This window comes from Crotalus tigris, unplaced genomic scaffold (assembly GCF_016545835.1).
Source record: "Crotalus tigris isolate CLP2741 ecotype Arizona unplaced genomic scaffold, ASM1654583v1 scf7180000018759.1681925, whole genome shotgun sequence".
NCBI classification, from domain to species: domain Eukaryota; kingdom Metazoa; phylum Chordata; class Lepidosauria; order Squamata; family Viperidae; genus Crotalus; species Crotalus tigris.
The window spans coordinates 1,383,082-1,527,260 of NW_024097185.1; the positions used below are offsets into that span (position 1 = coordinate 1,383,082).

The 144,179-nt window shown below is 38.3% G+C and overlaps 3 protein-coding genes across 20 annotated transcripts; 2 read left to right on the forward strand and 1 right to left on the reverse strand.

Moving 5' to 3' along the window:
* Positions 1-975: 975 nt before the first annotated feature.
* NMS (neuromedin S) lies at positions 976-63,935 on the reverse strand. 12 transcript variants are annotated; one of them, XM_039355797.1, is made up of 11 exons: positions 8,286-8,959; positions 7,460-7,515; positions 7,133-7,183; positions 6,086-6,145; positions 5,969-5,995; positions 5,831-5,884; positions 4,826-4,900; positions 4,085-4,120; positions 2,739-2,780; positions 2,206-2,255; positions 976-1,243 (listed from the first exon to the last, which is right to left on the reverse strand). In XM_039355797.1, the coding sequence occupies exons 1-10, from the start codon at positions 8,359-8,361 to the stop codon at positions 2,217-2,219; spliced, it is 516 nt and encodes a 171-aa protein (XP_039211731.1). In that variant the 5' UTR covers positions 8,362-8,959; the 3' UTR covers positions 976-1,243; positions 2,206-2,216. The 12 variants fall into 12 exon arrangements, 6 of the variants coding, with proteins under 6 accessions (XP_039211731.1, XP_039211730.1, XP_039211733.1 ...); XM_039355796.1 differs by having other exon boundaries at positions 976-1,246; XM_039355795.1 differs by having other exon boundaries at positions 1,009-1,082.
* On the forward strand, positions 16,971-31,338 carry CHST10 (carbohydrate sulfotransferase 10). Of its 6 annotated transcripts, none has more exons than XM_039355789.1 (7): positions 16,971-17,944; positions 20,721-20,964; positions 22,038-22,176; positions 23,116-23,213; positions 24,799-25,033; positions 26,894-26,999; positions 29,389-31,338. In XM_039355789.1, exons 3-7 carry the CDS (start codon positions 22,077-22,079, stop codon positions 29,924-29,926), a joined length of 1,077 nt encoding a protein of 358 aa, XP_039211723.1. In that variant the 5' UTR covers positions 16,971-17,944; positions 20,721-20,964; positions 22,038-22,076; the 3' UTR covers positions 29,927-31,338. The 6 variants fall into 6 exon arrangements, with proteins under 6 accessions (XP_039211723.1, XP_039211722.1, XP_039211724.1 ...); XM_039355788.1 differs by having other exon boundaries at positions 22,041-22,176; XM_039355790.1 differs by having other exon boundaries at positions 20,692-22,176.
* Positions 63,936-64,361: 426 nt separating the features above from the next.
* LONRF2 (LON peptidase N-terminal domain and ring finger 2) lies at positions 64,362-111,962 on the forward strand. Of its 2 annotated transcripts, XM_039355785.1 has the most exons (12): positions 64,362-65,162; positions 89,230-89,348; positions 89,851-89,973; positions 91,680-91,841; positions 93,302-93,521; positions 94,261-94,360; positions 95,135-95,249; positions 100,672-100,793; positions 101,828-101,986; positions 102,515-102,677; positions 103,902-104,051; positions 108,336-111,962. In XM_039355785.1, the coding sequence occupies exons 1-12, from the start codon at positions 64,385-64,387 to the stop codon at positions 108,492-108,494; spliced, it is 2,370 nt and encodes a 789-aa protein (XP_039211719.1). In that variant the 5' UTR covers positions 64,362-64,384; the 3' UTR covers positions 108,495-111,962. The 2 variants fall into 2 exon arrangements, with proteins under 2 accessions (XP_039211719.1, XP_039211720.1); XM_039355786.1 differs by lacking the exon at positions 91,680-91,841.
* The last annotated feature ends 32,217 nt before the right edge of the window (positions 111,963-144,179 follow it).

Sequence of the window (144,179 nt, forward strand, 5' to 3'; positions counted from 1 at the left end):
TGGAGATGAAACGTTTGCAGACAAATCACCAAGCTCGGAGACCAAACCAACAGCCCAACTACCAACCTGAGCCACTAATATACAAACATATCTCAATCAGTGGAACAGCTTGCCTTTGAAAGTTGTGGGTGCTCCATCACTTCAAGTTTTCAATAAGAGACTGAACAGTCATTTGTTCAGAATGGTATAGGATTTCCTGCTTGAGCAGAGAATTGGACTTGAAGCTCTCCAAGGTCCATTCCAATCTCATTATTCTACTTTATGTTCTATACGTTATAACGTGTATTCTCAGCTCTGCATTATTTCAAGCTAGGCAGGAAGATACTAATTTTATGTATAATCTTGGCAGAGTATTTCACATTTGTCTTACAAGTAAAAAGCATTCATTTATAGCAGACGTACAACATCATGTGGTCAGCCTAAGAACTGTATTTTTGTAATTTTTCAGGCTTTTATCTTTCCCTGATTTATCTACCCATATGTCCCTAATGCTTGATTTTTGTTATGTCTTTTAGAGTAGTTGTTTCCTCGGGAATGGAGAAAGGGCTTGCACCTTGTATACATCTCCAGGCTGCATTAAAAAGAGACTATGTAATTATTTTATGTTCAATAGCATTTTTGTGCAACTTAAATAAATGTTTTCAAAGAAGAATGCAAATTTCCTTTTAAGTTATCTCATTACTTTAATGTGATAGCTTTTGCCATTGAATTAGAACTTAAAATGGAAAAAGCATGATATAATATATTGGATTGTAACACAGTGAATATTCACTTTTATCTTCTAAATTTCATATTATTCAGGTTAGCCAACTTTAAATTTGATTTTTAGTTCTGAGTAATTTGTTGAATAGGTCATGTGCAAATCTTTATAGTAACTAATTTGGAAATGAAGAGAAACTGAAAAGATTGTCTATGAGCACCCACAAAAATTTTTCAAACAAAATATATAGCTGCAAATTTATTGTACGTGATTTCACATGATACAGAACAATCTTTCTTAAAATTCATAGACATACATCTTTTTTCATAGTATAAACTGATGGAGCAAATCAGCCAAACATGGATATATCTTCTGTAGAAATCTGAAAGGAATTACATTTTAAAATATGTTCAGTCTTTAGAGCAGGGGTGTCAAACTGCCGGCCCGCAGGCTGGATGCGTCATCTGGAAGCCACAAAGCCGCAAAGGCAAAACCATCCTGATACGTTGCGCGACATCACATGACGTCGCGAGTTTGACATGTCTGCTTTAGAGGAATATAAATACTTAAAATAATCCAAACACACTTCCATATCAAAAAGTACCACTATTTACACTAGAAATCTCTGATGAGATATCAGTTTGTTTACCAAGATTGTGATATGCATATGAAGGAGAGTTCAGCTTAGAAGTCATAAAGCAGAGCTGAAATCAAACCATATTATTTCTTAATTTTATTTGGAATTGATACCAGTGGTTCAGTCCCTTAATTTTATGACAGTTCTAGCAGACACATGACTACAAAAAATAAGGATTAATATCCTTAAAGGTCAGATTAAGAACCCCTAAATTATATCCACCTTGGGCCAGATTCAGCCTATACTGCTTTTGGAAATGGTCCATATTTTCAATAATTAGTTTTAGGAGGAAAAATAATTAACATCAATAAAGTAAATAGGCTTTCTTCAAATGAAGCTCAACTCCTGATGACTTGATAACAATTCCATGCAGCATTCTTAGTTTCGATATGGCACAGAAGGTTTTAGAAATCCTGCTTTCTACAGACTAAAGCTACTCAGTAGTAAGTATGCATAGCAAAACATCAACTCACATAAATGATTATGGTATAGAGTTTTATGTTGAGAGAAGAAAATTAAATAAATAAATAAAAGGTGTGAAGTGTAACAAAGCCAGCATATTGCTAAAGCAAAGAGAAGCATAGCATAGCAGTGCCAACAGCTCCTCCTGATGAATAAGACAGACATAAGCAACATGAATAATACATTATAGGTAGGAATGGCCTTAATATATATGATCATATAGATCATACAAATGATGCTATTAAAAATGATTCATGCAGGACGATTACAATGGCCAATGAAAATGCTACAAGGACTAAATAAACACATTGTTCCAAGCTGCATCTTATGAGAACATTTCCAAGGAAACAAAGCATGTTACTATATGAATAAAGAAATATTATACTTATAAATAAATAAAAATCACCTTCTAGTGGCCTATTGTTCATCAGTATCAACAGTTCTGCCATTTCTAGGCTGAAAATGAATAATAAGATGGTGCTTGATAGTATTCCTTATGAGATACCAGTGGGAAAAAAAATCTTTGTACTAAGTTTGCAATAAAATTAGGCACTAGGTAATAAGAAAGATAGGCCTATGCTTCAATTAATCCCTCCTTCACCATCCTATTGTATACTCCCTTATCATTTATTCCACTGAAATAATGAGAATGCAATATTAGGATTGAACTAATACAAGGTAATACTTATTTTGGCTTCTTCCTAAACATAATTATATTTTGCTATTAGAAATATTTTAATTGGTTTTTTTGCCTAGGCTATTTTATTCCTCATTAAGCTTTTAATTAGTACAATATTCTAGCTATTTAATTTTGGGGAACAGAAATTCATTTATGTAGGATTTATTATAGACTTGTTATAACCTATAAATATGGTCTCTAAGTCAAATATGTAACTCAAAGTCAAGTTTCTTCATAAAAGGAAACAGAAAAATTAATACCCTGAAAAGAAATAAGGATCGTCCTAAATCATCCAAACCATCCTGTAAAATAAAATAAATAAGATAGATTTAATAAAATACTTCAAAACTCAGTATAAGTGAACAATTCTCAAATGTTATACTGTGTGTGCAGAAGCATGAAGTTGTAAGTCACTTTAAGGGGATTCCAGATTTCAGGAAGAAGGCAATTCTATAGGGAATCAGAGCCCAAAGAATATATGTCCCAGCAACAGATGTTAGCACCACAATCATCTGCAAGTCTACTTAAAACAATACCCAAGAGAGTACACTCTCTCTCTCTCTCTCTCTCTCTCTCTCTCCCTCCCCCTCCCTCCCTCCCTCCCCCTCCCTCTCCCTCTCCTTTCCCCCTTCCCTCCAAATGAGGACAGTGGTCACAGTTATGCGTGCTCCTAGAACAGTGCATATTACACTACATTGGTTGCCAGTTTGTTTCTGGGTCTTATTCAAGATGCTTGTTTTAAACTTTAAAACCCTTCATGGCATGGACTGAGGCTATCTGTCTCACCAGTTACTTCAGCTTGTCCTATTAGAACTGTCAGAGAAAGCATGCTGCAGTTACCGTCAGCTAGGGATTTACATTTTGTGGGTCCTGGGAGATGTGTCTTCTCTGCCATGGTGCTCACCTTAATGGAATATTCTTAGATTAGCTCTCTTTTGATATTCCAGAAGGCCCTCAAGACCTGTTTATGTTAGGAATGGGAAATTTGCTTAGATGGTTCCATTGCTGAGGAGGTCATTTTTACCTTCTCTTGGCTTGGGGTTTATATATTTGTTTTTATACTATTTATTTCTTAATGTAGATTTTTAATTTTTTATATCTCTTATTTTTATATTTGTGGTTTTTATCTGATTGTTGTATGCCATCCAGAGTCATTTTGGTGAAGTTGGTAGCTATACTGATTTGATTAATAAATATGTACACCCACACATGTATATACCTAGGATGAGAACAAAAACTAAGTTAATATTTAATATAATTGCTCCCTATTTAGCTACTGTAATATTTTTCCCTCTGACATATTAAAAATTACAAATACTGCAGAGGAGCTGAAGGTCGTAACAAACATTTTGGAACTGCAAGTCTTCATCCTATAGCCCAAGGCCATAGTATATGCACACACAAGAATAGGCTGCAAGTTATGACAGATGGCATAAGATTCAGAGATCTCATATGCAATAGAAAACATGCTTCCTGGCATCTATATCTTTAATTTGCTGACTGAGATAGTTGATAGTGTGATCTATCAATCCAAATCCCCATCAAAAAGTTGAGAATTGGCAATAATATTCATATATAACAGTAATATCTGCATTTTAAACATTACCTTTTTCATGAATTCTGCTGCAGCAATCTGCAATTCCTGCAGGAGAGAACAATGTGAATTTTATCATCTGACTAAACGCCTTCAATTTTATATCCTGTTAGTAGTTGTTAGTAGATGGTTCCATTGTACAAACATGCTTTGGTCTCTTAAACCAAAATGGCATAGATATACTCCTGAACATAACAAAAATCTCAAACAGCAGTCATATCTTATATTCTTTTATTTGTGCTAGGATTTTTGCCCTATCTCTCTCTATTATTTACTGAATTTTAACCCAGTCACAAGTTATAACTGATCATTTTTATTTACTGAACTGGTTGCCAGCTGATAATTATTCCAACTCACTTTAGACAAGTATTCCATCATATCATGAAAACACAGGTCATCATGCTCCTGTGCCAACAAACAAAATCGATCATGGGCAATATCTATATTTAAAGCCTCAAGCATGAAGATACTGTCAAGATGCAATGCCTAAGTTTAGAATTGACCACTATTCATAATAGGCATATCTACATTTATTGTTGTGACTGAGTTTAAATAAACAACAAAGTGCAATATGAAAAAGAATGGGTGAAATAGAAAGGATGGAATGTAGAAAGAAAAAAAATCAAAGAAGGAAAGGGAATTGCATTTTTCTTTAGTAATTGCTCACAACTTGATCACTTGGCACAATGGCTAAAAAAAAAAGGAAATGTAAATTAAAAGATACAAAGTAATATGGAATATGTGAATGCATACTGGATTAAGGAATCTTTTCTTTCTTCTGTCCGAGAGCTTTGGAGCAAGGCTCATTAAAGGATGCAGAGGGAATGACTATAACAAAAAGATATTATGAATGCTATTTTAGATATTAGAATATTAGAACAAGTAATATCTAAAATCTAGATACCAGCTAACTGGTTTGATGCATGAATATTTCTAATGTAACCATCCATAAACTGGAGCCTTTCAGAAGTCTGAAACAGACATATTGACTGGGGACAAGAGTTGCATGCAGATAAATCTGAGCCCACCTGAGGATGAAGCTGCATATTACAGTACTTTGAGTCTAGATGTCTTGTTTGTGCTGTGTTTCTATCTATCTCGCTTACATTTGGTCTCTGCCTTTAGCTGAACCACTTGAAAACTTATATAAGGCCAGTGTTTATTGCTTCTTTTATCACCAGCACAGTAATCACCATACTAGCCAAATTATTCTTTTTATTATTGGCAAATATTAATGATATAGGTAGTGACTGATAATATTTGAATGCATGTGGATACAGTTATGAATCATTAGAAAGGAGAATCTAAAGAAAGTTTTGAACAAGGTGCAAGGGGTACCTTGCATTTGGCTCCATTTGGCTCATGAAACTAATGCTTTGATTTTTTTTTTTTAGATCCTGAAATTAGAATATAAATTTCAGAAGACAGCAGGCATCTGCAGCATACCAAGAGTTCATCAAAATAACGAAAAATGCTCTCTGCCATCACATGAAAAGCCTTTTCCTTTGCTTACTAGCAGGTAAAACCAAAACCTGGATTAAAAGGGAAAGAGTTTACATTGCAATGTCACAACACCCATTTTGTAATTTGCCCCCACTTTGAAAACATCCATGGAAGATTCTTTTTATTTTACTTTATTGACATGCTGCTTAAAGGAGTTATAAATACAGTGAAGAGATATATGTTATTGTACATATCTTTGCATACTCTTTTGTATGTTAAAAATGTATAACAAATGAATATGTTAAAAGTACTAACCCCCGTTTTAAGTGGATATGTTGGGTCTTGAGCTCTGGAGTAGTGAAATAAAAACTGCATAAAAAGAGCTATTTTAGTATCTTATATTGTTTCAATTAAAATATGCATATCAATTCTATTTAAAAAATAAATACTCACTCTTTTATACAATTCCTGATTATTTTCCTAGGAAGGATAATGATGATCATATTAGATTAATAATAACTATTACCAACAAAATACTATGGTATCGTTTGCAAGGAGAAATCACCTTACCTCATCTATCTGCAGGCTGTCAAACATGGAGTTACAAAAATCCAAAAGTGCACTGGAAATCTGCAGGGAAAATGTATTTCAGAAATAATTCTGCTGTTGATGATATGACTTGACCTCAATCTTCCCTGAAATATTATCATCCATCCATGAGAACTAGAAATTTTGAGAATTATGGTTCAAACTGATCAAAGGGAGAGTACTTCAGGATGACTATAATATATTATTATAGATATAAGCTTTTTTAAAAAAAATACAAAGAACTTTTAAACTAATTTTAGTGACATGAGTGTTAAATTAATATATTAATAAGACAGTCAAATCCAAAATATTTATATTATTTTTGATAATTCTCACAGTTGCTTATTAATAAATATTTTGCAATTTCATACACTTTATGGCATAATTTATGAACATAACATTATAAAAAAGTATTGTGAAAAAACAGTTTAAAATGTGAAACACATTAATTATTCATCCTTTACCTGTTGCATGATCACTATAAAAATAGACTGGAATGTTAAAACACATAGTAATGGAATGTAAAGGTTTACAATAGATCACTTTTCAGATGTATGATCTATAAAGTAGCCACTAGTTGTCAGACAGTCAAAGAAAAGTTTAAAGTAAATAAATAACTTTTAATACTTTTAAATTTAAAATTACTTTTTGTATTCACAATCAGACACTATGACTAAATGTTAGATTATTCCTTATGTTGTATTATTTTCACACTACTTCTTTTATGTAGAATTGTGGTTCCAACAATGTTAGTTGATTAGAAATACCCATATTCAAATGGTAGATAGATAGGAAAGTGTAGTTAGTTAATATGGACTAATTTTATACGTATGGATAGGTTGTGAAATAAAGGTTGTGAAAATTGCTTAAGAAAAAACAAGTGTTTAAGTTTCAGCATTAGAGAATGACAAATAATTTACATGAATTATTTGCTTGAAAGAGCTTTATAGAAAAAAATTAATAGTATGTGGGTGAATATGTACACATTTTTAATGCATCTATAATTCTAAATTAATTATACATTTTTACCTGAGGTTGTTCAAAGAGTTCTGTCCACTGACTGAAACATAGTGCCAGTCTCTAGAGCAAACGTACAAAAAAAAAGAAACTTCTAATCTAGATAAAAACTTGTGCAAAAGATTATATTTACAAGTGCTAACATTAGTTCATATGTAGTCCACATTTGTATACTTTGCTCCTATAACAATTCATTTATTTATATGCATTTGCATACAGCAAACACTACTGTACATGGCCTTTCCTCTCTAACTGCAATAGAATACATATTTTTCATGGATATCCTATTATTTATATTTTTCTGGCAGAGACATGGAAAATATGTTAAATGTTATATACCTCATTTTTAGGAACATTTGAGTCATCCTGATAGCGGGCAAAAGTCTGAGGAAATCCTGTTAAAATGAAATAATAAGTAAGAATTTGACTGATTTAATCTGAATTAACATAAAGAAAATGCATATACTCCTGAAGAAACTTGTATATTACAGATCAAACAAAATCCTTTGATCAGAGAATTATATCACTTTCTTTCCTAGAACTTTAAATTTGAATTTAGCATTTAAAAAGTTCATTCTGTAATTAACTCCCACCCTCAGTTATAAAAGAACAAAAACCTTTAAATTGGGATGACAAAAAGAAACCAATGTAATTGAGAAGGAAGAAGAGAAAGAGAATACATCCTCACATATGAATGCATACTGATTTTAAAGACTTGTGACCTGGTTTTAATTAATTAACGTTCATGAATTGTTTCAACCAAAACTTGTATTTAAAAATTCTCCATAGAAAAGGACATGGCTACCATGTTCTATTTAGGACCTTGGATAGCTCAGAGATATACAAAGTTATAGGAAGTCTGCAGCCAAAGTTTAGAAGCGATCTCTCTCTAAATACTAACTATGAGTCAAGGAAAAGCAGTGTTCATTTATTTAGTACAAAAGTTGTATCTCTTATGATAAAGTTCTTAAAACAAGAATTCCATTTTAGGTCTTTGACTTATAAAGCTGTGATTAAAATCTTTAAAAAAACCTTATAGAAATAAAAAGTACACATTACACAGACAGGATATCTACAGTGGTTTTAATTTGTACAGTAAATCACTCAAAGAGTTGGGACAATACACAAACATCTTAAATCAATACAGAGCAAGAATGATTCTTACCTGAAGTGAATTGTCCTGTGCAAAAGCAGATCACAAAGAGCAAAGGGAAAAGAGAAAATGACTGTTTCATTTTCATCCACCAAATCAAAAACCCAAACTTTTCTGTATTGCCAATTCAAGTTCACGAAGCAGCCAGGTTGCTACTAACTTTTCTATGCCTAGTCTAAACTCGAGAGACATCTTTATTTGCAACACTGAAAAAAGAACCAATCAGAGCCTCACAGTATCCTCGTTTTCTCATTAAGCTTCATGCTGTGTCTTTATTTAAGAAGTAAGGTTTCCTCCCATCAACTCTCAGCAAGTCTACCAATTAGTTAGATCTCTATACACAGAATGAAAGGTCCTTAAAAAGACAGAGAGGAGAGGGGGACTAGGATGTAGCTAGGTAGGAAGGGGAAGTGCTTCTATAATTTTCTGGTGAAATAGTGTGGTTCAAATAAGGAGTCCCAGCAGGAGAATTGAATACAGACTTAATCATACTTCCAACAGACACTGAAATCAGTTTCTATATTAGTAATAATAAAGTTCCAATTATTTCAGTGACTCTTTACTGAATATAAATAAGTTTGAATCTAACCCAGGATTGGTTGGATAATCTAATCACAGAGACACACACTCATACCTAGACATGATTTAATCCCAGTGCAAGGTCTTCAAAGGAATAAATAAAAGGGGAGGACAATATAAATCAATTATATTGTTCTTTTAGCTATATCTTTAGAAACAATCTGAGTATTAAAACTAGTCTCAGACAATAAACAAACAATAAATGTAGAATAAACATTGTTAACAATACATTTTAATAGACAATTCATTCTGAATTTCATATCAATAGAGAAATATAGTGTTTTTAAAACCTTACTGTTATTTTTATTGTTATTTTTAAAACCTGACTGTTATTAATTCCACTTTAAGGTTACCTGAGGGTTTCACTGTATAGTATATATATATAAAAAAAAACAAAAAGGAAGCAAGTTATTATTTGTAATTCAACAGGTATACCCCACTGGTATGGAATTAGACATGTGGAGTTCTAGTAGTGAAATAGGCAACATATAAATTTAATAAATAAATTAAAAATTACATTAAACTTGATATCTTTATTCCTTTAATAGTTTCTTCTTTAGCCGAAAGAAGAAAACCCATGATCTGTTGGATCATCCTTTCAGAGATATTTCCTTACTTAAACAGAAAAACCAGAATGACCATGAGTAGGCAAAAAAGCAGTGGAAGGTAGAGTCATCTTCTGACTTCTGCCAGCTTCCCCACTGATTTTTGTGGGAAGCTTTCAGGAAATATAAGAAATGACAATTATGTAACTGTGGTTAACTGTGGCAATGCTGCAACAGCCACCACTTTGTGAACACAACTGGTGTAAAGATCCTTGAAATTTCAATTACACAGGAGTAAAGAATCCCATATTTTGTACCCATGTTAGCAGATTTGAAGTACTTTGATTCAAATATTTTTGAGCTATGATGCTAATTGAAGGTTACTAACAGACAAACAGTCAATAGAGTTTTAATAGCATATAGATAAGAATCATGCTTCATGCTATTTATAAAATATGGTAGACTCCAAGAAATGCCTACCTCTTTCTTAATTTGTCCATGCAATAAGGTCATCATTCAAACTTCTGTTCTAGATTCTCCTGCCACTTCAATGATGACAATAGATCTGAAAGTGGCAAGGTAGGTATGAAATGTAAAGTCTTCTTTTCTTAGACTAGTTTTAGTTACTCTTATTAAATTACTAACAGTTTAGTGATATAAATTGAATTGTAAATTACATCTTTCTTGTTGTTGGCTTACTAGCTAAGCACAACAACTAGCTAGTAACTAGCTAGTTGAAAAGAAATATTTTCTTTTTTTAATATGTTTTATTGATTTTTTAACATAGTCACCTTAACATTTGGTAAACAGTGTGTTGTCTGGGTTTACATTTAAAAAACATTCACTAACAGTTGGCTTCTATAATTTATAATCCACATAGTAGCTTTACTTGATTTCCTCTTTTTCCATAAAGTTCTATTTTACCAACCTTAAGTTAATACAATTCTTGTTGTTTTGGTAAATAACAATTGAATATAATTTTTTTTTCTAATATTTCTAGAGATAATAATCACATCAATATAATATTTCTTTTCTATCTAGTCATTCTGGTTGCCTCATCATAGATCCTGTTTACAGTTCTTGTTTACATTTGTTTTTCCCACAATGCAGCTCGGCCCTGGAACAAGTGGGGCAGGTTTCCCCCCCACCCAACATACGGATTGCCCTGCCATCACAGCTGTTTCCCCCCACCCCTGCACAGATCACCTTGCCATCGCCGGTGTTTCCCCCACCCCCCTGCACGGATCGCCCTGCAATCGCTGGCATTTCCCCCCACCTGTCACACGGATCACCCTGCCGCTGCCGCCGTTTTCCCCCACCCCCGCATGGATCGCCCTGCTGTTGCCGTTTCCCCACTGCCCGCATGGATTGCACTGCCATCGTTTCCCCCCACCCCCCGCACGGATCGTCCTGCTGTCACCGCCATTCCCCCCCCACTCACTGCACAGATTGCCCTGCTGCTGCCGCCGTTTTCCCCCCACCCCCTGCACGGATTGCCCTGCCCAAACTTTCCACACTGCCTTCCCTCCTCCACCCCCCCCTAAAATCATAAGGGCTTTCAGTCATCTTGCACCTTTTACTCACTGCCTAAACTCCACGATTCTCACACAGTTTTGCTGTGGGAGGCAGGAGTCGCTTCATGCAGAAAGGAAGGAGCTCCTCTCCCAAGCTGGAGGGCAAACTTTGGCTGCCCCTGACTCAGAGGTTCCCCTTCCAACATCCACTTAATTCGGCCCCGAGAGAAGCCGGGCCTCCCCTTCCCCAGCTGCCCATGCCACAGCGCCCCTTAGCTAAGGGGAGATGGGAAGGTGGAGGGGAGCAGCCATTCTTGCAAAGGCACCACAAACCCCCGCAAAGAGAACTCAACGTGCTGAGTTTTGTCCTGTTGCCGCACTAAAACCTGGGGAGTGCTGAAACACTTGCAAGTCCAGGGCATTGGAGTTTCCCGGTGTAGCCATGCCAAGCCATGCTGCCAGGCTTCCCAGTGGCCAGCAGAAGGGAGATCATGGCAGGAGTGATCTTTTTCCCCATTCCCTCCCTGGCCCTTGAGCTCGTCTCGACACCTCTTTCTCTGCACCACTTCTGGCTTCTCAACTCTCCCTGCCCAATTCTTGCAGCTGCTCCCTGACTCCTGGTGCAGAGAAAGAGAGTGAAAGCACTGGTGCACGTGGAGAGGGGGAGGGGAGGAGCTTGGCCCCGTGTCCCTCTGGGGTGATGGTGCGCATGCCCATAGGAACGGCTCTGCATGTCACCTGTGGCACACGTGCCTTAGGTTCGCCACCACAGGCCATACCCAATGGTTGCATGGCAGCCTTAATGGGTACAGAGAGGAGCAATCAGCCATCAATAGTCTCCACTAACAGAGGGGGTTCCACCGGGCATTGGGGAACAGCCAATTTGGCCACAAACACAGTGTCCATAAAGTTCATGGTGGTCCCAGAATCGATCAAGGCGTGTACCGGAATCCCTTGGGGCCTACCAGAGAGGATCAAGTGTGCCATCAATATCAAATGCCGTGGGGGTCCAAGTGCCACATCTGATGGACGTCGCTTGGTGTTAGGGGAAGCCCGAACCAAAACACCTTTTAGGTCGTACTCAGGGCGTTTCCTTACAGATGAGGTTGCTTTTGCGGGGCAGGCCCAGTAGCTGATGCCCCTTGTCGCTTCTTGGGATAGGATGCAGCCAAATGCCCAGGTTCCCCACAGTAGAAACACAATCCCCCTGAACATCGTCTATTCATTTCTGCCACCGATAGGTGAGGCCTGACAGCAGCTAACTCCATAGGTGCTTCCCGCAAAACCAGAATCTCACACCTAACTGGGGTTGCCCAGGTCTCTGGGGGAGCACAACGACTCCTATGGCTATTACAGCTGAGCATCGATCTGCAAACAGAGATGGATCAACCCATTGAGGTCTAGGGGTACATCAACATGGGCCAGCTTGTCCAACAGCTCCTCCAACAAGCCATCCTGGAAAGCGTCCATGAGTGCAGCTTCATTCCAGGCCGAATCCTGGCTAAGCAGCCTAAACTCACTGATATATCCCTGTAAAGGGCGTCAGCACTGCTTCAAAGCTTTCAGGTGTCTGGTAGCGGTCTGCGTCTTAATGGGGTCCTCCTAAATGAGACGCATGTAGTCACAAACCCCCTCAAAGTTATCCAACAACAGACTAGGCTGAACCAACAGGGGTGTGGCCCAATGGGTCGCAGGGCCAAATAGGAGGCTCATCATAAACCCCACTTTATCTCAATCAGTGGGGAAGTCTGCCACTCTCAGACTTATAAAGAACTGGCATTGTCCCAAAAAAGCTGGAAATATATCCAGAGTGCCATCAAATTCATCAGACACTGCTACTGGACACTTCTGCTGGGATTGTGGAGCAGCAGGAGCTTGAAGCTGAGCAACATGAGCTATCAGCAAAACCAGCTGTTGGGAGAGCTGGGTATTCTCTGCACATAACTGCTCCATGGTAAAGGGGGTAAAGGGACAAAGGCAAACTGTTCTATCCCAGCCTCCGTGAATATTGCTCAACCGCTTACTCGTGAGGAAAACCCCTTTGCATGAAATAAGGCAGGACTTGATAAGCATGCACCCTGTTCCAATTATTTTGCTCTGTGAAACTGTCAGACCTTGATATCACAACTTTCCTTGTTCCATCTGAAAATCTATATTCCTTGGAACCTGGTTCATATCCAACAAACCTACGTTTCTTGGCCTTTTTCTATCCTTTCCTTCTGGTGCCTTTGGGAATATGCATCCAGGCATAACTTCCAAATGTCCTTAGGTGAGCTAATGAAGGTTTCCTTCCATACAACATGTAATATGGAGTTTCATTAATAGCAACACTCCATACCCTGTTCACTAAATAGTTGGCTGTTTTTATAGCTTCTCCCCAGTTATGTGTTACTCATTCCTGCATCTGCCAGTCATAAGTCCTTTATGGTCTGCAATATACCATTTCTCCTTTCAGCCATTCCATTTTCTGCTGATATGGGTTTATACGTCTATGCTTTATGCCTACATTTTTCAGCCATCTTTGGAAATTATCAGACAGGAACTCTGTTCCCCTGTCTGTTTGCAGCTAGCATACTTTGTGGCCATACCTTCTCTCTACAAAGTTCACCCATTGCCTAAACTGTTGTAGAACTTCAGTTTTGTTCTTTAATAAATAGCAGAACCCATACCTGGCGTAGTCATCTATTAAGACAAGTATGTACCTAACTCCTCCAAGAGAGGGCAACATAGGACCAATTAAATCAGCGTGCACTAACTGCAAAACCCTGTTAGTTTGCCTTGTGCTTTTCTTATTTACAGGATACACACTAGACTCCAACTCCCTGCAAATAGCACAATTAGGCTTAAGATACAGAAGAATTTTGACTTGAACATTGGGCACTATCTAACAAAATGAAATTCAATGGTGAAAAAAGTAAGGTTCTACATTTAGGCATGAAAAACCAAATGTACAGGTATAGTTTAGGAGGTACCTGCTCAATAGTAGTAACTGTGAGAGGGATCTCAGTGTCCTAGTGGTTAATCACTTAAATATGAGCCAGCAGTGTGCTGCAGCTGCCAAAAAAGCCAACACAGTGCTAGGCTGCATTAATAGAGGGATAGAATCAAAATCATGTGAAGTGTTAATACCACTTTACAATGCCTTGGTAAGGCCACACTTGGAATATTGCATCCAGTTTTGGTCACCATGATGTAAAAAAGATATTGAAACACTAGAAATAGTACAGAGAAGAGCAACAAAGATGATTAGGGGACTGGAGACTGAAACGTACAAGAAACACTTGCTGGAATTTGGTATGTCTAGTTTAATGAAGAGAAGGACAAGGGAGGACATGATAGCAGTGTTCCAATATCTCAGGGGTTGCCACAAAAAAGAGGGAGTCAAGCTATTCTCCAAAGCACCTGAAGGCAAGACAAGCAGCAATGGATGGAAACTAATCAAGGAGAGAAGCAACCTAGAACTAAGGAGAAACTTCCTGATAGTTAGAACAATTAATCAGTGGAACAACCTGCCTTCAGAAGCTGTGAATGCTCCAACACTGAAAGTCTTTAAGAAGAAATTGGACAGCGGCTCCAGGTTTGTGATTGCGGCACTGGCGGACGTGCGGGGCGATCGCTCTCTCCACCGTCTGGTTTTCTCCCACCAGAGGACCCTGAAAAGGGTTGGAAGTTGCCCAGGAGGGGAGATGAGCATGAAGAGGACCTCTGTGTGATCGCGAAAGGGCGGCAACCCTCCTGTTTGATCCCGGGCAGCTCTTCAAACTGACAGGGAAAAGATCAGCCATTAACATGGCCCATCACTAAGCTGCTACCAGCAGAGGCCAAAATTACCAACAAGCACTTCAAAAGCACCGCAGAGGAATTGGGTGAGATCCTACCTTCTTTGTACCCTAAGTATTTTCCTGTAAAAAGCCTCTTGAAATTTCTTCCCCCTGTGAGGAGAGAGGGAAGGGAACATTTTCCTCCCACCCTCTAAAATGGCGGCGTCTGACTACCTAGAGGAAATAAAGCCTTGAAAAGAACAACTAAATAATTGAATTTGCTTCTTTTTGATATTTTGGGACCCCAAAAGTTCCTACTTTCATGGGAACCTGCTACTCTATTTATTTGTAAAAAAGATGAAAAAGAACTTAAATTGGACAAAAACCTAGCCTGGGATTTGAAAAAGATTTTAAATGCTATTGAGGACATCTTGTGGCAAAATCTGGTACAACAAGTGAATATTCTTGACAAAGAGACCTGCTCATAGCCCAGATCTGTCCTTGGTATTATCTAAAAGAGATTAAAAGCTGAGAGAACAGCTGAGTGATGAAATTGCTCTTTAAGAACTGTGGAGGTGAATACTTACTGACTTTTGCTTAATAAATAGCCTTCACTAAAGGACCATCTATAACTATGCCAGGAATGAAGGAGGACCAGCAACAAATTTCAGCTAATTATAAATTTATACTTGAAAAAATTCTTGAAGCTACTGAGATAATTAAATCTAGACTGAAAGACAAAAGGCGCCAGCTTAAATCTACAAAGTGAAACCCTGATTGCAACTAAAGAATTTACAATCTAAAAAACAACAGAAGCGGAAGAAACTAACACCAGGACAGAGGACTTTAAAGGTCAACAAGTACAATGTATTGAAATTTTAGTCAATCAAACCCTGATTGCAACTAAAGAACCTACAATTAAAAAAATATCAGAAGCGGAAGAAAGTAATACCAAGATGGAGGGCGTCAAAGATCAACAAGTACAGCCTATTGATAACTTAGACAATCAAACAACAACTACAAAATTGGACATGACTTTTTACTTAAACCAGACGAAACCTGAGGAAGAAGAAAACCAGATTGAATGGAAGACAAATATACTAGAGCAAATACCGGGAGCTGTGCCATCAGGGCGACAACTTAATGATTATAAATGGGCCAGTTTTTCTAGAAAACTAACAATTAGATGGTCTCCTTTAGTTTAAGTAACATGTACAAGAATGGAGATCTATCTGATGATCTAAAAAGCATTGGTATGGAAGCCTGGTTGGCATAAAAAGAAAGCTAGAGTTAGATTTAAAAAATGGGGTCTTTTGATTTATTAGAGTGGATCCTAAATTTTCAATTAATGGGCTAAAAGGGAGATTTCAAGATGAAGGGAACTTTGATTATTAAATTTAAATACTGTTGGAAAATAATAAAAAACAAGGGATTGATTGGCTTATTAGTGAAGACTTAAGATTTATAAGGGAAATGAAAATTAATTATTAGGTAATAGCTTTGAATTATTGTTTAGTCCAGATAACATAGATCATGGATTTGAGATAATAAAGGATACTCCATATTGTGGTGATGTACTAGGATGAGAAATAGAAAATGTTTATGAAATAAAATAAAAATATATTTACGTAAGTAATATCTGTATTTTAGATAGTATAACTTCTATGTAGTGAAATAAAGGAAATTTGGGCTACCTGAAAATTAAATATTAGGGATATTAAAGGTTAAATTGGAATATAGCAATTAAATATTAAAATTAGGTAAAACTTAAAAACAGGATATGGATATGTATAAGTAAAAACATATTGATAAGTGTTTTAATTGAGTTTGATATAATTAGAAATTTACTAGCTTAAATATGATATAGCAAATGTTAAGGTAAATAGAGAAGGAATTTTAGATGATGTAATCTGAGATATGTATTAAAGATGTTATTGAATTATTGACTAACCCAATCACCATGTTGCTTTCCAAATACTCAATTGTAAAACTGGAAAACTAATAAAATGTGTTATGAGGAAAAGAAGAGATCGGACAGCCATTTGTCTGAAATGGTATGTTTAAATGTGTTATGTACGTGTACACTTTGAGAGCAAGCAACTAAATTCAACATACTGAAATAGTATGTTTAAATGTGTTATGTATGTGTACACTTTGAGAGCAAGCAACTAAATTTCATTTTTAAGATGTGCCATTGTGCCCACAGTAAAAAATAACAATAAAGATTATCTATCTAAATCTTGTGTGTGTGTACCGGTAGCATCTGTTACTGTACGCCTCAGCTAACCGGGATGGGAGCAGATCATAGCTTTCCATCTCAGCTTTCAAAGCAGGTTAGGTCCAAAATGAAACAGGTATCAAACTGTAGGCCCGATGCAAAAGCCGGAAGATTGTGGTTAATTAAACGCAACATGATTCCAGGCTTCTTGAGGCGCATATAACGCCATTTCTGAGGAGTCAGCCTTTGCTTCACTATCAAACGAAATCGATTTAAGCGATATTTGTCTCCAGCCTGCTTCCGTCCAGATGGCGGAACAGCTTTTGAAGATCTTCTCCTTCTGGCCTTCCACTAAACAGGGTGCCGGCTTTTCCTCATTGCTTCGCCTCCCCCCCCCCGCCTTTCGAGGCTGAGTCAGCGCAGTACCCCAAGACGTTTTCCTCCTCCCGCCGGGAGCCCCATCTGGTTGGCGGCCGCTTTCTCCCTCTCCCCCTTTCTTCCCCGCCTCCTCAGAGGCCAGCCAGCCTGCCTGCCCCGGGAGGCAGCGCAGAGAAAGATGCAGCGGAGCTACTTTGGAGGCAGCGAGGAAATGGAGGCAATGGTTGGTGGTGTTTCGGCGCGGCCAGACAACCGGCGCTAAAGGGAACACTCAGGCTTGTTGCTGGTGGAAGCCGCGGAGGCGAGCCGAGCCGAGCCAAGGGCGATGCAGCTGCAATTACAGCTGCAGCCGATGTTGGCTGTCCCTGTAATCGGCTGAAGCGAGGCTCTTTCGGTGGCTCAGCCGGTAACAGGGCTATCAGGGCGGCCCTGGAAAAAGGCGACAAGCACAATGCGCTAGGCAGACGCGGTGCTGCGTTGCTGAGCAACTGCGGCCCGGGGAAGAGGCTGTTCAGCTCACGATCCCCGGCGGCGACAGGATCCCATCTGCGATGTAACTCAAGGGAGGCGCGTTGCACGAAGGCCTCCCTCCAGAAGCGCTGGCCTTCGGCCGTGGGCAAATAAATGGTTCCTCTTGGGCCTCAAAGGGATTGGCTCGTTTGACACATCCTCGGGAGTAAGTATTGGCTTCTCAAGCTCCGTATGCTGGGGGGGGGGGGAGCGGGCATAATTGTTAAGTCCCTAGGAGCGGGCATCGGTATCTTCGCGTCACACGCTTACCTACTGTGGATTCAACCATTGCTTTCTCAACCTAGTTTCCCGAGTTCCAGTTATACAGCGAACCACCAACTGTCCATGTGGTCTGGCTTTAAGCAACGTATTAGATGAAAGTCTTTGTGGTTCAAAGAGAACGCAACTTACTTAAAGCGTGTTAAAGAAACCTGCTATAAGTCCATTTTGACTGTAACAAATTTTTTTATATAAACGTCATGGCCTAAATATGCAGTCAAAATGTAAACTGATTTATAATTTTAGAACACTTCATTGACTGTTGGCAAACCATGTTTTTACCTGATTGAATTGACCCATTTTCTGGATTTGCACATTACATTGAAACATAAACTAACCACATAGGTAGAGTTTGATAGTTAACAATTTGTCCTTTTCTACAAATCCTTGACATATGTCCTAAAGCCCAAAATTGGCTGACTTTGTCAGGAAAGGAATCTTCAGTTTCCTACACTCAGTGTGCTATAATTGTGAAAAAGGGCATATTCAATATTGGGAAATTACAGATTAAACAATTTGTTAATTAAATACAATTGCTGTAAAGTGCTCAAATTGTTCAGCTTGATGCCAGCTAGTTAGGTCCAGGGAAGATGAAGTCTCATCTCACAAAGTTATCTGAGATGAGTTTGATACTTTGAATCTTAAGGAAGTGTAGAGGGTTCTCTGTAAGTAATACTGGTAAATCTTGCTTAGAGACCACAATTGCAACCCACAACTTATAATTTTACTTCCACATTCTCCACTAATTTTGCTTGTCACAAGCCACTTGGGAAGCACATAAATGATAATCATGTGACTGTGGGACAGTGACAATTATAAATGTGAGAATTGGTCACAGCTGTGGATTTTTTTACACCATTGTAATTTTGAATGGTCTCTAAAGTAAGCAAGGACTGCCTGTTTACCTGTATCAGCTCAGTATATAAGTTCTCCTAGTTAATAAAAACCTCCAGGTAATGACTGAAAGCTGAATCAGAATGGTAGTGACACTCCTTTAGAGGAGTGTTAATGTTTTATTTTGAAAGAGGGATATTATGCCTCCTCAGGAAGCCATCACTCAACTCTGATATACTGGATAATTATTATTTAATTTCCAACTTCCTTTTTGGGGGCAAGGTTATACCACACATTTTTGCCCTGAACTTCAGAGATCCAAGAGAAGCAGATTGTTTGGACCCATTTCACTTTTAGTTCAGCATAGAAAAAGCATTGCTCTCAATATCAGTGATTTTTGGTGGGACAGGAAAGTTGATCCTTCTGATCCTACTTTATCTCAGCAGCTTTCAGTATCTTCTTATTAGCATTCTGACATTCTCCAAGCATCAAGAATGGGGAGTGCTATATTATATAGGGATAGAAGCAGTTGTGGGTGCAGAGATCGAGCCATGGACCTTTCCATTGGGGATTACTGCAGGACTTGATAAGCTCCTTGTTCCTATTCAATTTGAAACTATTCTGAACAGGGTTGTGCTCCCCAGATGTTCACAATTTGAAGATCTCAAAGAATAGGTGGCAGCTGTGGAAAAGAGGGCCTTTATACACACAGTAGTAATTCCATCTTAAGCAGCAATAAACTGGGAAAGCAGACATTACTCTGTGTCACTTGTGCATTAATCACCTCTCAGTTGGACTGGTTCAATGCACTGTACATGGATCTGCCTCAAAGAGCATTAAAAGCTACAATTGGTCCAGCAGCTCAGGTGCTGATGGTGTACCTCACCACCCACATAACAATTCTGAGGAATGCACAAATTAACTGTGAACTGCTGGGTACAATTCAGAGTGCTGACTGCCACATTAAAAGCCATTCCTGATTTAAGCTGCTTTTTCCCTGTAATGTCTGCCCACCCCATAAGATCCAGTAGAACAAACTAGCTACACATCCCCATGATTAGAGATTATCACCATCAGGTACCATAGAAATGTTCCTTTTCAGACACTGTTCCCCCCTCTGTAATACTACATCCCCTCCCCAATATGGAATGAGACACATTACTAGTTTTTAGGAAGCTTGCTTTTTGATCAAAAGATTGGAATTCTGTTAAAAGTTTTACTTGCAACTCATAGGAATATTTCTAGTTGTTATTTTTTATCTGATTACATACTAGGGCAGTGGTTCTCAACCTGTGGGTCGGGACCCCATTTGGGGTCGAACAACCATTTCACGGGGGTTGCCAAACAACACAGTCCGCCATTTTTTCCCCCTTTTCCTTAGCTATGCTACTCCCTTTTATTCTATTGGCTTTTGAAAGCCAATAGAATAGACTCTCTTGAATAGAGTCTAATTCTATTGGCTTTCAAAAGCCAATAGGAATTGTCCAGGCTTCCTCTGCCCTGCTGAGCCCTCCAAAAGTCCCATTCTGCAAACGGTGCTGCACCAGTTGAGTAGTCATGTGCATCCGGCTCCCTCCTTCCCCATCTTTTAACTATAATTCTATTTTTGATTGTAATTTCCATTTTTATTGTTTTAGAAATATCTGTCTTTTTTATTTTAATGCTTTTAACACTCTAAGCCACCCAGAGTTGCTTTGAAACATGAGTAACATATAAAACAAACAAACAAACAAATAAATTGAACTGCCTATCTCAGGAATCACTATCTGCTTTGTGTTGGCTTTATTCCAATCCCCTCAGCCCCCACCTTCCTCCTTGCTTTATTTCAGACCTCCTGCATTTCCTGAGGCAGCTACCCTGGCACAGCTGAGCAGTTCTGGCCAAATCTGAACATCCCCTACCTGGTGCTTGACCCTGGCCAGCCTGGAGGCATCCTGAACTGATTCCTGGGCAGGGATCTTTTCCCACATGTTGGAACCTTTGTGAAGAATAATAAACCAATTCAAGCCATCTTCCATATCCTGTTAGATATGAAAGGCCTAAAGGATTGATACTTGAGGACAAAAGTAGCGGGTACTACTCAGTCACTGCAAAGAAATGTTCACAATTTCCCCAAAGAATTTCTGTAGCTTCTATCAAATACATTAAGTGTTTAGGCAGTTTTAAAAGTTTTATGTGAAAAAAGTAACATAATCATCCACCTATAGTAGAATGTATTCTGTTATTAACAAATAGATCACATATAATAATATATGAGGATCCTCAGCTGCATTGTGACAGTTATGCTGTTGTATATACATTTCACTGAATCCTATTCAGCTTATTCTGAGTAATATATGATTGCATGGTAATTGGGCTTCTTAATTCTGTGCTGTTGTCTTTTACAAATTTGTTGTGAGTGAGCATTGTGCAAACAGCAGTGTTGATAGGGCTTATTAAAAACTGATTTATTCTTAAGAATATTGATTCACAGAAACACAGCACATCTGTATGTATTTTCAAAATTATCTGATATGGGAAAAAAGTTTTGAAATTAATTGCAGAATTACCTTTCAACTGTAGGAAAATTAGAAAAATAAATTTAGGGAATTTTTTTTGTCATACCTGATCATATGCTTGCTTATTTGAATAGTTGAGCTCAGTAGCATTTGCAGCCTAATTCTATAACCTTTGAGACTCTTGCTAAAGCTTCTTCCAGCAGTTATAAATAAATTCTCATTTTTTAAATTAACCTATTCATATATGTTCAGGATGGCAAATCATATTGCTAAATTTGAATGGTTATGCAGTAAACTTAATAACAAAGAAGGGGAACCTCATTTTTTTCTCTATTCATGCAAAATTACACTGAAATCTCTTAAGCTGCTATATATTGCATTCAAAACTTTGCTTTGTTATATAGGAACATTTCTTTAATTCTCCATATAGATGAAAACATACTGAAATTTAGGGCAACTAAATGGATTTCTCTTTTCTGCAAAAATAATAATACAAGAAGAAGACAAACACCATAGGTAGTTTAAAGGCTGTGTATTAGACACCTTACAGTGTATTCTGTATTTCAGAGATCTTTTGTTATTTGTAGAGACTGTTCATAAAATAAATAAAAGGGTACACATTAATTTATTTTTGTGGCTTTTAAAAAGCAGAAACTAACAGAAGTTACATGGCTCATATCTGACATCATGCACCACCGGTGGCTGCTGTTAGCTGTATGCTTTTGGGTAATATTCATGTTCATGGTTGCTAGCAAGTTCATCACACTGACCTTCAAAGATCCTGATGGTAAGTTGATTCAGCTTTATTCTTATTAATACAAGTAATCATTGTGTCCAAAATGGTATGAGAGAAATTAAACAGATCTTCTAGTTCTGGTTTTTCCCATCCATTCTTTTTTTTCATTATGTTGACTTTAAACCTAAAAGATGATGCAACTTGCCTGTGAGTTGCAACAGTGAAATAGTTATGCAGATGATTCCCACTTTTTCTTGGGTTAAACTGCCTTTGTTTTTGGCAAATGTCTAAATTTGAATATTATAATTATTCCTTATTTCTTTCAACATTGAACACCATCTAGGAAAATGAAACAAAGATTTCATAGAATTTTAATTTTGTACGGAAAGGTTCAGATACTGAATTATTTAGCATATCAGAGCATTTTGTGTACTGTTACTTTTCAGATTAACTTGTAATACTTGCGCATAGATGTTAAAATCATTTATATTCTTTCCTGTAGGGAAGATTTTTGCTTAGTTCTATTAGATACTTCTAACCCTGTTCCCTTTCACAGACTAGAATGGTTTTAATGCATTAGAAACACTGTACCAAGTTAGCATCTTCCAATCAACTTTGCAACACTTACATGATTTTGTGATGTTTCCCTTTTTTGTGGTCCTCCCAATCCTTGTAGTAAAAATAACATGTTTTCAGACTTGGTTTAAGAAAAAACACAAACATAACTGTCTGAGAAGATGGGAAATTATTATCTGAATGCATGTAGGTGACATGTTTGGAGAATCTGGTTTCAGAGGTCATTACACTAAGGTTTTCCAAATCATGAAATGTTTTTTTAAATAATTTGTATTCTGTTTAAAATCTTGAATTACAGCTGATTTGAAGTGTAATTTAATTATAATTTTATGGTTGTGATCAATCAAATTGTTTATGCAGTATGAAGGGGAAAAAAGTTTGTTTTTCTTCAGTTGCTCTGTTTTCTTCATCTAGTTCATGGTGCCAAGCAAGAGCCAGTAATACCAACAACTATACCTGAAGTAGGAAAAGATCACGTAACAAAAGATAAGAGGCTGCCTGGACAATTTCAGGTATATAAAAGGAACAGGTTGAAAGGCTAAATAAATGGTTTCAGGGTTCTCTATGTCATATTTCATTGTGTTAGATTGTAACTGGTTCCTAGAACCAGTCAGCCAAATACTATAGAGATTTATGAGCAAAGCATCACTGTAGCCATCTGTAGTGCCTCTGTTCAAAAGCAATTTTCTCTTGCTTTATTGTCCAGGAATTGACCTGTTTTACTTTTTAAAAGCTGTTTTGGTATTGTTTTAGGAGTTAAAATTTTACCACATTACTGGATTATGTTGATATTTTAAAACAACAGTATTTTGTATTTTTGTATATAATCGGGAATACATTCCTAAGCAGGCTTATCTGTTGAACATAATATAGTAACAAATTGAAGTACCACTTTCTGTAACAGTTTTTAGAACAGATTTAAAAGTTCTAAAAGTTTCCAAATTGTACTTCAGTTTTTCATTTAAATTTAAAATTAAAAAATTTAAACACTACACTATGGAACTTTTTTGCTTTATTTTTATCAGTAAAGTGAAAACCATCTTCCTTTTTCTTTCTATGGTGGGAAAAAATATTCCTTCATTTAGAATATTGTTTGTATATTGTTTATTTGTAAATTCACTCAATTTCTAAAATTTTATTTTGTTGCTGATGAAATCAAACTACTTTGCATCAGCTTGACAGAAGCTGCTATTTCAAAACAGAGACTCTAGAAAGAGTACAGAGAAGAGCAATAAAGATGATTTAGGGGACTGGAGGCTAAAACATATAAGGAACCGTTGCTGGAATTGGGTAGTGTTCCAATATCTCAGGGGCTGCCACAAAGAAGAGGGAGTCAAGCTATTCTCCAAAACGCCTGAAGGCAGGACAAGAAGCAATGGATGGAAACTGATCAAGGAGAGAAGCAACCTAGAACTAAGGAGAAACTTCCTGACAGTTAGATCAATTAACTAATGGAACAACCTGCCTCCAGAAGCAGTAAATGCTCCAACACTGGAAGTTTTTAAGAAGAGACCGGACAGCCATTTGTCCGAAATTGTGTAGGGTTCCTGCCTGAGCAGGGAGTTGGACTCGATGACCTCCAAGGTCCCTTCCACCTTTATTATTATTATTATTATTATTACACAGTAATACTGCAATACTGACCTTTAAAAACCTTGTACAGGCAGTCCTCAACTTACGACCACAATTGACCCCAAAATTTCTAAGCAAGACAATTGCTAAGTGAGTTTTGTCCTATTTTGCAAACGTTCATGCTACAGTTAAGTGAATTGCTGCAGTGGTTAAGTTAGTGTCAGTTGTTAAATGAATCTGATTTCCCTATTGACACTGCAACTGTCATAAATACATGCCAGTTGCCAAGCATATGAATTTTAATCACATGACCATGGGGATGCTACAAAGGTCATGTGAAAAACGGTCCTAAGTCACTTTTTTCAGTGCTGTTATAACTTTGAATGGTCACTAAACGAATGGATGTAAGTTGAGGGCTACCGGTATATGTTTAAAATGTTAGATTTTCTTGTATGAGTTGAACATTGAAATGCAAAATAATTTTTGTTCTTCTCTTCTACCATCCCAACCCCTTTTTATATCAAGACAATAGGAAAAAGTCTATCTGAAGACCTCGTACATGAAGGCCTGGTCCATATGGAGAGGCTTGAACTACTCAGGAATGTCTGCCAAGATGCATCTCTGAAAAACCTCACCCATACTACTGTTTCCAAGTTTGTTTTGGACCGAATTTTTGTATGTGACAAGCACAAGATCCTCTTCTGTCAAACTCCAAAAGTTGGCAATACTCAATGGAAAAAAGTCTTGATTGTTTTAAATGGTATTTAGTTAACTTTTAAAGTCTCAAATGCGTGTTTGTTTAGACAAAGAAAGATTTCAAAATATAAAAATAATATAATTCAATGGAATACATTTTTATTTTTGGCATTTTATATTTTGTTTGAAAGCTGCTTCAAATACCCTAGGCTAGTTCTAGCTGTTCTACTTAGGTGTGCCATTGCCCACCCCAAAGAACTTTACATATATAATAGGCTTCCTGTCTTGGTTATTTTGTGAAATTATTATGTGCTGGGATTAATAAAGGTGAACTTATGCTAACCTTTAAAAGTTAGACAACTAAGGTATCACAGGTACCTTAAACTAACTTAAAGCTTTAATTTAAAGCTCTCAAGATCCCCAGGATTCTTCGTGGCATAAATTTAATCAAAATTAGCCTGGAGATAAGGGAGGAGAAGAGGATGATTGCAAAAATGTTTGCAACATGTTTTGTTTTCTACTAGAAAATGATGGCTTCCACACATGGAATTAATACAAATCAATAGTTTAAATGTGTATATCCATTTTTTTTAGAATTGAGCAATTGTTTATTACTTGAACTTAACACCATCTTCAGGGAATATATGCAGGTTCTTTGATAGAATGTTTGTTCACTTTTATTTTAAATCACGTGAGTAGTATCACATCTACCTCAGATAGACAGATAGAGATATAGATGGGTGTCTAACAGCTATCCTACTTAGAAGGAACAGATAATGCTTTAGGTTGTCATATTATCATTGAATTCATTTTGAATTATTGGTAACATTTAGTTCAGGGCAAATTATAATCAAAAATAAAATAGTTTGTAAATATAACGAACACCAAGAAACCACTATAAAACAAAGTAATAATTTATTTTAGTAGCACCTTTAATAGAAAACTAAGTAGGCGGTGAAACAGGTCCAACTCAATTCCATGTAGATATTATGTGAAAGACAATATTGCTTTAAAAATTGATTTTGGGAGCTATAATTAAATATTGTAATTAAGGTCTTCTCTTGATGGAATTCTTTCTGGCAGTGGATCTAAATAGGTAATTCCTGGTCCCTCCGAGTCTTTCTTAAAAACTGAAAACTCTTTGGAGTAGATAGGAGGATGACAAGATCTGTTAGAAGTAAAGGAAAAAAAAAGTCCTAGTGTGCAAACAGATTTCTACAATATTGGATTTCGACTTAAGGACAGGCCACGCTTACTGAACTACCTGAATTCTTGTACTCTGGCTAATATACTTTTCAGGAATAAGGCTGTAATGGAGAGTTACACATAACTCTGTTGGTAATATGAAATCAAGGAATTGGCTAATCACATGTCAGTATTAGGAATCTGGCTTTCTGCCCATATCTAAAAAAATTAATACAACTAACCCACTGTATTTTTGGATCCAGCTGTTGCAGATCAAGATTCAGCAATTGGTCAGACTTTGGGATAAAATAACTTCCAAAAAGAACGTTGTAATCTGGCATGGTGACAGCTGAAAGAGATTACATCAATACACAAAGTCTTTGAACAGAAACCCTAGATTATTACTATATGGAAACTTGTAGTCATGATGAAAACAATTCATTGAACTTTCCATTTTTTAAAGAGCGATCTGGAGTTCAGGCCTGGATTGTAGGAAGATAAGAAACTTAATAGCACTATTAGGACATGGAGACTGGACTGAAAAGTAGAAAGTAGGTACCATAAGTAGGTACCAACAAACTTAATTGATGGACATTTCCATGAAGTCACCAAGACCTGATCCGTTTTTACCTTTTTACCTATTAACAAATAAATAATCATGATAGCCACTAGTGTATATCATAATGGGAATGGACTGAAAGGTGCCATTATAAGAGAAAGTTCTAACTTATTTCCTCAGGAGCTTTTCCTTCCATCAGTGAGATCCCTGAAAACATTGTGCATGACCATGAGAAGAACGGTCTTCCACGCTTATCTTCCTTCAGTGATTCTGAAATTAAAAAAAGGTAAGTAGTATTTTAATTTGTCTTTGAAAACTCTTTCCATTATGAAAATCTCATTTTTGATCATTTGTGCAGTTTATGATTATTTATTTAAATGTATTATAGCTGCCCACTCCCATAGACTCTTAAATAGAGTTAATAATCAGAAAAGGCTGTACAGGTAGTCCTCAATTTACGACCACAATTGAGCCCAAAATTTATGTTGCTAAGTGAGAAATTTGTTAAGTGAGTTTTGTCCCATGTTACAACTTTTCTTGCCACAGTTAAGTGAATCACTGCAATTGTTAAATTAGTGAATCTGTCTTCCTCATTTTCTTTGCTTGTCAGAAGGTTGCAGAAGGGGATCATATTATCCCAGGACACTGCAACTGTCATAAATATGAACCAGTTGTCAAGCATCTGAATGTAAATCACGTGACCATGGGAATGCTGCAAGGATGAAACATGATGATATGTCACTTTTTCAATGTTGTCGTAACTTTGAACAGTCCCTAAATGAACTGTTGTAAGTTAAGGGCTACCTGTATTATAGCTTTGGATGGTGATCTGTGCTGTCCCTGTACAGGCTCACAATTACATAAAAACCATTAAAATTGTAGTAAGACCAGTATGCTACAAAATCCCATTTTTATTATTTTGCATTTCACATCTTGGCTTTAGAAGAGAGTATAGCTATAAAGTACTGCTTTGGGATTTCTAAGAAATCATGTGGAAGACAGGACAGAGCTGCCTCTCCTTACACACAAAAACACAGAGACCTTTACAAGCAATAGTTCTGTGAAAACAAGCATCCGGGTGATGGTTACAGTTATTACTTTGTTTTTAAAAAATCATCATTCTTAATAATAAATGATATTTATAACTGGCCTTGATAGCATTTGCTATCTTAATAATATATCTTATATCTTAAAAATAAGATATAACTGTGAAACATAACTTGAATACAGGAAATCTTTGTTCAGTAACTACAATTGGGACCAGCAATTCAGTTGTTAAGCAAAGCAGTTGTTAAGTGAAACCACAACTTTCTTATGATCTTACTTCATCTTTCCCTTGCTTTACAGATCAGCAAAGATCATAAATGTGAGGATTGATCATAAAGTTACTTCTTCATCACTGTTATAATTGTAAAGTCACTAAAGGAGGCAGTCACTAAGCAAGGACTACCTACCTGTATAGTCTTAGAACTAGAAGAAAAAATATGTTGATACTGTCATCTATTTAATTTGAATAGTCTTTTAAGTATACTATTTGTACAATTCGATTTCATTTCATCTCTCTATATTTTTTTTGCTATTTTTTAAAAATAACTGGCTATTTTAGCAGCTGCATTCCTTATTGAGTGAACAGATTTCTGTTCAGTGATAGAAGTTGACTGCACTTCTTTGAACAGAACATACAACAATGAGTAAATCCTGCTGACAGATTCCTATCAGGTTCTTTGGCCATTGCCTACCAGTGGCCAAACAATGCCTTGATTCTTTCCAAACATTATTCTCAAGGAGCTCTCTTTAATAAGATTTATTGAGAAGAAAAGGATAGTGTTGTAAGAATTTCAACAACTAAATTATTCTACATTTAGAACCAATAGATACCTGCATGATATATACAAACACCTTAATTTCCTTTCTAAGAGCCTTCCTGTAATCCTGCAAAGTGGTAAATCTTTTACTTAAAATGGAGAAGCTAGCAGTTTTTATCAGTCTGGGAACCAATTACAATAGTAATTGTACTATTTCAGTAACCATTCAAAGTGATGGTAATGATGAACAAGGGGATTTACAACTGTTCCTAACAGTTGCGACCATTGACCATCGCAGTGTCCTACAATCATGTGATTATGACTGATTTAGCAATCAGCTTGCAATTCCAATGATCACAGCATTTGTGACCTTCATTGCTAACTTCCATCAAGGAAAGTCAATAGAGAAACTGGCAGGAGGTTGCAAATGGCTGTGGGATGCTGCAACCAAATGAAAGTCACTTCATGACAGCAACTGAAATTGCTGCAACTGTGCTTAAGTCAACATGGTCATGAATTGCCAGTCCCAATTACATCATTAAGGTAGGACCATCTGTTCTATAATACCATCTGTTCTATAATACTATCCTGTCATTAGATGGACATAACTGGAAGCAATCAAAGATCTTAATTTTTGCAGATTTCTCAGCTGAATAGTGTGCAAACATGCTTAACAGCAAAATTTTAAATTTTCCCTAACAGTAAATTTAACCTGTTCGTAAAGTCACCATGTGATGCCTCAGTTGCACATCATTTGCTACTGTAGTCATTAAGAGAGGAACATGGGCAAATCAGCACTGTTCTAAACTGAATTATCAGTAAATTTTAAAATACTATCTACAATTATTTTTGCTTATGTTTTCCATTTAGATTGAAATTGTATTTCAAGTTCTTCATCGTAAGAGATCCTTTTGAGAGGCTTATTTCTGCATTTAAGGATAAATTTGTCCACAATCCTAGATTTGAACCTTGGTATAGACATGAAATTGCTCCTGGAATTATTCGAAAATATAGAAAGAATCGCACTGAGACTAAAGGACTACAGTTTGAGGACTTCGTGCGCTACCTAGGTGATCCAAATCATCGATGGTTAGATATACAATTTGGAGATCATATAATTCATTGGGTAACCTATGTTGAACTATGTGCCCCCTGTGAAATAACATATAGTGTAATTGGACATCATGAAACTTTGGAAGAAGATGCAGCGTACATCTTAAAGGAAGCAGGAATTGACCATCTGGTATCTTATCCTACAATTCCTCCAGGCATAACGATATATAACAAAACAAAAGTGGAACATTATTTTTCAGGCATAAGCAAGAGAGACATAAGGCGCCTTTATGCCCGCTTTGAAGGAGATTTTAATCTTTTTGGCTATCAAGAACCAGATTTTCTACTAAATTAGTATCTAGAAATTCTGGGCAAATGAATCTAAATCTTAATTGTAAACATATACTGTGTAACTGAGGCTCTTACTGCAAATATATACTGTGTAACTGAGGCTCTTATTGCAATATTTCTAGATTTTTCCAAATGTTCCTTGCATTTATTGAATATTTGCAATAGGAGCCACAAAGAACTGCCAATTAGTCATTAAAAATATTACTACATGACACTGCTACAGCAGTGCAAAAATTACAAAGATAGTAAATGTCAGATATTCCTTTTTTCCTAGTAATCTGTAAAAAAGCTTGATATGAATACAAAACAAAACATTTAGAAAGGCCAGGAAATACCACTTATATCAATGGCCTTACAAATCTATGGAGGCCAAACAGATTGGTAAGTACTGTATAATTTAAGGAAAATACTTCAGATCCTACCATGGAATCAATCTGAAAGTCCTTTTGCTGTAGTCTTGTGATGGTTGCTTACTGTTATTCATTCAGGAAATAACAGTTGCACAAATTTTAATTTGTAAATTCTGAGTTATCATGAGGTGAAAAATCTTTTGCAAGATAAGCTATAGATCCCATTGAAAAATTTTTTAGACAACATTAAAAATGATTCTTCATTTGCTGAGTAATCTTAAATAAATCCCAATACAGTATTGACTGCATAGGATCATTAAGTCCATGCATTTGCTAATCCTACTCCCCAGTGGTGCTACTATAAAGTTGCCATAATGAATGAGATCAACATTCTATTGAAACCTAGCATCTTATTTTTGGGATTTCTTACTTTTAAGAAATAACCACATCTCAAATCCTGATCTTATAAAACATCACAAAATTGAAAAGCAGGTGCCTATTGGTATAAATATGTTGAATCATACTCATCATGAGGCATAATTCTGTCTCTATGCTCAATAATTTATGTGGAGTTTTCACAATCAGCCACTGGGTTTGGTTATTTCAGGTTCATAAAATAAATAAATTATCCTTCCTCCCCAAATACTCAATTTTTCCAAATGAGTTTCTTTTTATACTTTTACAGCAGAATTTGTCATATAAAATCATCAATGAATAAACAGCCAGCTTAATCCAGAATATTGATGTCTGTATGCATAAGAATGGAAATATTAATATAAAATGTAAATGCCCAAGATTATAAAAGTATAATATGTGGGTGTTCTTTCTGTTGGATGAAGATAACTTTATGTTCACCAGCAATAAAATCTTATAGTTTGTTCCCTTGGGTTTTCAGGAGGAACAAACCAGTTAAATTTTAGTTAGCAGTATATCAAAAAAGGAAATCTGGAGTAATACTTTACATGCTCTAGTAATATCTTAATGACCATGGTGTAAATGAAGAGAAAATCTATTAAACTGATTATAATTCTCAAGGACTTTTGTATTTGTAAACTTGAAAAAAAAACCAGTGCCAAAACTGTTCCTTTCCGCGAAATAAAGACTGCTAGTAAGAACTAATCTTGGAAAGATTCCTAAAAATTGAGCCATTCTACACAATATAGAAACAGAATTTTATAGTGGAATTCAAAATGTAGGGCTATAGCCAACAGGGCATGAGCAGAGATGGGTTTGTACAACCACTTTATTCTTTCTACTCCCCTGCATGTAAATAAGGTGGGCAGGTCAAACTCGTGATATCACGTGACATTGCGCAATGTATTGGGCCTGTTTTGCCATTGCCGGCAATGGGGTGGGTCCGGCTTCCATGTGATGCATCTGGCCCGTGGGCCGGTAGTTTGACACCCCTGAAATAAGGTATACAGTAAATACTCTTCCAAATCCTACACAGCAAATTTGGTGAGGTGGAATACCTGGGCCTGTAGACAATATTACATTTGTTAACAAATTGTTCTGTTTTATCATTTTTCCATCTCTCTCAACTATAGCAAATCTGAAAAAAACTGAGCATCATAACATTTTCGGGGTGTGTGTGTGTGTGTGTGTGTGTGTGTGCGCGTGCCTTCAAGTCAATCTGGATTCCTGGTGATTGGACGGGGAAGTCTTTGGCAACATTTTTCAGGAGTGATTTGCATCCACTTCCGGTGGTTCCAGCGACGACGAATGGCGGCGTTTTACAAAGCCGCCCGTTCCTGGTGCGTGTAAAAGCCGCGGGACTTTGACAATCAGCTGTCCCGCGGCTTGAATCTCCTCCCTGGGAAAAAGGGAGGGGGAGAGCTCTCAGGTAGAGGTAAGAGCTCCCCTGGATCCCTGTTATTTTGGGGATCGGAGGGTAGAGCTCCCTCGGAGCCTGAGCAACTCCGTGTTCCAGGGAGACTTCATTCCGAAGCTTTTGGGATGAAGCAAGTTGCCGCTTCCACATCTGCTTTTTTTTTCCAGCTGCTTGTGAGTATTTGAAAGCAGACGGAGCAGACCAGGAGAGACTGTGCTCAAGTTTGATGGTGCCTTTAACTTCAGCAAGTTTCCTCTTCCTCTTCTTTTGTTCACTTTCCCTTTAGAAGAAAGGGAAAGTGAAAAGTAAAATGGCGATCGTCTTTCTTGCCTGATTTGCATTACAAAGTAAAACCTGGATACAGATTAACTCTTTAAATACAGAAGTAAGAATTTGGCTTTTATTCTTTCCTCCTTTTTCTTCTCTATTTTTTTTTCTAAGAATACTTAAAAGAATTGTGCCCTTTTTTTTTCTTTTTCTCTTTTTTTTCCAATAAGAATCTTTCTTCTTGGAACTTAAGAAAATGGCTTCAAAATGTCTGCCTCCCGCCCCTAAGGTTCCTATTTCTTCTCCAATGCCTCAGCCTGCATCTCAGAAACCAAAATCACCTCCACCTTCTCCTCCTCCTCCTGCAATTTCTCTTAATGATTTACAAGATGCTTTAAAACAGCATGCCTTGGATATTAAGGAGGAGGTAAAAGATCTTATAATTGCAGAGAGGGCTAATACAGAAGAATTATTGGAGAAAAAGAACAAACAAGTAAGAGACCATATCCTTCTGGCCTTTCAGGGCTTAGCCCTGCACATAGAGAGGATTGATGACCAGATGGAAAAGATTACTGAAAATGCATCAAGGATGGAATTTAGAATGCAGGAGGTAGAGAACAAGATAGAAATTACACAGGATGAACAAATCATTTCACAATAGAGGGAGATGGAACATGCATTGCGTATCAGGGCCTGAGGGAGAACCCTCAGGAAGACTTAAAGATGCTTATTGTGAAAGATATTGCTCCTAATATTGGCTGGCGGCCTGAAATAATTGAGAATGAGATAGAAAAAATTTTTAGAGTTAATTCACGGGTTGCTAGACAGAGAAATCTACCAAGAGATGTGGTTATTTATTTTTCTAGAAGATCTATCCGTAATGAAATTATACAGGCTTTTTACAAACAAAAGTTTCAAATTGCTGATCAAGATGTGATAATTTTAAAAGAGATACCTCCAAAAATTTTAAGAGCCAGAAAAGATTTTACTTTCTTGTCTGATGAGCTGAAACATCGTCAAATTCAGTTCAGATGGGAGATTCCAAGAGGAATAATAGTAAATTATGAAGGGATACATCACAGATTAACTACTGTTTCCAAAGCAAGAGATTTTTATCAGTCTATCTTAAAAGCAAGATATGGCAGAGCCTCATCAATGATGGTTATGGAACAAGCTGCACAGAATTCTGACATAAAAGAGCAAAGGATGACACGAGCTGCCCATAAACGTAAAGAAAAAGAGCAGTTGCAGAAGAGTGGTGAAAGTTTGGTTGTTACAGAGCCTGTGGGAGGGGCAAGACCAAAAAGATCTTCGACAGCAGATCTGCAGGCCATGCTCCAGAGGCTCCAGGCCGGTGGAGATGGTCAGGTTCCTGACCTGGAATGTTAATGGCTTAAACGTGCCACAGAAACGAAGAAAGATTTTCCATTATTTGAAACAACATAATAATGATTTGATATGTTTGCAGGAGACTCATATAACTTTAAAGGATTCTAAATTCTTGATGAATGCCCGTCTGGGCACGCATTTTACTGCTCCAGCCCCTGGGAAAAAAGGGGGAGTGGTAATTTATGTGAAGAAAACTTTTTCAGCTAAATTAATTGAGGCTGATTCTGAAGGAAGATATCTTTTTGTGGAATTATTATTACAAGGCCGAAAGGTTCTTATTGTTGGACTATATGCTCCCAATCAACAACAGAAACAATTTTACAAGCTGCTGCATGGCAAGATATCTCAGTTGGATTATAAATCAGTAATTTTGATGGGTGACTGGAATAGGGTTTTAGACCCAACTATAGACAAAAGAAGTTCCTCTAAAACTTTTATTCAAACTAAACTACCTATGACTTTCTTTGATTTGAAGGAAGAACTGGAGCTTATTGATATTTGGCGAGAAAGGAACACAAGTGATAGAGACTTTACTTTTTATTCTGATAGACACCAGTCATTTTCAAGGATTGATTTTTTTTTTATTACTAGTGACTTCCTCCCTAGAGTGAGGAAGGTGAAAATTTTTCCTAGAACATTGTCAGATCATAGTCCTGTGTGGATGGAGTTATATTCGGAAGACGGGAAGAGAAGATCCTGGAGACTGAATGAGAACTTATTTAATCAGGAGGAGTTCGTACAAAACATTTAAAGGACTTTTTTACTATAAATATGAATAAGGGAACATCGATGTCTATGGTGTGGGACGCTAGTAAAGCATATATGAGGGGAATTCTGATTCAATTGAATAAAGTTTTTAGGGAAAAAAGGTCACAAAGACATAGAGAAATAGAAGAAGAGATCAAATCAAAAGAACAAGAATTGGTTCTTAACCCTACTGATAATAATTTAAAGGTATCTATAAAGATGCTTAAGGAACAATTTAACATGTTGATGGCAGATCAGGTGGCTACCAATCTGTCATATATGAGATATAATACTTTTTGCAATGCGAATAAGCCTGGGAGGTGGTTGGCTTATCAGTTACGAAAGAAACAGAAAGGTAGAATTATAGAGAAAGTAAAATATAAAGGTACTGAGGTTTTTCAGCAAGATACGATTAGAAAAAGCTTTTTGGACTTTTACACAAAATTATATTCAAGTGATAATATAAGGGGTTTGGATATAGATAAATATTTACAATCAGTACATTTTCCTAGACTTTCAGAGGAACAACAAAATGGGATGAATAGTTTAATTACTGTGGAGGAAATTGGTTTAGCTATTAAGCAGTTAAAGGTTGGAAAGTCTCCTGGAACAGATGGACTGACTTCTAGGTATTATAAGACCTTATCTGAAGAAATGATAGAGCCATTAAAGGAACTCTTTAATAGTATTTTGTTGGGTATGCAAGTTCCTCCTTCTTGGAAAAGAGCCTTTATATCACTGATTCCGAAGGAAGATCAGGATCTTACACAGCCTAAGAATTATAGGCCAATTTCATTCTTTACAAAAATTTTGGCAAATAGATTAATGCAGGTTATGAAAGACTTGATTCATAGTGATCAAGCAGGATTTATAACAGGGAGATATATGAAACATAATGTTAGACAAATTATTAACTTAATTGAGTACTTGGATAAGAATAATCAGATTCCTGTGGCTTTTATTTTTTGGGATGCTGAAAAAGCTTTTGATCAATTGGACTGGCAATTTTTATTTTCTTTGGTAGAGAAAATGAATTTTGGGGATAATTTTTTACATGCACTTAAAGCTATATATCAGCAGCAATCTGCACAAATTGTTGTAAATGGGGGATTGACTGAGAATTTTAATATTCAAAAAGGGACAAGACAAGGATGTCCATTATCCCCATTGTTATTTGTTTTAACATTGGAAATTTTATTGATTCAGATTCGGGAATCGAAGTTAATTAAGGGTGTAAAGATAAGGAAGAATGAGTATAAATTGCGGGCATTTGCGGATGATTTGGTTTTAATTTTGGGACAACCGAACCAGGCGATTGATGGTTTATTAGAACTTATAACACAGTATGGGAATGTTTCTGGTTTTAAAGTTAATAATTATAAGACTAAGATATTATCTAAGAATATGTCAGTTAAAGAAAGGGAAAGTTTGATTAAAGCCACAGGTTTTCAGATGGTAAAAAAGGTTAAATACTTGGGAGTATATCTAACTGCTTCAAATGGAAAATTGTATAAGAACAATTACGAACCACTATGGGCAAAAGTCCAAAAGGATTTAAGAGATTGGAAAAAATTGCAATTGTCATTGTTGGGGAGAATTTCAGCTGTAAAAATGAATGTTCTACCAAAGTTTCTTTTTTTGTTTCAGATGATACCTAGTCTTAAAAAAGAGGCAAATTTGGAGGAATGGCAAAAGGGTATCAATAATTTTATATGGGCCGGGAAGAAACCAAGGGTTAAATTTAAGATATTACAGGATGCTCGAGAAAGAGGGGGACTTAAGGCACCTAATTTGAAATTATATTATGATGCAGCCGCCCTAACTTGGTTAAGTGATTGGCTTAATTTAACAAATATGGATATTCTTTTTTTGGAAGGTTGGGATTTAATATATGGTTGGCATGCATATTTAATTTTTAATAAGAAAGTTGATCGGACTTTTAAATCACATATTTTGAGGAATGCCTTACTTCGTGTTTGGAAGAAGTATTATTATAGATTAAATTATAAAATACCTATCTGGGGGATTCCCAGACATGCAATTGAGGGAACTTCTAAGGGGACAAATTTTGATAAAATCTCGTACAAAGAATTGTTAATTTGTTCTGGTTCGAATTGGCATTTGAAATCCCTAGATGTATTAAGGCAGCAAAATATTCTACAGTCATGGTTTCAATATTTACAAATAATGGATAGATGGACTGTAGACAAGAAAGAGGGAATAACACTAGAAGATAGACAATTGGTTATTCAGATTAAAAACCAAGGTCCGGCTCATATAAAAAGAATATACAATGTTTTATTAGAGTTAGATTCGGAAACAGAATTGGTTAAAGACTGTATGATTAAATGGGCTCAGAATATACAGGAGCCGATCTCATTGGATTTATGGGAGACAATTTGGATAAGAAATGTTAAATTTACACAAGCTCAAAATTTGAGAGAAAATTTTTATAAAATGTTTTATAGATGGCACTTAGATCCTAAAAAATTATCTTGTATGTATTCCAACATACAGCCCAAATGTTGGAGATGTGGCAATAATGATGCGACATACTTTCATATTTGGTGGAACTGTAAAAAAGTAAAGGCTTTTTGGATTATGATTTGGTGGAACATTCAAAAGATTTTTAGAAAAAAGATAAAGTTTACTCCTCAACTATTTTTACTTGGTATTTTTGTTGACTTAAATGAAAAAGAAACTACTTTGATGTTGAATTTATTAACTGCAGCAAGGTTACTAGTAGGTTTATATTGGAAGAAAGATTCCTTGCCTACTTTAGAAGAATGGATATTTAAAGTATCTAGTTTTGCAGAAATGGCAAAAATTTCTGCTTATTTAAAGGATCATACACAAGAAAGATATATTACTGTATGGGGAAGGTGGATAGATTATATTCAGAAAAAGTATGGAATTAAAAAGTTTTATTTATTTTATGAATGAATATCAAATATTATAGAGAATTGTTTTATAGGTTATGGAGTTAAAGGTTAATTATGATATTTTTTTCTCTCTTTTTTTTCTTTTTTCTTAATTATTATAATTTTCTTTTTTTTTAACCCTGTATTCTGCTCTGGGAAGTGAAGGGAGGGGGGTTGGGGGTGGGAGGGAGGGTAAGGGGGGGGGTTTCTTTATTTTAAAATTTTATTGTATTTTTATAAATGATTGTATGTTTTAAAAAATAAAAAAATTTCAATAAAAAGGAGTGATTTGCCCTTGCCTTCTTCGTAGGGCTGAGAGTTGCTTTCATGCCGAAGACAGGATTAGAACTCACTGTTTCCTAGTTTCTAGCCTGGTGCCTTTAATTACAATAAATTAGCTGTGATTAGAGAAAGCATATAAAATAACCCCCACACAGATTACTGCCATTTTTATTTTGTAATGTGTAGAATGGCTTAAATATATATATATTCTGAATTATGGAATATTTTTCATGTAGACTTTTTCCTGACAGATACCTGTTCTGTGTAGGAAAATTACATATTAAATTGTTGTGTGCATGAGTAGAAAGCTTGTGTGCACATACTGCCACATGTGTACACTTACAGCTTTCCTTTACAAAAGTAATATCTCTATAAAAATTATTCTATATGAAGCTGTCCTTAAGAAAAAAAGAAAAAAGTAAGAAAGAAAGAACAACAAAACTTAAATCTTCTTGTCCTTCTAAAGAAAGAATATTAATAAGATCTCTGGCATGGTAAGATTAAAGTTATTTGTATATGAAGTGGTAGGAGAAAATATATTTATTTCAGGACTAATGAGCTGATCAAGTTACTTCTTTGCTGAATTAAAATGTAACAATATGAGAAATGTGTAGTAAATTAAGGACTTAAAAACTAGTTCTAATACAAAAGTGAATCTTCCCTTCCTTCTAATTGTCTAGAATATATTAAGCCATGTCTCTATTCTCAAAATAAATATGAAATAAAATACAGGTGATTGTATTTATGCTGCAAATCTAGTTTTTGTGATGGTTGTTTTACCTCATAAAACATCTGGGCAACTTTCAAAATAGCATATTTCTCTGTCTCAAGAATAAGAAAGATGCATATATAGAGTCAGTGTATGAATGACATCACACTCAGCAAATGAAAGCAATTCTTGATTTTGTTTTCCCCACTTTTTCCTAAAAAATCAGCATATAAATAATATATATGAGCAGAGCCCTCATTTAATGACATTTAATTAATTTTATATATTCCTAAATGTTCAGGGGTTAAGACTATCAGAATAGCCTTAACCACTTAACCAGTTTCAGATTTATGTTCTAATTCTTTATTATTTTTATTATTATTTACCTATCAATGGCTTACACAGAAACTAAATTTAAAATGAACATTAAGCAAAATTTTTAAAAAGAAAAAAAGTATGATTCCAAACAGGCTAAAATGTTCTCTGGAGCAGCTCCATCATCTTAAAGAAGGGACTCTGGGATAGCGCCTATCTGATATCTAGAGGGAAACTTTCTAGAAAATTACTGCGACTACTGAAAAAAAGCACCTCCTTGTTTCAACTCCCTTTAGTTCCCAACGTGGAATATTAGTTTTTTCCTAGATGATTTAATAGGTTAGACCAGGGGTAGGCAACCTTGGCTCTTTTATGACTCGTGGACTTCAACTCCCAGAATTCCTGAGCCAGCCATGAAGTCCACGAGTCGTAAAAGAGCCAAGGTTGCCTGCCCATCAGTTAGACCAATTAGGGTTGGAACAGGAATCATATCCTAAAGAATTTTATAGTCAAAACCAGCCCTTTAGAATCCACCTAAAAGCTGATTCATACCCAATGAAGTACAATTTCTTTGCAATCTACATACAGGTAGTCCCTGCGGTATGAGCCTAATAGAGCCTAATAGAGCCTGCCCAAGTCAGATTCAATACTACAACATTTTAAAATCAAACTCATTAATTGAATCAAATGAGTCGTTAAATGAACGAAGATTTGGTTTACTATTTCCTCTGATGGCTGCCTAAAATGAGAGACTTTTCCCTCCGCTGCTGCAGGCTGTTTACAGCTGCAAATCAGCTGTTTCCGGCTTCAGTAATCACAGTACTTGTAAACTGCCTCCCAAGGAGCTAGTAGGATTTTTTTTAAAAAGCCATTTGTTGCTAGGCAGCTCAAGCTTCTTCAGAGGGCGATGGAGAAGGGGTGTTGTCTTACCTGAACGCCTTTTCTCAGCATGATGATGGATAATCCACAGATGGGTTTCCTATTGTCCTTTTTACCCAATAGACTAAGTCTGAGAGTTTGCCACGCCTCCCGCTGGTCTATGCTGACCCAGTTCTGGCGAAAGGCGAAGCAGCAGATGAAGTCCGATGTGTTGGTCCCCTACCCTTTACACAGGACCTGATGGCCACTAAAGGGGCAGGAGTGGATTATCCATCATGCTGAGAAAAGGCGTTCAGGTAAGACAACGCCCCTTCTCCAGCATGAGGATGGATAATCCACAGATGGGACATACCAAAGCCTGCTCTGCCCCTGTGGGGGGGGGAACAGTAAGGGCATGTGTCCCTCCAGAGGACACCACTCGTAACACCCTCCGGCCAAAGGAGGCGTCTGTGGAGGCAAATTTATCAATTTCGTAATGCCTTATAAACGGGGAGGGCGACAACGAAGTCGCCGCTCAATAAATCTCGTCAATGGGCGCTTGAGTCGCTGAAGCTGCTGAAGTTGCTGCACTGCGTGTGGAATGAGCAGTGGTATAGTTAGGGATGGATAAGGACTGGGATTGATAAGCCTTGGCGATACAGGCCTTGATCCACCTGCCAATGATGGACGACGAGACCTTCTGCCCCATACAAGAGGGCTGGAAACAAATGAAAAGTGTTTCTGATTTGCGGAAGACAGAAGTCCGCTTGATGCCCTGCACACATCCAAGGTGTGCCACTGGTGCTCCAAGTATGGAGACGGTCGAGGGCAAAAGCTCGGTAGTATAAGTTCTTGTGATCTATGGAATAAGGTGTTTATCTTAGGAATGAACGATGGGTCCAATGTAAGAATCACACAATCCTTACGAAAGACGCATAGATCCTCCCTGATACAGAGTGCTGCCAGTTCGGAAATGCGCTTGGCTGATGTCACTGCCACAAGAAAAGCAAACTTCATGGACAAGAGTCTCAAATCACAAGTCTTAAGGGGCTCGAATGGTGTCGTGGTAAGAGCTTGCAATACAAAAGAAAGATCCCACGAGGACCGTAGCTAGGGCTGCTACTTGCCTTTTGATGGTATTAGGTGATAGGCCCTTGTCAAGTCCATCCAGCAAATATTCTAAAATTCTAGGGATAGTGATGATGAAATATCAATTTGGTACCTGGTACACCAGGTGGAAAAGTTCTTCCAAGTGAAGTCATAAATTCTGTTGGTAGACAGGCGTCTCAAAGCTGGATCATGTTTATCACCCTTGTTGAGTAGGACTCCTGAGTCAGACGTTGCCGCTTAAATGCCAGGTTAGCTGGAGCCATTGTGGGTCCGGATGTTGAAGCGCACACTGACTGAGCGCAATGCAATCCAAAGGGATCCTCCACGGAGTCGAGATGGAAAGACTCATGAGGTCAGCAAACCACGGACGCCTCGGCCAGTGCGGAGCAATTAGTATGATTTCCACTTTCTCCTGTAACAATTTGCGTATGACCGCTTGCATTAGAGGGATCGGAGGAAATGCGTAAAGTAGATCCCTTGGCCATGGGCTGCGTAAGGCGTCCACTCTCTCTGCCCCGGAGATGGAAAACGGGAGAAGAACCTTGGGAGTTGTGAATTCATCAGAGATACGAACAGATCCAGTGCCGGGTGGCCGAACCTTTTCGCTACCTCTGTGAATAGTTCTGGATGCAGACGCCACTCGGAGTGGTTCACCGTTGCTCTGCTCAAGGCGTCTGCCTGCTTGTTTGTCTCTCCCGAGATGTGTTCCACCCTGAGGAAGGAGAGGTTGGTCTCTGCCCAGGAGCAAAGCAGTCGGGCCTCGGTCATGAGTGACTCGGACTGTGTGCCACCCTGCCCGTTCATGTGGGCTTTGGCTGCTATGTTGTCCATGAGGACTAGAACATGCTGTCCCCTCATCCTGTGGCTGAAATGCTAGACATATGGCTCTGAGCTCCAACCAGTTTATGTTGTGCTTCAGATCCTGCCAGGACCACCGTCCCTGAGCTCACTGGGATTGGAGATGAGCCCTCCCATCCGAAGAGGCTGGCATCGGTGGTGAGAGTGAAATGAGTCGGTTCCTTGAAATTGGAACCTCTGGCTACTGTTTGGGAGGTCCACCAGCAGAGCGATTTCAATATTTGAGGTGGGATCTTTACTTTTCTGTTGGAAGAGCTGAATTTTCGCCTTTGAAAGGGGAGAAGGAACCACTGCAGGGCCCTGGAGTGGAATCTGGCCCATGGCACTATGGAGATGTACGAGATCATCTTCCCTAAGAGCTGGGAGAAGGTGACTAGAGGAACAACATGGCTGTGTTGGACCTGACGTATCAGGGTCCGGATACTGCTCTGGTGGTCCGGGGACAAGTAGACCATGCACTGTTCCATATCTATGACCACCCCCAAATGAAGGAGACGAGTGGATGGAACTAACTGGCTCTTTAGGAAGTTTACGGAGAAACCATGGTTCTGAAGAACCTCGATGGTGAGTGCTACATCCGACCTTGCCGTCTGAACTGACCTAGACTGTATAAGAATGTCGTCCAGGTAGCATTGGATCTGTATTGGAACCAGTCTCAGGTGGGCAATCAGAACCGATAGGATCTTCGTGAACACCCTCGGAGTGGGTGACAGGCCAAATGGAAGAGCTCTGTATTGATAATGACAGGACTTGTATTAGAATCTTAGACATCTGCGATGTTGGAGAAGTATTGGGACACGTAGGTATGCTTCCGTGAGTTCGATAGATGTCAGGAAGTCACCCTTTCTGATGCTGGACAGAATAGATTGTAGAGTCTGCATCTTGAATTTCTTGTAAACTAGACTAGGTATTTAGTCTTTTTACATCAAGAATGGCTCTCCATCCTCCCGAGGCCTTGGGCACTACAAAAAGGATGTTCGGCCGGGACTGGTTCCACGGCCTTTATTTCCAAGAGGTGATTTATAGCCTCGTTCATGAGGTTTCTCTTGGTTGGGTTCAGAAGGGTTGGGCATGGCCTGAACCGATTTGGCAGTCTGGATAGGAATTCCAGCAATAGGCTGTTCTCTATGGTGGATAGAACCCAAACGTCTGTGGTGGTGGCTTCCCAGTTGTGAATAAAGAGGGAAAGCCTGCCACCAATGGGGGGGCCCTCCACGGACTCACTTATTCAATGAGTAACATTAAGGCCCCCGGCACCTCAAAAGGGCTGTTTGGACTGAAATTGTTGTCTAGGTTTGGGTCCAGATCATTTTTTTGGTGATTGGCCCTGGGAGGGAAGGATCGGGGTTGTGACCACTCCGTCCCCGAAGTGCTGCAGAATGACTGTTTATGATAATATGGGCTAGTTTTCTTGTCTGCCCGCCTGGTCTGGTAGACTAACACCTTCTTCTTGTCCCGGTTCTCCACCAAGTAGGGATCGAGAGCTTCCCCAAACAAATGACTCCCAGTGTAAGGTGCTGTAGCCAGACACCACTTGGACTTTAAATCCGCTTGCCATGTTTCAGCCAGAGCAGCCGGCGAGTTGATACATTAGCAGCAATTGCCCTGGCCGAAAACCTGGCTGCATGAAGTGTGGCGTCAGCCATGTATTCTGCCGTCGCGAGCAACTTACCCAAAGTTTGGTGAGCCCGTACCTGTTCCTGGGGAATCATGGCCTGAAGCTCTTGAAGCCAAATGATGGAGGTCCTGGAAAAGAAAGATGCTGAAGTGGAAGCCGTCATTGCCCAGCCGGATACCTGATGAGACCTGCACAAAGAAAATTCTGATTTTCTTTCCTCCGGTCTCAAGGCTTCTGCCATATCACCTGGTATGGTGGAGGGGGAAAAGATAGGAGTTAAGGATCTATCTACCGCCGGGACCTCTAGCAGATCTGTCAGCGACGGAGTAACATTGAAAAGTTTTTTATCAGTGACCCCGGAGCAGGGGGAGCACTGAGGCTAGCCCATTGTTTCTTTATGGTATTAAGGAAGAAGGGAGGGCACGGAATGTGTTTTTGGGTCACGGTCGGTTCGGAGAATAGAGGGTCTGGAGCTTGACTGGTGGAAGCGGTGGGTTGGGACTCTTGGTCGGGTGCAATCTTGGCAACTGTGGTGGCCTTAGATAGAAGGGATCTGAATAACGTGGGATCAAACAATCCCACGAAGGGAGAGGGTTCCTGATGCGTTTCCTCATCCTCTGACAAAGGTGGGCCCTGTGTTTCCTCAACATCCGAATATGGCTCTCTGTCTTTAGATGAATGATCAGAGGCAATGGAGTAGGCATATTCCGGGGGCTCAGAGTGTACGTGAGTGGTGGATGAAGGTTGGGTCTCTACAATGAAGCAATGCTCTGTGCTAACATCTCAGTGAGCATTGATTGGAGCTGTTCTGGCCATACTTCTTGAGGAACCTCGGGACGGAGACCAGCAGCAGTGGATGTGAACGTAGCGGAAGGCCCTGGTTGAGTACTGGGTGAAGGGGCTACCCAATTGCTGTTTGGATCTGGAACCATAGGAATGATGGACCTCTGCCCGGTCTCTGTGTCCAGGGACAGTGGTCTCCGGTCTTGAACTGACGTTGCCAGTTGAGGACCGAAAAGGGAGCCCTCTGATGTAGCCATGGAAGGAAGGGGAATCTCCCCTGGTGTAGTCTCCCTTTGGGCCTTTGAAAATTGTCTCTCTAGGGCCAGCTGTCTCCTTGTGGCCTCCTTTTTGGCCGCTTTGGATGGGGCCTTGCTAGATAATGCTTTGGCCTTGGCTTTCAGCTTCCCTGCTGCCTCCATTTTGGAGGATTTGTGCTCTTTTTTACTTGGAGGGCTGGTAGTAGAAAAGGCAATCTAGGGTTGTTTGTCTTCTGCCATTTCGTTGGAGATCCTTCAGTACAAGCCTGAGAATGGACCTTTATGGGAATAGGAGCTGAGGCCTGGACTGTTAACTGCTGAAAACTGGTAAAACCAGTGTAAGCTCCTGATAATTCTACTGTGAATCACAGTGTACTTTGAGAGGCAAAATGTTTGTTGGAATAGGAATATATTGGGCTGGATCACCCTGATGCAATTAAAGGCCTGAGAAGGAAGACAAGGATTGCAATTGAAGGAAAGGTTTGGACTTCCAAATTGCCGAAAAATTGCCAGAGGCAATGTTAATCCAACGTGACAGGGTATTTATTTTATTGGGCCTGAATGCTCTGGAAGGTAAAAGTGAGGCTGAGGAAAAATGGCGCCAAAAACAATATTCAAAATGGCGGCCGTCAACGCCTGAGGCGATATCAAGGCTTCCTTAAGGCACTCTAAATAGCCAACAATTTCAGATCAAATTGTAAAATTGTATTAAAACTAACTGAATGGACACTATATAGCACGGGTGTCATTCAAACTCATGGATCACATGACGTGTCGCAACATATCTTGACTTTTTTCCCATTGCCGGCAATGGGGTGGGCGCGATTTGGAGTGACGCATCCAGCCAGCAGTTTGACACCCCTGCTATATAGGATTATGCTATATATGTTGTCCTTGGCTTATTACTTAGCAATAGTTTCAAACTGTGACAGCCCCCCCCCAAAGCTACTTAATGACCTTAGCTTGTGTGATGAGTTGCATTACCAAACAGAAAGCATCAGATAAATATCTGCATGAAGCTGATCTGATCTTGTGGAGTTAATGAGTAACTACTAGGAACTGAAATTATAAAATTAATTGTAAGTAAAAAGGCTAACATTTAAGTCAGAAAGAACAATGTGTCATCTCAGTTGCTGTTGTATACAAATTAGGAATCTTCTAGTCCAGTGAATAGTGATAATGGAAGGATTAGGGGTGGTTTTGGAGAAACATTATCTATTCTGAATGAACATGAGTTAGAGGAAAAAATTATTCTGTTAAATAACATGAATGGTTGGATGAGAATGGAAGAATTTTTAAAAAGTCTTAGTCATTTAGAGACTCAAGAATGAACAATAATAACTATGTGTACAATATCAATTTATTGAAGGTCTGTTTCAAATATGAACTTTAAGCGTGTCCATTTGTTCAATGAAATTATCATAAATCTAAAAGCTTGTTGATCTTTTATGAGGAAATAAAGTACTGATCAATACAAGGATGATTAAATTCTGAATGTGAGAAAGACATTAAGTAGTGTCAAAAGAAATGGAAAAAAAGGAAAAGTGAAAAAAATAGAAAGACTGCAAGAAGTGAAAGTATGTCTTGTGTGAAAAGGAGCGTTGTCTTGCTTGAACGCCTTTTCTCAGCATGAAGATGTAGCATCCACCGATTGGATAATCAAAGCCTTCCTGCTCAGCTTTAGACTAAGATTAAACTTTAGCCACGCCTCCCTTGGGCGTTCCTTTCCCAGTTTTGTTGAGGCAAAGCTTCTTAGATCTGACACAATAGCTCCTCCTGCAAAAAAATCTGCCTAGACTAACTGTCAGGGTGGGTGTGGATGCTACATCTCCATGCTGAGAAAAGGCGTTCAGGCAAGACAATGCCCCTTCTCCAGCATGATAGATGTAGCATCCACCGATTGGGACATACCAAAGCCATCCATGTCTCTGTCGGGAGGGAAGTCTAGGCCTGAGATCCATGAGTAGGAACAACCTGCTGCAAAACTCTTCTACCGGAAAAAGTGTCTGACGCAGCAAACTTGTCGATTTTATAATACCTTATAAATGAAGAGGGGGAAGACCAGGTGGCTGCCCTACAAATCTCTTCTATCGAAGCCTGGGTAGACCAGGCCGCAGATGTGGCCGTGCTACGCGTCGAATGAGCAGTGATGTTGGCAGGAACGGGAAGAGACTGAGCTTTATATGCATAAAATGCATGCCCTAATCCATCGTCCATTGGTTAAAGATGATACCTTCAGGCCCATGGAAGAAGATTGGAATGACACGAAAAGCGCCTCTGTCCTGTGTGATGCTGCCGTTCGCTTCACGGAGTGATGCAAGGCTCTGCGCACATCTAACGTGTGCCACAATTTTTCCAGGCGATAAGACGGTTGAGGACAAAAATCTGGAAGAACCAGATCTTGAGGCCTATGGAACCCGGTATTGACTTTCGGAATGAAAGAAGGATCCAATTTGAGGATCACTCTGTCATCCAGAAAGATACACAGGTCACTCCTGACCGATAGTGCGGCTAGTTCTGAAATCCGTCTGGCTGAAGTTATGGCTACCAGAAAGGCCATCTTCAAGGATAGAAATTGTAGAGAGCAAGATCTAATCGGCTCGAACGGTGATCCGGTAAGGACCTGTAACACCTTTGGCAAGTCGCATGTGAGGTATCTGTGTACCACAGGAGGACCAGTGTTAACGGCTCCCTTTAGGAAGGCCGTAACTGCAGGATGATGAGATAACTGCGTCTGATTTTCGCAAGTGAGAACAGTTGATAATTCTGCAATCTGCCTGCGAATGGTATTGTGTGACAACCCCTTGTTCAGACCTTCTAGAAGGTAGTCTAATAATACTGGAATGGTGATGGTCAGTGGGTTCACCCCCTTTGTGGTACACCACATACAGAAATTTTTCTACATGGCATCATAAATTCTGTTGGTTGAAGGCTGTCTGGAGCCTGAATCATCTCAATCACTCCAGATGAAAAAGACAGCTTAGCTAGGCTCTCCCGCTCAAGTGCCAAGCGGCTAGCTGAAGCCACTGTGGCTCCGGGTGATGGAGATGACCCTGACTGAGAGCAATTTGATCTGGTGGGATCTTCCACGGCAGGGAGATTGCTAGGTCCACGAGGCCAGCAAGCCAAGGTCGCCTTGGCCAGTGAGGGACCAGTAAGATTAATTCTGCCTGTTCTGAGAGAAGCTTCCTGATGATGGCTGGAATCAGTGGAAGTGGAGGGAATGCATACAGAAGTCCCCTGGGCCATCTGCTGCGTAGAGCATCCGTTCCCTCCGCCCCTCATGAGGGAAACCTCATGAAGTATCTGGGTAGTTGAGCGTTTGTCAGTGTGGCAAATAGGTCTACCAAAGGCTGACCGAATCTCTCTGATATCTCCCTGAAGAGGGCTGGATCCAATCGCCACTCTGAGTGGTCCACCATCGCCCTGCTCAGAGAATCTGCTTGGCAATTCACCTCCCCTGAAATGTGTTCTGCACAGATGGATTTCAAATTGGCCTCCACCCACAATCCCAATGCCAGGGCTTCCTGCATGAGGGACCAAGATCTGGTCCCTCCCTGCCTGTTGACATGAGCCTTGGCTGCAATGTTGTCCGTCATTATGAGGATGTGAGTCCCTGCTACTATGTTGGAAAATTGGCGAAGAGCCAGGTGTATTGCTCTGAGTTCTAGCCAATTTATGTTGTGTGTGAGGTCGGACCTGGACCATTGGCCCTGTGCCATGTGTGTCTGTGTGCGCCCCAACCGAACAGACTGGCGTCCGTGGTCAGGATGAGCCTGTGCAGCTCCTTGAATAGTGATCCCCTGTGTATGGCTGACGAGGCCCACCAGTTTAGTGACATCAGGGTTTGATGTGGAACTCTCACCTTCCGTGTAGAAGCGCTCATGTTCCGCTTCTGGAAAGGGAGTAAGAACCACTGGAGATGTCTGGAGTGAAGCCTTGTCCACAGCACTATTCCCAGACATGAGATCATCTTCCCTAACAGTTAAGACAACTGGACAAGCGGAACTGTCTTCTCTTTCTGTATCCTATGAACTAGGGATCTGATACTGTCCTTGCACTCCTGAGAGAGATAAACCATACATAACTTTGAATCTATCACCGCCCCTAGATGTAATATCCGAGTGGTAGGAATGGTGTGGCTCTTCTTGAAGTTCACGGAAAAACTGTGTCTCTGTAGTGTACCTATTGTGCTCTGCAGATCTATCTGTGCCGAGCGGAATGAGCTGGACTGGATGATAATATTGTCCAGGTAGCATTGCACTCTTACCGGGATCAGTCTGAGGTGAGCTGCTAATACTGCCAATAGCTTTGTGAACACTCGAGGAGCCGATGACAGGCTGAAAGGAAGAGCCCTGTACTGAAAGTATCTGCGCGCATGGCAGAACCGGAGGAATCTACGGTAATGGAGACGGATGGGGACTTGAAGGTAGACTTCTGTTAGGTCTATGGAGGAGAGGTAATCTCCTCTTCTGACGCTGGCCAAGATGGATCTGAGGGACTGCATTTTGAATTTCCTGTACACCAGGAAGCGGTTGAGCCCCTTCAGATCCAATATCGCCCTCCATCCGCCCGAGGCCTTGGGGACCACGAAGAGGATAGAGTAGAACCCTTTTCTCCTTTGTTCCGAAGGGACTGGTTCTATGGCTCCTATTTCTATTAGGTGTGATATTGCTGTGGCTACTAACTCGGCCTTGTGTGCGTGTCTTGAGACCGGACACTGAAGGAAGCGATCTGGGGGGATGGATTTGAACTCTAGGGCCAGACTGAATCTTATGGTCTCCATTACCCAGGAATCGTTTGTGGTAGCCTCCCAGGTGTCACTGAACAGAGCTAAGTGACCGCCTATAGAAGGATCTGAATTGGCGTCACTTACGCCTGTAAGGACGTCCCCCCGCTCCCCTGAAGGAACGCTTGTATTGTGATTGGCCCCTGGATCCTGAATTCTGGCGGTCCTGATTGTGATCCTGTCTGGGAGAAAAGGATCGGGAACCTCTGGGCCAATGCCAGGACTGCCCTGATCGAAAGGGCTGTCTCCATTCCCAAGAACCTCCAGCCCGAAAGGACTGCCTGTGGAATTCTTGTTGTGGTTTCTTGTCTAACTTCTTAGAAGGGTGAGCCAAGGTCTTTCGCTTGTCTTTCTCTTCTATTAAGTACGGTTCCAGTACCGAACCAAATAAGTGTGTACCACTGTAAGCATCAGTAGCTAAACGCCACCGTGACTTCAGGTCGGTCTTCCGCAGCTTTAGCCACAATAATCTATGTGATGCCACTGTGGCTGCTATGGATCTAGCTGAATACTTTGTTGAGTGTAAGGATGCATCTGCCATGTATTCTGTGGCCGCAACCAGCTTACCTAATGTTTGCTGTGCGCGCACCTGATCCGGAGGGATCAGGGCCTGTAACTCACGTAGCCACATAATGGAGGTCCTTGCGAAGAAGGACGAAGACGTTGCCGCTCTGATTGCCCAGGCTGAAGCTTGATGAGCCCTACAAAGGGAAAACTCGAACCTCTTATCCTCCGTCTTGAGGAACTCTGCCATATCTCCGGGGATCGTGGATGTGGAAAACAGTGAGGACAAGGGAGTGTCTACTGTTGGTACCTCTAGGAGGGAAGAAAACAGTGATGAGACATTAAACAATTTCTTTTCCATGCTATTGGAGTAGGTAAAGTGGCTAGTGAAGACCACTGTTTCTCCACTGTATCACGGAAAACAGCCGGGCAAGGAATCTGTTTTTCCTCCACTACCTTCATTATAAACAGCGGATTTGACTCCTGTGCTGTGGAGGAAGATGGTTTAGGCTCCTGCTCTGTAACCAGGTTTGCCGTGGTGCAAGCCTTTAGTAAAAGGGATCTGGACAGAGAAGGGTCAAAAAGCCCTGACGTAGGGGACGTATCAGGGGCAGCTTCTTCATCCTCAGACATAGGTATGTCAGTCGTCTCCAGGTCCTCAGATTCCGCCTCTCCAAGCTGAGATGAAGTCTCAGATACACCAGAGCCTGTTGACTGGGCTTGACCAGCGCGGCCTACAGGTAAGTATGAGGGAGGCGGTACCTGTGGAATCCCCTGTGCCATGGAAGATGACATAAACTGGTCAAAGGCCCAGTGCATAAAGGTCTGGAACTGTTGCACCCATAATGCACGCTCTACTGGACCAGCACCAGCCCCTGTTGCTTGAGAAATCTGTGGAGTGGAGGAAGCAGACTGAACAGCAGGATCAGGATGTGGAGACGCAGAAGAAGAAGGAATAACAGAAGGAATAACAGAGGGAATAACAGAAGGAGGAGGAGGAGGGGGAATGGTCTGTTCAGTTCTCCCTTGAGGAGACCAAGCTCTGGGAGCCTGATAAGATGGCACAGGTGTGGACTCAAATGGGGAGTTGCCCAGCGAAACGGGGAACCACTTCAGCTTTGCTGGACCTGAGTTGTTGTGCTTTGGAGAATTGTTTCTCCAGTGCCAGATGTCTCCTCGAAGCCTCTCGCTCAGCAGACTTGGAGGGTTCTTTGGTAGACAAATGCTTGGTCTTGGCCTTCTTCTTTCCCCCCGTGCTCAATTCAGAGGATCTGCGTTTAGCTGGTGTGGAGGGAGCATCAGAACCCTGCAATGTCTGAGGAGCAGCACCGTCTGCCATTGCGCACTAGACCTTCCAGATAGGAGAAACCTAGGAGTGGGGGTAAAGACACGCAGATCAAGTTGTCCAGGAGGGAAGCTTCCCGCGCCCTGAACAACCTACAATGGCAAACAGCCGGGTAGCTCACTAGAGGTACCCGCCTAGGCCCTGCGACACAGCGTCACACACTAAATGAACAGGCCTGAAAATCCTCCCTCAGAAAGAAATCAGAAATGAATTTAATGAGCTGATTGATCAGCCTTCAGATAAAGGATGTACTCTTGTTCTGATTAAATCCTGTGAAAATGTGATAAAGGATACTAGATGCACCCCCTTTGAGAGCCTTACTCAGAAGGCTATTGCAAATTCCCTTTTAAAAGGTCCTGAGTGTGCTCCAAAATGGCGACCATGCCCAGATCAGAATCCAAGATGGCAGCCACCAGTCCTCTTGCCGCCCAAATGGCGACTTCTCAGAACAATCCTGGATCGCAATCCCAGAAAAAAAACCCTCCTTACTCCCCACAGGGAGCCCAAGGGATTTTCAAGCAGTTTTACACTCGCCCCCTTGATTTATAAGGCACCCAAGGAACTTGCGTTTCTGCAGTGCAGGCAACCGGTGATCTGATCCTCTGATCCTCGTGGCCACGAGGCTCAACAGAGACGGCTCTATTGTACAGCTCCGGTGTTCTTGAGCTCTCTCAAAAATTTTCAGAAAAGGCCTCCCGGCGCTCGGGAAATTCCCCGTCAAAGCGCCTAATAGCTGAGCGGGCTTTACTCGCGCTCCGCGGCTTGGCTGCCGGTGAACACAAGGAGAGCAACCCCCTGTAGGAGGAGGCAAGTTCCTGAGGCGATTTCTGTTCTTAGCAAGAAAAAAACTCCTTATACCTAATACATTTACAATCTACTAACTTCTAATCTAAATCTAAGAATTTCCTAACCTAACTCTAAAGAATCAATCTAAGTAAACCGAGGAGCAATCAAAGTTGTGTCTTGCTGAGCCCGAGACTAAGAGAAAACTGGGAAAGGAACGCCCAAGGGAGATGTGGCTAAAGTTTAATCTTAGTCTAAAACTGAGCAGGAAGGCTTTGATTACTCAATCGGTGGATGCTACATCTATCATGCTGGAGAAAGTACAAGATACTTTCAAGAGAATGAATGAGAAAATAATGTTAAAGATGATGTGGAAACTGCTGGAAAGAGTACTACAGAATGCAACAGAAGTTTCTGGAATTATGCCAAAGGCAGGTATGAAAAAAATGGTATAATGTTGAAGTGAAAGAAGCTGTGGGTAAGGCTGCCTGTAAGATTGCTGCAGAAATGGAAAACAAGAGAAACTATTGCTAGAAAGTTCACTAAACATGAGAAAACAGGTGGAGAAATCTGAAGATGTGCAAGTGCTGCTAAAAAGGCAGTAGATCAGTGGTTCTCAACCTGTGGGTCGGGACCCCATTTGGGGTCGAACAACCATTTCACGGGGGTCGCCAAACAAGGCTGTCCGCCATTTTTCCCCCTTTTCTTTGGCCACGCCCCTGGCACCAGGTGATGTATAAGTGGTTGGGGGTCACCACAACATGGGGAACTGTATTATGGGGTCGCAGCATTAGAAAGGTTGAGAACCACTGCAGTAGATTATAGTACTGTATATTATCCCCCCAAAAGAGAGATGAGAACTTTAAAAAACAGTTATCTCCAATTTTGCCCAAGTATTGACTTCCTAGCTATCACATAGCAGCAACATTTAAGATCCATATTTCCTAAAGAAGGCATAAGCCGAACTTAAAATAATTAGGATTATTCACTAGTCTTATCTGTTCTTTCTTCAAAAGAAAACAGTATCTGTTTATCCTGAATACACGAAATTTAGCAGAAATCTATTCCAGATTCTAGTCTCAAGACTCTTTTCCAATAGTTTTTCTCCCCTTAACCATCATCTTTTTGTATTAATAATGTTACTTCATATTGTTGTATGTATGAAGTAATTTTTTTCCAGTCTCTTGATAGAAATACAACTCAGTAGAATACCAACTGACAATACCAGGCCCAATCTTAATAGCAACATTTTTGTCTAGAACAGTGGTTCTCAACCTGTGGGTCGGGACCCCATTTGGGGTCAAACGACCATTTCACGGGGGTCGCCAAACAACGCAGTCCACCATTTTTTCCCCCTTTTCCTTAGCTGTACTACTCCCTTTTATTCTATTGGCTTTTGAAAGCCAATAGAATAGACTCTCTTGAATAGAGTCTAATTCTATTGGCTTTCAAAAGCCAATAGGAATTGTCCAGGCTGTCTCTGCCCTGCTGAGCCCGCCAAAAGTCCCATTCTGCAAACGGTGCTGCACCAGTTGAGTAGTCCTCGACTTACGACCGGTTGAGTAGTCCTCGACTTACGACCGGTTGGGGGTCGCAGTATTAAAAAGGTTGAGAACCACTGGTCTAGAATGCTCTGAAATGCCAATTGCAAGTTTATGACATGTGGATTATAACAGTACCAATCTCAAGAGTCCAAAGTAAAAATAATAACAATGTGTAATAGCAGAGTGACCAATTTAGATATTCAGTAACATGCAAAATCCCCAAAGCAAAAAAACAGGATATGTAAAACCAGCAAGAACTGAATATTACTAAACTAGCTACTCTGAGATCCTTTTCTATAACACATACATGATCTTCCTTAAAAGTTCCACTGAAGGTAAAGGGATTCTTCTGAACAGCTGATGAACTGAGGTGAAATTCAGGAAGGGGGATCCATAGCTTGCTGGCTCAAAGAAACTATACCTTTTAAACCATTTTAATCTTTCTTTAAATACATCTCTGTAATAAATTGAATAGCAAAATTAATCCCTGCTATAGTGAGGTTAGGACTAATATATTTTTTAGAAAGCTACAAAAATACAGTGTTTATTTATTTATCAGATTTAGATACAAAGGAAGTCTGAGTAGTACACAAGTAAAAAAAGTCTAGTGTTTTATCATGCAAAATATTTTTGTTCAAATTATTAATTGACTATAATAAAAGCATTTTGAAACAATTCTGTATATTGAAATCACTAGATTATATGGATGTTAACCAAATCTAAGTCTAATAGGTAATACAAGAAACAATATTGACATTTCTGGAGAATTGTAAAATGATGAGTATATTTTTGCTTTACTACCCAAAAATACTTTAGTTAGCCTCCTTTGTCTGTTTATTTCCCATAGAGTGGAATATAAGGAAGTTAGGGGCTGAAACAGTGTTCCTTCAAATTGGATGGGATAGGAAAAATCAATCTGTTTTTGCCTGTAGCACAGGGACACCTAGAATGCATCATTGCCCGATGCTAGTCCTCAAGTTATGAGTGTAATGGAGCCTGCCCATTCTACTCATAACTTGAAAACTTGTAGAGTGAATTTCATACCTCGAACGAGATCATTCCCTTGCTTGTTAAAACGCACGCAGCTCGTTAACCACACATAAGGTATCTCAGGATGGGGAAAGCCATGGAGGGCCTAGTGATGAAACAGGCCCCCAAGGCTCTCCCGACCCACCTCATGCTTCCCCCTCCCTTCCAGCCGCGCCAGACTCACCTGGAAAAGATCCGTATCCTCTCTACTGCAATTCCTGTTGCCATCCAGATCTGAGGCCAGGAGATGCTTCTGCAGCCCCCCCCCCCCGCAGTCCGATCTGGGGTCTGGACACCTTTTCCACGCCGCTGCCACCTGGATCTGAGGCCGGGGAACACTTCCATGCCCCCCCCACAGCCCAATCCGGGCTCCGGAGGCCTTTTCCAGGCTGCTGCCACCCGGATATGAAGCTGGGGGATGCTTCCGCAGCCCCCGTGGCCCAATCCAGGCATCAGAGGCTTTTTCCAGGCTGCTGTCACCCAGATCAGGCCACGGGGGGGGGGGGGGAGAAGCGTTCCCTGGCCTCAGATCCAGGCAGCAGCTACCTGGGAAAGCCTGGATCCGGAGCTTGGATCGGGCCGTGGGAGGGCGCGGAAGCGTTCCCCGGCCTCAGATCTGGGTGGCAGCGGCCTGGAAAAGGCCTCCGACACCCCAATCCATCCTCTGGAGGCATGTGGAAGCGTCCCCCGGCTTTGGTTCCATTCTCTGTTGCAGAAAACAGAGGCCTAAAGTATCATGAGCACACACAAGGAGACCTCACCCCACTGATATCACGTGATCTTGCTTTACTTTAGGTCTCCATCTCTGCAAACATACCGAAGGCTTGGAGCAGCCAAGAAAGCGAAGGATCTCGATCTTCGCAGGGCCCTGAAGGCCTGGTGCCTAGGGAGACCTGGGGTAGGGATGGGGAAGGAGGGAATAATCAGGGTGAATATTGTAGAACCAGTGCGGCAAATGACTGCCGTGGTGCTGCAATATTTGTAATTTTGGCACTTGCTCGTAAGCACTAGGGGGCACTCATCACATAACTTTGAACGAGTGTTATGTGAACGCTTGTAACTCGGGGATTACCTTTATATGTTGACAAATTACCAAAATTAACTGCTGCATCTGATGGATTCCTTCAACACGTAAAATTTCTGCTTATTTTCCACCCTATGAGTCAAATCCAAATTAGCCTTTCAGACTGAACAGCAGTGTGTGAGCAAGAGATCACATTTTAGCTTTAAGGAAGTGAAAAAAAATTCTAAATGACAGCATCATATTAAAAAAAAGTTTCTTCAGTATATATGAGTCATACTTTTAGAAGGTAAACACAAATGGAAGCTATGATAGTTCTCACAGGTTGAAGTGATCTAAGCAAAATGAAGTGATTACTCCAAAGAGAACTGAATATTTAAAAGTCAGTCCTTTTATAGATAAGCAAGCTTGTTTAGTTAAATTATGACAGATATTGGTGGAATTGGAATACAAGTAATATCATACCAATTCCAGAGTTCTGGGCCCACTGCCTTTGATGGCATTCTTATATCATTTAATTATGCCAATCCTGCTGCCATGGGTGATCAAAAGTGGAACCAGCAAGTTACATATAGTATACCCTAGGAGCCAAGTATTTCTGAGGTCCTTGCAAAGTTGAATCTAACTTAACAAAGATAAATTCCATCAGGGAATACCATGCTGAACTGAGCATTTGGTAAGAACTGTTGGACCTCATTATAGGCAATCCTCAATTTATGATCACCATCAGGACCAGCATTTTTGTTGCTGATCAAGGCAGTTGTTAAGTGAACTTAACACTCCCCTTTAAGTGTTAACACTTACACTTGATTTCATGATTTCACATTTAAGTGAATCCAATTTCCCAAGACTGCTTGCCGATGAGTCTTTCTTACTGTGCAAAGCTGCCTCTTTTATTACCTCTTTCTACTGGTGTGACATACAGACCAGACAGATAAGCATATAGCATTTTAGGCTTTAGGTAATATCTTTATCTTACATCATGGATGTCAAACTCAATTTCATTGAGGGCCGCATCAGCATCGTGGTTGCCACTGGGGGGCCGGGTGGGTGTGGCTAGCATGGGCATGGCCTACTGGGTGGGTGTGGCCAGCTCCATGTCACTCATGTCAGGGACATCTGTGCGGGCCTGGGCAGGAATGAGGAGCATCCGAGGGTGGGGAAGGGTGGGTGGGACAGGAGGCGAGCGCCAGGGCATGGTCCACTGGAGGAGCCTTACTGAGACTCAGGCTGTGCACAGAGCCCCTGTACAGTGGCATGGACTGCCCAGAGCCCTGGGCAGCAGGTGTTCAGAGGTCAAGTGCCCAGCCCGGCCCTTGAACTCCCACGGCATCAGGACCCCACAGCCCTGCCTAGCCTAGCCACAATTCCCCGAGGGGGCGCCCAGCTGCACTTACCTCCTCCTCAATGCTGCTGCTGCTATGCTTACTCTCCTTGGCAAGGTTGCTCATAATGAGTGCAGGAGGACAAAATGTATGGGTCAGAGGGAGGCCCCTCCCTCTCCATGAGAGGAAACCTGGCTTTGTAACCAAAACATCATCAGCAATAGGATGGGAGACCACCAGGGAATGGCAAAAGGGCAACAGGGCTGCTGGTGGCCATGTGCTAAAGCAGGACTTCCCTCAGACCCTTCCTCCCTCCCTCCCTTTCTTTCCTTCCTTCCTTCCTCCCTCCCTCCCTGTCAGAATCCAATTATATTTCATTTCTAGCTATCTACTCTGAAAAAAAAAACCCATTTCTTACTCTGTCTGGATTCTGTCATACTATGAAAGAGGAGGAGGAAGCAAGAGGGTTTTATGACTCTCACTTCCTTCATTTAATCTACAAAGTGACTGGATGTTGATTCTCATCAAAAGGACTGACCATAACAATATGGCCATCGCCTTTCATCTACTCTCTCTGAAGTCTCCCTTTTGCCGGCAGTGAGGAAAAACCACCTTGGCTTCTTTCGCCTCCTCCTCTTCCACTCCTGACCGGGCCTGACGGGGTTAAGCTGGGAGGGGAGGGGCGGGTTAAAGCAAATGAGCTACAGCCACCAGCCCCTGAGCGCTTGCTCGCTCGCTGTTTCCTGCACGTGCTCCAAGGCACCCAGCTGGGTTGCGGTGGGCCAGGGCTGGGGCAGCAGGGGCCAGTCCCTTGCCATTTCTGGGACAGCCCCCTGGGGGCCAAATCTGGGCCCACCCCGGGCCGCATCCGGCCCACGGGCCTTGTGTTTGACATGTCTGTCTTACATAATACAGTGTGGAATCTGGTACTATCTATTTCATAACTTTGGTTTTCCAACTGCAGAATGGAATTATTGATTTCATAATGGCAATAGTATGACATCTTGAGTTGTTATTCTGTCTTCTGCCCTATTTCCCCAACCTGCTTGCCTACCTTGTTATACCTACCCAGTCTTGCCCTATGGGAAGGTACCCCATTTTTTTAATGCAGTGGAATATAACAAGTAGACTAGCCTTAAGGTATGCAACATGCAATACTATAACTATTGTTAGCTTCAGAATTGTTGTAGCATAGCCTGGTCCAGACATCCTTAAGTATATTGTAATTTACAAGGAATCTCTTCTTTGTTCTCAAAAAAGAATGCAGCACATTGACAATACTGTTGTTTTCACCACAGTGATAACCAGAGGACAATTAGGACAGATTCCATTATAAATGGACAGCTCTCCAATTACTTGAAGCAATTTCTAATATGCACTTATGAACAACAAAAGCAAGCCAATTCTCTACTTGTATTGAAATATTTTCTGTTTTCACAAAGACAGCTACATCGGAATCCTGCTCTTTTTACAAATCTACCCAAGTGAAATGAAATATTTGCTTTCTCAATGGCGCCTCAGATCTTATTAAGGATTACATCTCTAATAAAAATCATTGATACCGAATTTATGTATACTCTGAGAGCAAACAGGTTTGGCTATAATTTACAAGCATTTACTTCATAGGTCTCCATAACTAGATACATTTCTTAGCCATTTCTGCCCAGTACGCATTCTAATCATGATAAACTAAAAGTGGTCTCTGCTGTCATCTCTCTGTCATCACCTGGTAAATCAGAGGTGGGCAGCTCCTGGTTGCATACCACTTCTGGTTATCCAAAAAGTACATCAAATAGCTATAATGGCATGATTACTCATTAACTATGTATGGAAAACTAAATGTAATAAGTATGTTAAGTCTTGAACACACTTATTAATGTTAAAAATAACTCCAAATTTAATAGTGGGCTGAACATTGAATATTGAACATCTCTTTTCTGACCCTTGATCCTTGTGGTTTTTGACCATCAACTCTCCATTTCAAATACCAGTATCTCTTGTTGATTTAAAAGAAAACCTTGCCTTCTCTTGAGGTAAGTGAAACTTACACTCCTGTGATATTTGTATTCAAATTATACTGAATATTAAGAGTCAATACTTCATGGTTCATATTCTGAACCAAAAAATGGTAAATAAAAAAAATCATTGTTGCAACCCAAAATTTTAATCAAAAAAGAGTAAAAGTACTTGATTCCATTTATTAAAAAACCAAGAACATTTTGCATTCACAGTGAGTTGTTGTAGGAGTGTCCTGGGACTGCATTATTTGCTGACTAATTATGATTGTTTGTCTCCTTTGCAGAGGAGACAAACAAGTCACTTAAGAGACAAACAATTTAGTCATATGTGCAGCTTCCTCCAACTAAATGCCCACACAGGTATTCTGCTTCGGGAAGACCAGGTGTTGCCCAAGCATTTAGAAAGACAGATCAACAATGCATGTTGCCATTATTTTGCATTCATGATGCAAAAAACATGACGGATGATTGAAATTGAGTTCCAAGCAAAGAAGCAAAACTGTCTGCCCAATTCCAAACTCCAATTAATCCACTATCTTTCTAGTGACTTGATTTCAAAATTCCATGTTTTCACTGTTAAATGGTTCTTTTTTTGGCTTAGGGCTAAATGAATCAAAAGTTGGAATTAAGATTGCTGGGAGAAATATCAACAATCTAAGATATGCAGATGATACCACTCTAATGGCAGAAAGTGAAGAGGAATTAAAGAGTCTCTTGATGCAGGTGAAGAAGGAGAGTGCAAAAGTTGGCTTGAAACTCAACAATAAGATAACCAAGATCATGGCATCCGGCCCTCTCAATTCCTGGCAAATAGATAAGGAAGAAATGGAGGTAGTGACAGATTTTATCTTCCTGGGCTCCAAGATCACCACAGATGGGGACTGCAACCAAGAAATTAAAAGACGCTTGCTCTTGGGAAAGAAAGCTATGGCAAATCTAGACAGCATACTAAAAAGCAGAGACATCAGCCTGCCAACAAAAGTATAGTCAAGGCCATGGTTTTCCCAGTTGCAATGTACAGCTGTGAAAGTTGGACCATAAGAAAGGCTGAGCGCAAAAGAATTGAGGCCTTTGAACTATGGTGCTGGAGAAGACTCCTGAGAGTCCCCTGGACTGCAAGATCATCAAACCGGTCAATCCTAGAGGAGATCAACCGATTGCTCTTTAGAAGGCCAGATCCTGAAGTTGAAACTCAAGTACTTTGGCCACTTAATGAGAAGGAAGGACTCACTGGAGAAGACCCTAATGCTGGGAAAGATTGAGGGCAATAGAAGAAGAGGACGACGGAGAATGAGGTGGCTGGATGGAGTCACTAAAGCAGTAGGCGTGAGCTTAAACGGACTCCAGAAGATGGTAGAGGACAGGAAGGCCTGGAGGAACGTTGTCCATGGGGTTGCAATGGTGTCAGACACGACTTTGCAACTAACAACAACAAATCAGACTTGGTAAATGTGTCATAAGGGGGCCTGAATGGGCTACTCCAAAATACTGATGTAGTGGAAAACTCTAATCATAAAATACCCATGTAGCAAAAGTTAGTGAGGATACATCTTGTCCTTCTTAGTCTCCTGAGAAATACCCTCTATCGAATTATCTTACTTTGTGGTTGTTTTCTACAGCCTTCCACTGAAAGAAGTACAGATTTCATTTTTTAAAAAATACCAGTGGGGGTTGTATAGGATTCAGAAGAAGACTTAAGCTATTTGATATGTTTTGAAAAAATAAAAAGTTGTTGAAGAAAGTAATGCCCAGACCATCTCTCTTTGCACACCTAGGACTTCCTCAGTTGTCTTTTCAATAAAAAGAATGTGCAACCACTTCAATAGCAGATGGTGGAAGGCAGAATCAGTAAGAAAACATTAAAAAAATTGCAGCATATCATGTCCAGTGCAGTGGAAACCATTCTTACAATAAAGTAAAATATAGGTAGTCCTCAACTTAAGACAATTCAGCCCAAAATTTCTGTTGTTAATTGAGACATTTTTAAGTTTGGCCACATTTTACAACCTTTCTTGCCACAGTTGTTGAGTGAATCACTGCAATTGATAAATTAGTGACCCAGTTGTTAAGTGAATTTGGCTTCCCCATTGACTTTGCTTGTCAGAAAGTAACAAAAGGTGATCACATGACCTTGGGAAATGGTCATAAATATGAGCCAATTGCCAAGCATCTAAATTTTGATCACAAGATCATGGGGATGCTGCAAAAATCGTAACTGTGAAAAAACGGTCACAAGTCACATTTTTCAGAGGTGTTGTAACTTTCAATGGTCACTAAATGAACTGTTGTAAGTGGAGGACTACCTGTAAAGTACCATTATCTTGTCCTTCATTTCTGCAGTCTTGGACCAATCTTGATAATTTCACTTTACCTCTCTCTTCACAGGCCTCTATACCAGTGTTCTCAAATCGTCCATCATATGGTCAATCATATGATCGTCAAATCAAGTCCATCATATGGCATTCTGCAGCCTCCTCACTTTCACTGTCAAACAGCTGGTTAGATAGGGGCCCACTTACCTAAGTATCTTAAGTATGGTTTACTGAACTGTAGAAGGGATTACCCATAAAGCAACTTAAACATTAAAATGAAATTTCATTGGACCGGAATGGTCAAGTGCATAGTTTAAAAGTCCCTGGTTCAAAGCTTATCTTAGTTGAGAATGTATTACCTAGCTTTTGATAAGCCAAATACTCCAAGCTAGTATCCACCATAACACAAAATTAATACCATTCTAGATTTTGATGCTGCAGTATAGCTACTGCAATAACATATATGAAGAGTTTTCCTTATTCCATTTTATGTTCTTTTTGTTCCAACTCAGTTTAAATCCATGCTTCCACCTTTTAGTCTAAAAACTACAGTATTATTTGGATTCACCACTAGATGTCCCCAACAAACAATTCTTATTAAAACAAAATTGTGAATATCTTCTGATCAGTTTGGCAGTTGTCTATTAAACTAATTATTATATAAAATTAAAGCCATACAGGATAATTTGGTAGTAGTGATAATATACGAAAAATCCTGGTCCCAGGTATCTTCATGGTCCAATATTGTGAATAAATATATATGGTTGTATATACAAGCCAAATGTAATTTAACAGCAATAATATAATAAATGGCTGGAAATGACTGTGTATTTAAATCAATCAACTGTTAATATGAAACAGAGGAATATATTTTTTGTCTAGCTTTGAAAGTCTGGAGAATTTTTTTTATCATGTCACGAGGACTGTACTACTAAATATATCTAAAGCTCAATTTTATTAGTTTCACAATGAAATTCTTTATGTGACTTGGTGAAAATGTTTGGGTGGATAAATGATAATACAGTACATTTTTTATTAAAAGAAAATCTGATGATTACTTTTCAATGCAAATGCACATTGATAAGAAACAAGATGGCTGAAATTGTGATTGCATCTATGCAGGAAATTTTGCCAATATTACAGAAGCAATTTGCCTTTTACCAGGATGTTGTTGGTGTTTTTCAATTTTCCAGTCTAAACATTTAACCTTTTCTGGGGGTTCCATTACAACAGGGTTTCCCAAACCTTGGCAACTTTAAAACTTGGGGACTTTAACTTCCAGAATTCTCCAGCCAGCCATGCTGGCTTTAGAATTTTGTAAGTTGAACTTCAGATGTCTTAAAAAGTTTCCAAGGTTAGGAAAACCAGCATTATAACATTTAAAAAACTGTGCAAATGGGGGGGGGGCAAAAAAGTCTTCCAGTTTCCCAGGCATTCCAACCTAGTTAAAATGTGTTTCCTCAATGGAATCACAATTTCTGACAATTATAACAGATTCATGCAAACTATAAGCAGAGACTTAACAATACTCAAATTCTGCCTGTATTATGGAAGGACTGGAATTGATTAGCTATGAGTATAATCATAAAAACATTTTCCTGAAGCCGATGAAGTTTTCTGTTCAGAACAGAGGTAAGCATGCTAGGTCAGTGGTGGCGAACCTGTGGGCACGTGCACCGTCGCCCCAGTCTTAGGCCTTCAGCTGGGTTTTATAAAACCTTTTCACTTTAGGCCTCCACCACCATGTACAAAAAAAAAAAAGGTTCAATCAATCAATTTCAACTTCTCACGGAAAAAAAATCTTGCAGTTGGAATTGATTGATTGAACTTTTTAGTCCAACCCAGTCTGCCGTTACCACTGCAGCCACGCCCACCCAATGGGCCACACCCACCCAATGGGCCACGCCCAGCCAGCACCCTACGATGCATAAGTAGGTATTGAGTTGGAGTTTGGGCACTTGGTCTCTAAAAGGTTCGCCACCTCTGTGCTAGGTCCTCTGGTTATTTTACACTACCACTTTCATTATCCTAGAGATAATGAACCATGCTTGTCAAATGCATCAAGTTAACTGTTAGACTATCCTAGCTCAGTCAATTCAAATAGTAATAAAATATGTTTTAAAAGTTGGAGATTTACATTGATAACAACTCTGGATTTTGATCAATGCAAACATGTCTAATTTTAGAAGCTACTATTCAACACTCAGGTTTATAACAAATATAAAAAATATAATCCTTTTAATACCAAGGGGGGAGAATAAGTTCTTGCATAAAAGAAAGATAGAATACCTATGTAGTTTTTCTCTGTAAATATAATGCAAGCCATTCTTATGAAAAGGCAAAAAAAAATATTAGGCATAGGTTAATAAATTTGAATAAGCTGTTTTGTTTATCTTGATAGTGCAAATTTTTGAACTCTGTATTTTGCATGCTATGATTTATGATTCAGCAAACCACGCCACGATGATGTACTTAACACATTGTGTAAATTCTTATAAATCGTCATTTTTGTTCATTTCCTGCTAGAAAGTAATGTAGACCAGATTAGGGGTAAACCAGCGTGTTGAATTATTCGTAGAGATCTCATCTCTCATTAGGTTCAATTTTTATGAAAACTGAATGGGCCCCGCTCCGATCCGATCAACGGAGAGCAAGCAGTCCGCTGTGCCTGAAAACGTTGCTGAATTCGCTTGTCGGACGTTGCAAGAGAAGGCGAAACAAGTTTGCCTAATACCCGTTTTCTCCAAATTAAAAAAAAAAAAAAAAGCAAGCTGCGCAAAACGTGTCTATCAAAATACGCCACATTTACACCCAATGGTTGAAAAGGAAGTTCTAAGCACTGGGTAACTAAGACCGCCCCGTGGAGCTCTTTTCTAAATAGATGTCACCTACCCAACTCGGCGAAAGATCACACTGAGCCGCCCTACCGTTGAAGGAAGAGGAAGCCCGGCCCGAAAGCTTTGGTTATCTTGCGCTTCCCTTCCAGGAAGCCTCTAAACGGCGGGCCGACCTCTCTCCGGCCACGCACGTGCGCTGCGGCTGGCGGAGGGCATGTGCGCCGGGCTCACCAGGCTGGGGACTGGGCGGGCTCAGTAGGGCGGTGCTGCCCTCCGCCGGGGAGGATGAGTTATACAACGGCTCGGAGTTGCATAAGCGCCCGAGCCCAGAAATAGTCGCGGTGGCCTGCTCGGGTGGCTCCAGGCAGGGAGCGCGCGCCGTCCGATTCTCCTCCCCCTGACCCCACTGCCGTCTCCACCACCGGGGACAGCCCGAAGCAGGGCTGGGGGCGCTCCTGAGTGATCCGGCCCTCTAGCGCGAGGGTCCGAGGCCGGGCTGGGCCGTGGGCGGAGGCGATGGAAGGCTACGCTGGGACGATTCCCCGCGCCGCCTGCTTTCGCGGAGCCTGAGTTCGACCATGGAGCCATAGCAGCCGCAACCCCCCACTGCTGCGGCCGCCGCCACAGCCGCCACACCCACTTGGCTTCTTGGCGGCGATAATGGAGCTGGGGCCGGCCACCGGGCAGCCGGCGCAACAGTATGCCCACCATCCCCAGGCCCTCTCGGGCGGCGGTCCCTGCCCGGAGATGCTGCAAGTGGCCGAGGAGGCTTTCCGAGGCGGACAGTTCGCGCTGGCGGCCGAAATCCTGAGCTCGCAGCTGGCCGAGCTGCCGCAGCCCGAGCGGGGCCTCTGCCTCCGTCAAGGGGACGCGCTGGCCCGCGCGGGGCGCATGGCCGAAGCGTTGGACTCGTACAGCGTCGCCGCTAGATTGGCCCGCTTGCGGCCCGAGGAGTTACGCGAGCTGACCGAGAGTTTTGCTCTTCTCGTCCGCGACAAGGAACTGCGGCTGCCTCCCTGGCAGGGCCCTGGGAGCGGCAGCGGGGGCACCCCGGAGGCGGCTGACCCGCTGGGGGACCCCGCTTGCTGCCGCCCTCCGGAGGCGCTATGCTGCCCTTCGTGCCTGCGTCTCCTCCACGAGCCGGTGACTCTGCACTGCGGGCACACCCACTGCAAGCGGTGCGCCCGGAGCGACGGCGGGCAGTGTGTCCGCTGCCCGCTCCGGCGTCCCATCCCCGCCTGTGCCTCTTCCGCGGCCTCCAGCACGGCCGGGCAATCCCCCGCCGACCTCCGCGTCAACGTGGTGCTGGGCAGCTTGCTAGAAAAATGGTTCCCGGCCGAGAACAGAGCGCGCCGGCTGTGCGCCGAAGGGGATGCCTTGCTGGAGAAGCAAGATCTGGCGGCCGCTTTGGAGAAGTACAACCAGGCCCTTGAACTCGGTGAGTGCCCGTTCGCCTCTCCCCCATTCATATCATACTCGTCTTGCTGATTTCCCTCGGTCGCCGGTATCAAGCCAATTTTAGAAAAGATTAGCGCGACATTTAAACCTCAGTCCTGTAACAGTAATAAGCCGACTTTTTTGGTTCACAAAGAACGGAAGGGGTGGTGGTGAAAAAATAGGCCGACTTGTATTATTGTTTGCTCTTAGTTAGGAAACAGGTTAGTGGGGGAGGAAACCTGTGGGCTGTAATCAGTCTCCCAGAGTGAGTTAATATAACTTCTTAGGCGATAACCATATCTTGGCACATGCCACACTTGAAGAGTGTTAACAAAGTTGTTCTATTTTTTTATTTGAGAATCCGTAGTTTGATGTTGTGTTTCAGACATAATATGGTTCTTAGAAGTATTCTATACTTTTGACTATTCTGTGCACCTCTCTCTCTGTTAACTGCTGCAACCTAATAGAAAACCCAAACTTAGTTTAGATCACTTTTCCTGCAATACAGGCTTGTGTGATGAATTTTTAGAAAAGGAAAAGCATCAGATAAATATGTTTGGAATGCAGTCCTGTTTAGAAGTGTGACACAGATCTGAAAATGTAACATGAGAAGTTGATTCATTACATCACATTTCAGAATTCAATGATATTGGTAGTATTGTTAAAAATTTGAATAGGAGAAGGGGTGATTGTGATTTTTTTAATTATATTTGCTGAATATCTGAAGAGCCAGCATAAACTGATTTGCATTCTTCCACATACATCATAGAAACAGCCAAAGAGTTTCCTACTTATGCAAACAACTCTCTTTAGTCTGACAATTGCAATTGTAGAATGACTCCTTGTTAATAGTGTAAGAAATGTACTACTCCAAAACTGACATGAACTTGTGTGATATTTACATTGAAATATTTTTGTAAGTTGTTACATTTCTTGGTGTAAGTGGCAGCTAGATATTCTGGGTCTGATACGTGAATTAGATGTGAGTTAGTAAGAAAGAATTCTAGTTGCGATTTGTCTATAATATAAAACGTTAAAACAATGAAACAGCACTGTGGGAAAGTTAGTATATTGGAAATGGGAATGACGTAGTACACCTGAAACAGCACTTCTTGTGCACTCTCTTTTCATATTTTTTTTTTACCTAACATCTTTCTCCTGCCAACTAATAATAGCCAATCTGATTTTCATTATCTGTGTTTCCATTAGTCATAGAAGTAGCTGGAAATGAGTGCCACAAGTATGGGTATCAGGGAGGGGGAGGAATTATGAAACATGCACAATGATATCATCACATAAGTGCCACAACTTACACACACGCATCAAATATTGAGTGCAAGGATGTAAGCATGGCATATGTATTATGATATCATTGTAATGTACTGTGTTATCATTTTACCACCACTTCAATTTGCTGCAGATGCTGCTGAGCCCCCTTTCTTTGGGGCAGAATTCCTAGAACAGCATTCTGTCACAGATATCCTCCAAATACATTGCACACATCACTAGACAAATGATCATGCTAATGAAGATCATGGGAATTACAGTCAAAAATACCTGGGGACCAGCAGGTGTGGAATACCTGCTTTAAAGTGTGTGTGTCCCTGAGTTAAGATGTAACTTCATTGCCTTTCCTCTTAATTCAGACTAAAACATCTAAGAATTTCCTCAACTTTCTTACAATTCGGTTGCAACAGAATTTGTCAACATTTTTATTATATGGAACAGGCTAGTATATTTAAATACAAATTCAGTTCAGATAACTTAAGACTTGAAACAATGAGTATAGAATTGCAGCTGACAAAAATCAAATAATTTTCACCATTTTCACCATTGCAACACAATAGGAAAAAAAAGTGTGATATAGTCTATACTGCAAAATACAGACATTTTGAATATTTTGGTCTTGAATGCTGCTTATGAGATTTGATGTAAGCTTCTTATTCAATCATCTAGTCCACAGGTCGGCAACCTGCGGCTCCGGAGCCGCATGCGGCTCTTTGAGCCTTCCCCTGTGGCTCCCAGCCTCCTCTGCCTTTGCAGAGAGAGAGAGAGAGAGACAGAGAGAGGCAATTGCACTTCCTTGCTTCTCTCTCTCTCTCTCTCTCAATCTGTGTATGTGTGCTTGTGTTTTTTTTGTATGTGTGTATGTGTAAAAGAGAGTGCACTCACAGTGTTCTCCGAGGAGCTGAATAGCTTACTGGGCGGAGCTCCTCCCTTTCCTGCGTCTCTGCAGGAAGCAGGAAGCAAGAAGGGTAGGAGAGAGCTAGCTAGCCCAGCTAGGCTGACTCAGGAATTCTGGGAGTTGAAGTCCATGAGTCATAAAAGAGACGAGGTTGCTTGCCCCTGAGCTTGTTGGACAACAGCTTGAAGCTTGCCAGGTGAGCAGCAGATGGGGGGGGGAGAAAGAGAGAGAGAGAGAGAAAGAGAGAGAGGGAGGGAGGGAGGGAGAGAGAGAGAGAGAGGAAAGAGAGAGAGAAAGAAAGAGAGTGGGGGAAGAGAAGTGGCAGACCAAGGGCAGATAGAGGGGGAGGGAGAGAGAGACACAGAGAGAGAGAGAGATCCTTTTGACATCTAAAATGAAGATAACACTGCATATATCCTTTTTTTAACCTGTGTGTGTATGTAATTTTATTCTCTTAAAGCATTCTCTTGGTGATCATTGTTTTAATAGTATGGATATTCCCAAGAGTCATATTTTTACTTTATTTTTAATGTATGTGTGTGTGTGTATGTATGTATGTATGTATGTGTGTGTGTGTATATATATATATATATATATATATATATATATATATATATATATATATATATATAGAGAGAGAGAGAGAGAGAGAGAGAGAGAGAGAGAAATGTCCATACACACACATACACACACACCCCTATAATAAAGGTAAAAAAGGATATAGGCAGTGTTATCTTCATTTTAGATATCAAAAGGGTTTTGCGGCTCCTGGTGTTTTGTTTTTGGTGGGAAACGGGTCCAAGTGGCTCTTTGAGTGTTTTGGGTTGCCTACCCCTGATCTAGTCACTAAATTTTACAGGTCAATCTAACCTTTGAAATGCAAGCAGAGAAAAACACTATTAGTTTTCTGACATGTTGTTTTAACTGAGCTCTTCCTGGCTAACTTAATAGACTAGGGAAGAGTCTTATATAGAAGGAGGCATGCTTGTTTTTTCTGTCTGCTGTTTTTGTTCTTCCCAGTAGACAGAAATGTTAATGTATTAGCTACTTTAATTGAACTGTTATTTTCCATTAGTTTCCAAATAGTTGTATCATTGTAGAACACATGTGCATTTTGGAAAACTAAATGTTTCATGACTTATGTTGTTCACCCCAAGAAAAGTTTAGATCTCTGTAAGTTTAGATCTCTGTAATATGAACATCAAAATTATCTTTGTAAATTTAATAGGCAAATAGTTTAATTGTTTTATAGGAATTTTCCCTCTGGCATTGCTAATAAAAAGCTTTTTCACAGTCATATTGGAAAAGCATTTAGAACAGGCAAGGTCAAACTTGTGACATCACGCGACGTATCGGGACTTCTTCCCCATTGCCGGCAATGACATGAGTGCGGTTTTAGCGTGACACATCTGGCCTGCAGGCCAGCAGTTTGACATGCCTCATTTAGAACAATGTTAGATTTTTTCAGTTTTGTAATTTGATAAGAAATATATGGATAAAGTTTTGGGGAAAAACATGATTAAAATGCTACAACCTGTGAAATTATCTTATCTCCTCCCTTTTTCCAAATACACAGTGAGGGTGCCCCTTTTTGATGAATGATTCTTATATTCATCTTCAAAATCATAAACACAGGTTAGGATGATTTTATGACGAACATAGGTCATTCTTAAATTTAAATGCTATTTTGGCAAAACTCTGATATGCATGCAATTACCAATGAACACTTTTAAAAGTGAAGTGTTAGGCGAACATAAATATAATTGTGAAAAAAACATTCATTTGATTTCAGTGGTTTTTTATCTTACCTGCAAAAAGTATGGATTTTGAACCATTTTTAGTGATTAGATGCTTGTGATATAAGAAAGACGAAGTTTCCAAAAAGTTGTTGTCAAAATGTTAGAGCCAAGTTGCAGCTGTGCTCAGCCAGATGTGAAGACAGACCTAATTCATTGATTTGTTTTTCTCATCCTAGTATTCCTAACATCTATTTCCAGATATGGCTATGCAGGATTAGAGAATGTATACCAAACATGGCCATCCCAGAAACTTCATAAGTTCTTCTAGAAGACACACATGCTTCCTGTACCAGGAGAGTGCTGTAAAGTTTTGCCACTGATTGTCCAGGATAGTTCTCTCAAGCTAAGGAGAGCTTTGATTGTATTGGGGTAGCTGTCATCTTGACTTTTTTTTACCATATTTTGCAAACACTCCAGTCTACAACTCCACAGTACTGTAGAATTGGGTGATAGGTATTTATCTTTGTCATTGCCTTTATATTTCAGATCATCGTCTTTCTTGTAATCATGTCATGTTGCCTCCAGATCCCCTCCAGTTGGGACTTTACCAGGCCTTGCTGACACAGTTGCTGGTGCCAAAGATATACATTGCTGTTGTTACTTAGGATGTAGCCATAGCATCTTTTCTTAAAAATAAAATGGTTGGGATTATAATGTGTTGGTGGGATTTCCCCCCCCCCTTCTTAATATGTCTTTATGTTTAGATTGAAGACTGCTCAGATCCTTCAGTGGAATTTTCTCTTTATTTATATATGTGGGACAGAGAAAGGTATCGGGGATCAGGTTGGATGCCCATACTTCATTTTGAATTAAAGAAAAGCACAGATGCAGCTCCCTGTTTCATGGTGAAGTAGTGATTTGTAGATTCTCCCTCCCTCAATTTTAGGCTATCAGGTATCTGATATAAACTCCAGAGCTTCTTTGGCACAATGGTTGCTTATTAGATGAACAAAAGTATATTATCTCAGAATTACAAATGGAGCTGATTGTCAATGGCAGGGATTTCCTTTAAAATACTAAATAAGCTACAAATAAATGTTTACACAGAAGAGGAGATCTTGCAGAGCTGTTTCTAATTTGATTATTTGAAAGAATATAGTCTTAGATGTCTAAGCGATTTAAACTTAAGTTTAAGGAGCAAACCTAAGTGTCTGACACAAAAATTTATCCATTCAGTGATAATGTATTTGACTTACTGTATTTATAATGTTTGGTGTTAAACATGCCACAGATCTGGATTTTTAAATAAATACACAAGAATGTGTCAGAGAAAGTCAATAAATCTTGCCACACAACATTACCTAACTTTTGTTTAAATTTGATTAGAGCTACCTTATGTACATAAGATAGAGGATATGTGGAAATGCACATTATTTACGACAGGTTTTACCTACATTCTAGAGGACTATGTACTTTTTACATTGGAAAGCAGAAGGTCTAATAAATGGGATCCAATGGAAAACAAAGCTTGAATTAATCACTCTGTTTCAAGTTATCAACAGTGAAATGCTTTACTGCCTTGCAGTTTATGACTCATCCTGCAGCATTTCTAGAAAAGCCTTTTCCGGTTTATGATGAAAACAGCCATATGTAAAATGTGTTGGTACTGCCGCTTTGAGACAAAATAGACAGATTCATTGCAGGACCATTACCTTTGACCTCTGCTGGTAAAACATCCATAGTGATTTACTTATTAATGATTTTATCCAAAGTTGCTAACCTTTGCAGGCTTATGTAACAAATATACAGAGTAAACAAGGGCCAGCTAAGTCAGATAACAATTACCCTTGAAATTTCTTTTATTAAGAAAATAAAAACCTTTTGTCCAGACTCTGTGTAAGGAGGATGGTTTCGTATGCATTATGCAGAAGCAAAGCTAGGATTAGTTCTGAGTATAGGGTTTAACAAAACTTTATAGTTAAACAATGTTCTAAGGTAAGTAATGATTCCTGAATGTTGGCATAGCTGTATTATTATAACTGTATATATATTTATTTACCAAAGAAGGATGTGGAGGTCAGATGACTACAAATAAAACTGGATGCCTTTGAAGATCAGCCTTTGCTGTTAACTGGAGAAGAGCATTCATTCATTCATTCATTCATTTATTCAATTTGTATAGCTGTCCATCTCAAACCAGTAACTCTGGGCAGCATATAATCATAAAGACAATTTAGACAATACAAAAGAGAAATTAAATTCAATTAGCAGCCAAGAAATATTTTAATCCATCAGTGTCAATATAAATCAGGAAATGGGGCCCTTCACACACTTGGGATCTCAGGCTGGGTACATAGCCAAGTCTTCAAGTCTTTCCAAAAGGCCATCAGAGTTGGGGCCATCCTAATATCTGGAGAGAAACAGAGATTAAAGGGCAATGGCTATGAAAGAAGGCATGTCTCCTGATTCCTGTCAGCCAATATTCCCTGGCTGATGGACCTGAAGAATGCCCATCTTGCCAGACCAGATTGGGCTGGTAAAAAAACTGGGAGAAGAATAACCTAGCTCAAGACATGAACGGCTTTAAACAGTGACAACCAGCACATTGAATTGTGCCCAGAAGCACATTTGCAGCCAATGCAGCCCCTGAAGCAGTGCTATAGCCAACACCATTTCCGACCTATACAGCTGCATTTTGTACCAGCAAAAGCTTCCAAATGCTCAAGGGCAGCCCATGTAGAGCATATTACAATAATTCGAATGGGAGGTAACAAATACAGTGAGCAGAGCCTGCTGGTCCTAGAATGGGCATAATTGGTGCACAGCTTGAAGGTGTGCAAAGACTCTCTTTGTCTGCCATGGTTACCACTTGCTCTTCTAGCAGGAAGCGCAAGTCCAAGAGGGCCCTCAGATTGTGCACCAAGCAGGATTAGAGGTGAAAAAACTTTGATACCAAAAGACCCAACATTCAAAGCCACTTTTCTGGCTGACTTCCTGTACAGCCTTGAGAAAGATTGCCTCCAGCCTTGAGGAAGATTGTTTTTGGTAGCTTTCTAGCTGAGTTTTGCATCAGCTGGGCACATCTGTTAGCAGCAGCAGGGAAAAGTAAGTGGACTTGGGCAAGGTGGGGCAAAAAGAAGTCCACGCCTCTTGGTAGTATGGGGGGGGGAGGGAGAAGATCTGCATGCCACTGGGCCTAGCCTGCTGAGGCTTTCCATCTGTGGTGGGAAGGAGAAGGGCCTTGGGAATGGGGGTGGAAAGCCCACATGCTATTGGAGGTAGCCAACCAACACTTTCTGGTCCACAGCAAGTTTCCATATGCCAGTAAAACTTGCCAGCAAAGGCCTCTTTGCCTGGGGGGGGGGTTGCAACACTCCTTGGTTATAAGGGTGGGCACATTGCTACCCAAACGTTGATCACATGACCATGGGATGCTCAATGATTGGAACTTTAGGCAGGGGTTATAAGTCCCTACAGTACCATTGTAATTTCAAACAATTGCTGAATGAATGGTCATAAGTTATCGGTACAATAAGAGAATCCCAGTTCCACCAGGACATTCTTGTTATTGTAACTGGCATGTCTTTCAGAAATTGTGTGAATGGATGGGATTGTCTGATAGTACTAAAGAAGTTGCTGAGTACTTTTTCAATATATTTTTCTATCTACATTGCTATAAATAGGACCCCTGCTAGTTATTGAATTCCTAGACAGCTTTGTATAATTTGGACCTTGATTGTTTCTCCCATCAGGCGTTCCTGTTGCAAACAACTGTCTTCTCACAGGTTTTCTCCTTTTCACCCAGTTTGCTTTAAGACACTCAATATCTGAACTATTTAGGAATTGATTTACTACAGCTTTCCTTATGTTGCTGGCATTGGTATTTGAACTAAAAATAATAGTAGAGTATCAAAATAACAAAACATTCATTCATTTTGTCTTGAATTCTTTCAGGGAAAGTATTTGAATGAGTTATTCTTTACTGTCTATCTGTGTTGATAATTAAAAATAAGATTAGACAATTTTCAGTATTAATTACAATTAATTTCCCCCTCTCCTCCCATTTTGAAAACTGAACTAAATCTTGTTTGGCTTTGTCTGCTATTGTGTAAGACAGTGGTTCTCAACCTTTTTAATGCCGCGACCCCCAACCGATCGTAAGTCGAGGACTACTCAACTGGTCGTAAGTCAAGGACTACTCAACTGGTGCAGCACCGTTTGCAGAATGGGACTTTTGGTGGGCTCAGCAGGGCAGAGACAGCCTGGACAATTCCTATTGGCTTTTGAAAGCCAATAGAATTAGACTCTATTCAAGAAAGCCAATAGAATAAAAGGGAGTAGCACAACTAAGGAAAAGGGGGAAAAAATGGTGGACTGCGTTGTTTGGCGACCCCCGTGAAATGGTCGTTCGACCCCAAATGGGGTCCCGACCCACAGGTTGAGAACCACTGGTGTAAGAGATATTCCATTTTGGGTGCCATTTTATTGATCCCTATATGAGAAATCCACACTCAATAAATCAGCATATGAGAACGGCTATATTTAAACATTTAAAAATAGGTTCATACATGGGCCATGCAGTCAAATAATTTAAAACTTGTAGTTAGCAAAACTAGCTTCTCCCTCTTTTTTGTTGTTTCTGAATAAGAATTCATGTTTTTGAGATTGTTTGCAAGAGAAGTTTTGTTGCAAAATTGTGATTAAGCATGTAGAATTGAAAGTGCTTGATTCAGATTTTATTTATCTAATGTAATTATTTTGAGGGAAACCACGTTTTTCATCCTCTTCTGTATTAGTAACACATCTTTCAGGGCTAATATGTCAGGATTATGAAATTAATATTTGAGGAATATTTGAAATATAATACAGTATATAAATTTTCGCTATGAACTGCATTGCTAATGAGTTTTGATTTCACTATCACAAACTAGTAAGAGATTTTTTTAAAAAAGAGAGATAATAAGCATCCTTCCAGGGTCAATCCAAGTGGTACATAACATTATTTTAAAACTGTGGTAAAAATGGTAAATGATAAAAATAGATCATAGATTTTCACAGTGTCTATTTATTGACAACTTTCTGATAATGCTCTTCGAGACCGTTAATATGAGCAGGGGTCTCCATATGTAGTAATTGTCTCATAGGCCATTACATGGAAATAATTTTGCGAGTGATATAGTAGTAAAAACAACAATAAAGATCAATTAACAATGTATAGTATAGCAGACAATACCTTACATAAAAGGGCTCTCTAATTCAGTCTTGACAGGACAATGGGTATATGGCTGTGTTCTCTTAGCATATTAATAGCATAAAGAAGTCTCTGTTCTGAATCTATCCATTATCTTTGCCTCTACATATCTACTTTTTATTTTTTGGTAGAGAAATGGCTTGCCCCTGTGTTCTTCCAGGAAATCTTTGACTATTCCAGAGCCTATCATTTCCTGATATAATTCAGATCTTTATCCCATGTTGTTTCAATGGTATCTGCACCATTTCCTTCTTAAGCCACTGTGTTTCCTTCTGCTCTCCTGAATCCAGAAAGGCTTTACCATTTAAAGGCCAGATTTTTCCATGGCTCTAAGGAGACAGTTTCCTTTGGTGTTGCCTTTTTTATTTTTCCCAAAGCTGCTGAAATCAGCTGAGTCAGACTGTCTAGACTTACTGAACATAAAAGCTGGGGCACTTTTGAGAAGGTTACATTACTTATGCTTTTTCTTCTCTCTAAATCACAGAGATTTAGTAGTGGGATATCTCTGCCTATTCCTATTACTTAATTAAATTAGCTTAAGTATAAATCACCTTGCTTTACCCTTTTCTCTTAAGACAAGTCTTTGAAGAATTTTTTAGTAAGTAAATAATTTTTAGTAATTTTTTAGATTTTTTTGTGGTAACTACTTTGTTGTCTATATGATGGCTTATAAAAGAGCATTAATGCTGAAATTTATAACCAGCCATTTCCCAGTCAGTATAATGAAATAATTATGGAAGTTGTACTCCTGTTATAGTTGAAGCACACCAAAGTGGGGAAAAGAGAAGATACACATTTGCCTGAGAATATTTCTCATTGAATTTATTAGAATTATTTCTGAGCAGGATATGTGTAGGATTGCTCAGTAAATAAAATATAAGCTTTCATTGTGACTTTTGATACTCTCAGTAACCTATATAGACTTTTTGAGTGTTTCCTGCTGTTTGCCTGTTGCTGTACACCATGTCCAGTTAAGATACTATTTATTGCTATTATTATTAACACAGGTTCAGAACAAGTTTAATATGAGGCCATTTAGAATAGAATATTTCAATCCATTAAGCAATTATCTTTTGATTGAGATATATCAAATATGAAATAATTATCTGTGTCCATTACATTTATTGATAGGATTATGGCAAGGTTTTTTTCCTTCATCTCTATTATCTTCCGTGACCTTGGAGTGATGGTAAACAAATTATTAATTTGATGTTTTAATAGGTCTTGTATTATAATTAATTGTTGGACATTGACCTTAATTGTAGAAAGATGGGATGTTCATGGGATATAATGTTTGATCATATTTGATTAATATAGAGCTCATCATTAATAGTTCTCCAGGCATTTATTCAACATCAGAAAAGATTCCAGACATTTAGAGATGTTATGAAATATAGACTTTTTTTCTTTAGTTGTAGAAAAAAAGTCAGATAACCTAGACCAGGGATGTCAAACTGCTGGCCTGCGGGCCAGTTGCATCATGCAAAGGCTGCGCCCACCCCAGTTCCGGTGAAAAAGGTCATGATACGTCGCAACACGTGACGTGGTAAGTTTGACACCTATGACCTAGACTTTTGTTGGACAAATATTAATCACTCTGTAGATACTTTTTCCCCAGATCAACCAGCGGTAATCCATTGATTATGACAGGAATTAACTGACCAGCTTGTCTCCCAAGCCTGACATTACTGTAGATACTGGTACTTGTTTGTAAATATCATAATGTTCTGTTGTTTGCCTTGGAACCTGAAACTGCTTGCTCTTTACCTATTGCTTCTTGAGATAATTCTTTGCTATGGTTTAGAAGGGCATTATCATAGAGACAAGCGTTTCCCAAATTACTTTTAAGAAGAAAAATTAAGTAAAATAACTCCATCATAATGCCTTGTAAAGTGTTGTTGGTTTTTTCCCTGCCATCAGTTCTAAGTTTAAAGATTATCCATTAGCAATCTGTGGAAAAGGAACTTCTAGGTGAGGGATAATCTAATGATTCCAAAATGAATTCCTAAAACTTCCTATTTTCAAAGAACTTTCAGAGTCAGTATACAGTAAGAGCAGATTTTGTACAGTTGCTGATAGACTTAACATCAGTCAGTAAGTTGGATTGACAAAGAGGCAGTTTGAAGAAATACAGTTTTGCTCGGTTACACACATTCTGAGAAACTATTCTGAACAACACTGGAAATTGCCTTCTCAAGTATGTGAATAATTTCCATGAAATCTATTGAAGGCTGAAATAGAGTTTGAATTCAAATTCCAAACAACGTATTTTCTTCAACATAGCTGAATTTGCCAATTTCACAAAGAGAATTTGGGATAATTTGAGAAAAAGAATCTCCAAAAGCAAAACTGTTCCCCTAAAGTCTGCAAGAAAGCAGACAGAAAAACTACTCTCTCTCAAGAATACACACAGTGCAAACTATGCTTCTCCCAAACAAAGATTATACAGTGCAGGTATTTGATTGAATAATAACAGATCCCACCTCCCTCCCACTCTGCCCCGCCTTCCCCATGTGTCCTTGATTTTAATGCCCGATTTTAACTTTTTATCTTTTAATTATATATGTAACTGTGCCATATGTAACTATGGTAAGATGGTCGGCCAATAAATTTTATAAGTAAGTAAGTAAGTAAAGTAAAGTAAGTAAGTAAACACTAAAGATTGTACAACATAATAAAAACACATTTTTAAAAGAAAATAAATTATTCTCCCCCTTTTCAAAGCAAATAATGCAATCACAAATGTTTTCTATAAACTGTAAATACACAAGCACAACCATTCCCTTAAAAAAAAAAAGAGAAGACAGCATTTGTGGCTCCAAAGCAGAGTGACACAATAAGCTCAGGAAACAACAGTAACAACAAAACAACAACTAGCAAACCTTTTCCTCTTGCTCCTTCTCAAATCATGCCAGCAACAAAGTTCCTCTTTTTTCTAGAAAGTTTTCCAGAAATAAATTGTGGCTGAACTTTTTACAAAGATCACCAGGTCAGGGGAGATGCTCAGGTGTTGAGTTGTCAGATCCCATAGGGGTGAGTCCAAGTCTTTTTTTCCCCTCTGTGTGATCATTACCCACACTGTATCCATGAGAATGAGTAGTTTGAATCCCATAATTCTGATCAAGTCAGCTCCATCTTCTTTTTTTCTTCTTTTTAATCTAAAGACTAGATTAAAATACAGCATGGAAGTTTATACTTATATAATTTTGTTTTTCTTCCTTTGTTTGCTTTTATAGGCTTTATATAAACAGTGTTCAGTGAGGCATTGACAAGGTGCTCCACATAGGAGTTTTGCATCCTTTGACCTAGTAAAATATCTTTCCTTATTCCAGTTCACATGCTTTGGTCTAGTAAATATGTCTTATCTTATTTTAGGTTTAGATGTAATAAGCTTTTTCAGCCTTCCTGTTCCTGGTACCTTCTAGATATGCAAATTCAGTGTACAGCTCTTAGCCAACGTGCCTAAAGTCCTAATGCATCTGGATGGTACTAATTTGAGGAAGACTGTTATTTGTCCACCTAGTACAAATAATTCACTTTAAATAAATCTTACCCATTTAATACAAAGTAGGTTTTATTAACTACAGCAGCCAGTTTAAAATGTATTGGTTCTTCTTTTCAAGCATAGTTTAAAAATTAAACTAGCTGATCGTGACCAGGGGCATAAGAAATATATTTGAAATGAAACGGTGCATCATTTAGAAAGGAAGCAATTGTCCTTTTCCTTTCCAAAAGCATCACATTTGTTTCTCTAAAATTGGTTTTCATAGTTAGAAGACATGCAGAAGAAAGTATCATGTAGTGGGAGTCTAGTTACCTAGAGACTGTCAGTAGCTCACATTTTTATGAAGCTATTTAATTTTTTGTTATGATGACTCCTTTTCAAATCATTTTAATGTATCTGTGGTAACTAATTAGGATCTTACATTGTGAGTTCTTGCTAACGGGGAAATGCTGAAATTTGGGGGAGAGGGACATCTATTTTTCTATTCCTCTTCCCTACTTTTCTCTCCCCAAATTCTATATGTCCAGGCATGCAGTATTCTGACAAAAGAGCTCTAGGAAAGAGGGAACCTCTGACTCTCTTTATCTATCTTTTTAGTACACTATAATTAGAATATTTACCATTGGCATTACTGGAAAGAAGGAACCAGTGGGAAACCAGGCAGCAATATTAAAGGATTCTACCTCCATTACTATAACTCTCTCAAATTGTAATTTCTTATTCCATAGACTAGCCAGTCTCCAAAAAAGGAGGAACAAAAAGTCTACTTATATGTACTTCAGGGAAAGATAGGTGGTTCCAATCACAGTATATTCTGTGGTACCTCTAAATAGAACCTCATAAGATTGCCTTCTTAAATTGTGAAACACTGTCCAGCATTTGTATTCTCAGTAACCAGGTACAAAAAGTAATTATTTTACAAGATCAAGGCTGGGAGGACATCCAAGTGAAGAGGAGAACTAAATGCAACCATCTAAATCTCAAATTAGGTCAACCGAATATGCTATTGAGGATTGTTATGTTAATTGTAACATAGCAAAATTATCAATTGGGCTTCAGTTGCGACAGATGACAGTCTGGTCATCCACCCCCTAAAAAAGTGAACATCTTTAGAGCCAAAGTAATTTAGATTTAAAATCTGAAATCTTAAAATCAATTTAATAATCCTACTAGATGTACCTTATTTGTGTCAATTTCTGTCATTTGCAAGATACTGTTTTGTGAATGACCCAATGGCAACTTTTGTGTAAATTTTCATTTTTGTGGGAAAAAAGTCTAAATTTTCATCATCACTATATGAATTACATAACATCATTGCATGAATTACATAAACATCATTACAGTACATGAATTACATAAATAGCATTACATGAATTACATAAATCAGTAGGGATAGTATACAGTAATTTATTTAATAGACATTCAGGAAGAATGGACACCCCTTTCACAAAAAATAAGCTTCACTTTGTATTACTAACACTATTTCATTTTCTTAGAACAATTCAATCTGTTCTTCGTATAGAGTAAAAAAATTCATGCATAGGAATTGTGCTTTCACAGTTCTTTTACCGCAGTGTTTCTTCTTTCTTGATGGTTTCTTTAGTGAACCAAACTTATCTCTTACTCTGACTTGAAAGTGTTTTGAGAGATGTAGAATCTTGAGACAATTAGCTAACAGTATCATCATCATCATTGGCATCCTTTAGTCTCGAGAGATTGATATCGTGCTCTGGAAAGAGGTCCTAAAACAGCATCTGGTGTGGCTAAAAAGGCCAATTCGAGAGTGGTAGTCGCTTCCACACTGAGGGCAGATACAATCTGTCCCCTGTCCAGCCCCCAGATTTCACTGGTTCCGGGACTGCCTCTTTGCCTCGCCCTGCCGCACAAGTGTCTCTTTGAATTGGAGAAGGCCATGCTGCGTCTTTAGCCTCCAGGCTGAATAAAATCAGAGGTCAAGGATTCCCAGCTGTTAAATATCCATCCCCACGGCCTTCAGATCCCTCTTGCAGATATCCTTATATCTCAGCTCAGGTCTCCCTCTGGGGTGCTTTCCCTGCACTAGTTCTCCATACAGGAGATCTTTCAGAATCCGACCATCAGCCATTCTCAGGACATGCCCAAGCCAGAGTAGACGTTGCTGTTTCAATAATGTATACATGCTAGAAATTCCAGCACATTCCAGGACTGCACTATTTGGGACTTTGTCATGCCAGGTGATGCCAAGAATACGTCGGACACGGCGCATATGAAAGGTGTTCAGCTTTCTCTCCTGCCATACGTAAAGGGTCCAAGACTCACCTGCAATACAAGAGTGTAGTCAAGATGCAGGCTCTATAGACCTGGATCTTTGTATGTTCTGTCAACTTCTTATTAAGCCATAAGAAGCTAACAGTATGCAGCTCATATTTTCAATATTCAGCAAGAATGTTTGGTTGATGGCTTTTGCTTCTAGGCCAGTTAGGCTTTTTTAAAAAAAATTTTTTTTGAGGCATTGTCATCATTAATGGAAATCCAGGATATAAATATTTCTAACCATATTACTTGAGCTGAGATTGCTTTATTGACATACTTTTGATATTAATGCTCACTACCCATATTTTATTGATTTCCATAGCATTAACAATATGTATTATTGAACAAACTTTTTAAGCATATGCTTTAAGTCAACTTTCCCCAATTTGATACTTTTCAACTATCATCATCTTCAATCTAGCCAACCAGAGGACAACAGGTTGAGGAAGTCTAATTTAAATTGACTTCAACTATTAAAGACTGAAAGTAAAGATAATATGATCTTTATGTCATCCTCAGCTCCTGGTCAGTTCATGCACACAGCCTAGTAGTTTTCTTGGTGATGTTGTTTGCTGTTGCTTTCATCACAGTAATTTTGATATTGTTATTATTCTTTTTATGTTCAGATATAACTCTGGGTTTCCTGGTGGTCTCCTATCCAAGATTAATTTAATATGATTTGTCCAGATGGTTTAATAGGAAATAGTCACATCTGGGAAAGGTCTGTATTGGGGTATTTGGTGGGACAATTGCAGATAGTGCAATTTAGTGACCATTTGAAGGTACAATGACAAAATGACCTGCAACTCTTACTTACAACATTCACAGCATCCCCGTGATCATGTGATCAAAGTTTGGGTTCCTGGCAACCAATACATATTTACAATGGTTGCAGCCTCCTGGAGTCATGTGATCTCCATTTGCAACCTTCCTAGTTGACTTCCAATAAGCAAAGTCAGTGGGGAAAGCCATATTAACTTAACAACCACGTGATTCACTTAACTGCAATGATTCACTTAACAACCATGACAAATAGATTGTAAAATTGGGTGTGACTCATTTAATCACTTTGCTTAGCAACCAAAACTATAATCTCAATTGTGGTTGGACCTCAGGGACTGCCTGTATGTGATCGTTTGTTTTTGCTCTACCCTGCTGATTGTGTTGCATAATTTAGATTGTAACTATTCTGCCAGAGCACTATCTTATCATATTTGTTTAAATATCAAGCATTTAAGTTAATGTTGAAAATGATGAAATTATTCCTATCTTTTTTATATTAGACATTTATTTTTGATCCAAGTAAAGAATTAACAATGCACATAGGAATGAGCTAGAATGAATGAACTTTGAAAGAAGCATAGGATAACTGTTGGTTACTAGGTAGCTTTCTCAAGTTACAAAAGTGTGCTTGTGTGTGCAGTATGATTAATAAATTCCCAGTGTAGTTTAACCTCAAGAACATATTCAGGTGAAGGATTTCCAGATTGATTGATTGATTGATTGATTGATTGTGTGTGTGTGTGTGTTATATTGTAGTGGTTAGAGCACTGCCTTTGACATGGAAAACCAGAGTTGAAATCCTGGCTGGTAACTAACAATAATACTTCACTTGCCCACGTCAAATATAAGACTGACATGAACTAGGAGAGTCATGCCAGTTTGGATGCCACCCAGATTAATAGGTTCATTTTAGATTTTGGGGAACCAGGTCAGTCTGACAATAGATGGGCTACTGGAACAAACCATACATGAATGAGACAAGAGAACCTAGAATTGATGGAATGCTACTACAACAGGAGACCTAATGAGTAAGGATATATGAATAAATGTGGGTACCTGATATATAAATAGGCATGAGTTTGCTTGATGCACAACCAGGCAGAAATGGTATGAACTGTCATTCATACAGTGCATAGACCCATTTATTTGCATTTTGATAAAAAAATATCAACAATTAATATTGGAAAATCCAGAATCTCCTTGATACACAAGAACCTGACTCAGTGTCTTATGAAATAAGTTATACTCTGGACTTAACTTTCTGTAATGCATGAAATAGAAATGATTTATAATTGGGGAAGACTTTTATCACTTCTATCATGGATATATTACTAAAAGCTTAAGTTGTTCTGATTCCTCTAGATTTCTAAGTGGCTTGTGATATTATTGATCATAATACAGTATGTAGGCCATCATTTCCATTGTTGTTTTGCAGGCTAGGTAAGATTCCAGAGGGTCCTTCATAAATGAGGGTATTACTGAGTTGGAAGATGGTAAACATAACTGAAATGGAGAGGCTGAAAGCAAGGAAGTTTGCTGATACTAAACTCTTTTCTAGATGTAGATTATGCTGTTCTTGTATTTCAAGCAGAACATACTAATATTTCTGGATAGGGCACTATTTAAGCATTCCCAGTAATCATTCATGGCATATCAATTTGTCTTTCCAACTACATTGATCAACATTTTTTAAACATTTTGGATCAGTTGTGTATTAAATGTTCTCCAGTATGACAAATGGAGAATCTACAGATGGGTTGATCTTGCCTTTCTGCCCTAGAGACTAAGTCAATCAACCTTTGCCATGCCTCTCTTCCTCAGGCTAGGAATCCCCAGTTACGACTTAGTCTTAGCCCAAGAGAGATGTGGTGACGGTTGGCTCTTGGTCTTTAGTGGAAAGGCTAAATGGTGATCCAAGAGAGATGTGGTGACAATTGGCTCTTGGTCTTTAGTGGAAAGGCTAAATGGTGAAAGGCTAAATGGTGAGGTTGTACCTTTCCCTTCCCTTCCATTTCCCTTTTCTGCACTGATCTCAGCCCTGCGTTTAAACCGCTCACTTTCAGAGCTGTTTGGCAGGCTTTGGCTGAAACCTCAAGCTCTCCCAGCTCTCAGGCAGGCCAGAAGGCTAGCGGTTGCCATTTTGAGCATCATGCGTGCCGTTCCTCCTGGGTTGGGGGGGACCCTTGACCCTCCCAGCGGGCCTATTTTGACTCAAACAGAGTCATTTTGGCAAAATTTCAGTTAGCGATTTTGTTAGCCCAGCCATAGAAGCAGCTGCCACTTCTGCTAATTTGGCCCAAACAACGGAGCAGGAGGTCGTTCTAGCTGCTGCCATTTTGAACGCCGTAAATCACACAGAAGGCCAGGATTAAGAAGTAGCATTTCACAAGTGCCGCTTCTCCAGTTTAAGGCCCCTTAGCAGCTTGTGGCATACTAAGGCTATTGCAGTCAGGCAACAAAAACAGCCTCCAGCCTCCCAGCCATTAAGGACGGCTTCAGTCGGTCCCAGCAACTCCCAGCTTCAACTGCCGCCATTTCAGCGCTTCTACACACCACCTATTTGGCTGCTAATAGAGGTGCTAGCCGTACCATTAAGTTGGTCTTACCACCACCAACCGGATCACAAGTGTGCTGGCCATACCATTAAGTTGGTCTTGCCGCCACCAACTGGATCACAAGTGTGCTGGCCTTACCATTAAGTTGGTCTTGCCGCCACTAAGAGGATTACAAATGTGCTAACCGTACCATTAAGTTGGTCTTGCTGCCACTAAGGAGATTACAAGTGTGCTGGCTACACCATTAAGTTGGTCTTGCCGCCACTAACAGCTTTATAAGTGCGCTGGCTATTCCATTAAGTTGGTCAGGATTGTGAGTGTGCCGGCTATTGCCGCCACCACCACTAGCCACAACTTGGCTCTGGGATCTGTGCTGCTGGGATCAACTCTCTGTTACATTGCTGTGTTATCTCTTATTTGCAGTGGCAGACAGCACTGCAGCTCAGATGTCTCAAGGTGCCTCCAGCAATTCTTGCAGGCACAAGAAATTCAGATCAGCCAGACGAGAGGCTGCTGGGAAACTCAGAGCCAGAGCTATCTCTGGCAAAAGGTCGTCTAAAGCTGCTGAGAAAGAAGCAAACAGAAGGCACCAGGCATTGGAAAAACAGTTCTCCAAAGCTGCAGAGCAACAGAATGAGGCAAGAATTGGTCAGGTTATTCCTGTTCCCATGGAGGCATCGGTTTTTGGCCCTCAATACCTCCTTCAACCTCTGCTGCTCCAAGTGCCTGGTCTCCAGAAGGGGAAACAGGTCAGTTCATTTTTCCATGGCAGAGCAAGTGGAGATGGTTCTCCTTTCCAGTGAGGGGCTTGGCCTTCAGATCCCTGCTCCTCCGAATACAGCTAGGCCTCTTCCCAGAGGCCACATTCACCTCTACAGCGGCAGGGCTTTGCCCCTCAGAGACTCAGGAGACAGTGTTATCAGAGCAATTGCAGGTTCTGATTTCTCAGGCTATTGCTCAAGGCATAGCTCGACTTTACACCAGAGATCTCGACCTGAGTCAATAGCATCAGGGATCCTATCTTATCTCTCCCTGGCAGAAGCAGCCGCATACTAGGGGTCGGTTTCCCGCTCCCATTCCTCCAGGAGCAGAAAGTCATTCACAGGGGACGACGAACAGACGGAGCAGGGGTTGTCAGAAGATGAGGACTTATCCCCTGATCCTCCGCCTTTCGTAGGCCTGTTTAATCCGGCCCTCTTACTCCACAAGGCCAGGAGCACTGCTCAAATTGGTTCTGAAGGGGTCCCTCAGGCTGAGCCTTCACCAGCCAGGGTCCTACCAGTACAGTCTTTTCAGAACCAACCTTTACCCAGCAAGACATTCCCTGTCCTCCCCTTTTTCTCAATGCAGTCCAAAGTCAATGGGGTATGCCTGGTACCTTTCCATCCCCTGCTGGGGACTGATAAAAAGTTGTTTAATGTGGCCCCAGCACTATCAGAGGTGCTAGAAGTCCCCACTGTAGATGAGCCCTTAGCATCATTGTTTTCTTCCTTCACGATGTCTGGAGATATGGCAGAGGCCTTGAATTCAGAGGATAAGAAAGCGGAACTCAGTTTCCACAAGACCCATCAAGCCTCAGCATGGGCGGTAAAGGCAGCTACATCCACTTCCTTTTTTGCCAGAATCTCACTCCTCTGGCCTTTCCAGTTGCAGGCTAGGGTCCCGCCAGAAGAGGTATGGATGCACCACGACTTAAACAAATTAGTGACTGCATCAGAATACATGGCGGACTTATCATTACAAGCGGCCAGATTTTCCTCTCGGGCATTAGCATCTAACGTCACCTCTCGCAGACTTTTGTGGCTCAGATGATGGCGAGCGGATGCTAGGTCTAAATGGCAGTTGGCCACAGCCCCTTACAGGGGAGGCCAGTTATTTGGTGAGGCAATAAATCCTTATCTGATTGAAAATAAGGATAAATGCAAGGTCATGTCCTATCTTATGAGAAGGGCAGATAGGAGAGTTATGCCCTACGCCTGCAACAGTCCTTTTGCTCAACCGAAACAGGGTCGGAATTCACTTATTTCTCCTATCCTTATCCTCCCAGACCAGACCATCAATTCCACAGATCTGGTAACAAGGACAAACCCAGACAGCAATTTCAGGCCAAGAGGCCCTTTCAGGGCCTGGGAGGCCATCCTTTTAGAAGGTCCAAGTGACAGCAAGGGTACCTCTCCCTTGAAATTTTGAAAGCCTTACAAACACTCTCAGGCCATTCAAAAGGCCAGAGTAAAGGAGTGATATTTCAAAGATGCTGCTTCTCCAATCCCAAGCTTCTTGACAGCTCACCACATACCAAGACTATTACAGTTAGAGGCAACAACAACAGCCTCCTTTCAGGACGCAATTTCCAAAGACTTCAGGGCGTGGCTGAGTGCCCGCTTTAAATGCTGCCATTTTCAGCGCCTTTTCCTATCACCGATTTTGCTGCTTATAAGTGTGCTGGCTACCCCATTAAATTGGCCTTGCTGCCACTAACAGGATTATCAGTATGCTGGCTACCACATTAAGTTGGTCTTGCCATCACTAACAGGATCAGAAGTATGCTGGCTACCTCATTAAGTTGGTCCTGCCATCACTAACAGGATCAGAAGTGTGCTGGCTACACGATTAAGCTGGTCTTGCTGCCACTATCAGGAGCATAAGTGTGCTGACTACCCCATTAAGTTGGTTTTGCCGCCACTACCAGGATTGTGAGTGTGCTGGCTATCCCATTAAGTTAGTCCCACCGCCACCACTTCTAGCCACAAATTGACTCCTTGCTACTGGGATCACCTCTACGTTGCAAACACATGGAGATTTACCTGTCTCAGGAACGTTGAGACAGTATCTGATCCCTAGTTACCTAGATTCAAAGGGAGTGAGTAGTCACCCTAGCAACTCTTTTTCAACTGCTAGGAAAGATGGTTTCCTGCATAGCAGTAGTTCCTTGGGCTCGACTCCACTCCAGAACCCTACAATGGTTCTTGCTCCCAGAGATGGCCAAGGGGACCTTATACAAGGAGCCCAACCGATTCATCCTAACATCGGATGCCAGCCTGTTCGGCTGGGGAGCATACCTATAATCCCAGTTGGCCCAGGGTCATTGGTCCCGGTCAGAACTGAAGCACAACATAAACTGGTTGGAGCTCAAGAGCTCTACATCTGGTTTTATGCCACTTTAGCAGCACAGTGGCAAGGCAACACGTTCTAGTCCTCACAGACAGTGTGGCGGCAAAAGCCCATATCAACAGGCAAGGGGGTACCCACTCCAGGTCCCTCATGGCCGGGGATCAATTGTTGGGAACCTGGGTGGGGACCAACCTCTTGCCCCTCAAGCTGAATACATTTCAGGAGAGACGAATCGGCAAGCAGAGTTCTTGAGCAGGGCAACAGTAGACCACTCTGAGTGGTGCCTGCACCTGGATCTCTTCAGGGAGATATCGGAGAGCTTCGATCATCCAGTGCTGGACTTGTTTGCTATCCCAGTGAATGCCCAGCTCCCAAGATTCTTTTCCCGTTTCCAGGGGTGGAAAGGGTAGATGCCCTACACAGCCCATGGCCCAGAAAGCCCCTGTATGCATTCCCTCCTCTCCCTCTGATCCAGACAGTTATCCGGAAGATACTGCAGGAATGGGCAGAGATGATACTCATTGCTCCCCACTGGCCAAGATGGCCATGGTATGCCAACCTCGTAGGTCTCTCAATCTCTCCTCCGTAGAGGATACCCAAAGATCAAATCTCGCTCAGCCAGGGGGTTCTACAACATCCAGAGCCTCAGCGGCTCCAGCTAACCGCCTGGCATTTGAAAGGAGACTCCTATCAAAGGAGACCTACTCATCAGACGTGATTACCATGATTCAGGCTTCAAGTAGGCCTGCAACTACTAGAATCTATGATTCTTCATGAAAGAATTTCTATAAATGCTGTGGGAGACAGCAATTAGATCCAGCTACAATTCTTGTTCCAGGAATTTTGGGATGATTTACTGAAGGGACTTAAGAAGGGTTTGGCACCCAACACAATCCGCAGACAAGTTGCTGCTCTGTCCACGGTGCTCACATATGGCAACTCAGAGCCCTTGGCTCAATCAACAGCAAACTGCCCATGGTTCACAGATATCCCTCTTGGGACCTGTCCAAGGCTCTCACTTCACCTCCATTCGAGTCCATCAGAACCTCCACTCTACAGTTATTATAGAGGTTGTATTCCTAGTAGCTGTCACATCGGCTAGGTGCATCTCGGAATTGGCAGCTCTCTCAATTAGAGATGACTTATGTATTTTTCATAATGACAGGGTAGTCCTACGCTTAGGGCTCAGGAGCTTGTGCTGCCAGATTTTTGTCCTGAGCCGTCCTATGATTTGGGATGTAAATGGTGCACCTTGGACATTCGCAGAGCCTGGCGTCGCTATATTAAGCGAATTGCCTCTTTTCGCAAGTCTGCCCTATTCGTTTCATTCCACCCTTCTTCAAGGGGTCAGAAGGTGACTGCCTCTACTATCGGCAGATGGATTAGGGCTTGCATAGCAGGAGCGTACCAGACACACTCCTTGCCATTTCCAAGATGGCTCACTGCACACTCCACTCGCAGTCTGGCAACTTCAGCGGCGTGGGCGACACAGGCGTTCATCAAAGAGATATGCAGAGCAGCGATGTAGTTGTCCCCTTCCCAGTTTGTGAGGCATTATAACTTACATAAGTTCGCTTCGGCAGATGCTTCATTTGGCAGGAGATTCCTCCAAAGCATAGTAACAGATAGTGGGACACAGGCCCAGACTTGTTCCTGCCCATAGGGACAGTGAGGCTTTGGTATGTCCCATTTGTGGATTCTCCATTCATCATGCTGGAGAAGGGGCGTTGTCTTACCTGAACACCTTTTCTCAGCATGACAATGAAGAATCCACTCCCCCCCCCCCAAGGTCCATCTGGTCCTGTGTCAGGGGAATTTGAGCCACCACCTTGAAATGTCATCAACTGCTGCACCTTCGTCGTGACTAGGTATTCCTAGCCTGAGGAAGAGAGGCATGGCAAAGGTTGATTGACTTAGTCTCTAGGGCAGAAAGGCAAGATCAACCCATCTATGGATTCTCCATCGTCTTGCTGAGAAAAGGCATTCAGATAAGACAACGCCCCTTCACATTAAAGCCTGAAAAAAGCTAAGGCTACTTCCTGCAAGCTTTGAAATGCTCTTATGAATAATTTTGGAAATTGCTTTATGCCTGAATGTGCTGGGAAGTTTATAGTAATGAAGAATGAACTAGTTATTTTTTAAAAATGTAATATATTACAAGACAAGAAACTGCTTTAGATTTGAAAGCAAAGAAAGCTCTTTGGAGCTACAGGAATTTAAATGTGGCATTTGTGTACAATTTATAAAATAGCCACATCTTTCCCCAGATTATGTGGCTATTCCCTACAGCCGCCATGGCACCCTGGCAAAAAAGTTATTTGGTTTAAGAAATTGCAGGTCAGTATGTATTCATGTTCTGTGCTCCAAAATGCCTTTTTGGCCTTAAACCAAAAGCACCACATAACCAGATTGTATTGCATTGATTACATTTATATTTATTAATATTATCATACACACGCTACGGATTTTAATTTTGCAGACTGTTTTTCTCAATTGAGTACAATTTTAGCAATATAATGTACACATTTGTTCATATAACTTATTTGAAGGCATTTTTGTTACAAAAGAATGAGTGACTAATATTTAGTTAATTACTGTTTCAGAAAGTCATCATTTGTCATTTACACATTTTCTTCTTCTATTCCAGCTTCTTGTAGATGTTGGTTAATAGCACAGCGGGCAGAACTTTGTACAGCTATGAAGAATTATCAAAAAGCCCTTCATGATGCAGAAATACTGTGTCAAAATAAACCCCATTGGCCTAAGGTACAGTATCTGTTTGCAAGTTGGCAGTTAAGAAAAAAAACAAAATATCTCTGCATATAAAAAAAGGGATTTTTTTCTCACATATAATTTAAATCTCTTCAGCGAGGGTTTCTAGCCTGATGCCTTAACTATTACAAAAACTGGCTCTTTACTAGCTGCCCTCAATTCTTTGGGGATACATAGTGTCTCTAAAAATATATAAGAGACATAAAATGATATGGAAAGTAATTGCAGCATTACTTGTTATTCCTTTCTATAATTTGTTAAAGTGTGCAAAGCCTAGTTGTTTGACTTAGATGCATTTCCCACACTAAAATGTATCACGTGGGATTAAAATTTGCACCTATCATTGTTTCCCTTTGCACCTTTGTTTCTTATCTTCATTTTCTGTTCTGTTTTGAAATACCATCATGGTTGTAAGAGGTAAAGACACTCTAGCCAATATTTCTTGGAATCATGAAGCTTGAGCTCCTTATCTCATTCCTTCTTTCTATGCATGCAGAGTCATTATGTCAAAGCACAAGCTCTTTCTGGATTAGGAAGGATTGAAGAAGCATTGAAGGAATTTCTTTATTGTGTTGCCTTAAATCCTGAGTGGAATTCAATGAAGATGGAAGCCCAAAAGGTAGACTGTTACACTTTTCGTCCATAATTAAAGTGTGATGTTTTTATGTACTTGGTTTTTAGCCTCTACAGCTATCAGACCCATGAAAAATAAAAGTTGTAAGTGAAGTATTAATTATTTGATTATTCAGTTTTTTTTATTCTGCTTTTTGGTCACTGAAAGCCAGTGATTGGCTGAATGGAAACCAAAGCTATTGGGTAAACTAAATATTAGGGTGATTTAAAAAAAATCAAAACAGATGTTAATATTTAACACAGTAACATGAACATTCTAATTAATATAATTTAGTCTAACTGGTGGCTGGATGACTTTGAGTCAGTCACTTTTTCTCAACTCAGGAAGGAAAAAGTATGCTCACCACCTTGAGTTATTCATAAAAATAATAAAGGGATGATAAAAAATAAATAACGAAATAAAGTAGCCAATGAATTAGATATTCATAATTATTTTCCATTTTCAGTGTTGTCACTCCCTTTTCTGAATTTTCCATTGGCTGGATTTGTTGGTCAATTAAGTCCTCTGTCTTTCTATATAAATCAGAAGAAATTTGAGAAGGAAGAACAGATTGAATGGAAGATAAACCTATCAGGACAGTTATGAGAAATTGGAGTAATATTAGGGAGGCAATCTAATGAATACAAATGGGCTAGTTCTTCCAAAAAAACTGCAACTAAATGATCTTTCTTATTTCAAATATATATATATATATATATAATAACAGAGGGAGAACTATTTGAAGATTTAAAAGCACTTGACATGGAAGGCTAATTGGCAAAGGAAAAATGCCTGAATAAGGCTGAAGAAAATTAGGGGTTTGATTTATTAAATTAGATGGTTTAATATAGTGGAAAATAGATAACTTTTAGAAAACAGAACAAGACTATACTCAAATAGATAAGATGTGTATTTAGAATATTAGATTTTGTTATGAAAAGGGAAAAAAGAAGAAGTTGAGATAAAGGAAACTTTGGTTCCTAAAGCTTGGAAATTATAAATATCAAATGTTAATTTAAATATTAATAGGAAATTAAAGCTTGGGAAAAAAACAATAACAGGACATTGATTATATATAAGGATTGAACGTAAACACAATTAAGATATTTATAAGCTAAAAATTATTGATAAATGTAATAATGATGTTTTTACTTAGTTGATAATATTAAGAACTGTACTAGCCTAATAGGAGATAGTAGATATTAAGGGAAAAAGAAAGAAAATATCTGATGTTGTAACTTGAGATTTGTACTAAAGATTTACTCATGTTATCAAACTATTGATTAACCCAGCCACCGCATTGCTTTTTAAATACTTAATTGTAAAATTAGAAAACTAATAAAATATTATAAAAAAAATATTCATAATTATTAATCTGCATCTGTCAGCCTTCAAGCACCATTCAGCCATGAGTAAACTTCCAACTAGGAAATATCATGACATTTGAAACAACCCTACATTTAGCGGTCTTGTTTTCATTTTCCTTAATGGGATAGTGGAGTGGATAACAGTTTGGCACATGATTACATATGAATGTAGCATTCTGGAGGAGGGAAATGAAATAGGAAACAGATAAAGTAAAATTTGTAGGTTGCCAAAAATTTGATCTTGTATGGTAAGGTATATTCCATCATTGTTTGTATAAGTATCCTTTTTAAAATCCTTTATGTATGAACTGAATTTTATGATATTTCTATTTTTTTTAAACCTAGATAATGTGTGAGATGTTTTTTCCAGCATTTGAAAATATTCCTGATAGTTTAACAACACCTTTTTGTAATCGGACCTCTTATACAAGATTGAAACCTGCATTTCTAAGTAGCATAAATACACAATCTTCTAGTGAAGATGGGTCAACAGCAGAGAGCTCAAAGGTACTTAACACATGAGTCTGCTCTTTATTTCAGGGCATTATATATAGCATTTTATTATATTCAGTATTATATTCAGAAGTGTACCATTATCTAGTTTAATTTTAGTTTTAGTTTAGTTTGGGAAGGACATAGCTTCCCAAAGAAAACTGATTAATAATGGAATAGAATGGAATGGAAACTAAAAGTAATGATTGGTTACTAAGATTACTAAATGGATATATTATAAAAATCACTAAAATGAATGTATTTCATAAAAAATGATTATGATTCAATATAAGTTAACATTTGCATATTTGGAGAGTTCTTTTTAACAGCAGATATTAGCTGTGGGCACTAGGTTCCAGTTGCAACCATGGAAGCTACTCTGCCTTCTCCCTATATTATACATTTCTGAAATCTCATGGATGTGTGGTAAAATTTAAGGCTTTGGTGGGTTTTGAAGTGAGCACTCCACCATCATATACTATCCATTTGTGGGTTCCTAATTTAAATATATACTTGGTAACTATGTTTGCTGTTGAATCCATAATTCTAGAAAACCTGTATTAAAATATAATCCATCCTTTTGTATTTGGGCAAAGTACAGTAGTGGCCAAAATTGTGGAAACCTTTTGGGGAAAGTGTACAGTAGAAATGCCACCTTTGGTTAAGTTTCCACCAATTTTTTTTCCGATTTCTTTATGACTATAGCCTTGTTCGCTTAATAATACTATTTTACATCGCTTTCTGGACAACCATTCAACTCTTTGCACCATTACTTTAATTTGATTGTGTTTTACAAGCTCACTAAATGAAAGGAAAAAAACTCAACCAACTTGATAGTAATAACATAACACACTGACAAATGTCCTCCTCTTAGCTTCAATACATGACATCAATAACTGAATCCAATTGTGATCTGATTGGCTCATTGCCAAAACAAAGGACACCTGATTGGCTCTCTAAACACTCACGCTCATTGGCTACAATCAGATGAAGGGAAGCTACCTGATATCAACCTAAGCAGGTTGTGCTTCCTTTTTCTGGCTATTTGGCTATAACTTTTCATAGAATACAGTGCAGATAATTGAACAAACTTTGTTGCATTATATTCTTGATTAAATATATAATTTTATGGTACTACTCCAAAAAAAAGTGATGTTATTAGCCATTAAACCTCAAAAATACACTTTTCCCAAAAGTTTTCCACAATTTTGGCCACTACTGTATGCAGAGAAAGCTTTACCTGAGCAGTTGATTCACTTAGTTTCTGAAATATCCATATAGTCCAGTCCATATTATTTATTATTATTTATATTATATATAAATAATAGAATTGATAGAAGTAGTCCCAGCAGAAGTCATGTAATAAGTTGCCAAACTGTTAGTTCTGAATCATCGCTACGATCAACAAAGGTATGTCTACAAAAGACACATTTTGTCTTTATGTATTTATTTATAAACAAATGTATTTATTTTAGGAGACCATGTTGAGGTTAACAAGAAATCCTTCCCAAGAGAATGATGTCTATCGCTGTATTGATTCTTCAATTTCCCATCATGAATTCTACTTTGAAGAGAACAAGAAAACTTTAGGAAAAGTCCTCTCCAGCCTACCCAATGCAAACTTGAAAAGAAAATTTTCTACTGATGTGGGAGACTTACAGAATCTGGATGTCCCGAGCAAAATCCCTAGAAAAGGTCTGTTGCAGCCTTTTACATGCTGTCCATTTTGGTTTTTTGTTATTGCTGCTGTATTTATTTTAGAGCGAAAAACCTACAATTTTGGCTAGTTCTGGAATATTTTGCCAGAGTCAGTCTAGCAATTCCTATTTTAAACTAAGTTAAATTGCTCAGTATTTTGTGTAAGAAAAAACATAATAATTTTCAATATGTTATAACTTTACATTAAATGAAAATGAGTATAATGTGACATTCTTTATTCTTGTAGTTGTAAAGAATAAAACATGTTATAATGATTAGGATAGACTAGAATATAAAAACATGAAATTATTAATTTTAATAATTTCAATATAAATAATAAATTTTAATATTGATCAAACTGAACAAAATACACAAGCTGTGGTCTGGGTTGTCTTTTGCTCTAAATAGCAGATTCCAAATAGACGGGAATAGTTATGGCATTTTGTCATACCATAGACTAAGAGTTATTTTGTAACAAAACATTTTGTAGATTGGTATCCATAATTGCATAGACGTTAAACTTTCTAGTTGTGTGTCTCGAATCTTTCTTTAATTTTTCTGAACAGAAGTTAATCTAAATCATAGTCCTATGTTCCTGTCTGGAACTCACTGGAAATTTTTAGTTTTTAAAAGATCTGATACATCCTCCTCTTCCTTTTTTGATACTTTGAATTATCTAATGAGGTCATTCAGAAAATGAATCATATTTATTTCAAATGTTCTTTTTTTATTTAAGATGGTGATGCTACTTGTGGAAACTCAGCTTCTCTTCCCATAAAAGAGATTCCTACAAATCTTATGGATGCATCTGACTTTGAGTGTTCTCTTTGTATGAGGTATTAACAAGCTGCATAAAATGTATTATTCTATAGGATTTAAATTTCAGCAGCAGTTCCATGTATCTTACCTTCTCTGGATTTGAAGCATAAGTAGACTGAAGCTGGATTTATCATCACACAAATGCTGTGATTTATGTTATGTCAGATATCATGACAGAAGTATGTAAGTCACAGTATCCATGTGATGACATATTACAGTCGTATAATTTTGATATTGTAATTTTCTTATGGGGACTGTTCGCCTAGGTTAATACTTAGATGGAAAACAACCAAACAATTCCATTCCAGAAAAAGCAAATGTCCATTCTGTTATTTTGTGCTTGATGGACATTTTATAATTCTGTTAAGTTGTATTGAAAGTTGCTGTGTATCTCCTGAAGAGATACACATTATGTTAATTTATTAAATAAGAAATAATACACTAATATATTTTTAGCTCATTAACTTTAATTTTATAGTAAGAATTCATCATTTGTCTTACATTATTGAGCTCAGAAACAGTTTTTGAAAATAAATGTGTCCTAACTTGAGAAATAAGCATTTCCTCAATAAGAATGGGCTAATTGGGTGGTTGGTACATAATAATACCCCATACTGCTAGAAGGACTATTATTATTTCTGAAATAATAATAAAAAACAGTGCATTTGAATTCAAGACAGTTTCAATGTAAAATATTTTGCACACTCATAGTTACATGGATCACATAGGAAAACTCTCTTGATGTGCAGATGAATGGATATATGAAATTGTTATTTTCATGTCTTGTTCAGGTTATTCTATGAGCCTGTTACTACTCCTTGTGGACATACGTTCTGCCTCAAATGCCTTGAACGTTGTCTGGATCATAATCCCCACTGTCCGCTTTGTAAAGAAAAGCTCTCAGATGTAAGTCTTCCCCATCCCATTTCCAGAAGTTGCTTAAATGAAAGGATTGTGTTTCTTGAACCTTTAAAGGCCCATTTACCCCCTTAAACCACCTCTAAAAAAGGGGAGAATTGATCTGATTTTTGGAGCAGGCTTCAGAGTGTTTTTTTTAAGGGTGCAATACAAAAGTTCAATAAGCCCAGTGGTGGGATCCAGCCAGTTCGCACCAGTTCGGCAGAACCGGTAGCTAATTTTTTTTTTTAAACAAAATTTTATTAAATTTATATAGGTGAGGGAAAATAGGAACAATACAGGTATGGTAAAGGGAGGGGTAAAAAGAAAGGGGAAGGGGAAGGAAATAAGGAATTAGGGTTAAATAAGGATAGGTACAATCACATATTTCAACAAACAAGCAACCGTCTGGATCGTAATAATGAGTAAATATCATATTCAACCATTTTTAACAAAGCTTAAACTGTAGCATATTAAAAACAATTAGTAAACAAATACGTTGATCTATTAAGTAAACACTACTAATAAAATCTCAAAAAAATAAATCCTAACAATCAAAAGTAACAAAATGAAAATCAGTAAATCAGGAAAAGTAATCGTATCATCAAAATGTTAGTTAGAACTCGATTAAAAATCAGTCATCTATTCTAAAATATTAAATCCTTCAAGTTCTAATGTGTCTCTAACCATTGATAAAAAATTTCCCAAGTTCTAAAATAAATTGAATCATCTTTTTCTTTCATTTCTAATGTTAGTCTATCCATTTCTGCACACTCTAAAATTTTGGTAATAATAATCTGGTCAGATGGTAGATACTCATTTTTCCAAAATTGGGCAAATACTATCCTTGCAGCAGTTAAAACATGCAATATCAAGTAGTTATTCTCTTTGCCATAATTAGGTCTTAATATTCCTAACAAAAACAATTCTGGTTTAAATTCTATTTGTAGTTTCATCATCTTTTCCAATCATCTATGGATCTTAGACCAATATTTCTTAGCGATAGGGCATGTCCACCGGGCATGGTAATAAGTGCCTAGCTGTTGTTTACATTTCCAGAAAATATCCAAAACATTTTAAAACATTTTCGCTAAGCGAACTGGTGTCATATGCCATCTATAAAACATCTTATATAAGTTTTCTTTATATGCTACCGCTTTTGTAAGCTTAATATTTTTATCCCAAAGTTTTTGCCAGTCTTCCAAATCTATAGAATATCCAAAGTTCTTTGCCCATACTATCATTGTTTCTTTCACTTGTTCTTCTTCCATCTTCCAGTTTAAAAGAAATTTATAGAGTTTTCTAATCAAATTCTCATCTGTTTTTAACAAAATTTTATCCAATGGGGTCTGTTCTTTGTAAAAACCTGTCAATTTAATATCTTTTTCGTATCTTGTTTGAATTTGCAAGTAGGATCACCATGTCAAGTCAATACCTTGTAGTTGTAAAGTTTGCCTGTCCTTAAGTTTTCCCACTTTGTCTAAAATGTCTTTATAATTAACCAGTTTGTCATAATTAATCAGATTTGGATAAACAAATGCTTCCATTGTTGAAAGCCACTCAGGTATTTTCATGTTTAATTTTCTCCCATTCTGAAAGTAGTACGTTTCTTATCGCATGATTTTGAAAGTACTTATGTGCTTTAGATTTCTCATACCATATAAAAGCATGCCAATTAGCTGAAGGTCATGTCCCTCTAAATAAAGCAGTCTTTTATTTCTCAATACAATCCATTCTTTAAGCCAAAGCAAAATAGCCGCTTGATAGTAAAGTCTCCAGTCTGGAAGTTCAAAGCCTTAGATTCTTGTAACAATTTACATTTGATTCTCGCTTTCTTTTTTTGCCATATAAATCTTAGAATCATTGCATTTAAATCATCAAAAAAATTCTTAGTAAGTTTAACAGGCACTTTGAAATAAGAAAATTAACTTTGGTAAAATGTTCATCTTAACCGTTGCTATTCTTCCTAAAAGTGATAATTGAAGATCTCCCCATCTTTCCAAGTCCATTTTTATTTGTTTCATTAATCTCTCTTTATTATCTTCTTTTAGTGTAGTATATTTCGCCATTAAATAAATACCCAAATATTTAACTTTTTTAACTATTTGTAAATAGTTAAAGATTTGTCATTTTAGTAAGTTGAGTTTTCTGTTTGTCAGTTAGATTTTTTGTTATTACTTTAGTCTTTTCCCTGTTTATTTTCAGACCAGCCACTGCTCCAAATTTCTCAATTTTCTGCAAGAGTTTATCAGCTGTTTGCAATGGCTCCTCTAGAATGAAGACCAAGTCATCCTCAAAGGCCTGTAGTTTATATTTCTGATCTTTAATCTCCAGGCCTTTAATTTCTGTGTCTTGTCTGATATTTCTTGCCAAAACCTCTAATGTAAGAATAAACAACAGAGGAGACAATGGGCATCCCTGTCTAGTGCCTTTTTTAATCTCAAATCCATCTGTGTAATCTCCATTTAAAAGTATTCTTGCTGTTTGTTTCTTATAAATTACTTGAATTGCTTTATTAAAATTTTCACCAAAGTCCATTTCTTGAAGTTGTTGAAACATAAATTGCCAATTTAAGTTATCAAAGGCTTTTTGTGCGTCAAGAAATAAGTGCCATCTGGTTCCCTGGATGGATTTCATAGTACTCCAGAACATTTAAAATAATCCTCAAATTATTCTTTATCTGTCTTTACCATTTTAGTCTGGGTGTATAAATTCATTCAAATTTTTTTTCATTCTTTCTGCCATTATTGCAGCAAAGATTTTGTAATCCACATTTAGTAGCAATATTGGTCTGTAATTTTTAATTAGTGTATGATCAGTATCTTCTTTAGGTATCAAAGTAATATTAACTTCAGTCCATGATTCCGGGATTTTTGTATATGTAAAAACTTCATTACATAAGTCTTTCAGGGTTGGAGTTATAGTATCTTGTAACGCTACATAAAATTCAGCAGGAAGACCATCAGGTCCTGGTGTTTTATCTTTCTTTTGCTTTTTTATTGCCTCTGTAATCTCCATCATTGAAACATTCTTGTTTAGCCTCTGACGCATATTCTCCGGAACCTTTGGGAGATTTGCTTCTTTTAAATAAGCCTGAATTACATCCTTAGAAACCGTCTCCGCCTTATACAGTGTCTCATAATATTCCTTCGTAATTTTTTTCATTAAGTCATTATGACATTGTAGATCACCATCCGTATCCCGTAGCTTACTTATTAATCTTTTTTCTCTTTCTTTTTTTAGTCTATATGCCAACCATCTCCCAGGTTTATTGGTATTTTCAAAAAAATTCTGTTTAGACCTTTTAACCTGTTGTGCCATTGTATTTGTCTCAAGTAAGTTTAACTTATGTTTTAATAGTTCCATTTGTATTTTCAACTTTTTCTTTTGAGGGTCTGATTGTAATTCAGCTTCCAACATACTAAGTTGTTCTTTCAATCTATGTTGAACAAGTTTCTTTTCCTTATTCTTTTTAGCAAGATAAGTTATGGCCAAACCTCTAAAATATGCTTTTGCCATGTCCCATACAATTTGAATAGAGGTTTCTTCTTTTTTATTAACTTTAAAGAAGAATTCCATTTCTTTTATTGCAAATTGTAAAAACTCCTTTTCTTTCAATATTGATTTATTCAAGGACCATCTTGGTCTTTTCTTAAGTCCTTTCCAGGTCATTTTCATTGAATTATGGTCTGCCCAAATGTTAGATTCTATTTCAATTTCTTGTATCATGGCCTTTAAGTCCAAAGAAGTCCATATCATGTCAATTCTTGACCAAGATTTATGTCTGTTAGAGTAAAAGATATATTGTGCTTTTTCCGGGTACATCTCTCTCCAAATGTCCTGTATACAGAGTTCATCTTTCATTCTTAGAAAGGATTTATATAGGACATTACTTCCTTTTTTTCCCGTTTGTAACTTTTATAGTCCTGTACTGGATCAACAATTGCGTTAAGGTCTCCAAGTATACACAAGCTATGGTAGTTTAAGTCCACGAGTTTATCACATAATTGCTGAAAAAATTGATCTTGCTTCTCATTGGGAGCATATATCACAACCATCAATATTTGTTTTTGATTCCATGTAATCTCTACCATCAGTATTCTTCCCTCTTCATCAGCATAAATTTGTTTTCGATTCATCTTTTCTTTTATATATAAAGCTATCCCTCTTTTCTTTTGTGGTGTCAAGGAAAAATAAAGTTTGCCAATTTTTAATTGTTCAAGTATTCTAGAATGTTGTAACTTAATGTGTGTCTCCTGGAGACAAATTATATCCATTTTTAATTTTTGTAGTCTATGAAATATTTTACTCCTTTTTGATGGGGAGTTAAGACCATTTATATTTATTGAAAGAATTCCAATTTCCTCCATAGTTTCAATTGTGTCGCGATCTCAGTTTTCTAGGAGAGCTTATCTGTCTCTGATCTTTAGGCCTCACATCTTCCTCTGTTTGAGTCTTTTTAGGCGCATCTTCCTCCGTTTGTTTCGATGTTCCTGCAGTTGTTTCCTCTGGTTTCTTAGGTTCCGCCTCACTTCTCTCCAGAAAGTCTGTATGATTATTAAAGAAATCCTCTGCTTGTTGTGGGGTGTTCAATCTGTATCTTTTTGTGTCCCAAAAAATTAATAGTCCTTCTGGGACTAACCATCTGAAGTTCACTCCTTTACTGATCAATTTCCTTGTTAAGAATTGGTATTCTCTTCGAGCTTCTCTAATTCTTCTTGGGATCTGTTTGAGAATTAACCAGTAGCTAATTTTTTGTTGCCCAGGCCCAAAATGGACTTCCGAAAGCGGCATCCACACAGAGAACTGGTTGTTCACTTATTTGAATCCCACCACTGATTAAGCCCATTTAATGCTTGAAAGTTCCACATGAAAATTACAACCTGGCTGATTCTAGTGTTTTGAAACTGGAAGTGGGGAGAAACAAACATGACTCACCATAGTACAGATAGGTAGTATTTAAATATGTGTGGTGTTTGACTTAAGAAGAAAAAAGGTAGATTTCTTTTGCATCATCTTAATATATAACAGTGTTTCTCAACATTGGGTGCTTGATGTGTGAACTTCAATTCCCAGAATTCCCTAACTGGCTGGAGAATTCCAGGAGTTGAAGTCTACATATCTTCAAGTGCCGAAGGATGGGAAACACTGCTATATATTTCAGAGTTATTTTCTGAAGAAGCAATTGTAGAATAATTAAATGGCCACTTCAAGTGCTTATAATAGCCACTTAAAACCATAACCAGTAAATCGCTAAATACAGTAGTGATTTAGTAGTTATGGTTTTAAGCACTTGACTGTAATATTCTGTACAAATTCCTGATACCACCCTAGAGTGTTAAAATATAAAAACATTTCCCAGGCCATTCTAATTACTGATCAGTAGATTAGCTAGAACTGAATAATTTGGATTCTTGAACTCCCTTTATAGTTTTTGGCAAATCGAACTTACAAAAAGACCATCCTTACTGAAGAATTAATAGTTCGCTACTTTCCAGAAGAACTATCTGAAAGGAAAAAGGTTTATGAAGAAGAAATGAAGGAATTATCAAAGTAAGCAATCTTCATTTACAAAGAGAATATTAATAAAATTAAGTGGGTTGATTTAAATAACTTGTGTATATTTTCATATTTATAGTTCTCTGATCTTCAGACAAAAAATATTTTATTTTAGGATGTTGGTATTATATATGTGAAAGAAGACATTTTGACACTAATGTGCCAGTTCTTCCTTTGTCTTGGTTTTTCATAGAAAGTTTGATTAGAGAACCTGCATCTAAAAATCATTTGGAAACCCAGTTCTTGTTTTGTACAAAGTTTGCTCAGCCTTTATGAAAAGGTTGGTAGATGGAAAGATCATTGGAAGCAGTCCTTAACCCCTTTATACAATGTGTGGGTCAGGAATGCCCTCCATATGAATTGGAACACTAATTTAGTTGAAGCACAAAGCCTGTGAATGAGACTTTTACAGAAGTGCCATAAATATATTCTGATATTTGTTGCAAAAACTGGAGAACCACATAGTAGTTTTCTGTAACAGATAAAGTTATTGTTTGGAGGATAAAAATTCTTTGTAAAAGAATAAAGTTGATAGAGTAGGATTCTTATGGGATCAAACTATTGTTAATTTTATTCTAAATCCCATATTGTCTCTGTATGTATACAATAATATACATCAGATGTATTTCTTGGTACACCTGATTTTAGTTGTGTAGTTGATTGAAATAATAATTATGTAGCAAGCAGGCATACTACAGAATGAAACATCAATTTTCCCACAACCAATAATACCAATTTTATGAGAACTATAGCATGTTCCAAATTTCCAATTTGCCCACTAGCCATAAAATGTTGCCTTAAGCATGTACAGTAAACTCAGAATATTTCAGCTGAGCATGGTCTTTGCTATGTTTAGATAGTCTTCTCTTGTATTTGTCAGTAACAGAAGAGAGATCCAGGGAAGCTGAGTGAAAACACAAATACAATGAAACTTATTACATAAGTAATTTCAAACATGGATTTCAATTATTTGTTTTAATAGATATTGAACTGCATAAGCATAAAAGTAAATCTTTCTTCTCTTGCAGTCTGAATAAAGATGTTCCCATTTTTGTATGCACTATGGCTTTCCCTACCATTCCTTGTCCTCTTCATGTCTTTGAACCCCGTTATCGATTAATGATAAGAAGATGCATGGAAACAGGCACTAAACAATTCGGCATGTGTTTAACTGATGAACTGAAAGGGTAAGCTAAGGATTTGGAACTCCTTTATAAAATACACCCATGCATTTCTGGGTGCAAAAATGGTATAAGGGCTTATGCCCAACAGATATGGGAAAGTGGTCTCATCAGAAAATGGGGGCTGTTATTTCTTGTCCAGTGTTGGGGCATATACCAAGATCTAGCAGTGTTTGGGCATATACCAAGATCTATTACTTAGCTGATCGATAACAATGTCAGTGTAAATTTTCTATTTGGGAGAAGTGCATAGTGTTTAGGGAAAAATGGGAATTGAAATCCAGTTCATTTGAGGGATATTTGATTGAGACAGGTAATCTAGATGCAGCATCAAAAGAACTCAAGCAGTAATTTCATAGCATTTTACGGAACTGGAACAAGCAATATTTCTACAATCTTTGTATCTCTTATTATTATTAGGCCTAATAATTCCTTTTATAACTTTATTCCAAATGTACTTAGGCAGGCTACGGAGAATCTATAAGGCTAAAATATATTTAAAATCACAGCCTTAATATGGCCTTGTCCCTTCAGGTTTGCAGATTATGGCTGCATGTTGGAAATCAGGGATGTGAAGTTTTTCCCTGATGGACGCTCAGTTGTTGATACAGTTGGTGTTCGGCGTTTTAGGGTCTTATGCCATGGTCAGCGAGATGGATATAATACTGCAAATATTGAATATTTGGAAGACGAAAAGGTAACGTTTTAGTGGAGTAGTTTTTTGTTACCTCAACTATTGAAAATAAGTTTTGTGAGCTATCCCTTGTCTTCTAAATTACAGGACAGCCCATACAGTAATCTAACCTTTGGCTGGCTTTTGTGGATTTCTTCTTTAGCTGTTGCATAATTAATTTTTTAACCCAAAGCTGAAATTATTTCTCCCCTTTTGTTTCCATTCCCTCATTAAAGTAATCAGCACCAAATTCCTTTAATAAACCATCTTTTAAAAGTCAAAATACCATATTCAGAAGTTTTAAATACTCAATTCAGTACTAAATCCTAACATGTTAAAAATATATTCCTAAAGAGATTTACAGCATTACTGTGCAGTTGTTCAGTTGCTCATGTTCCAGGGTAGTGCTTTAAATAAGGAAATGGCATTACAGAAGCGTGGTCTAAAGGAAATAGGAATATGAAAAACGGATGTTCCATCCAAATTTCTTTCTGTTTATATATATATTTTACACAGACATGAGATTTTTAAGCAAAACATGTTAGGAATGCCATTTTCAAATCTGCTTGCAAATTATATCAGATCTTTGAATATGTAGCACCAGCTCTCTTCTTTAAACTGATGCAAAACTATTAGCAAGCTCTATCAGATCACATGTTCCTTAAGCATGCTTTGGTCAGTGGCTTTTAATCCTATTAATTTATATGATTGGTTTCTCTAAGGGTATAATGTAAAGCAGCTCTTAAGAGAAATACATAAAGAATAGGCTCTCCCTTATTCATGAAAGTTAAAATTAAATGGACTGGCATTTTAGATGACCAATAGTGTGATCCAGAGTTAGCATTTTACTGTCATTTCTCAAATGTAATTCAACTAATTCATATATATTTAAAAAATCTGCAAACAATTTTTATATCTGAACTGAAAAATGTTAGTTCCTATGTTCTGTACTTTTGCACATTAGTCTTCATCATTGATTGTTAATGTTGGAAAACAATCTACTAAGTGATAAATTGGCAAACAGCCCCAGTAATCAGCTATTTTCAATATTATCCTTCTGAATACTGAACACCTGAAGTTATCCATGCTGCTTTCTTGGAATTTTGGGCTTATACAAAAGAGAGGTGATTTTAAAAAGTCCCCTGTTTAGGATATTTAAAAGTAACTCTTTTTAAAATGGCATTTGATTTTGTTATGCTGTACATAACATGCATTTATTTAAAAATCCATTTTCATAACTCAAATCAGGTTGAAGGGGCAGAGTACGAAGAGCTGGTCCGCATTCATGATTCTGTTTATGATCAAGCTGTATCCTGGTTTACTTCTCTTAAAGACAATATGAAAGCACAAATTTTAAACCATTTTGGACCAATGCCAGGGAAAGAACGTGAGCCACAGGTAAATATGCAATGGTATATCAATGCTAAAAATATACAGGGTACAATTGTAAATGCCATAGTGAATAATATATGCAAATAATTCACTTAAGTGAGTGTTTAATTTAAAATCTGTGAAGCTAAAATGTTTATAAATTAAGTTGTGTGAAAATATAGGGCAGGGGTATCAAACTCAATTTCATTGAGGGCCGCATCAGCATTGCGGTTGTCCTCGGGGGGCCGGGTAGGTGTGGCCAGGGTGGGTGCGGCCTACTGGGTAGGCATGGCTGGAGTGAGTGTGGCCTACTGGGTGAGCATGGCCAGCTCTACATCGTTCGCATCAAGGGTGCCTGTGGGGGCCTGGGCAGGAGTGGGACAGATCTGAGGGTCTCTGGCAGAAGGGGGTAGGACCAGGGCAAGCGCCTGTCCATATATCTCCATTCTCCTGGTGTCTTGCTTTCCCTCCTTTCCTCTCTGCTTGCTCCAATTTGGGCTGGGGGGAAGCATAGGTACGTTTATAATTGTACTTATAACTGCTATAAAGAAGATCAGAAGCCACTTTTTTGTACCTTTTTTCTTTCTCTTCTATTTTTCATTTATTTTTTCTTTCTTGCACTTTTAGCTCTGATTTCTTTCTCTTTTTTTTCTTCCTTAGTCTACATTAATTTAACCTTTGTTTTTCAAACTGTTAATAAAATTATAAAGGTAATTATAGACAGCCACTGGCAAGCAGTTTGCTGTGTTACCTGAAAAGGGCACCATGAGTAAATCTCAAGAGTTTAACTCCTGTACAAGTCAAAATCCAATAATGAGAAGTATCCTTTATGGTATGATAGTTAAAAAAACAATTATTGTAAAACTCTGTTGGTAGGAATTCATAATTTGGTTTTCAGACACACACAATTCCTGAAAATACATTGGTGGCTATTTAAAATGTGCCCTGTTCTTGTTTACTTTTAAATTTAAAAAAGATTGATTACAAAAATCCAATTACATTTCTGTTTTTGAGATTGTATTTTGGGCTATTGTAAGATGCACTGTATTCCCTATTGGAACCTTAATTCCATTTCATTTTGCTTACATGGACTGATACTTGTTTTTACAACAGTATTTGGACAAATTGTGTATTAACAGTTTAGACTTAGTTTTGTTTCCTTGGTTGCATTTACCTTTTCTTAGACTATGAGTCATATGTTTATGTTACAGTACATGATGAAATTACTCCCTTAAAACCAATAAGACAGTTCTGCAAAAAATAGTAATATAAATTTTACTTTAATGTTATGTTTCTTCCTTATTTGTTTCTTTAAATTTGTTGTATTTCTGTGGCCTTTAAATCCCTTTTAAAATGAAGTTGTCATGGTTCCGATAGATGAAACTGGTAAAAGAACTTCAAGGCAGGAATTCTTCCTTAAAGAACATTTTATTAGGAAACAAAGTATCGGCACTTACATAGTTGAACCCAAAACTGAGATTCCCTCCTCCCAGATACAAAGTTACAAGTTGTAATTCCCATCCCACAAATGCTGTCATAAATCACATTCCCCAATTAATGCAAGACACCGGATTTTCTCACCAGCCCCTCAGCCCGCCAAGACTTTATCAGACCATGTCCTTGAATTCCCACACTTCTACATTGCCATGGCTAGCTAAACCCTCAAGCATTTACCCCATCCCCCCTTCTACATCTGAACTCTAAAAGAATCGGAAAGCACACTAGAAGCAAAAGTAAAAATGGCTGTTGATTCTCAGTTGTCAGAGCGACGACATCCATTGTCACAGTGTTGACAGAAGTCATGCCCAAAATAATGGTTAAGAAATCGCATTTGAGGTAGGAGCTGCATAATTATTTTTGTTGGCCAAGAGTTCAGGAGGAGAACAATTACAGGTAATCCCCGAGTTACAAGCATTCATTTAACATTCATTCGAAGTTATGTGACCAGCGCCCCCTAGTGTTTACAAACAAATCCCAAAATTACGAATATTGCAGCACCATGGCAGTCATTTGCCTTTACGAGCGACTGCAAAGGCTCTGCAACGTTCACCCTATTCCCCCCCACTCCTCACAACTGCTTCCCCCTCCTTGCTGCGCCGGACTCACTTACCTTGCAAAATCTATCTCCTCTCTGACGCAGTTTCTTTCCCTTTGAGGGAGAGGAGAGTCAGCTTGGAAATGCTTTTCATGTTGACAATGGAAGTTCCTGGGTGCCGTAATATCACGCAAGTTCAAACACAAATTCTATGCAAAAGACATCATGGCCCACGGAAGCTTCCATTCTGAGGGGTGGGGTGTTTGTTTTGTTTGCATGCCTATGGGGCAAAGCATGGAATTGGAGTCAGCCGGGTGCAGGAACCAATGCCGTCTGTGGCCAGGTACGTTGCTCATGTGCGCCAGCCTTTTCTTGAGGGCAGGAACAAAGCCTTCAACTTAGCAGGGAGGCATTGTGGGGCGAATCCCCTTCTTGTGCTCCTCCCCACTCAAGTGGTGGCGGTGGCAACTTCAGTTTTTCCGCTCCATCCAAAACAAAGAAAGCGGAGACGCAGAGCAGGATTGCTCTCAAGAAGACACGGGTGTGCTGCTCACGAAGAAAGCGGAGACGCAGAGCAGGATTGCTCTCAAGAAGACACGGGTGTGCTGCTCGCTCGCGTGTGCCAGCCTTTTTGAGAGCAGTCACATGGAACATTCCTTTCTGTTTCTGAAGCTCCCCATTGGCAGGCACACGGACCTTCCAATCTCTCTCAGGTGTACATTTGGATAAAAGGTGTTTGAACGGCAGCAGCTTGAGTTTCTCTGCTCCGTCCAAGTGGAAAAAAGCAGAAGTGCAGAGCGGGATTGCTCTCAATAAGGCCGGCGCACACGAGCCAGCAGCACAACTGTGTCTTCTTGAGAACAATCCTGCTATGTGCCTCCGCTTTCTTCATTTTGGACGGAGCGGAGAAACTGAAGCTGTTGCTGCTGCTTGAGTAGAAAGGAGCACAAGAAGAAGAGCGGTCAGGATTTGTGCCACCGGCCGGTCAGGCAAGGAATAGGTCCGGCAAGGTAAGTGGCTGGCTGGGGAGGGGGGGATCGTAGCCACTCAGGTGGTTGTTGCCGCTGCCTTGCACACAGGTCCAAGGGGATTCGCCCCGCTCAGTTGAAGGCTTCGTTCCTGCCCTCAAACCAAGGCTGGCACACATGAGTGAGCAGCGCATCCGGGCCACGGACGACATTGGTTCCTGCACCTGGTCAACTCCAATTCCACGCTTTGCCCCATAGGCATGCAAATGAATCAAACACTTATCCCCCCCCCCCCTCAGAACGGAAGCTTCTGGGGGGCATGATCTCTTTTGCAGAGAATTTGTGTTTGAACTTGCCCTCTATTACGGCACCCAGGAGCTTCCATTGTCGGAAGCATTTCCGAGCTGATTCTCTTCTCCCTCAAAAGGAAATAAACTGCGGCAGAGAGGAGATAAATTTTGCAAGGTAAGTGAGTCCAGTGCAGCAGGAAGGGAGGGAGAAGCATGATGTTTCTTAGTGGGTCGGGGAGGCTTTGGGGGCCTGTTCCATCACTACACCTCCCATGGCCTTCCCCACCGAGATACCTCATGTGCACTTAACGAGCCACATACATCTTAACGAGTGATCTCGTTTGAGGTACAAGATTCACTCCCATGAGTTTTCGAGTTATGAGTGGAATGGGCAGGCTCCATTACACTTATAACTCGAGGACTACCTGTATGTGCATTCAGATTGATTATATTTCAGAGTTTTTAATTCCATGAAGGATTTAGTCACTTCAAGGGTTTTTAACATTTCTGAAGCCTCAAGCTTTCATACTGTAAATCTGCAGGAAATTACATTCATAATGCTTGATAGTTTGCTATTGAATTTTGGCACGCATTACCCACTGGACTACGTGAGAGCCAGAAAAAGCAGTTTGGAATTTGGTTGTCATCTGTCTTTGATCTATTGTTTTTAGGTTGATATTTTTTCTATAATAGTGAAATAACAAGATAATGACAATAATTTTGGGGGACAGTCTTACTACATAAAATAGGGAGAAAACTGTGACTCTAGATCTTGCTGGACTGCAATTTTCCCCATTTCCCTGGCTGAAGCTGCTGAGAGTGATAGATCAGCAGCATCTGGAGAGCTGCAGGTTCATTACAGAAATATGTGAGCGAGCAAGAACTATTTTCAGTTTCTGCATTCTGTGAACAGCCCAGAATGTTGTATTCTTAGATTTTCTTACAGCTCTCAGATGGCATTCTATCTGCTTGAATTATCTTACTAAAAACAGTTAATTTATTAATGTTTTCTTTACAGAGTAATCCCAGTGGTCCAGCTTGGTACTGGTGGCTGTTGGCAGTATTACCACTAGAGAACAGAGCCCAATTGGCCATTCTTGCTATGACTTCACTTAAAGATCGTCTCATTGCCATTCGTCGTGTATTAATATTTGTGACCCGCAAAAGACCCAGATGACACAGTCTTATTTGTGAAGACACACTGAAAACAACTAGTTTCTAATTCTAATAAGAAAACAGTTGGTAATTGAACAGTTCTTCCCTCTGCTCATTTAAGCATTCATTCTTCTTTGCACACGCTGGACCCAATAGTTAATCAAGTATTCTGTGCCTCTTGTCCTGGAATAATCTGAGCCTCTTGGAAGTTGTGCCACAACAGAGCATACAGTAGTTGCAGGCATCAACTGAGTACATAATCATCACCTACTTATTATAATGAGACAATTGAGTCAGAAGTACTAAAATGTCTACAAATCCCCAGTTGACATTTTTATTTCTTTGTCGAAACAGACTTGGAGTAGTGGATTAGAAACTGAGAATATGTATTGTTAGAATTGTCCTTGTGGTAGCTAGTTGAAAAGAAATTCTCAAATGTTCCTCTGGAAGAAAGCACCAACAGCAACTTTTTATCTGCAAGGTGGACAAAAGTATCGGACATAAATGGGATTGCCAGGATAAAATGTTCCACTTCCAAAGAACACTGTTCAAAACAGTATCTGATGAAATAGCTTTGTGGCTGGTTATAAGCCAATTCCTTGTGTTTGTAATTTGCATGCTATATGTATTGAGAAAAATGTTTCATAATATATCTAAGAAGACTGAGTCATTCTTCCCTCCCAAGCCCGCTTTCCATCAGGAATCTACAATAAGGAGTTACCTATGGACAGCCTTGTAGTTGGGACATGGAACTAACCGCCTTCCAAGTGGACATAACTGTGTCTTAGGGAAAGCTTCTCTCTGCCATTAAATACTTGAGATTGCAAAGCTCCGTGGCTGGATCATGGCCAGCATATTTAGTGTATATCTACACTATTAATTTCAAGCTCTTCAGCGATCATCTTAACTAAAGGCTGTTGAAAAATCGAATCACCATTTCAATTTTATCCTTCTAGTTTTATCTGGAAGTAACACTTAAGTAAAATCCATCTTTACTCACAACTGCCATACCAGCCTAATAGGTTCTTCTAAGAAAACTTAATTACATATACTTTTGAAAACCAAAACCTTAATATTACTTGTTTGTACCGAATACTGTTCGTGCTTGAAGTTCTTGCTGACATGAAAGGAGACACAAATGGAATCCTGTACTGCAAATTTCAATGCAAGTTTAAATTAGATGTAAATATATCTGTATTTTGATGTCTTCATATATGTGATTAACTTTTTAAAAATGGTCGAATTATTGGAAATAGTTTAGTTGTAAACATGAAACAGCAAATCAGTATTGCTAATTCAAACTGCTGGGATCTCTGAATTTCCAGAAATGAACAGGACATGAAAATAATATTATTTCAGGTTTTAGAACATAGTGCAAAGACACAACAAGCTAAAAGATATCGGGTGTAAAAAAAAATTAATCTGGCAAGAAAATAATGACAATACCAAAATATTTCAAAAGTGCCTCCTTTATGAATTAGAAACAGCATGTGCTCTTTGGACAAAGGCATAGAAATTTCAAATGTATACAGGAAGTCTAATATCAAAAAGACTGATTTTAGTAAGTACTATAATTGTGTGGTATTAGAAGATTGTCTAAAAAATCTTGACCAGATAGCAGTTTCCTAAGACTGATCAACACAGCCTGAATGTACTGTAATTGCTTCTTCTTGGAATTCACTTTTTGTAGTTAAGTATTGACCTGTGACTGCTCTTTCAATTGTTAACTGTGCAACTTGCAAATGAAGTTCTAATAATTTCTGCCATAGCCTTCCTGCAAGTTCTAATTTCTTTACCACAGTTTGTAGATTCTCTTTCAAGTATTTTTTTAAAGTTTGCACCTGGTCCTGGCTGACCTTGGTGGATCTTGAATACTAAACAAAGTCAGTCCTCATTACTACTTGGATAGGGAATCATCTGGCATCTCTGAAGCTGTAGGTGAGACCAAGAAATTTAAAACAAAAACGTGCCAGAAGGAGGCCATGGCAAGCCACATCAGTGGCTTGCCAGGAATACCGCATGAATTTCTCCAGGTAGTCACTAGAAGTCAGGCATGATGTTACTGTTTCAAAATTAAAGCCAGAGAGAAGGAGGTTCTCACTTAGTTCTCCTTTCTATCCAGTCCCTGGGTGCTATCACACTTTCCTTCAACACAGCTGTCTTCCTGTTCATTCACTGGACTATAAAAGCTTCCAAGTTTTATCAAGAAAGAAGTTTTTCAAAATGAACCTCAGTGATTTTTTGCAGGGAACTTGGACCACCTTCATTATTTTTCACAGTTTTAGCTGTGATTACTTGGAATGTCTCTGGCAAGATTTTGGTTCACATCTTGGTTTTCTCTTTCCCTTTTCTGTTTTGTTATGTTACTAATTGAACCTACAGAACAATTCAGCATAAGTACAATTAACTAATTTCTTCCTAAGTTACTGTTTTGGCACTTTCCATTTTTGAGGCAGAATCCTATATACTATTCCTTAGATTGCCATCTGATGCTATCTTTTGGATGAGGAATTTTATGACAGTCTTCAGCATGGTACTTTTGCGCTTTAAAATCAAAAGCCAGGCTGATGAGCCTTTCAGCCATCAGAACTTGCTCACCTCAGCAGAAATGCTAACATAAGTATATGATGAAAACCATAATTTTTATGTTCTTTTCTTTCTCTTAGGCTGATCAATCTAGCAATTTACAGAGAACTGAGGATTACAGTGTCCTCATTGTCTAAAATGCTTTGCAGAAATAATATTGAGAACATATTTTTATTGATTATAAGAGGGCTGCAAAGACATCACAGCCACACCTGTAAAAAGCACGCAAAAACCTGAAATCCGTAATAGTTTGCTTCCAAATAATAGGTGAAGTTTAGACCATTTTAAATTTCACCACTCATGAAATATTTGCTACAGTGGCCTTTATCTACTGTTTTCAAATACCCTTTTTTCCTTTCAGTTGCTAAGGGTGCTTTGGGATTCCGATAAGCTGATAAGCTGCGGATTTCTGCTCTTTGATTCATGCTGCAGTTCATTTTCAATGAAAAGGAATAAGATTTGTTTAGAAAACTGTGTGCATTAGTCATACAGCGCTTTGCGTAACTGAAGGTCTGGTGTTGGGTAGCGCCTTAATTTTGCAGCACTAGAATGATTGTATCAACAAAGCACCATAAAAACAAAATCTGGCGCTCGTGACCAGTTTTTAAAAAATATTTAATGTAGATAAAACTTGAAGCAAATATACTCATGTTTTGAAACTGGTTGATGTGTATGTGGATAAGTGTAGATCGTTGTACATAAGTGTAAATATAAATTATTCCTTTTTATACTTAGTAAAACAAAGTCAGGTATGTGTTACAGCTAGGTTTGGCACTTTGTTGCATAAAACCAAACTTTTTTTTAAAAAAAATTGCTGCAATGTTCTTTTTGTGTATATTTGGAATATCCATGGAAAAACATATTTAAGTGACATTTCAAATAAATAATTTTTGTTTGCCATTGTCATATTTAATTTTTCTAATTATTATAAAGCATGAGCAATTTTATCAGAAGTCAAATGTTTGTATACATGTCTTTTGAGAGAATCTTAGCCTTATCTTTTCAAGTCATTGAAATTTAGCTACATCCAATATTAGTCTGCTATTTTCTTCATTGGTTGGATGCTGTTTGCACATGTATATCTGCATTATCTGAGATTAAGAACAGCAGGAATAGCTTCTTACATATCTGACTTCCAGGCCTTTTCTTTTCAGAATCACACTACCCTCTTCCCAGCTATTTTCTTGGCTTCCAGGAGGAGGAGGAAATATTAACAAGCCCTTCTTTTCACTACTTTTTGCTGTTTCACATTTAAAAAAGTAGAAGTATTTTCAGCCAAAAATACTTCCTGCTGTCTAATCTCTATAAAGAATTTACTTGCTACTAGTTACACACATTTTAATGGCCTGTCATATTTTATTTCCACAACAGTCTAACCAAAACTACAGGTGGTCCTCAATTTATGACCATAATTGAGCCTGCCAATTACAATTGTAAGTTGTGATGGTCATAAACGGGTTATCACATGATTGATAGAATTTTATGACCTTTATTTGCAGCATTCATTAAGTAAACAACATCGTATTAGAGAACACACTGTTCACTATGGAGCACTTTTGCCAGAAACGAAATAAATGTCAGTTTTCATCAAATACATTGTTAACCATAGGCCCATGATCACAGGATGCTGTAAATGGACATAAATGCAGGTCACCAACCAATTGCCCAAAATGTGATCACATATCCATGGGGGCAGCCATTGGAACTACAGAACTGGGTTAAAAGTAACTTTTGGGGAGGTCCATCATAACTTCTGGTCATAAGTCAAGGACTACCTTTAATTTTAACATTGGAGGAGTTTATCAGGTGGCATTTCATAGCACCATCTTCTGTTATTGTTCTTAATGGGAACTTAATCTTTAAACTACAATATTTTATATTTTATAAAGCACTGCATCTTTAAAACACGTTAATTTTCAATAGTGGATTCTTTTTTTATCAGAGAGAATATACTTCCACACAATATTTCACAGAATACTGAATCATCCAAACTGAATTGGTCATTTAGGAGTTTTAGATGTTGGGTAATGGGTTTGGAACAAATTTTACATTCAACATATAATGTCCAGCAATTCCTTCCGCCTGGTGGTCATCCTAGGTTTCTAAATAATAATTATATCACCACCGGCCAGGTATTGAAATATTTACTACTACAAAGAATGTTCCTAAAATAATTATTCCAATATGTTTTTAAGTCATTTTTTTTTAAAAAAAAACTAAAGTTCCAAATTGTACATACTCCATTTTCATTGCAGTAAAGTCTACAGAATATATATGAGATTTACTGCAATTAATTGAGTAAGCAGATATAGTCCTCGACTTATGACCTCAACTGAACCCAAAATTTCTGTTGCTAAGCAAGACAGTTGTTAAGTGAGTTTTGGTCCATTTTACAAGCTTGCACAATTGTTAAGTGAATCATTGCAGGTGTTAAATTAATAACACAATTATGTGGATCTGGCTTTCTCATTAACTTTGCTTGTCAGAAGGTCACAGAAGGTAATCACATGACCAAGGGATACTGCAATCATAAATATGAATCAGTTGCCAAGCATCCGAATTTTAATCATGTGACCATGGGTATGCTGCAACAGTCATGTGAAAAACAGTCGTAAGTCACTTTTCAGAGCTGTTCTAACTGAACAGTCCATAAACAAACTGTTGTAAGTCAAGGACTACCTGTGATTTACTAAACTGCTGAAGTATATCAAAGCATTCATAATCTTCATTAGATATAAACAGATCATTAACATGTCAAATACTTTGTGTTAAATTGTGTCAAATTCCAGCTGGGTTTACGCTGGAAAGTCTTAATTGTCTGGTAAGACCAGACAGATTTCAATATTAAAGAGATAAAAGGACATCTTGTGAAGTTTCACAAGATATTTTGATAAGATTTTAATAAATAATTTGTAAAAATCCTGGCAATATACAGTCGTGATTATTGCAATTCTCTGCACACGGGTTGCTCTAGAAGACACTGCTGGTTCTAAATGTAGCATAGGCAATTATGACCATGTTGTGATATGCTCATGTAGCACCTCTGATTCATGACTTGCACTGGTTACTCATAGGCTTTTGGGAGTAGTTGAAGATTCTGGGTATCATCTATAAAGCCCTTCAATCTGTGTATGATCTGATCATTTGAAGAACTGCTATCTCCTGTAGTTTTTGATTGTTCCATCAATTCTGACAAAGTTTTCATCTGCTAGGTCCCATTGATTAAATAATGACATTTGCAAACAGGCCTTCAGTATCATGGCATCTGCACTCTGGAACAACATTCTCCCTGAGATTTGTATGATCCCACTGTGGCCTTATTTAAGTGATTTGTGAAGACCAGGGTATTTATGCCAGGGTATCAAACTCATCATGTCTCATGACGTTGCAATATATGACTTTTTCCCCAGTGCCGTAGCTGGGGTGGGCGCGGTTTTGGCATGACGCATCCGGCCCAAGGGCTGGCAGCTTGACATTCCTGCTCTAGGCACTGAGTTTGAAAGAGTGATGGACCTTTTGTATGGAGTTTTACTTTTTAATTGCAATTATTTTTATTGGGCACTAGCTTCATGATATCTATTATCTATATTTCTATTTATTTTTGTACACTGCCCAGAACTGTGATACATTGGGGCAACCTATAAATAAATATGAATTAAAATATAAATAATAGAATATAAATAAATATTAGAATACCACATTGTAATCCAAGTATAAAAAAGGAACAAAAATCATTTTTTCCCTAAAGATTGCTCTAAAAATATCAACTGCACTGTATCAAATACCTTTCCCATATTTAATTAAGATGCTGCTGTTCCAGTTTCTCTGAATTTATATAAAAATATTAATAATATTTGAGGCTTGTTGCCTTTTCATAAAGCCAAACTATATGGATGGATAATCAAAGGTAATGTCATATGTAGGGTCAACCACTTTTTTATATATTGAGAAAATTGAAATATGGCTTACAAAATCAAATTCTTCTACAAGCCTTCAAAATCAGTTATATAACACCCCATAAAGTAAGTTAGAAAAACATTTTTAAAAGCATTATTACAATTGACAAACATAGGAGTTTAAAAAACGCCAGTGTGTGACTCATGCCACTCAATAAGATAACCATCAGAACCAGTTTTTCCTGCTTTCATAGATTTAATAGTATCAATTTTTTTCTGAAGACATAAAGCTGAAGGCTGGTCATGTGTAATCTTTCTAAAAGCTACATTATATTTTAAATGATTACTTTCTTCTCTCAGTATCATACAGGCAAACAAAGTCATTACTAAAAGCCAACACGGGTTTGTCAAAAACAGATCATGCCAGACAAATCTTATTCTTTGATCAAATGACAAAATTAGTCGACCAGAGGAATGTGTGGATATAATTTATTTAGACTTCAGTAAGGAATTTGACAAAGTAGACCACAACCTACTACTTGATAAGATAGAAAAATGCGGATTAGACAGCATCACCATCAGATGGATCCGTAGCTGGCTGACCAGCCGTACTCAGCGTGTGGTCCTCAATGGAACCGCATCTACATGGAGGGAAGTGTGTAGTGGGGTGCCCCAGGGCTCTGTTCTGGGCCCAGGGCTCTTCAACATCTTCATCAACAATCTGGACGAGGGGATAGATGGGGAAATCATCAAATGTGCAGATGACACCAAGCTGGCAGGAATAGCCAACACTCCAGAATACAGGCTTAGGATACAGGAGGATCTGGGCAGACTTGAACACTGGGCGCTATCCAACAAAATGAAATTCAATGGTGAAAAAAGTAAGGTTCTACATTTAGGCAAGAAAAACCAAATGCACAGGTATAGTATAGGGGGTACCTTGCTCAATAGTAGTAACTGTGAGAGGGATCTCGGAGTCCTAGTGGACAATCATTTAAATATGAGCCAGCAGTGTGCTGCAGCTGCCAAAAAAGCCAACACAGTGCTAGGCTGCATTAACAGAGGATAGAATCAAGATCACGTGAAGTATTAATACCACTTTACAATGCCTTGGTAAGGCCACACTTGGAATACTGCATCCAGTTTTGGTCACCACGATGTAAAAAATATGTTGAGACTCTAGAAAGAGTACAGAGAAGAGCAACAAAGATGATTAGGGGACTGGAGGCTAAAACATATGGAATTGGGTATGTCTAGTTTAACGAAGAGAACGACGAGGGGGGACATGATAGCTGTGTTCCAATATCTCAGGGGCTGCCACAAAGAAGAGGGAGTCAAGCTATTTTCCAAAGCACCTGAAGGCAGGACAAGAAGCAACGGGTGGAAACTAACCAAAGAGAGAAGCAACCTGGAACTAAGGAGAAACTTCCTGACAGTTAAAACAATTAACCAGTGGAACAACCTGCCTCCAGAAGCGGTGAATGCTGCAACACTGAAAGTTTTTAAGAAGAAACTGGATATCCATTTGTCCAAAATGGTATAGGGTTTCCTGCCTGAGCAGGGGGTTGGACTAGATCAGCGGTTCTCAACCTGTGGATCGCGACCCCATTTGGGGTCAAACGAACATTTCACGGGGGTCGCCAAACAACGCAGTCCACCATTTTTTCCCCTTTTCCTTAGCTGTGCGACTCCCTTTTATTCTATTGGCTTTTGAAAGCTAATAGAATAGACTCTCTTGAATACAGTCTAATTCTATTGGCTTTCAAAAGCCAATAGGAATTGTCCAGGCTGTCTCTGCCCTGCTGAGCCCGCCAAAAGTCCTATTCTGCAAACGGTGCTGCAAGTTGTCTGCAGTGAAGGCGAGCTGTCTGGAAGCTTCCACCCCTCCCTGCTGAGCAACTACTAAAAATGTAAGTAAAAGAGGGCCAGGGGTGGGAGGTGGGAGGCCAGCGGGTGCAGGGAGGGTTGCTGGCGCGCATGGGGCCTGGCGGGTGCCTTACCTCCCTTGGGCTGGGCCAGCTGGTGGCCCAGCCGGTGGTTGCCCTGCGCCGTCGCTGCCCCTTGCCAGCTACGCCTCGGCCGGCGCAGGGAGCGGCACCACGCATGCGCGGCGCTCCCTGGCAGGGAATGTCCTCAACTTACGACCGGTTGGGTAGTCCTCAACTTATGACTGGTTGGGTAGTCCTCAACTTACGACTGGTTGGGTAGTCCTCAACTTACGACCGGTTGGGGGTCGCGGCATTAAAAAGGTTGAGAACCACTGGACTAGATGACCTCCAAGGTCCCTTCCAACTTTATCATTATTATTATTATTATTTGACTTAGTATTATAAAAATGAGAACAATTTTTTTTAATTCTGGTTTTAAATTAGAGGCATTATATACTTTGTCCTGAGCATCCTTAAAAACAGAGATTACATTCCTTTGTCGCTTCTTTAATCAAAAGGCTAATGTTTTTCAGGTCTTTCCTCTCTGTCTCAGTATTTTTGTTTTTCACAATTTAATTAATTACTACATATCAGATCGATAAAAGGAAATAAGACCCAATTTGAAAATATAAAAAGTGTTACATAATAATTACTATTGTTTGATTATTATGTGGTATCAACTCTTAAAATCAGATAGAGTTTATCCATATATATTCAACATTATTTCTGAAATGTTTTGTTTAGACATTTTACTATTTTTACATGAAGTATATATAACAATACAAACATGAATACATAAATACTGTGGAACAGAATCTAGGTTTTTACATTGTATGTTCAGAGTTAAAAAAAATCTCAGTCTTGTTTTGTCCATTTATAATATATTTAAATATCGTTTTGAAAAAGTAGGATGACTTTTTTCTATAATTGATAGTGTTACTAGAACATGATATTTCAATGCCTCTACCAATTTACCATTTATCTGTCCAATCAACTAAGTATAAATTTGATAAAAAAAGTAACTAGGGAAAAAGTCTGATTCAAAATTGAAGAAAAAGTATATTCTTATTTCAAAGGATTTTAAAATTACAAAAGAAGTTTTAATATTCTGTCTAAAAATGACCTTATTCTATGTGCATGCATATGTACACTACAAAGACACATGCATAGACATATACACACGTATAATATGCCTTTGTCTATTGGTTTTACTTTTGTTTCTTGTACATTTGCTTTTTGGTTAGATAGATGGTTATATAAATTTAATTAATAAACATATACATATATATTGTACATAACTGTAGAAGCAAGAGAGAATATGTACATGTGTTTTATGAAATATACAGAAATTAAAAGCAGTCTAGCCTTCTTCAACCTATCATCCTCCAAGTCATTGATTCTACATCGCAGAAGGTTCCTTAACCAGCAGGATGCTCAACACAGACAACCTGCAGTTATTTAATTGATTTTAAGCTATTTCCTTTTGTCAAAAGCCATATAAAAGTATATTTATTGGCAAAACATTAAAATAACAATTAAAATGGATATTGTATTTGGAAGGCCTCAGTGATATGGCTAACATATCAAGGTTAGTACCATTCAAATGTGAGTTTGAACATTCAGAGAAGGCTCTCATGCAGGTTTTTGACAGATGGTAGTCTATGGATTGCAACACAAATAACAACAGAGAGTATCTCTTGAGGGATATGTAAATATCAAGAATTAAATACTATTCAATCATTAAAAGTTGTTCAGTATGTGTGTCTCTAATATATATACACAGTCAAGTATCCAACATTAATCTGAACTGCTATGGATAAGTAGGTTATAGTTCAAGATAAGTTCATGTAGGTTGACAAGTGCATTTTATTTTGAAAGCAAATAGCTATGTTTGTGACCTATTATGTTTTGCACATAAGTATTGTCAATATTGTTGAGGTTGTACAAATGCAAATATATTTGTACAATATACAGTTCTGATATATGTTTGCATTCAGCGCATAGTCTTCTTTCCTGTTGATGATGATGTTGATGATGAGTTTTAGAAGGCTCATGCAAATAAGTATGATAATTTGACTGGTTTATTGAGCTTTTGTGTATGGGTAATCCTTTCCTTTTTTGCAGGCAGCAGCCTGGAATAATAACAACAACAACAACAACAACAACCTACAATCAAAAGCAACACAGGAAAAGCAAGAATAGTTGCTTAATTTTGTTGAGTTAGTAGAATGGCAGGATTTTTGAAAACATTAAGGAAACGTCATAGAAACTTTTAGACTTTAAAGATGAATACCATGAAAAAAACAGAACTTTTTTTATTGGGTCTTATGAGCAATGAATTAGAAAAGACTTATGGCAGATTTATTTTCTATATGATAACTGCAGCATGACTATTGTATGCCCAATGAAGGAAGACTCATGAAATTCCCACATTGGAGGAATGAATTATGAAAATGTTAAAACTCGCTGAGATGGCTCACCATTTGATCAGAGAAAATACCCACAAAAACTTTTCTCTAAGACTGGAAACTTTATATGGACTTTTTGCTGAAAGAAGAAAAAAAAGATAAGATGTTTTATAGCACTCAGGATAAAAAATGTGGACTAAAAATTAAGGGTTAAAGGGATTTGTATAGCATCTAAGAAGGAGGGAGAATTATATAGAGTAGTCCTTCGGGTTTGAAGAAGACATACTGTTATGTAATTCATCTGCAGACTTGTAGTGGCTCTGCAGTTCCAGTCTGGAAATGCAGAGTCAATGGAGGCACTCTCTCAGCAACTTAATCCAGTAGTAAGGAAAATCATTATGGCAGTAGATGACCAGGATGTTCTTAGTACACTACCACACATGCTGAATATTTCTTTTCTTTTATCAGTCTGTTCCACTAAATCTGCCAGGGCCAGAACTTCACATGTTGGGATAAACAAATTCTTATTTCACCAAGAGTCGAAGATCCATCGGCTACCATCACCTAGTTTGACCCATCTGCCAAGACAGTTTACCAGGATGTGATTGCTGTGCATTTACAGTCACTTGGAGCCACAGATGAGACTGAGTGCCATTTAAAGATGAATAATCAGCCCTATGAAGGCCATGGCAGACCCTTCCACCAGAGATTATATCCCTCCCTGAATACCCCATACACTCCAGGAAGATTATAAGATTGCAATTATCTATTGAAGGGAAGGTCGGAAGTCATTATGTTTTATAAGTTTAGTTTTTCTCTTTTATTTCTTGTCTATCTTTTTCTTTAGATTTATCTTTTTCTGAAATTTTTAATAAATATAAAGAAATTAAGAAAACCTCATAGAAATAATTTTGCATGCCTGGGCTTGCTTATCTTCAAGCCTGAATTTTTAATGGTCAGAAAAGCAAGGTATGTTTATGTGTAAAATTACAGCATTATTACAAAGAATAACTCTTTTGTCCAGTATGCTATTAATCAGCAACTTTATTTTAAAAATGGAAAATACTTCTCTATTAAAATTAGAAAAGAGAGGAAACTAACAACATAATTTGTTAAAATGATTTTTCAGAAATTGGAGTACAGCTCCATTCTCATTGTTTCCAATCTGGATCTGTTTTAATCTTATTACATTATTAAAATTCTTTCACCTATTTTTTTTTAAATTTAACTGGCTAGTAGTAGCATGGACTGCCATCCAACTACTCCTTGGCTTTGGGATGAAAACAAAGAGACCATAGTCTTGTTCCAATAGCATTGTTTCCTAGGGTGGGAACAAAATATTTCTAGTTTTGGAACACATGTACGATTTTGAGTTTTGTTCCATCAGAATATAACAACTCAAAATGTATCCGTGCTCAAAATGTGTCTATGCTGAATATAGGCATTTGGTATAAATCACAGTGATGAAAGTGACAAAACGTGAATCATGACCTATTAATATAAATGTTATCCTTTTATGTTTGTATCTTGAAGTTATATGCAAGAACATAAGTAAGTCACAGGGTGTTGAATTGCAAAGCACATTTTGTCATTTGTTCCCCCTTCGCTTTCTTCCTGAAGACATCCATGATAGAGAAGGAGTAGGGAAATCTCAACACATTCCAAGAAGATGGAGAAGTCCATAGGTAATAATATTAGTAGGTGTCATTCCCAACTAATCAGATTAGTTTTTCAGCACCATGGCATGAAGTCTGTATAAGTCTTCAAATTAAAATTATTTGGTGCCATTAATCTGCAAAAGGTAAATTTATGTTCAGATAGCCATTGGATGATTGTACAATCACCTACTGTAATAATGTTCTGGAATTAAGTAGGTTTGGGATGACAGGGATGGTAATGAACCCTCTCTTCACAAGCACCAGAAAATTATGCTAATTTAAGAGAAAGATTTATGACACTGGATGTTGATCAAAAAGTTATCCTCTTGTTCTCTGGCCTGAAAAATTAAAAGAAGAAGACTAGCTCTTCTTAAAATCAAAATCACTTTCAATTCAGTAAGTGTGGCTACATATTTATATGTTTTCAGTGCAAGTAACCAAGGTTAGATCAGGATAGTAGGTGGTCAAAGCTACAAAGTTCTGCCAACATTTATAGCTTGAGAACATCAGTTTTCCCTGGCAAAAGGTATCACTAGTTTAGCATCCATATTTTGCATAGCCAAGTATCTAAAAATAACCTTTATATTTAAATACAAATTTTAAATAACTGGATTTATTTTTTTTGAATGTTCTCATGTATTGTGAGATCTATCAGGAGCTAGAAATAGGTTTGAAATGTTATCATGAACCCAAAAGAAAATTGACAGATTCTGCAAATTGAAGTTCACAAAGTCTCATGTACCAATAAATCAATTCCTTTAACAACACCCCAACATATTCATGTTACATTATTATCAAACAATAGATGTAGCAGTAGGTACTATAAAGGAAAGGAAAGCATGCAAAACATGACTTCTGGAATTCTTCCCATCCTCTTTATCAGCAGTAGCTATATGAGAGATCTGCTCCATTTCTGGGAATTTATACTTTCTTCCCAGGGAAAAGGATGTCTACATACATGTTCATGTATTTATGTGTAATAATGAGGGTCTGATCAGGATACATGCACATGTGTATATGTAATAGGTTTGATCAGTGCAGGTACATATGTGTTGCCATCTGTGGATATTCCCAGAATTTATTTCCAATATGTGTTGTAAGGAATAAAAATGATTTTTTTATGGCAGCTCCTCACAATGTCAAGACCTCCAATTGCATTAAATTGTGGAAATTAGGTGTGGAGTTTAAGATATCAGACTAGAAATGGGACATTGTGATTGCTTTAGATTGCTTTGGGCCAGTCACTCTCTCTCAGCCTGAGCAAGAAGGCAATTGTAAATCACTTTGAAAAACTTGCCAAGAGACTTGCGGTGGCTGCGCCATGACGATGGCGGCTATTTGTTAGCCGTCCGTCACAGGAAAGCATAAAAGCCGGCAAAACAGCGCCGATCAGCTGTTTTGCAGCTTGAAACCTTCCTCCCGGGCGAAGGGAGGAAGGTGAGCCTTTGCCTGGATAGAAGTAGAGCCTCACTAGTCTCCCAGAGATTTTTTCCTGGGAGACGAAGTATGAGAGCTCCTTCGGAATCTGGGTGTGCTCCGCTTTCCTGGACGCCTTTGTTCTCCGGCGGGAGAACGAAGCTAGACGCTGCCTCCACTGCTGCTGTTTAAATGGAAACCGTGAGTTAATTTAAAAGCAGACAGAGCGGTCAGGAAGATAAGAATTGGATGATTTTATTTTAAACTTAACTCAGTGAGAATTAACATCTTCTCCTGTTATTACTTCAATTGGAGTGAAGAAATATGGCGGAATAATCCTGCTTCTTTATTACTTTCTTTGTCTGAGAACTTTCACTTTTCATTTTCCTTTCACTATTGCTAACTGATAACTAAGTTTCAACAACATAATAGATTTGGTTTATTTCAAGAAGATTTTTCTTTTTAAAGGGGAAATTGCTTTTTCTTCTCCTTTATTCCTATTAAAGATTAAAAAAAATTTCTCTGTTTTAAAAAATGGCTTCAAAACGTCCTGGACCTCTTTCTCTTCCTAAAACTTCAATTTCCTCTCCAGTAATTCAGACTGTACAACAACCTAAACCTAAATCTTCCCCATCTTCTCCTCCACCTCAGGCAATTACACTTAAGGACTTACAAGATGCTTTGGATAAGACTGTACAAAAAACAGCAGAGCTCCTGGCTCAAAAAAATAATGAGCTGAGGGAAGATATTGTGTTTGCACTCCAGGGGCTTGCTGGTCTTGTAGAAAAGATTGACGACCGTGTGGATGAGGTGGTTGGTAATGTTGAAATATTACAAGACAGAGTTGAAAAAATAGAAGATAATGTGGATGTTGCACAGAATGAAATTATAATGTCACAATATAGAGAAATGGAGTATGCTTTGAGAATAAGAGGCTTGAAGGAAAATGTTCAGGAGAATTTGAAAGAAGAAATTGCAGCAGAACTGGCTTTTATTTTGGAATGTGATCCTGAAGGAATGTTGAGAGATATAGAAAAGATCTTCAGAGTTAATTTGTGGGTTGTAAAACAGAGAAAATTACCAAGAGATGTGGTGGTTTACTTTGCTAGAAAATCACTTCGTAATAAAATTATACAGGCTTTCTACAAGCAAAGATTTCAGATTGCAGCTCAGGATGTGATAGTTTTAAAGGAAATACCTTCCAAAATTCTTAGAAAAAGAAAAGACTTTGCTTTTTTGGCTGAAGAACTTAAGAAACGACAAATTCAATTTAGATGGGATATAGCTGTGGGGATAGTGGTGACCTATGTTGGCACACGATATCGTCTTAATACAATTTCAAAAGCAAGAGATTTTTATGTTATTGTTTTAAAATAATTTATAAAGGTAAAGAAGTGTATCAACAAAAATTGATTAAAAAGTCTTTTTTAGATTTTTATTCAAAGTTATATGCTAGTGAAACTATACAAATTTCAGACATAGAAAAATATTTACAGGAAGCACATTTTCCTAGACTTACGAGTGACCAACGTGATGGGATTAATGGTTTAATTATTTCTGAAGAGATTATTTCTGCAATTAAACAATTGAAGGTTGGCAAGACTCCAGGTACTGATGGACTAACAGCAATTTATTATAAGATGCTATCTGAAGAAATGATAGAACCATTAAAGGAACTTTTTAATGACATTCTGTCGGAAGCAGAGCTACCTCCATCTTGGAGAAGGGCCTTTATATCATTGATTCCAAAGGAAGACCAGGATCTGTCCCAACCTAGAAATTATAGGCCTATATCTCTTTTAAATACAGATTATAAGATTTTTGCAAAGATACTGGCAAATAGATTAATGCAGATTTTGAAACAATTGATTCATACTGACCAATCTGGATTTATAATGGGAAGATATATGAAAAATAATGTAAGACAAATTGTTAATTTAATAGAGTATTTGGATAAGAACAACCAAATCCCTGCTGCTTTAATATTTATAGATGCTGAGAAAGCTTTTGATCAATTGGATTGGAAATTTTTATTGAAAGTCATAGAGGAAATGAACTTTGGAGATAAATTTTTGTGTGCTCTCAAGGCCATATATCAGCAACAATCGGCACAAATTATAATTAATGGGGGATTAACAGATGTATTTAAAATAGAAAAAGGCACGAGACAGGGTTGTCCCTTATCCCCCTTGCTATTTGTATTAACAATGGAGATTTTACTTATTAAAATTCGAGATTCATCTAGATTAAAAGGAATAAAAATAAGTAAGATTGATTATAGGCTGAGAGCTTTTGCTGATGATTTGGTTGTGACGTTATCCTATCCAACAGATTCAATCAAAGATTTGGTTGAAATTTTAGCACAGTATGGAGAGGTCTCTGGTTTAAGGTGAACAAGAATAAAACTAAAATATTATTGAAAAATATGTCTACGAAGGGAAAAGATATTATAGTTGAAGCAACAGGTTATGAAGTAGTTAATAAGGTTAAGTATTTGGGAATATATATCACAACATCTAATGGAAAATTGTATAAGAATAATTATGAACGCTTATGGGTAAAAGTACAAAAAGATTTAAATGATTGGCAAAAATTACAACTATTGAGTGACTTCCGGTGGATAGCGTCGATGATGGCGGCTACATTGTAGCCGTCCTCCTGGGACAGCGTGAGAACCGCAGAGCACAGCAGATACCAGCTGTCCCGCGGTTCGAAATCTCCCTCCCGGGCGAAGGGAGGGAGAAGAGAATCACCCGAATAGGGGTAGAGCCTCTTAAACCCCCCAGGAATTTTTTTTGGGGGGTGGAAAGAGAGCTCCCCCGGAGTTCGGGTTGCCTCCGCCTCCCAGCTGTCTTCGTTCCTTTGGGAACAAAGCGAAATGCCGCTACCATCTCCGCGCTTAAAGGGACCGGGTGAGTGATTTTTAAAAGCGGACAGAGCTGGATAAAGGATTGGATTTATTGAGTTTTATTTGCTTTTTAGTTTAGGCTGATTTTTTTTCCCTTTTGTTCTTTGTTTGTGTGGAGAGTGAAAGTAAAATGGCGATTTGAAAGTTTTTTTTTTCCAGAAAAAGTGAGTTAAACAGAACGTTATGGACTATATAGTTCTTTCTTTTTAAACTTTTTAAGTTTTTCTTTTTTTTCTGAAAGTGGTTTTGTGTTTTTGATATATCTTTTAAACTCTCCTTTGCTTTTTATTTTTTGAGGATTTTTTTTATTGCTTTTCTTTAAGAAGGAAGAAAGAGGAAACAAGATTTTTTTTTTAAAATGGCTTCAAAGAGGCAAGCAGCTTCTACAGTTCCTAAGGTGGCTTCTTCTCCTGCAATTCTACCAGTACAACAACCTAAAGCTACACCACCATCTTCTCCTCCTTTGCCAGCAATATCTGTACAAGATATGAACGATATAATGGGAAATGCTGTATCCCAAATCAGAGGGGAAATGAAGGAGCTTCTAGACCAGAATAAAACTGAAATTAGAGGGGAAATGAAGAACCTGTTAGAGCAGAATAACACTATTTTGAGGTAAGATATAGTTATGGCTCTATCAGGACTTGCTTCTGTGGTTGAGAAGCTTGACTCTAGAGTGGAAGAGGTTGCAGACAAGGTTGACATCCTGGAAGATAAGTTTGAAGGCATGGAAAAAAAGATGGAAATTACACAAGATGATATTGCTATGTCTCAGTACAGGGAAATGGAATATGCTTTAAGAATCAGAGGTCTGAAAGAGGATATACATCAAGATCTGACAGAGATTGTGGTAAATGATTTTGCTGTTATTTTGAATAGGGAGAAAGAGGGAATACTTAGAGAAGTGGAAAGAATTTACAGAGTTAACTCCTGGTTTGCAAAACAGAAAAATTTACCAAGAGATGTGGTGATTTATTTTGCAAAGAGATCTCTGCGCAATGAAATTATACAAGCTTTCTATAACAAGAGGTTTCAGATTGCTGCTCAAGATGTCATTATTTTAAAGGAGATTCCATCCAAAATTCTAAGAAAGAGAAAAGATTTTGCTTTTTTAGCTAATGAACTTAAAAAAAGAATGATGCCATTCAGATGGGAGATTCCGATGGGTATTGTTGTGAGCCATGTGGGGACGCGTTATAGACTTAATACAGTTCCTAATGCAAAGGAGTTTTACAAGTCGGTCCTGGGAGCAGGCTCACCACTACTTATGATGCAGAAAGTTCTGGATGGTAAAGAGGTGGAACAGCAGTCTGAAGGACTAGGTGTGATGGTGGCTGGAGAGTTACAGGCAGAGTGGTCGCGACAAACAGAGATTAAAGAGCAAAGAATGACACGTGCAGCGCATAGACGCAAGGAAAAGGAACAACAGAGGAAAGAAGTTAAAGAATCTCTTCAAGAAAGTGTTTCGTTGCCGGTGGGAGGAGCAAGACCTAAGAGTTCTGCAGCACATTCCTCAATGGCAGATCTTCAAGCAGTCTTCTCCAGGCTTCTGGTTAAGGGAGATGGTAAAGCTCCTGACTTGGAATGCTAATGGCCTTAATTCCCCCCAGAAGAGAAAGAAAATCTTTCATTATTTAAAGCAACATAATAATGATATTATCTGTTTGCAGGAAACACATATTATATCTAAAGATCAAAAATATTTAGTCAATGCTCGTTTGGGATCTCACTTTGTATCTTCTGCTCCTGGGGAAAAAGGGGGTGTAGTTATTTATGTTAAGCAAAACTTATCAGCCTGTTTGGTAGAATCTGATCTTCAAGGGAGATATGTTATGATTGAAGTTGGCTTATATGGCAAGAAAATACTTATAGTGGGACTGTACGCACCAAACCAACAACAGGAACAATTTTATAGATTGTTACATCAGAAATTAACTTTGTTGGATTATAGATCCGTGATATTAATGGGTGACTGGAATGGTGTGTTAGATACACAAAGAGACAAAGAAGGATCTTCCATTTCTTTTAAACAGGCTAAACTACCTAAAGCTTTTTTTGATTTGAAAGAGGACTGGGAGCTGCTAGATTACTGGCGTGAATGCAATCAGGAGGAGAGAGACTTTACTTTCTTTTCAGACAGACACCAATCCTTCTCAAGAATTGACTTTTTCTTGATTACATCTGATTTATATTTTAGGGTAAAGAATGTTAAAAATTTTCCTAGGACATTGACGGATCACAGTCCAGTTTGGATGGAGTTGGTTGATGAAAAAGAGGAGATCGTGGAGGATGAATGAAAATCTATTTAGACAAGAAAAGAATGTTCAAAAATTAAAGGAACGGTTAAAGGATTATTTTGTTTTAAATATGCATAAGGGAACTTCAATGTCAATGGTATGGGATGCAGGTAAAGCTTTTATGAGTGGGATTTTGATACAAATGAATAATGCTCATAGACAAAAGCAGATTCAGAAACGTAAGGAATTGGAAGACAAGATTAAATTAAAAGAAAAAAATTTGATTTCAAATCCTACAGATGAAAAGATTAAAGAATCTATAAAATTGCTTAAAACACAATTCAATATGTTGATGGCTGATCAAACTGCAACTAACTTACTGTATATGAAACAAAATACATTTTGTAATGCTAATAAACCAGGGAGGTGGTTGGCTTATCAATTGAGAAAGAAACAGAGACAGAGAATTATAGATAAAATAAATTATAATGGTAAATTGGTATATCAGAAGGACTTGATTAAGAAATCCTTTTTAGATTATTATCAAAAATTATATAAGAGTACTAAAATACAGGTTTTAGATATAGATAATTACTTAAACGAAGCCAACTTCCCTAAATTAACAGAAGATCAGAAACAAGAAATTAATGGTCCAATTACTAGCGAGGAAATTGAGATAGTGATTAAAGAATTAAAATTAGGTAAAGCACCGGGTACGGATGGTTTGACTTCTATTTATTATAAAACTTTGGTACAAGAGATGATTCAACCTTTAAGAGAGCTTTTTAACAATATATTACAGGGTTTAGAGATTCCCCCGTCATGGGGCAGAGCCTTTATATCTTTAATTCCAAAAGAAGATCAAGATCTTACTTTACCAAAGAATTATAGACCTATATCTCTTCTAAATGTAGATTACAAGATTTTTGCAAAAATCCTAGCTAATAGGCTTATGAGGGTTTTGCATCAGGTTATACATAAGGATCAAACGGGTTTTATAACTGGAAGGTACATGAAGAATAATGTCAGACAAATTATTAATTTATTAGAATATTTAGATAAAAATAATCAAGTTTCTGCAGGATTGATATTTTTAGATGCTGAAAAAGCTTTTGACCAAATGAACTGGCAATTTATGTTAAGATTAATTGAGAAAATGAATTTTGGCGGAAAAATTTTACAAGGTCTTGATGCTATTTATCAAAAACAAATGGCACAACTTATAGTTAATGGGGGTTTGTCAGAGGTTTTTACAATAGAAAAAGGGACTAGACAGGGATGTCCATTGTCACCACTGCTGTTTGTTTTAACTTTGGAAATATTGCTGATTAAAATTCGAGAATCACAGCAAATAAAAGGAATAGAAGTCAATAAAAAAGAATACAAATTAAGAGCCTTTGCAGATGATTTGGTGGTTACCCTGCCCCAACCTACTTATTCTGTAGTAGAGTTACTACAATTGATATACCAATATGGACGGGTTTCGGGTTTTAAAATTAATAAGACTAAAATATTACCCAAAAATATGACCAATTTGGACAAGCAGACTTTGGTTAAGTTGACGGATTTTGAGGTTGTAATGTAAAATTGTATAAAAATAATTATGAAAGGTTGTGGGTCAGGATACAAAGAGACTTGAAAACTTGTTAGAAATTGCAATTATCTCTTTTGGGAAGAATTGCGGTGATTAAAAAGAATGTTCTGCCAAAATTCCTTTTTTTATTCCAAATGATACCCATCTTAAAGAATGAGGTTAATTTAAATGAATGGCAGAAAGGTATCAATAAATTTATTTGGGCAGGGAAAAAACCAAGAGTAAAGCTTAAAAAATACAAGACATTCGTGAGAAAGGTGGACACAAGGTACCAAATTTGAAATTCTACTATGATGCGGTGGTTTTAACATTAATTAGTGATTGGGTTAATTTAACAAATGCAGAAATACTCCTCTTGGAGGGTTGGGATTTACTTTTTGGATGGCATGCCTATTTAATTTTTAATAAAAAAGTTGATAGGGTTTTTAAATCTCATATTATAAGGATTTCTTTACTTCGGGTTTGGAGGAAATATTATAGAAGTGATTTTAAAATTCCATTATGGGCTATACCTTGGCATGCGATAGAGGGGATAAGGAGAGGAGTCAAGATGGACAGTGTTTCTTATGCACAATTACTTAGATGGGATGGTAAAAATTGGCAGTTAAAATCTTTGGAAGATCTAGCAGAAGAAAATATTATATATTCATGGTTTCAGTAGAGACAAATAGTGGATAGATGGAAGCTAGATTGTAATGTGGGTGTCCTTAGAGAAGATGAAAATCTTTTTAAACAAGTAAAAGATCAAAGACGAACTCATATTAAGAGAATTTATGGGGTGCTAGTAGAATTGGATTCAGAGGCAGAATTAATTAAAGAATGTATGATTAAATGGGCACAAAATTTTGGTGAACCAGTTCTACTAGATACTTGGGAAATCATTTGGGTGAGGAATGTTAAATTTACACAAGCCCAGAATCTAAGGGAGAATTTTTATAAAATGTTTTACAGATGGCACCTTGATCCACAAAAAATGTCTCGTATGTATCCTGACTTACAGCCCAAATGTTGGAGATGTGGTTGCTTGGATGCTACTTATTATCATATTTGGTGGTCGTGTAAAAATATAAAAGCCTTTTGGATTAAGATATGGTGGAATATTCAAAGAATTTTTAGAAGGAGGGTAAAATTTACCCCACAATTGTTCTTGTTAGGTATTGTTATAGATTGTGACACTAAGGAGGTTATACTGATGTTAAATTTAATCACAGCCGCAAGGTTGTTAGTAGGGCAATGTTGGAAGAAGGAATCTTTGCCTACTTTGCAAGAGTGGTTTTTTAAAATTTCTTACTTGGCGGAAATGGCAAAGATTTCGGCTTTTTTAAAGGATCAATCGCAAGAGAAGTATTTTGCGGTATGGGAAAAATGGATAAATTTTATACAACATAAGTTGGACATAAAAAATATTATTTAGTTTTTCAATAATTTATATATAAATTTTAATATCTTATAGATTGTATTTTCTTTTCTTCTTCTTCCTTTCATTTTTTTTTATTCTTATTTTATCTTTTTATATTTCTTTTCTTTTCTTTTTGCTTTTCTTTTTTTATTCTTTTTCTTTCTAAGTATCTTCTATTTTTAATACTTATGCTTTTGTTTTTTTTATATTGTCAATTATTTTATAAGTTGTTTAAGTAATGTATTTAGACTTATTTATGGTTTATATTTTTTTAAGACTTTTTGAAATTTTAACTAAGCCTATATTCAGCTCTGGGAAGGTTGGGGGAGGGAACGGGAGGGTTGGGGTGGATTGGGTAGGGTTGTTTTTGTAAAAATTTTAAAATTTTTCAATAAAAAAAAATTACAACTATTGTTAGGGGAGAATCTCAGTAGTAAAAATGAATGTTCTATCAAAGTTTCTCTTTTTGTTTCAGATGATACCTATTTTAAAAAAGGATGCTAATTTGGATGAGTGGCAGAAGGGTATCAATAAATTTATTTGGGGTGGGAAGAAATCAAGGGTAAAGTTTAAGATTTTACAAGCTGCTTGAGAAAGAGGTGGACTTAAAGCACCTAATTTGAAATTATATTATGATGCAGCCACTTTAACTTTAGTAAGTGACTGACTTAATTTAACAAATAAAAATATTCTTGCTCTTGAAGGTTGGGATTTACTATATGGTTGGCATGCATATTTAATTTTTGATAAGAAAGTAGATTGGGTTTTTAAGTCACACATTTTAAGAAATGCTTTACTTCGAGTTTGGAAGAAGTATTATTGTAAGTTAAATTATAAAATACCTATTTGGGGGATTCCTGGACAAGCAATTCAGGGGATTTCTAAGGGAGTGAAGTTTGATAATACTTCCTATAAAGCAGTGGTTCTCAACCTGTGGGTCGGGGCCAATTGGGGTCAAATGACCATTTCACGGGGGTTGCCAAACCACGCTGTCTGCCATTTTTTCCCTTTTCCCTAGCTGTCCTACACTCTCTTATTGGTGGCCACACCCACTTGGGGGTCACCACAACATGGGGAACTGTATTATGGGGTCACGGCATTAGAAAGGTTGAGAACCACTGCTATAAAGAGTTACTTATTTGGTCGGGTACTGATTGGCAACTAAAGTCTTCAGATGTGTTAAGGCAAGAAAATATTTTACAATCATGGTTTCAATATTTGCAAATAGTGGAGAGGTGGACCTTAGATAAGAAAGTGGGAATTACTTTAGCAGATGAAAATTTGGTAATTCAGATTAAAGATCAGAAATGTGCTCATATTAAAAGAATTTACAATGAGTTAATAAAATTGGATTCGGAAACAGTGTTAGTAAAAGATTTTATGATTAAACGGGCCCAGAATATTCAGGAACAGATTTTATTGGATTTATGGGAGGTAATTTGGATTAGAAATGTTAAATTTACGCAGGCTCAAAATTTGAGGGAAAATTTTTATAAAATGTTTTATAGATGGCATCTGGATCCTAAAAAGTTGTCTTGTATGTACCCAAACCTGCAACCTAAATTTTAGAAATGTGGTTGCTTGGATGCAACCTATTTTCATGTTTGGTGGACTTGTAAAAATATTAAAGCCTTTTGGATTATGATTTGGTGGAACATTCAAAAGGTTTTTAAAAGGAAGATTAAGTTTGCTCCCCAGTTATTTCTGTTGGGTATTTTTGTGGATTTTGATGCTAAAGAAACTATTTTAATGTTGAATTTAATAACAGCAGCAAGATTATTGGTGGGTCAATATTGGAAGAAGGACTCTCTGCCTTCTTTAGAAGAATGGGTATTTAAGGTTTCTAATTTAGCAGAAATGGCTAAAATTTCTGCTTATTTAAAAGACCATTCACAAGAGAGATAGGTTATTGTATGGAGAAGATGGATAGAATATGTTCAGAAGAAATATGGAACTACAAAGTTTCATTTATTTTACGAGTAATAGATTTGTTTAAAAATTATGATGTTAAAGTTTGAAGAGAGTTAAGGGTTAGTATGATTTTGGTTATTGTATAATTAGTAAACTTAAATAGATTATGTTTAATATGTTTGTATAACCCTGTACTTGGCTCTGGGAAGTCGGGGTTGAAGGTTAAATAGTTCAGATAAGTAGAAATAGTTTTATTGTATATAATATAATGTTTTATTTTGGAGAGAGGAATTGCTCCGCCATTTCTCCTGGACTGCATCCGGAATGAGAAGATAGGAGGAAGGGGAGAAGTAAGTAGGAAGGTTGAGGAGAAGGAGGAGAGGGGGACAGTGAAGAAGAAGAGGGAAAGAAGGAAGTGAGAGAAGAGGTTAGAGGATGGATGCGGTTTGGGGGGAAATGGGTGAGCAATACCGAAAGTTATGTGTATACATTTATTTTACACTTTATCTGAAGTATTTTTTATGATGTAATGTAAAATAGAAAATAAAAATTTTTTTTACAAAAAAAAAAAAAACTTGCCAAGAAAACTGCAGGATCTAGTCCTGCCAGGATTCAAAAACTGTCCCAAAGGTACGTAGACATATACGTATCTCTCTAGATTAAAACATCAGACTGGGGAAGCCGATGAGAAAGACACGTGTCACTTATGATGGTGTTTGCTGCACATTTCTAATGTGATCATTAAGATAAAGAAAACACCCCACTGTATAATGAGTGAATTTTGACAATTTTATCGTTCCAACAAGGATGTGAAACCTTCCCGTTTTGCTGACTTGCAACTCCCATCGTCCTTTGTTATAAAACTTTAGCGGAGTCTACCTCACAAACTGACGCGATACTTCTGAACGTGCTCACCCCAGAATCAGCATGAACATGTTTTCTCCCCAGCGCAGCGTAAAAGAAACCCTCTCTCTCCACCAAAGTGCCACAGCATTGAGGCCGAAAACCCCAAGGGCGCCTTTTCCTGTCCTCGGCAATTCAGTCCCAGGAATCATTAATCGGAACTAGCAATGAGTTGTCCTTATTGTCTCCCACCTCTTAAGAATAGGACTGCAAACGGACTATTGTGCTCTAGCCTCTCTTGTTACGGCGACAGGTGCTCGTTGGCAGCCCGCCCGAAGCATTTTTTTTTCAACCTAAACTTAGAGGCCAGGAAGGACACAAGAGAGAGATTCCCACCCACCCTCGTCTTGCGTCGTCGTCGTCCTCCCTCGGCCTCCGCACTTTGTCTTTTGCCTGAGCGGCACTGTCATTCCTGCTGGCGGGAAAGAGTTAAGGGCCTCGCTGACTTGGAGCATGAGTCATATGTCCCTGCTTGCGAGGCCGCCTGTTTTCTCTCACGTAGGGAGGCTGGAGAGGTTCCTAGAACACGAGCTCCCCGCTCACGTCTGACGCGCAACGAGCGAGGCCGCCCGAATTAAGGAGCAACAACAAAAACACCTTGGGAGCCCTCAAATGCAGGGACGCGCCTCGGACTTTCTCCTGGGGTTGGTTAAGGACGTCTTGTTCTATTGCTTCATTCTTGCCCGGGAAGGGAGACTTGTGGGTTGTTTTTTTGAAAAAAAAAATCTAAACATATTTACTTTCTCTATGCTTCTCTTCAACCCTTCCTCGTATCCATTAAAATTCCATTGTCTCAAGCTGGAATTGGGGCACCCTCAGCGTCTGGTGGGATAGATCACAGAAGCAGTAGACCCTGTTGGAGACTGCAGAAGAAAAGGAGCAGATTAATTACAGTGGGAGATAGAACGCCCCAGGTGACTAGCTGTAGTTTTTGGATGTGCTGTGGATAAAACATATCATAAATATTTAATTTGTTTAAAAATAAGTGGGAATAAAACTATAGGAGAGTTAGTGTTGAGAAATTAAAATGTTCAACATCTGGCAGTTGAAGAGTTCAACAGGTGGATTTTGGCCAGCAGAATTTCTATATGCTGGGACAATCGTACTTAAGAATGTCTGCCATTGTCCAGTTTTCAAAAATACTAGGAGGGGTTTGCGGTGAGAGAGCAAATAAATTACAGCTCTTTGTTTTAGTGCTGTAAAAAGTTGGCATGGAAATAAGCAGTTTGTTTTTAAATATAAAGAGATTGTTGTTGTTCACTTATGAATTTATACCAGTGTTCCCAACCTCAGCCATTAAGAAGTGTCAAGTCCAATTCCAAAATGCCTTGGCTGGAAAATTCTGGGATGAACTCCTCAAATCTTAAAGTTGCTGGGCTTGAGAAATCCTGACCTAGCTTAATGTGTGTTTATATGTTCAAGGTGGAATGTAGTAAAATGAGTAGATATTAAGCAGAAATATCAAATTTTGTCTTGGAGAAATGAGACCGTCACTTGTCGTTCTTCAAATTGATGTGCATCCTGATGTGCACTTTGAGCTGACAGATACAGACTGCAAAACTCTGAGGAACCTTTTTCTTTTATTCAGTTCTATCGTGCCTGTTTTTCAGTGACTGCCTGGACAAATTCCTGCAGTACTCTTGGCAAAGTTTTTCAGATGGGGTTTGCCATTGCCTCTTTTCTAGGTCTGAGACAAAATGACAAGTCCAAGCTGGATTTGTACCTAAGCCAGGATTTGTACCTAAGCCAGGAGTACAATTCACAGCCTCCCTGTCAACCTTCAAATGAATTTTGGCTGCTGCCATCTTCACTTCGTTTTCAGTTGCCACAGTAATGGGAGGGGGGAGATGTATTTTCTTAGTTTAGACATAACAATAAATTGTTCTGTGGGAACCAAGGTCAAGTTACCTAAGTTTTGGCAGGTTGAGGTTTCTGTTAGAAAGCCCGCCAAAGTAGTTAATTGGGGATTGTGATTTATGACACACTGCAGGGGTGGGGAGTTCAGTTGGTTACTTTGTAACCTTGGGGGGGAACTTTCAGTCTTGGTTTCACTTTTGTTCATGTCGATACTATGTAGCCATTAAATGTATTCTTTGAGGAAAACAATTGCCTCTGAGTTCTTATTTCTACTGGTCTCATCTATTGGAACCATGACACTCCCATTGTTAGCCTGATGCCTTAACTACTACATCAAACTGACTTTCTCAAAGAACCATTAGATGGCAGCAGAAAATTACAAAATTTGGTGTCTTATGGGATTTTGTAATTCTATCTATCTTTCTTCAAGTATCTTCAGCCTACATTGGGGGTATGTAATGGGGTTTGTGATCCCCAATACATCATCAGTTTGGAGAAAGGCTTATTTAGGATCTCTCTTCAAATATATTTTATTTATATGATTTATAGAGCTGGCCATCTCTCTCAAATGATTCAATATTGCCATCCTACAAGGCCTTTTTACATATTTTTTAAATTATATGCCATCAACTTTTAGTGACCACATAAATAGATTTGCTCCATATAGTTCTGTCCCTAACATGGCCTTTTGGCCATATTCTTATGCAAGAATAACAAAAATGTTTTTAAAAATCTTGGTAATGCCAGTGGACAAATAGCAACAAATAATTAGGACTGCAAAATCACAATGATAAAAACAGCTATACAATAAAATCTCTTATTTTATCTTCTCTCTTTAAAGCAGCAACACAGGATAATAGTGTTAAAGTTAAAACTGTCTGAAAGTGAAATGGAGTCAGTAATCACCTGAACTACAAACACAGCTGGTATCTGCTATCCAGGAGTTCCATAAGCTTGCATTATAAAATGGACTATGTTTTTAGTACAATGCATGATAATATATGTCAAGCTAGCATAGCCAAATGTTAGGGATACTAGGAGTTGTAGTTTACCAATACTGGCAAGTCACAGTTTTATTTCTTGTGGAATTATTTGTTGGATTAGCAGCAAAATTGTAGGAAAAGTCTACTTCATAGTATACTTGGATTACTCAATTCCTCTTTCTTTAAAGTGTGTTTGCTTGCCTAATTGCTTCATACTAATAGCATATTATTTTCTCTTCCCCAAATTTTTGTACAAGCATCCTTTACATGATTCCATTCCTTCCTCTTTGATCTGCTTCCTTCTCTTCCATTTGTTATGCTCACTTCTTCCTCTTTTATATATTATTCTCTCAGTATTTTCTTTCCTGGACCACTTTTATTTTCTTCTTCCTTTCTCTAGCCTTGTTTCTGTGCTTCTATTACAAAAGCTCAGGTCCTAATTACATTCTCAACTATTAGTAGCCTTGTCTTGCTCTCTTTTTCCTGCCATCTTTGTGATTTACATTTATTAAATCAGACTTCAATGTGATTTATACCACCTGTCAGCCTTTAATGATCATTTCTTTACTTCTGCTCTATCAAGGCATATAAAATGTTTTGTAATAATTTTTTTATGTATTTCAATAAATGTTTGTATAATAAAGATCTTATCTAAGTAATGACACATTTATATCTTAAGTTTGGCATACTGCCTTAGAAAAGTTCTCACACGCTCTTATTCATTCCTTCCCATTTAATGCATAGGATGACATGATTTATCTTCTGAGCTACACAACCTGGATGCTAGATATCTACATATTAGCAAACCAGATTCCTCATTGACCTTTCCCTTTGTGACTGAGAATTTTAAGCAAAATGATTGGCCAGCTAAGTCTTATGGATATAGAATGACACTTTTACAAAGGGTAACAGTAATTAATGGCTACCTGCAAATATTTCTTTCTTGGATAAGAAGCTTCAATAGATGATAGTCAGACAATTCTTCTTTAATGATTATCTAGGACAGGGGTGTCAAACTTGCAACGTCACATAATGGGTCACAGCATATTGTGATTTTTTTTCCATTGCCGGCAATGGGGTAGGCGCGGTTTCACCATGACACATCTGGCCCATGGGCCGGCAGTTTGACACCCATGGTCTAGGACTAGGTGAGTCTTTCTGTTTCTTCCAGAGGTGACTAGATAAAATCCTGTGACTTTAATCCAGCTGTTAATGGAGCATTATAGAATTTGCAGGTTGGAAGGCACACATCTGAAGATTGATCTAGAACAGTGATAGTGAATTATGTGAATTATGGTATGCATGTCAAAGGTGACATGACACAACATTTTGGGAACATATCAACACCTAATTCTCAATAGCCTGCCTCATTTTCACTTTATTATTGGAAGCTGCAGATATATGTGAGAATGAGGTGTGCTCTTGCATCACTCTTGGACCCTCAAGAAGCCACAGGAGAGGCTGTGCTCTCACTCAGTTTCCAGGGCCTTTGAAAATGGGTTTGTACTTATTTGAAATGGATTGTTGAGTTTTCTGCTGTATTTGAATAGTAGGTCTATCATGGTTAATGCCAGATATATGCTGGATCTATGCTAAAATTGTTTGCTTAAATATAAATTAATGAATAGGTCACCTGAGGGAACTGGGCTGAAATTTTCAGTCAAGCTTTTTGTTTTTGAAATATATGGAGCTGTGTTCAAATGTATTAACAGATTTACTTTTTATGAATACAATAAATAAATACCATATTAATGAAACCTGGTAGCTGAATTTCAGTAACATGACCTAGAGTACTCTAGAAGCTGCAAAACTGGAACCTGAGGCCACTGTGGCTATCAGTTATAGAAGTTTTGGCTACCCCAAGTATTACTGTAGGGTAGGCTGCAGAAAATGATTTCACTTTGAAGGGGAATTGCTGTCAAGTTTGTCATTTTATAAAAATGTACAGAGGACATATTATTGATATTCTCAATTTTGGGATTAGTGCAAGATGGGTTTTTCACATAATGACAGTAGATATAAAAGCTTCAAGGGTTGAAATTACTGGCTATTCTTGTCATGCTGCAAGAATAAAGGTAAGGAATTTCTTTAGAATACTGAGTATTGTGACATAATGATGAAACATAACTTCATCATTATGAGCCAGACATGAGTTTCAATCAATGGGATATTAGCACAAAGCTTCACTTCAATTGATATTCAGAATTTAGACTTTGGATATTATAGGTTATAGTTTTCTGAGAAATGGGTGGCATTATTCACATTGATTTCCTGTTCACTAGGTATATGAAACCATTGGGTGAGGTCATTGGTTGGTTTGGAATCTGATATAATCAATATACAGATGCCATCTAATTATACATGTTAACCCAAGGTGATGTTATTCATGTTCTTTCTCATTGATTGGAGGCTATTCAGTCTAAAGGGGACAATAAGTTCAGGCTCAGTCTTGACAAGACTAAGTGGCTATGGATATTTGGCCTCTTATATCTGGGATTTTTCATCTTTAGTTTTGGATGTCATTAGTCTTAGTTCTGCATTGGAGACTGATGCACACTTAGGATCATCCTGGATTCACAGCTCCTGCTTGAGAACGGGGTAGCCGCTGTGGCCAGGAGGGCCTTTGAAGATTCATATGGTACACCAGTTGTGCCTATTCCTCAATTGGGAGATCTAGACAGTCATTTTTTTCCCTAGTCACCTCTCAAACAGCAATGGACTCTGCACGGAACTGTCCTTGAAAACTTTTGAAGCTATAGCTGGTCCACAATGTGTCAGTGCAGTTAGTGAGAGTATGCTGTGGTATGCCCATATGTCACTGCCACCCTGTAAGCTGCATTGTTACCAATTTGCTTCTTGATGCATTTCAAGATGTGGTTATTACTTTTAAAGCTCTTGATAGCATAAGATCCAGGTATTTGAGGGACTGTTTACATTCAATAACCATATACTGTAGCAAGATCATGCAGAATGAGTACGGTACAAGTCCCTTTGATTAAATAATCTCACCTATCAGGACCTAGGAAAAATGCTTTCTCTGATATAGTACCTGCCACCCCCTCCTCTCTGAGATCCATATGGCTCCCACTTTGATGATATTCTCAAAGTCTTTGAAGACCTGATTGTTCTCTCAGGCTTGGGGCTAAGATAGGGATTGAGCCTATATCAGTTGTTTATCAGGTTGTATGTTTTTTTCTGGATTTTATGATTCTTTTTTGTCTGTTTTATGTTTTTCCCTCCTTTTTAAACTGGAAGCTGACCAGAGTAATTTGGATTCAGGTGGCTTTTACACTTAAACAAACAAACCTAGTACTATTACGAATTTAGAGCTGAAAACCTATCCAGGTGTTTTTTCTGTCCTATGTTATACTAAACAAAATCAAGGTTGTGATTCTTTCTTTCTCAGACAGTGTGATCTTTTCTGCAAGTCCTCACTTAGTGACTCATTTCTTTTCCCCCCAAAATCAGCTTCCTTTACAGCCACATGGAAGAGAAATTTTTCAACAGCAAGGAGTGTTTAATAATAGCCTAAGAAGAAGGCCAATATTTATATTCCATTAGGTGCTAAGAACAGACTTTGTTATTTTCTTAGGGATTTTAGAAATTGTGATATACAGTATTAGTGGTAATGGGACTTCACTATTTTGCTGCAAGGTCTGTTATAGTCACGCTTTTGAATTGTATATACATATTATGTTTTGATCTAATTTGTATGAGGCCCAATAACCCCACTTTAGGGGTATTTAGAAACACACACACATATATATATCCATAATTCAGTTGTATAAAGTTTATAAAATAACCTGTATAAAATAAAAATCTCCCTTGCCCAGGTGTAAAACAAATGAAAAACAATGGCTTTCATTTTGAAGCTCCTTCCCAAGAAAAGGAGAAAAGAACATTGTTTTAAAATCTCCACAAGAGGTCACTGTAATCACTAGCAATAGTTTAATTGGAATTTAAACTACTGCAGAATCAGTTTTTTCCCTTTTAATTGAAGACTAATCAGGAAAGAATATTTTTTTTTAAATTACTTTTATTTGGAGTCTAAATCTCATCTGCTTTCTAATGATTTGTCTCTTAGGGTATTTTAAATTTGCCAGGAGAAAGTTTGCATGTAAAAACATGACCCAGGAAGCCATTTCTCCTTTCGTCCTCCCCCCCCACAGCCCCCAAATTATGATCTTTGTGAAAAAAGACATTTTAATTAAAAGGATTTACAAGGCATGGCAGTGGTACAGCTTGCTATCTCTGAGAAAATGCATATGTATAAAGGGTCCTAACAAACCACATTGTGCTCTGTAACTGAAAGCAATCTATATAAATAAAAATGTAAATGTTCGTTTGTGCAAAATCTTAAATCTCCGAAAGTTCTTCACCGATTGCTTTGAAATTTTGACACAACATTGCATTGGAATATGCGCGTGTTTTTATATACCTATATTATATAGATGTCACACCTGTGACAGGTAAAATATACTTTTTGTGAAAAACAGCACCATCTGTTGGACGTAAAAGCAACACATGCTACGATTTCAGACAATCTCTATATCTGCACAGACAATGGAACAACAAAAAATATTGTATACCCACAAGCATTGTGAAATTAAACATATTACAAATGTGCGCTTTCTCTTTTCTTTCTTTTCCATTTAACCAGACTGAGCCACAGCAATGCGTGGCCAGGAAGAGCTAGTATCTAATATAAAAGGAAAATTATATATAATTCTATAACAATAGAATTCATCTGGTCTGGGATTTTTTAAAAGGTAAATTCAGTCCAGTCAGGAAATTTCTTTTAAATAATAAGCCACTGTAGGAATACGAGCATGAAAATATATTTTTTCAGATACACATACGCAGTGCTTTTTTTCTTAAAAAAAAAAAAAGGTGCCGGAACTCACACACGTCATACAACCAACCTTGCCTACCCTACAAGGTTCCATCCAAAAAAGGTGCCGGAACTTCGTTCTGGGCATTCTATGAGAAAAAAAGCCCTGCACATAAGCATATAGAATTGTAGCAAATTTCATACTATTTTATATTGTTTATGCTTTTCCAGGAAAATGTAAAAATGGGGTAGGTTATTCAACAGCCATTTACATATTGAAATATTGTGTATACATGAAATTTAGAAAAACAAAATGAACAAGAATACCATCTGTTTGTTTATGCACATGATGTATGTGAAATTCAGCTAATACTAATAACTTGAGAGTACCATAATAATCCTATTAAGTAAGTCACTAGAAAGAGGAATATCATTATTAATATATTTTATTATATTTGATTATAAAACTAAATACATGCCACTTGTCATTTTCCATAATACACTTTTTATTCATTTTGATTGATTGATTATTGTGTCAACTGTTATGACCATCTAGATAGATTTTATCCTGCATAGTCTGACCCCATCTGGTCCCGCAGATCTTCCAATGGTGCTCCCATCACCATGATAATTGAATCCATCCTCCTTGCTTCTCATTATCCTCTTGTCTATTTCTAGCATTATAGGGAATTCTGTAAATTATAGCTCTCTAAAAATCACTATTAAGTCTCTTCTGAATTGTTTGAAGTTCTTGGCCATGTTTTTTCTCCTCCTCTTCCTCCTCCTTCTCCTCCATTTGTTCTGACATCCAGTTTGCTTTTTGAAGCAACAATATCAAAAATGCCACGACGATATAGAAACCATGCATGGTTGGCATTCTACATTTCCACAAATCCATGAAACTAACAACATCTTTCAGTAGGTCACTTCTTTTATTTACTGCTCCTCACCCCCACCCCACCCTCCAATAAAATTTTATTGACAAAGCCATTTTACCTATTCCTACTTACAAATAGGAATTACAAGTTATGCATATGCAAATTACAGGTTAGATATTTTGTTCAGCTTCTTGTATTTGCTTATATATAAGGGATAAAGGAAAAAATGTGATAGATAACTAACAGATGCCGTGCTAAATGTGGGCTAGCTAGTTGAGTTAGAAGTGATAACTGTGAAGGAAATATATTCCCCTGCATGGTAGTGTTTTGTGTTTTCTAAAGTGCTCTTGGCACAGTTTGTATCGTACGATAATGAAGGCAGTATTATCTTTTTATAACAGAGGCCACAGGAACTTGTTCAGCCCACAGCAAGAGTCGATTATATATCCACAAATGTCTTGGTTCTCAGACAAAACTGAAAGTCAGTTGTGATCTGAATAGCAATCAGGCTGCATCTGTACTGATTTAGTACAGGAATGAGAATATAAATGTTTCTGTGATAACTGGGAACTACTGTATAACTGAGACATAAGATCTTAAACAATCTGGTTCTTAAGAGATAATTCAAGAATTTCAGAAATAGCTGATGCGAGAGAGAGCTTGATATAATTTAACATCCAGATCTGGAAAGAGAGATTCAGAGGAAAGGGCTATGCTTTTCCCATCACAGAAGAAGGGAAAACACAAAGTGTTATTATATGTTTTGTATATTAACAAAGTGAGTAAAATGTGTAAGCATGCTAGAAGACTAGGAGAGGATGACATGCCAAATTTTATAAAAAAAACAGTGGCATTTAAAACAAGGGGGCAATAATGTGATTGATAGAGAAAGAAGTTGAAGCAATGTATAATGTTATTACTCCCTTTTGCTGGGAACACGTATGTCAAACTTAAGACAAACTGAAGGAAATTTTTGTAATGAGTATGGATACTTGCACTGTAAAGAAATATAATGCCCTGTTGTGAACAGAAGACAGTTTCATATCTCAGTACCTAAAATGCACATTTCAATTAATTCACATTCCAGATTCAGAGCACTACAGATGCATTGGTTGCTATTCTGTTCATTTTCTCTGACTACCTTTCCCTCTCTCTGTTTCTCATCTTCATTTCTCATCTTATTTCTCCCCAGTAATTGTTTCTCTTTGGTATTTCCTTCTTCATATCCTGTAAAGTTTTTTTCTTCTTCTGTAGGTTAATGCAGAGTTGCTGTTAGGATTGCATCTGATTCCTCTCATTTCTTACAGGATTCAGTACTGGCAAATTTTTATGTATTCTTTCCACCAAGATGTATATAAATAAATGACCTTACCTGTTTCCATTTGTGGTTCCAAGCTTAAACGCTGCTTTGTTATTTTGTTTTCTGATGAGCACAATATAAGAAAAAGATCTCCACTTCTTAGCTCCTTTGAAATTCCATTGCTTTTGTTACAGGGAAAGAGAACATATTAAACAGGGCAAGCTAGCAAGTTATCTAGCTGGAAAGGGAATTAGCCATATTGATAATCTGCAATGAGTAACTAAAAGGAAGCCATAAGCAAAATAATATATTGGCAAAGCCAATACGACAGTATTTGAATGTATATTTCCTTGGGATGAATTTATTTTGGAATATTCATGGTATAGAGAGGAATGATCAAAGCTAGTATAGCATAGGTATTTACTTTCTCCTTTCTTTGCCCCCTTTCATTCTCTAACTGTTTGGGAATGATACCCATAATTCATGAGGTAAATTATACCTTTTCCCCCTACTGTTCAATCATGTCCTATTCTTGGAGACTGCTTGGACCAGTCCCTGCAGTTTTCTTGGCAGGTGATTTGCCATTGCCTCCTTCCTAGAGCTAAGAGAATGTGACTGGCTCAAGGCTTTGTGCTGAAGTGGGATGAACCCTTACGGTCTCTGGGTTTGTAGCCTGATGCCTTAACCACTGTACCAAACTGGCCCTAAATGATACTATCCATTTGCTAAGTTGCAAAGTGAATTTAGATGTCTTCCCTCATAAGGCATAATACTTAGTTTACTAAGGAAGGGTACAATTTAAATCCTTGTGCTGTTCAATAGAATTGAATTTCCAATCTCTGACTTCCTTACTATAAAGAAAAAGAAGTGGTTACTGAACTTTCTATTTTCTTCTGATATATGCCTTCTTATTTAATATAGCAAAATAAAGAAAATAAATTAATGATCCTATATTCTTAATTCACATTTGCTGTTGATATCAGATATATATAGGAGAGACAGAGAGAGATGTAA

Coding starts and splice junctions, on each gene's coding strand:
- NMS (XM_039355793.1), bottom strand. CDS start 8,361: ATGAAAATGAAACAGTCATTTTCTCTTTTCCCTTTGCTCTTTGTGATC. Junction 6,146..7,132: donor AACTCTTTGAACAACCTCAG/GTAAAAATGTAT, acceptor TTTTCCCTGCAG/ATTTCCAGTGCACTTTTGGA. Junction 5,996..6,085: donor ACAGCCTGCAGATAGATGAG/GTAAGGTGATTT, acceptor TATCCTTCCTAG/GAAAATAATCAGGAATTGTA.
- LONRF2 (XM_039355785.1), top strand. CDS start 64,385: ATGGAGCTGGGGCCGGCCACCGGGCAGCCGGCGCAACAGTATGCCCAC. Junction 93,522..94,260: donor GAGCAAAATCCCTAGAAAAG/GTCTGTTGCAGC, acceptor TTTTTATTTAAG/ATGGTGATGCTACTTGTGGA. Junction 100,794..101,827: donor GAAATGAAGGAATTATCAAA/GTAAGCAATCTT, acceptor CTTCTCTTGCAG/TCTGAATAAAGATGTTCCCA.
- CHST10 (XM_039355790.1), top strand. CDS start 22,077: ATGCACCACCGGTGGCTGCTGTTAGCTGTATGCTTTTGGGTAATATTC. Junction 25,034..26,893: donor AGTCTTGATTGTTTTAAATG/GTATTTAGTTAA, acceptor TTATTTCCTCAG/GAGCTTTTCCTTCCATCAGT. Junction 27,000..29,388: donor GATTCTGAAATTAAAAAAAG/GTAAGTAGTATT, acceptor TTTTCCATTTAG/ATTGAAATTGTATTTCAAGT.